The 140,281-nt window shown below is 33.7% G+C and overlaps 15 protein-coding genes, 2 long non-coding RNA genes and 1 pseudogene across 29 annotated transcripts in view; 9 read left to right on the forward strand and 9 right to left on the reverse strand.

Moving 5' to 3' along the window:
- Window positions 1–16,674: 16,674 nt before the first annotated feature.
- On the forward strand, window positions 16,675–21,411 carry LOC7457577 (pentatricopeptide repeat-containing protein At5g61990, mitochondrial). 2 transcript variants are annotated; one of them, XM_024586528.2, is made up of 3 exons: window positions 16,821–16,993; window positions 17,506–20,279; window positions 20,882–21,411. In XM_024586528.2, the coding sequence occupies exons 1-2, from the start codon at window positions 16,965–16,967 to the stop codon at window positions 19,886–19,888; spliced, it is 2,412 nt and encodes an 803-aa protein (XP_024442296.2). In that variant the 5' UTR covers window positions 16,821–16,964; the 3' UTR covers window positions 19,889–20,279; window positions 20,882–21,411. The 2 variants fall into 2 exon arrangements, with proteins under 2 accessions (XP_024442295.2, XP_024442296.2); XM_024586527.2 differs by having other exon boundaries at window positions 16,675–20,279.
- Window positions 21,412–21,965: 554 nt separating this feature from the next.
- LOC7456644 (ADP-ribosylation factor GTPase-activating protein AGD1) lies at window positions 21,966–33,677 on the reverse strand. Its single transcript, XM_024586529.2, has 20 exons — window positions 33,343–33,677; window positions 32,890–32,966; window positions 32,701–32,801; window positions 31,789–31,859; window positions 31,590–31,652; window positions 31,280–31,324; window positions 30,084–30,149; window positions 29,912–29,959; window positions 29,728–29,823; window positions 29,600–29,641; window positions 28,671–28,886; window positions 28,391–28,522; window positions 28,055–28,282; window positions 27,785–27,871; window positions 27,380–27,703; window positions 25,904–26,043; window positions 25,695–25,788; window positions 24,309–24,468; window positions 23,986–24,235; window positions 21,966–22,464 (listed from the first exon to the last, which is right to left on the reverse strand). The coding sequence occupies exons 1-20, from the start codon at window positions 33,385–33,387 to the stop codon at window positions 22,338–22,340; spliced, it is 2,412 nt and encodes an 803-aa protein (XP_024442297.2). The 5' UTR covers window positions 33,388–33,677; the 3' UTR covers window positions 21,966–22,337.
- A 607-nt stretch (window positions 33,678–34,284) lies between these two features.
- On the reverse strand, window positions 34,285–41,379 carry LOC7457578 (uncharacterized). Its single transcript, XM_002322266.4, has 14 exons — window positions 41,214–41,379; window positions 40,991–41,086; window positions 40,758–40,824; window positions 40,556–40,666; window positions 39,878–40,073; window positions 38,738–38,823; window positions 37,939–38,134; window positions 37,460–37,571; window positions 36,766–36,893; window positions 36,395–36,601; window positions 36,140–36,249; window positions 35,628–35,757; window positions 35,286–35,435; window positions 34,285–34,793 (listed from the first exon to the last, which is right to left on the reverse strand). Exons 2-14 carry the CDS (start codon window positions 41,079–41,081, stop codon window positions 34,572–34,574), a joined length of 1,806 nt encoding a protein of 601 aa, XP_002322302.1. The 5' UTR covers window positions 41,082–41,086; window positions 41,214–41,379; the 3' UTR covers window positions 34,285–34,571.
- A 1,068-nt stretch (window positions 41,380–42,447) lies between these two features.
- LOC18105865 (magnesium protoporphyrin IX methyltransferase, chloroplastic-like) lies at window positions 42,448–43,984 on the forward strand (annotated as a pseudogene).
- Window positions 43,985–44,065: 81 nt separating this feature from the next.
- LOC7456645 (trihelix transcription factor ASR3) lies at window positions 44,066–46,466 on the reverse strand. Its single transcript, XM_024586174.2, has 2 exons — window positions 45,590–46,466; window positions 44,066–44,715 (listed from the first exon to the last, which is right to left on the reverse strand). Exons 1-2 carry the CDS (start codon window positions 46,323–46,325, stop codon window positions 44,423–44,425), a joined length of 1,029 nt encoding a protein of 342 aa, XP_024441942.1. The 5' UTR covers window positions 46,326–46,466; the 3' UTR covers window positions 44,066–44,422.
- A 2,263-nt stretch (window positions 46,467–48,729) lies between these two features.
- On the forward strand, window positions 48,730–51,836 carry LOC7457580 (protein MHF1 homolog). Of its 2 annotated transcripts, none has more exons than XM_024586419.2 (6): window positions 48,730–48,993; window positions 49,453–49,578; window positions 49,690–49,761; window positions 50,648–50,728; window positions 51,042–51,169; window positions 51,535–51,836. In XM_024586419.2, the coding sequence occupies exons 2-6, from the start codon at window positions 49,470–49,472 to the stop codon at window positions 51,598–51,600; spliced, it is 456 nt and encodes a 151-aa protein (XP_024442187.2). In that variant the 5' UTR covers window positions 48,730–48,993; window positions 49,453–49,469; the 3' UTR covers window positions 51,601–51,836. The 2 variants fall into 2 exon arrangements, 1 of the variants encoding a protein (XP_024442187.2); XR_002978118.2 differs by having other exon boundaries at window positions 48,734–48,993; window positions 51,042–51,240.
- Window positions 51,837–62,840: 11,004 nt separating this feature from the next.
- Window positions 62,841–71,316, forward strand: LOC7456646 (protein MEI2-like 1). 2 transcript variants are annotated; one of them, XM_024586196.2, is made up of 15 exons: window positions 62,841–63,340; window positions 64,189–64,370; window positions 64,549–64,594; window positions 65,204–65,542; window positions 65,828–66,234; window positions 66,340–66,498; window positions 66,643–66,759; window positions 66,847–66,995; window positions 67,284–67,366; window positions 67,466–67,858; window positions 68,330–68,978; window positions 69,391–69,475; window positions 69,606–69,674; window positions 69,790–69,969; window positions 70,638–71,316. In XM_024586196.2, the coding sequence occupies exons 2-15, from the start codon at window positions 64,290–64,292 to the stop codon at window positions 70,788–70,790; spliced, it is 2,910 nt and encodes a 969-aa protein (XP_024441964.1). In that variant the 5' UTR covers window positions 62,841–63,340; window positions 64,189–64,289; the 3' UTR covers window positions 70,791–71,316. The 2 variants fall into 2 exon arrangements, with proteins under 2 accessions (XP_024441964.1, XP_024441965.1); XM_024586197.2 differs by lacking the exons at window positions 62,841–63,340; window positions 64,549–64,594 and having other exon boundaries at window positions 64,221–64,370.
- A 194-nt stretch (window positions 71,317–71,510) lies between these two features.
- Window positions 71,511–72,933, reverse strand: LOC7456647 (uncharacterized). The gene is made up of 2 exons (XR_002977992.2): window positions 72,399–72,933; window positions 71,511–72,304 (listed from the first exon to the last, which is right to left on the reverse strand). It is a non-coding gene; the product is annotated as an uncharacterized LOC7456647 (long non-coding RNA).
- Window positions 72,934–74,647: 1,714 nt separating this feature from the next.
- Window positions 74,648–76,881, forward strand: LOC7457581 (APO protein 3, mitochondrial). The gene is made up of 2 exons (XM_024586177.2): window positions 74,648–75,149; window positions 75,798–76,881. Exons 1-2 carry the CDS (start codon window positions 74,773–74,775, stop codon window positions 76,684–76,686), a joined length of 1,266 nt encoding a protein of 421 aa, XP_024441945.2. The 5' UTR covers window positions 74,648–74,772; the 3' UTR covers window positions 76,687–76,881.
- Window positions 76,882–79,942: 3,061 nt separating this feature from the next.
- On the forward strand, window positions 79,943–85,197 carry LOC7456648 (uncharacterized). Its single transcript, XM_006374511.3, has 7 exons — window positions 79,943–80,256; window positions 80,546–80,999; window positions 81,139–81,295; window positions 82,167–82,211; window positions 83,602–83,767; window positions 83,989–84,359; window positions 84,751–85,197. The coding sequence occupies exons 1-7, from the start codon at window positions 80,035–80,037 to the stop codon at window positions 85,067–85,069; spliced, it is 1,734 nt and encodes a 577-aa protein (XP_006374573.2). The 5' UTR covers window positions 79,943–80,034; the 3' UTR covers window positions 85,070–85,197.
- Window positions 85,198–90,210: 5,013 nt separating this feature from the next.
- Window positions 90,211–96,584, forward strand: LOC7456649 (protein BONZAI 1). Of its 2 annotated transcripts, XM_002321717.4 has the most exons (16): window positions 90,211–90,517; window positions 91,056–91,103; window positions 91,280–91,428; window positions 91,520–91,568; window positions 92,822–92,878; window positions 93,157–93,345; window positions 93,432–93,566; window positions 93,671–93,732; window positions 93,826–93,928; window positions 94,014–94,128; window positions 94,739–94,815; window positions 94,909–95,046; window positions 95,128–95,292; window positions 95,562–95,675; window positions 95,787–95,883; window positions 95,966–96,584. In XM_002321717.4, exons 1-16 carry the CDS (start codon window positions 90,392–90,394, stop codon window positions 96,061–96,063), a joined length of 1,722 nt encoding a protein of 573 aa, XP_002321753.3. In that variant the 5' UTR covers window positions 90,211–90,391; the 3' UTR covers window positions 96,064–96,584. The 2 variants fall into 2 exon arrangements, with proteins under 2 accessions (XP_002321753.3, XP_052303374.1); XM_052447414.1 differs by lacking the exons at window positions 93,671–93,732; window positions 93,826–93,928.
- A 1,050-nt stretch (window positions 96,585–97,634) lies between these two features.
- On the reverse strand, window positions 97,635–99,284 carry LOC18105866 (60S ribosomal protein L34). Its single transcript, XM_006374512.3, has 4 exons — window positions 99,115–99,284; window positions 98,897–98,976; window positions 97,983–98,092; window positions 97,635–97,895 (listed from the first exon to the last, which is right to left on the reverse strand). The coding sequence occupies exons 1-4, from the start codon at window positions 99,191–99,193 to the stop codon at window positions 97,802–97,804; spliced, it is 363 nt and encodes a 120-aa protein (XP_006374574.1). The 5' UTR covers window positions 99,194–99,284; the 3' UTR covers window positions 97,635–97,801.
- On the reverse strand, window positions 97,635–102,017 carry LOC127904349 (60S ribosomal protein L34-like). 2 transcript variants are annotated; one of them, XM_052447416.1, is made up of 5 exons: window positions 101,849–102,017; window positions 101,631–101,710; window positions 100,727–100,836; window positions 100,538–100,638; window positions 97,635–97,794 (listed from the first exon to the last, which is right to left on the reverse strand). In XM_052447416.1, the coding sequence occupies exons 1-4, from the start codon at window positions 101,925–101,927 to the stop codon at window positions 100,545–100,547; spliced, it is 363 nt and encodes a 120-aa protein (XP_052303376.1). In that variant the 5' UTR covers window positions 101,928–102,017; the 3' UTR covers window positions 97,635–97,794; window positions 100,538–100,544. The 2 variants fall into 2 exon arrangements, with proteins under 2 accessions (XP_052303376.1, XP_052303375.1); XM_052447415.1 differs by lacking the exon at window positions 97,635–97,794 and having other exon boundaries at window positions 100,378–100,638.
- A 1,430-nt stretch (window positions 102,018–103,447) lies between these two features.
- Window positions 103,448–107,062, reverse strand: LOC7457582 (mitochondrial import inner membrane translocase subunit PAM16 like 2). Of its 7 annotated transcripts, none has more exons than XM_024585887.2 (7): window positions 106,903–107,062; window positions 106,693–106,776; window positions 106,169–106,238; window positions 105,622–105,748; window positions 104,583–104,670; window positions 104,311–104,441; window positions 103,448–103,817 (listed from the first exon to the last, which is right to left on the reverse strand). In XM_024585887.2, the coding sequence occupies exons 5-7, from the start codon at window positions 104,638–104,640 to the stop codon at window positions 103,695–103,697; spliced, it is 312 nt and encodes a 103-aa protein (XP_024441655.1). In that variant the 5' UTR covers window positions 104,641–104,670; window positions 105,622–105,748; window positions 106,169–106,238; window positions 106,693–106,776; window positions 106,903–107,062; the 3' UTR covers window positions 103,448–103,694. The 7 variants fall into 7 exon arrangements, with proteins under 7 accessions (XP_024441655.1, XP_024441656.1, XP_024441653.1 ...); XM_024585888.2 differs by having other exon boundaries at window positions 106,689–106,776; XM_024585885.2 differs by lacking the exon at window positions 105,622–105,748.
- Window positions 107,063–108,094: 1,032 nt separating this feature from the next.
- Window positions 108,095–108,731, forward strand: LOC7457583 (uncharacterized). Its single transcript, XM_024585891.2, has one exon. It carries the CDS (start codon window positions 108,227–108,229, stop codon window positions 108,452–108,454), a length of 228 nt encoding a protein of 75 aa, XP_024441659.1. The 5' UTR covers window positions 108,095–108,226; the 3' UTR covers window positions 108,455–108,731.
- Window positions 108,732–120,328: 11,597 nt separating this feature from the next.
- LOC7456652 (floricaula/leafy homolog) lies at window positions 120,329–123,017 on the reverse strand. The gene is made up of 3 exons (XM_002322271.4): window positions 122,453–123,017; window positions 121,537–121,871; window positions 120,329–120,848 (listed from the first exon to the last, which is right to left on the reverse strand). Exons 1-3 carry the CDS (start codon window positions 122,886–122,888, stop codon window positions 120,486–120,488), a joined length of 1,134 nt encoding a protein of 377 aa, XP_002322307.3. The 5' UTR covers window positions 122,889–123,017; the 3' UTR covers window positions 120,329–120,485.
- An 8,205-nt stretch (window positions 123,018–131,222) lies between these two features.
- On the forward strand, window positions 131,223–134,329 carry LOC7457584 (ultraviolet-B receptor UVR8). Of its 2 annotated transcripts, none has more exons than XM_024586969.2 (8): window positions 131,223–131,652; window positions 131,729–131,881; window positions 132,004–132,162; window positions 132,325–132,483; window positions 132,765–132,896; window positions 133,006–133,092; window positions 133,389–133,484; window positions 133,584–134,329. In XM_024586969.2, the coding sequence occupies exons 1-8, from the start codon at window positions 131,451–131,453 to the stop codon at window positions 133,787–133,789; spliced, it is 1,194 nt and encodes a 397-aa protein (XP_024442737.1). In that variant the 5' UTR covers window positions 131,223–131,450; the 3' UTR covers window positions 133,790–134,329. The 2 variants fall into 2 exon arrangements, with proteins under 2 accessions (XP_024442737.1, XP_024442736.1); XM_024586968.2 differs by having other exon boundaries at window positions 131,224–131,652; window positions 133,386–133,484.
- Window positions 134,330–138,362: 4,033 nt separating this feature from the next.
- LOC112324388 (uncharacterized) overlaps window positions 138,363–140,281 on the reverse strand; it is a 2,764-nt gene continuing 845 nt past the window's right edge. The window contains exons 2-3 of the long non-coding RNA XR_002978235.2: window positions 140,252–140,281; window positions 138,363–139,089 (exon numbers count right to left, since the gene is read on the reverse strand). The exon at window positions 140,252–140,281 is cut by the window's right edge and continues 240 nt beyond it. This is a non-coding gene — a long non-coding RNA (uncharacterized LOC112324388). The remainder of the gene's footprint in view (window positions 139,090–140,251) is intronic.

Raw genomic sequence — 140,281 nt, forward strand, 5'->3', positions numbered from 1 at the left:
TAATTTATTTTAAAATGCAAAGCTATTGTTGATTTAACCTATAACTAGTGCAACAATTATTGAAGAGTCGAATAAAACATCACTAGAATCACATCATTTATTTACTTGTTGTCTCTGACTCGGGAAAAAATAATTCTCAAGTGAATAAGAATTGATTCGAAGAACCGTGTATGATAACAAAAAAGAATCACATGGAACAAATTTTATTGCACTGGACAAAATATTAATTAAATTTAAATATACTTTAATTTAAATTAAAACCAGATACCTCACTAATTTTAGAATCAGTTTCAACCCATAAAATCAATAAATAATAAATCTTAACTATCTAATAGGTAGCCTAATAATAAGAGTTTGGGATTAAAGAGTTTGTTTTCCCTATAGTTTCAGGTTCGAATCTTGTGGTTGCTAATATGATAACCACCGGAGATTTACATGGTCGTTAACTTTAAGACCCGTGGAATTAGTTGAAGTACGCATAAACTGATCCAGACGCTTATATTAATAAAAAAATAATAATAAATCTTGTTACCCCAAGCAAATCTCCAATAAAAAGTTTCTTTAATTTATCACCAATAGGAACACTCGAATCTGAATAAAAAGTGAGGTATATCCAATAAAATACAAACTTTGTTGCAAAAATCTATACTAATTAATTTTGTTATGGCAGAGGAATCTTCAGAAAATCACGAAAAGGCCTCCACACAATCAAATTAACTCTAGATGCCAAGTTGACATGAATAAAACTACTAAAAAGAAAAAAGAAAAAAAAACTTTAAAGTTAAAGAGCTTCTCCTGGATGGAAAAGAAGCAAACTCGCAGTTGAAAGTTTAAAATTTTTTCAAGCTCATTTAATTAATTTGGAAAGTAAAAGAATATATTTTAAGTTTTTTTTCTCTCTCAAGAATATCCATGCTAAAACTCGGAATTTCATTGATTGGTCAAAATTAAATTATTTTTAAAATTAATAAATATTAATTTAATAAAATTTAGATGATTCAATCGGGGTTAACGTATGATTTAGTTAATTTAATTGGGATAATTTTAATAAATTATTTTTCATTTTTTTTATCTAAATCGATGATGTTCTTTAATTAGGTTGAATAAACTGTTTTATTTAAAAAACTAAAATGATATAGTTTTATAGTTGACTCAACGCGGGATCGAAAACTATTCAGTTAGGTTCTAACTACGCGTAAACATGGTTGTAAGTGCATTTTAAAATATCGTAGAGTTGGATACGAGAAAAAGGAAAACAGGTTGCGAGAAAACGAAGGGCAGGCTCACGTGTTGGACCCAACAGGCAACGGGGAAGAAGAGAAGCAATAACATCAGGTGGGGCCCACATGTATTGTTTGTTAGCAGTTGTGTATGGTATAAAGCAACAAATGAAGGAATCTTTGTCCTGAAAAGTTTTCTTCATACATGAAAAAAAAAGAAAATCTTTTTTTTAACATTCTCTCATTTTATTTATTTATTTATTTATTATTTTTACCCTACCCTCTGGCTCTACCACCACTGCTGTCTCAGCCCAATAAACTCTTGTTTATTTATTTACAAGGTCATGGGAGTTTAGTTTCATCTTGGCCCTCGTCCCGACCAAGGAGAAACTTTGCCGGGTCAGTGTCAGAATTATCATCAAGGCATGGGGCTCGTTGTGGGTGAAGGCCATACATGACCACCCACGTCATTTTCCGGGTAGCATGATAGAGAGAGAGTATGTTAAAGATAATTAACACGGGACTCGAATTTGGGAAAAACTCGGCAGAATTAGTGTTCAATTACTTGCGAAGTTCGGTGGCTTCAATTTTTGACAGGCGACCCAAAGTGACGATGAAGGGTTAGATCCAAGATGGGTTTAGATTCCATCATTATAATTATTGATGGTAGATAAATTTAGGTGTGGATGTCAGTGATGGATTATTTACTTTTCAATTTTAAAAATAATTTTAAATAAAAACATTAATTTTTTTAAAAATAAAGTTTGAATTGCATTCCCATTCTCCAAGTGAGAGGATTTTTACCCAGTTTTTTCATGGGAATTTCCGAAGACTTTTCTTCCACTTTCCTGGAAAGAGGTTTAGAACAAAATTATAAATGAGATATTTTAAAATATTTAAGAAATATTTTTTTATTAATTTTTTTATGTATACCTAACAAGTAAAGTCTTGAACAATTTTATTTTATATTTGAAATCTTTTTATCAAGAGTGAAGATAATTTTTATTTTAAAAAGTATTTATTCTTGGCTCGGCCGGCTCTTACCCTTCCAATCCGATTCGTGCTTATGTTGAACTTGCCGCAACAATGCTTCTTAATTAGAGGATACGCCGTATCTTTTAACAAATCTAATTCGGCAAGATATGATTGATTACTCGGTATAAAATGTGATCATTTCAGAGTTGAGATACGGTTTATTAAAATATTTTTCATAACAGATCCCATAATCCACTTCCCCTGATGCTTGTATGATTTATAAAATAATTTATTTTTGATATTAATATATTAAAATGATATAAAAATAAAATAAAATTTTTTTTTTAAAAAAATATTTTTAAAATACAAAAACAAGCTGAATTTAAACTATGTTTTTTCTCGGAGAATTGTGTCTATTTTGGAACAAACGTTTCGAAAGTGAAACAGGAACAAAGTAGGGAATCAATGCACTGGTAATTGTATTTTTCCTTAATTTCCAAGTAGATGTCTGGCAATACTTGTATCATTGCTCACTCCTTGTCATCTTCAAAGAAACATCTCTGCTCGCTCCTATGCCGTTGCTTACTCCTTCCTCATTTTCAAAGAACAATCCCTGCTTGCTTCTATGCAGATTCAAAACAATCATATCAATTTAATAATTTAAAATTAAATATAATAAGGTTTTAAAAATAATTTTATGAGTTTAAAAAATAAAATTTAAACTCATACCAGCTTTATGCTTAATTTTTCATTAATTATAATAAAATGATAAAATTTATACTCGTGACTGCTTGATCAATAAGACTTTTATATTATTTTTAAAAATCAACTTAACGCAATAACTTAAATTATTAGATAAGATTAAATAATAACTTTATAAAATCTCAAATATAATTTTATCTTATTCTCTAATAACAAGATATTTCAAGGAAATACTCTCGACTTGTACAAATTCTTCATTTGATTAAACAAATTGACTGGATCTGAATTTTTTTTACAAGGAAATCTATGTATGATTGAGTTATCTTACTCTAATCCCAGATTATAAACCAAATCCAAGTCAATAATAATGCTCACAATGAAATAGATATGATCCTGCTGGGTTTTCAAAGCTTCGACAGTGGACCGACTTCCCGAAAGAACAAGGATACATAACTAATTGATTTGAAGTTTACTCGTTTGGACCAAAATAGGGAAAATAACAAATTAAACAAACATTGACCCCGTGACAATCACCTGCCAGATGCTTTCAAGCCTTTTATTTTCTCTTTTAAATTATTGATAATTCCAAAAAAAAAAAAACAGAAGCTTGGACACATTGTGATTGACCTGCGGGTATTTTTCAACCATGATATATACGGATATATTCTTTTATCCTATGGTAAAAATACAACTGAGTTAGTTTTTGCACACTGAGTCTATCCTTTTTGGTTTTCTTTTTAAAAAAGGAAAGAGTCCTGGCTGGCTAGATGATGATTATGGCACCACCCATAAATCAATACTTAAGGAATCCCTTGAATGTATATATATTGAGGTGACAAATAATCCAATATCCGCATATTAAACCAACAATGGCATCATATGGGATGAAGACCTGGGCCATGCACGAGGCTTGAGCCATCCAATCTTGTGTATGCTTTCCTTCGTTCTTTTGTTTTTGTTGTTGTTTGTTTATATATATATATATATATATATATATATATATATATATATATATATATAAATTAATTAATTAATTGCAACCTCCAATATCATCTTATTTAATTATGACCCATAATTAGAGAGGGACGGTGCAAAATTTAGGATAAAAAACACTTGACATCCTCTAACATGGAGGGGGTGTAAACTCGCTTTTTAATTGGAGTTTTTAAATTTTATTTATTTTTTAAATATTTTGATATATTGATATAAAAAATATTTTTTTTAAAAAATAAAAAAATAATATTATTTCAATAAATTTTTAAATAAAAAACACTTAAAATAATCACCTCCACTCACCACTCTCATGAGCACCCCTAAATTGTGTTAGTTTATAACCTAGAGATTTAATTTTAAGGGGACAATGTGGTAATTAAAGAGGCATTTATTTTTAACATTTTGAGTTTGAAGATAGAAGTTGGAATAATTTGTTAAATTTCTTTAAATGTACCGTATTGATATAAAATACATGTTTTTAAAATCGTTTCATAAAAGATTTAATCTCAGCTAGCAAGCTTAAAAAAAAAGATTTAACACCCCTAAATTTCTTGTGCAAAAAAATTATTTATCCTTTTTAAAAAAAGAAAACAAAAGGCAAGTTGAATTCTTTTCAACAAATGCACCCGTGGATTTCTTTCACTTTGTGATTTTGTTGGATATATATATATATATATATTTAAATTATACACATTAAAATTATTAAAAAATACTGAAATAATTAATTTAATATATTTTTAAAACACATAAAAAATTTAAAATAAATTAACACATCCTCATACACTATACTCTTATTTATAGGAGTAAAAAATATGTAAAAGAATCTTGAAGGGTAGGTCAACTAGTCTGACTTTGAGTTTGCTCCCCAATTATCACGAGTTTGAGTATTTTTAGAATTACTAAAGGCTTATATATTTGTTAACTTCAGAGTCCTATGAATTAATCAAGATACAAAGAAACTCAATATATATATATATATATATATATATATATATAAAAAGAGTAATAACTCATATCACAGAGTAATAACTCATATCACACACCACACGTGCATACCTACTTCTACAACACGTACTCAAATCAATAATTTAAAACGGCTATCTAACATGGTCCCCGTCTCTTTCTCTTGTGCCTCTTTACATTTCTAAAAATGTATTTTCCTTGCTATACAAATGTAGATTCATAAATTGTTTTCATAACAAATTTTATATTTCTTTACAAGTAAAATTATAATTTTTTATATATCTAATAATTCTACCAGCTTAAACTTTAGTTTATGAATTCAAACCAAGGAATTTAATTAAAAAAATATTATGTACTTAATTATACAACTACAAAGCATGTGATTACTATCTTATGATAAAAGATATAAGGAAAAAAATGACATGCTCTCCTTATCTCTTATTGTAAAACAAGGAAATTGATTCTAAAACTATTATGAATTCATATTTATTTTATATTATTGTTTTCGTGTCTTTAATTATATTTTTATTTTTTTTGCATGTTTTCTATCTTGAAAAACTAACCAAAAATGTTTTTTTTACTTAAGTCCTATTTGTTTTGGCATTTTAAAAATGTTTTTGAAAATTTTATTTTTTTAATTATTTTTTTTTCAAAATAATATATTTTTTTGATGTTTTTAGATTATTTTGATATGCTGATATTAAAAATAATTTTTAAAAAATAAAATAAATTTTATTTTGATGCATTTTCAAGTGAAAAACACTTTGAAAAACAACCACAATTATATTCTCAAACATCCCATGAGAATACTAAAATAATAATAATTTTTATTATTTTTTACATTACCACAACAAAACCATAAAAAAAACTAAAAATCATTAATTTTATATTTTATCAAATAAAATATATTAAAAAAATATAAATTACCACATTGCGAAACACTCAATTTAAAGTTAGGTGTGGTAGGGAAATGATGATGGCGTGGTTAATTTGGTAATAACACAGAGGTAAGCAGGAGATGAAACATCAGCGTCGGTGATGGAAGGGAAGGGAATGGAATGGAATGGAATGAAAGAAAGTCAGCTGGACTAACAGGTGAGCCTTGAATGAGAGAGAGAGAGAACCAAGCAGAAAAAATAAAAAAAAGATATTTAAGAACCAACCCAAAAAAAATGGGACCCACAAATTTGTCCCCTGCTTAGTTTGCACTAATCTAGGCTGTGGGCCCACTTTAACTCTGCCTCCTCACATCTAGCAATTCAGACAACACCTTAATCCTCTTTTCTTTGATCCCTAACCCACAGACCAAAACCCCATGTCCCCCTCTCCTTACTAATCTCTTCAAATTCCATACCTGCCCTTAATTATTTTATTCCTCCTTTGCCCAGTCACCATCCAATGTTAAAGTCACCCATGGTAGCAGTTCAATCTCCCACCATGTCACCAATTCGCGGTGAACGGTCAGCTCAGCACGGGGTAGAAATGGAAATCTAATCCAATCATTGATTGACTGATGTTTTTTTCTCTACTGGGTGGGTGTTTGTATCATGTTTTTTTAAAAATATTTTTAATTAAAAATAAATTCAAATAATTGTTTTTATTTTTTTATTTTTAATATCAACATATTAAAACTAAAATCTAAAAATATAAAAAACAAAAATTTAATTTTTTTTAAAAATATATATAACAGAAAAACAAACACTTATTTACCAACTGAAGTAATAATATTGTTTTGTTTTTTTTACTGTTACCTGTTATTAACCGTGTATATAAACATATATTGAAAAAAAATCACAATGGACAGAAAACTGATAAAATCCAAATCTAGCAAGAATTTACTTGTGTGTGTATTTAAACACTTTTATTCGAAATAAATATTAAAATGAAAAGGTAATGCTCAACCCAACACATCTGATTAATTTTATAAATTTATTATATTTTTAATTAATTTTTTTAAAAAATATCAGGTCATTAAATAAATGTGCACATGTGTGATGCATTAGCAAAATCTACCAAAGCAATATATCTGCAAGGGGGATGTTGTTTTAATTTTTTAAATTAAAATAATATTATTTTGAATTTATTATTAAAAAAAATTAATTTAAGTTTTGATTATTTTATTCAAGTAAATATGAAATTGAATTTTTTAAACACTTGACTAGATTAGAGGATAGATAAACATCGGGCGTGTTTAATAATAGTAGGATATATTTTTATTATTTTGCTTGTTAGATATTAAATTTGAACTTTTTTTTTATTAATTTTTTTTATTTTAAATTATTTTTGGATTATTTTGATGTATTAATATTAAGAATAAATTTTAAAAAATTAAAAAATATTATTTTAATAAATTATTGCAAAACTTGTTTTTAAACTTGAAACAAAATACTATTTTATAAATAAACTGTTTGTTTTTTATTTTAAAAGTGTTTTTAAATTTTATTTATTTATTTATTTTAAATTAATTTGTTTTTAATTTTTTTAATTTTTTTTAATATATTGATATTAAAAATAATTTTTTAAAAATAAAAAATATTATTTTAATATATTTTAAAATACTGTAAAAAAAAAAAAAAAACCCGACGCTGTCAGAAACTTAAAGTTAGTTGCTTTAGCCTTTTCAAATTGCTAGTATTTTTTAATTGCAGTCAATTCAAACTTTTACAGAAAACTAAGTGAAGCAATAGTTTCTTGCCACGTTTCCATATATTCCAAGAAAGGGCCATGTGGGTATCTTCTGGACTTTGGTTACGTCTTGTCACGCACGTATCGTGATCGTGGTTAGGTGAAGATAAGGATGCCACGGGATCACGTCATACAGGGTACGAATGACGTCATTTATATGTTTTTGAACAAATTAACTTTAATGAATGATTATCCAGAACTAGCAATTAGTAATTTTGTGTATTCGAAATTATAGGAGATGTTGTTTTGTAAAATGTTTTTTATTTTAAAATATATTAAAATAATATTTTATATTTTTTTAAAAATATATTAAAACAATAAAAAGTATAACAAAATAATTTAAAGTTTTAGAAAATAAAAAATTTCATAAACGTGGCTAGACCGTAATGTTAAATAGAGCCCGCAAAAAAAAACCAATTTATTACTAATTTAATTTTATAAGTGCTAGTGTTATAAATAATTTAATCCGAGGAGATAATTCTTTGAATTAATAATAAATATAATTACAATCAATATAGTTCATAGACTTTTGGAAATCAATCAAACTTAGATTAATTACTGGAATCTTATTGTCCCACCAATCCTTGATCAGCTGCACAACAGCAAATTTAACTTTTAATCTAAATGTTAAACCAATGTAATTTTGCCAGCGCAGCCTTATCTTCAATCACCCTCAATTTTACACTATAATAATAATAATAATAATACGACAATCACATGAATATATAGACAATGCTCTCCAGCGACACAATGTTGGCCTTTAAAATTTTAGGAAAGAATTCATAAAAAAATAATAAATAATTAATGAGGGTGTTTTCATGGTAAGCTCCCTCCTGGAAAGAATAATGACAATGGCGGCAATCCTCATTGGTGGGAGGAAAATTGAACCTCAAAAAAGGAAGACAGGAGGGCGTGGGGGTGATGGGGTTGCACAAGGAATGATGTAGAGAGGATAGAGGACAGGAACATTAATTGACAATAATCTCTAGTTAATTGATTTAATATTTTTGAAATTAATTTTAGTGATTCGGAGATAAGTACTGGCACGAATGCTTTACACTTCAGGTCAATAAAATGAGACTTTTATTTGCATAAATATATACTTTGATTTTTAAGTGGGTGGATTGGTGGGGAAAGAGTGAGACCAGGTCATAAAGATGGAGAAAATTTCACAAAAATATGGACCCCCGTTTATACCATGCCCCCCCATGTGTAATATTTCTTGCTCATGGACGGCCTTACTTTATTTTCAGTACTGGGACACAAGAAAAGCCTGCTGCATTCTTGTATGAACGAGGAAACTCCTCGCAAATTCACTGCTAAGACGCTTCCCCGTGGATCTGGTTTACTTTTTCCACCACTAGCTTTTTCCTGTTTGTGTTTTTATCCAGTCAAGTTCATTGTTTTACTAGCTAGTAGGGCCTCTCATTCTTGTTGGCCTCCAAAAAAAAGAAAAAGGACTTTTGTACAAGTTCTAGTCAGGACAAAATTATATTCTCGTTGAAATTTGAGAGTCCAAGACGTGTTGATGAAATGCATGCATCTGTTGATAAGCATTAAAATTTTCAAATGTGAATGAAAGAAAAGAGTGCGTGTGTGGCAGTTCATGTCAAATTTCTTATACGAGAGGGCACTGGTGATGATGACATCGATTGATTTTCAACGTTTATAGTTAAATGATTCTGAATGTTAGTAAGTGAAATACTGTTTATGGTTAATTTAAAGTATTTTTTATTTAAAAATATATTAAAATAATATTTTAATATCTAAGTACTGTCCCGATTTTTTTTCCAAATCCAAAACCTTGTTTTGGTGAACTTTCAAGTAAGATGCAGATCAGCAATGTCAATAATTGTCGCCATGAAGTTTATTGCATCCATGCATGCACATACCATCCCTTCCAAACACAGAATTATCCCTTCGTAGAAGCTTGCTTGATTAATTTATAAACACCATATTAATTAGTTTTAGAAGCTAAAACATACTCCCAACTTCATGAACTTCAACGGCATGTATATGTAAGGTGAGAGTTATTACCAAACAGGAGTATCTCAGTGGATAAAAAAAAAAAAAAAAAACAAAGAAATCTTGCTCTACCTGGGATGAGATCACGAGACATGTAGGAACCAAACCTATAGACTTTCTGTTTATAAGAAAAAGAAGTGTTGACATTTTATGATCATCTCATGCAATGAGCTAGCTAGGGTTAACAAATCAACATCCGTCATTATTAACAACCAGAAATTACCACCTTTTTTTGGTTTAATTCGACCAGTATTCCCATGATTGTTGCATTATTAGCTGGTGTCAACTATATATATATATATATATATATATATATATATATATATATATATATATATATATATATATTCACTCTTGAGGTATTTGGTTACCTTTGCCATCACCATAAATGGTGGTGGTGAGCAGCCTAACTTGAACCACTATATAAAAAGTACAAAATTCACCCATCTAGGTATAGATAGACACCATGCGAGCAGGTGGGCATGCATGGCCTGGCTAGCTAGCTACTCCCCGTCAAGGGAAAATGGGAGGATAATTAATTAGTGTGAAAGTTTTTTTATTAAGGAAAACCAAATTGTCAAACCTCGTTATTAACACTACTGTAAATAATTTTTTCAAACTATAATTAATAACAAAAACTATCGATCTCACTAACAACTACAAACCATGATACATCCTGATATTTTAGCAGGGACGGTTTGCTATGAGTTGCTGGCTTTTGTTTACGGTCTTTATCTATGATGATATGTCTTTAGTGTAATAAGAAACAATTGGCAGGATAATATAAATTTATACACAAAGGGTGTAGCCACACGTGTGGTCAATTAGGTATCCCAACTATGCTGGAAATAATATCTTATTAGCATCTTTCTTTTTCTCCAATAAATAAAAAAATAATCACTTAAAGTTTTTTTTCAACCCCCATCACCATTACTAACAAATAGTGGGGTCTCTTTCACAAAGTTCAAACCTAGCGAGCAGGGGATTGAATTTGTCCTCTGCTGAGGAATAGTAGAGGATCGTATTTCAATGGACAGAGTTGTCTCAGCCCCACATCTCTTTGAAATCAAAGTTAAAAATACGTAATGTCAAGGTCTTTTGAGACATACATTATCATCTCAAAGCTTCCAGCTTCCAAGTGGCAAGAAAGTAATTGATGGCTTCATGTTTGTTGATCATTAATTTAGTTTATATAGTTCATTGGTTCGATAGTTCTAGCTAGGAGATAAGATAATATATATATATATATATATATATATATATATATATATATAATTTGCAGGGTTACCCATTAAGTTTATATTTGGTACAATTCTTGTAAATTTACTCAAGTTGTTTTTTACTTTTGACTCAAGTAAAAGTAGTTTGTTTGGTTAGAAATAGTTTTTGAATTTTAATTTAATTAAAAATTAAAACTTTTGACTTTTGACTTTTTAATCATGATTTATACCATATTATTATTATTTTTTTAAAAAAATGGGTCACTTAAAATTACTCTAACTCATTTTTGTTAAAAGATAATAATATTTATAAAAATCAACTTTTGAATTATGACTCAAAATAAAAAAATCATATCGAATAAACACTAAATACTTCTTATACAATATAACCTCTATAAATTAATATTTCATGAATTATTACAAACTCTAAATACTCCATATATATAATATACATACATTGACGAGGCAAGGCATGATCAAGAGATATCTAATTAATTAATTAATGCCTGTCAATAGCGAAATTAAATTGGTAGCAAGATTATCACAGGAGTATAACATGGTTTCTGATGAATGTAAACAAAAAGACCATTCAACAAACTTGGTAGAAAGAGAACAGAAAATCCGAAAAAAGAAACGTTTAGATAATGGTAGTGAAACAGATTAAACAGAGGCAGCTAGGGGCATGGCATCCAGGCGGTGTGGAAAGAGTCATAGGTCGTGGAGGAATTAATGCTTGTGGTGGGGGCGTTCTTTTGGGTTGCGAAGGAGGAAATGGGGGCATGAACACTGCCTATTCATATCCAAATCAAGAGTCTAAATTTGAAACCCTACAGCCCACCTGCTCATATTTTTCATGTGTTCAAATTTTTTAGTGGGTTTCCATCCCTTTTGGTGGTTCTGGTTGTTGAGCAGCTTGGCTTGTTCAAACTCAACTCAAATTTACGTTAAAAAAATATGAAGAAATTTAAACAATTTGACCACGCTTCTTTCTACTCTACACAAAGACAACGAATTAAACAAGCCGATCAGCAAATCATGGCCGGCCGGAATGCCATTGTTTATGAGCAAGATAGTACTGCATATGTCATCCAGTTTTTTATCAGCCCAGATACCATGTCCATATGTCAAGAATCATGTGATTAATCGGCTGCTATATATAATCACCCTTAATTAGACCTTAGTATCAGTAAACTCCAGTTGCCGATCGACATCGACCAATAATTCTCCTTCTCGAGACTAAAAAAATAAACTGAAGTTAATCCCATGTCGAGGGAGTTGTACAACAAGAACCATTTGATTGCATTTGCATGCAAAATTTAACAAATAATTGTTCAAAAGGGTAGGAGTTTTATGACACATTTTAGCTATCTGTCTTTGTCAAGGAAGGCAATCATCACCTGCTATGGTTACTGGGACATCACACATGATAAATTTTTAAATCCCACCGCCCTACACATGCTTCTTACATAAGTAGTGACTTCACTTCTAGGTTAGGTTTCTCATTTTCAGACCTGAATTTAGTGACATATCGAACTTTTTAATCATCTAAGCTCAAACTCTGCCTAAATTGCATTTGGTTTGGGGTAGAAGGGGTGAGATAGGGAAAGTTCATGCAATTGTACGTATGCTTATGAGTATAATGCTTTGTATTATACCATCTTAGTTGGGTTTAATTAATGATCTGCGCTGTTAAAAAAGATAAGGATATGTGCAGGATCGAAGAGATACATTAACCAAAAAAAGTAACAAAAAATAATAATATTGTTTGTTAAATGACATGTGAATGATATGGCCATTATAAGTTTTGATATTATATATTATTTTTTAAATAAATCCAAATTTAAATTTGAATTAATTTTGAGGGTAAAAACTCAAACAAAGTTTAACACGATTTCTCCACTTCTTTTAATTAACTTTTTTTTTGGTGTAAAAACATGCATGTTATAGTTGCTTTGGGTTGATTATTGATTTAAAATAAAAATTCAAGAACAGCTATTTATTTTCCCAATAAATTAAAAATAAATTAAAATAAATTAATTATCACTATAATTTCTAGCAGTGAACTCCTTTTTATTATGTAACTACAGAATTAAAAAAAAAACTATCATTAATCCTTTTGTAATTAGTCTAATAAGTAGCTTCCTATATATATACAATAAGTTTTAAACCTGGAAATTAATTGGTGTTTATAAAGTTTAAATGTCTGCTACGGTTATTTGATTCTATATAGTTGTGCACATTTAATTATTAATTAAGTATTATTAGTTGTTTTTTTTTTTTTTAAATATGTATCAATATTTTATTAATTAAAAGAAAACTTTTTGAAAGCTTGATCTTCCACAGTAACTTGGTACATGACTGGTAGGAGACTTTCATTGGCTGTGCTTCATGTCTAATAATTAACCATTTAGTAGTTGATTAAGAATTTGAAATTAAAAGATTTGTTTTCTATTTAGTTTTATGTTTGAGTTTTGTAGTTGTTAATATAATAGTTATTGAAGGCTTATATAGTTGTTAATTTTAGAATTTATGAAATTAGTCAAAATATACACAAGTTAAGCTAAAAAAGTATATTAATAATAATAATAATAAAAATGTGGAGTCTAGCCTTCCTAATTATTTCTGCTTGTGTTATACGGTTTACGTAAATCAGGCAGCTCCTGATCATGGAGCAGCTGTCTTTTCTTGTGTATGTAGAATTGCAAACTACGCTTAAGCATGCTTATAATAAATAATATAATTGACAAAAAAAGATAGGTTTCCCACAAAATATGCAAAGAAACTTCTACTTAAATTGACGTGATGATGATGGGAAATTGATCCTTTACCAGATGTATAATATATAGTAATTATGAAATCACTATCATTTTATTATGGTCATATCATTTAATTTGTTTGCTCATTATTTAATAAAAGCAAAATTTTAGTTTTAATTAAGATATAAACTAATCTAAAAATATTTTTTATCATAGAATGAATTTTTTTTCTATTGATCAGTATGCAAATTTCTTATTATTATCATATGGAATCTCTTAATATCATGATGTTGGCTTGATGGTTCAGGAATAGTCTCTTTTCTTAGTCATGGGAATTTAAATATATATCAAGATTAATTTAAGTGAAATTATTATAATTTTGTTGATTTTGATGTGAATGATGTTCATACCAGAAAGGAGTGGATATATATATATATATATATATATATATATATTGAGCCCCTTTATAAGTATTTGCGTGCTTTGTTGTACAATATCTCATGAAGTTTACGCAAAGCATACAACCTAATATACAAATTTAATAAACAACATGAAATTGAAAAGCTCATTCGAAGATAATTTGATAATTGAAAGAAAAGTTTCCATTACTAAAAAATGGATAACATGAATCTACAATAAGGGTGGATTACCATTCAATGTATTTTGTACCAAAGAAAATTTTCCATCTATATACTAGGCGCGTGCTCACTCTAATATAGTTATATTGGCTATGAAAAAAATATTATTAATCAGGTTTACCGAAGTTAATTCGATTATTTTTTTAACATGAACATCAATCAAGTTAGATTTCTTATTGAAATGAGTAGGAATTAATTAATTGTTTTAATTATTTTTTTTTAAATAATATCATTTAAACTTTTTGTATGAAAAACTCTTAAAATGATATAGTTATGGATGGATAAACTCAACCCGTGTAAAGTAAGGTATTGTTTGGGAACGTGGTGCAAATCACGTTCCATAAAAAATGAGATTTTTTTTTTGCTAAAATTTAAAAAATAAATTTTGGATAAAACCCGGTTTAGCTCGGTTTTTTTCCTGTTTAACTCGTTTTTTTTTCAGGTTTTTTTGTTTGGGTTCAGTTCGGTTTGATTTTTTTTTGTTTCAGGTTTATAAAACCGAAACCGAACCGATCAGTTTTTTAAAAATTTAATCGGTTTAATCAGTTTTTTTTACTGTTTAGTTTTTTAATTATTTTTTTAGTTTTTTCAATTTAATTAATTTTTTTTTTATTCACCCCTACATTCGCATCTTCATTTGTGTGGACGTGTGCACTTACCCGCTCTCTCTTGACCTCCTCAAAGACAAGACACACATTTACTCATCTTGTTTGTTTGAAAGTCTCTGGGGGCTTTTCTTTGCCGAGAATGGAAGTATACACGTGGCACAACAAGTCTTTTCCGTCGACAAGAATTAATAGCTAGAAGGGGAAAAAATGTAAACGTTCATGCACCCACGATTTAATATTTGATTGTTAGGGGACGGTGATGATTTCTTTTTCTTTTTTTTTTTAAAAAAAGTTATGTTTGAATTAGGAATTGAAGAGTAAACAAATTATTAATCTCTCCTCCGTCCACGAGGATGTTGTGGAGACACAGTTGTTACGTGTTTCTTGCTGAGAGTGTGAATCGAAGGAAAACACCTACGGTGTAACTACATCAAGTTCATTCGTTTTTGGTGATGAACTTTTCACATCTCAAATTTCTCATTACACGAAAACAAAAGTGTGTGTGTGTGTCTATATATATATATACTGAAAGAAGAGAAAAAAACGAGAGCGTATTGGGCTCTCACAGAGCTAAGAGGGCAGCCCATGGCCCATTACTCCAAAATTTAAATTAATCAAAACCCATTCAATTAATTAACTCGTTAGAGTATTAAAAGATCACCCCTGGTTTAAATGGATGTTGAAGAAGTAATTAGTGATTTTCTAATAATTATTTTATAGATTCTTTTTAAAGAAATAAAGATATATAATTAAGAGAGATAAATTCTTGATGAATATATTCTTATAACTTTTGGTGTAACTTGTTAGAGTATTAAAAGATCATCCATGGGAGAATAATTTTACGATGTTCATGAAATAATTAGTAATTTTTTATTAGTTATTTTATAGATCCATTTTAAATAAATAAAAATATATAATTAAAAGAGAAATTCCAGGTGAGTATATTTTTATAATTTTTGGTGAGTCATGAATTTTATATTTTATGTTTTTATTTTATGTCTAATTTTTTTAAAAAAATTAATAAAATAACTAATAAAATATCACTTATTAATTCTCTCTCTCTCTCTCTCTCTCTCTCTCTCTCTATATATATATATATATATATATATATATATATATATATATAAAAGTTATAAAATTCACTCAAACAAGTAACACGGGTCGGTTGTTGAGGTGAAAAGACTGTTTATTCAACTTTTGCAACTTCAAATAGACTATAACATATACGCAACTTAATAATTATTTTTTTTGTTTCAAAAGTTTTAGAGTCAGTCTGGCAAGCAAGGGCTCTTTTTTATGATTTCTCCCCAAAATTCAATGAAAAGGTGTTTTGTGAAGTCTCAAGAACTACTATAAAAGTTATTTGAAAGTCAAAAGTGAGGAATCACAATATAAATTCTTCTGACCGTTGAGTGTATTATAAAAGTATTTTAAGGTCAAATATTTTTTTATACCCATAACAGTAACAATTAACAACCATGATCATAATTAAAGGGACATCTCGTAAATCATACATGGATTATTCAAGTTTTGTTAAACATGGATCTATATTAATGAATTATATTAAATTTTTTTTTTTAAAATAAAACATTCAAAGTCTTTTATTTATAATAGTTAATTAATATTATAGAAACAATAAAATTTTATTGTTTAGTTTATAGAGGAATTATCGAGCATTATATTACATGTTTTATGTTTATTGAATCAATTATAAAAATAGAAAGCCGAAATCTAGAGTTCAAAAAAATAATTTGAAAAACAACCCATTGGGCTCTGTTGTTTCAAACACCATTTGTAAAAGGCCACAAATTATTCTTTTGGCCCATAAAAAACCCAAATTGCAACAAGAATTGACTCAACGATGTCGTTTTATATCCGAAAGACAGGCAGCTTACCAAGAGTGAAGTGAAGCTTTGCAATTTCTCTCTGCAATTTCACATTCCCCTGTTCTTCCAATCCCCGTCAATTTTTTTTTAAATGGGTCTAATCTGTCATAAGAGGAACCTCAATTTCTTAAAAATCACAGCAACCTTAAAAGCAAGAACCCAAAATCGTAAAGCCAACAACTTTTGCTCCAAAACCCAAAACAACAGCAACATAGTCAATGAAATCACAACGTTTCTCAACCAAAAAAATTGGGAGTCTTTATTACCTTTGGTGTCGAATAAGCTGAGCCCAGATGTTGTTCACTCAGTTATTACAAAACAGGTAAATGATCCTAAACGTTTGTTAGATTTCTTCAACTGGGTTCAGTTTCAAATGGGTTTCTCTCAAAAGTTACAATCTTTTTCGATTCTTGCATTAATTTTATGCAATTCAAGGCTCTTTTCTAGGGCTGATAGTGTTGTAAATCAAATGATAATGATGTCTAGTGGTGGATATTCAGAGATTTTGGATTCATTAATTAAGTCTTGTAAAGAGTTTGATTTGAATAATGTTAATGGTAATGAAAATAGTAATAACAATGATCGTGGGGTAGTTTTTGAGTTGTTGATTGATGGGTATAAAAAGAAAGGGCTTTTTGATGAGGCTGTTAGTTTTTTTTTGGGCGCGAAAAGGAATGGTTTTGTTGTTGGCTTGTTGTGTTGCAATGGGTTGTTGAGTGATTTGCTGAAAGCTAACAAATTGGAGTTGTTTTGGAGATTTTATAATGGGATGTTAGAGGCTAACGTGTTGCATGATGTCTATACTTATACCCATTTAATAAATGCACATTTTAGAGCAGGGAATGCTAAGGAGGGTAAACGCTTGCTTTTTGAAATGGAAGAGAAGGGCTGTAGTCCTAGTTTGGTTACTTACAATGTGGTGATTGGTGGGTTGTGTAGAGCTGGGGAGGTTGATGAAGCGTTTGAGTTGAAGAAGTTGATGGACAAGAAGGGTTTGGTCGCGGATGTTTTTACTTATAGTATACTTATTGATGGGTTTGGTAAACAGAAGAGATGTACTGAGGCGAAGTTGATGTTGGAAGAGATGTTTAGCAAGGGTTTAAAACCTGGCCACGTTGCCTACACTGCTTTGATTGATGGGTTCATGAGACAAGGTGACAGCGGAGAAGCATTTCTGGTCAAGGAGGAGATGCTTGCTCGTGGAGTTAAATTGAATCTTTTTACATACAATGCTCTTGTTAAAGGGGTGTGTAAGTTTGGTGATATGGAGAAGGCAGATGCTCTTTTAAATGAAATGATTATGGTGGGGATAAAACCTGATACCCAGACTTATAATAATATGATTGAGGGATATTTGAAGGAACAGAATACATCACGGGTTAAAGATTTATTGTCTGAGATGAAGAAGAGTAACTTGGTGCCCACTGCATACACTTGCGGCATGATAATCAATGGTCTATGTCGCCATGGATCTATTGAAGATGCCAGTAGAGTGTTTGAGATTATGGTTTCTCTGGGTGTGAAACCGAATGCTGTAATCTACACAACTTTAATAAAAGGTCATGTTCAGGAAGGGAGATTTCAAGAGGCAGTGAGAATTTTAAAGGTAATGGATAAGAAAGGGGTTCAGCCTGATGTATTATGCTATAATTCTGTAATCATTGGCCTCTGCAAGTCTAGAAAAATGGAAGAAGCAAAGGATTATTTGGTTGAAATGATTGAGAGGGGACTTAAGCCAAATGTGTATACTTATGGGGCTTTAATACATGGATATTGCAAGTCAGGGGAAATGCAAGTAGCTGACAGGTACTTCAAGGAGATGCTAGGTTGTGGTATAGCACCAAATGATGTTGTTTGCACAGCCCTGATCGACGGGTACTGCAAGGAGGGTAGCACTACAGAAGCCACTTCAATTTTTAGATGTATGCTAGGACGGTCAGTGCACCCTGATGTGCGGACTTACAGTGCCCTCATCCATGGTCTCTTGAGGAATGGGAAGCTTCAAGGAGCAATGGAGCTGCTATCCGAATTTCTTGAAAAGGGATTGGTGCCTGATGTCTTTACCTACAACTCTATCATATCTGGCTTTTGCAAGCAAGGTGGTATAGGGAAGGCTTTTCAACTTCATGAATACATGTGCCAAAAAGGCATCAGTCCTAACATCATCACTTACAATGCTTTGATCAATGGACTTTGCAAGGCAGGCGAGATAGAAAGAGCCCGGGAGCTGTTTGATGGAATTCCAGGAAAGGGTTTGGCTCATAATGCTGTGACCTATGCGACTATCATAGATGGGTATTGCAAATCTGGAAATCTAAGCAAGGCATTTCGGTTATTTGATGAGATGACATTGAAGGGGGTCCCACCTGATAGCTTTGTCTACAGTGCCCTCATTGATGGATGTCGCAAAGAAGGAAATACTGAAAAGGCCCTGTCCCTATTCTTAGAATCAGTGCAGAAGGGCTTTGCTTCCACTTCTTCTCTCAATGCTTTGATGGATGGGTTCTGCAAGTCTGGGAAGGTGATTGAAGCTAATCAGTTGTTGGAAGACATGGTCGATAAGCATGTCAAACCAGATCACGTGACCTACACAATTCTGATTGATTATCATTGCAAGACAGGTTTTTTGAAGGAAGCAGAGCAGTTCTTTGTTGATATGCAAAAGAGGAATCTGATGCCAAATGCTTTAACTTATACAGCACTTTTAAGTGGTTACAACATGGCGGGGCGCAGATCTGAGATGTTTGCTCTTTTTGATGAAATGATTGCAAAAGATATTGAACCTGATGGTGTTACCTGGAGTGTAATGATTGATGCTCATCTCAAAGAAGGTGACCATGTGAAAACTTTGAAGCTGGTGGATGACATGTTGAAGAAGGGTGGTAATGTGAGCAAAAACGTGTGTCATGTGCTAATTGATCCATTGTGCAGAAAGGAACATGTTTCTGAAGTGCTGAAGGTACTTGAGAAAATAGAAGAGCAAGGATTAAATCTCAGTCTCGCTACTTGCAGCACTCTAGTACGCTGTTTTCACAAAGCAGGCAAAATGGACGGTGCAGCGAGGGTCTTAAAGAGCATGGTCAGATTCAAATGGGTTCCAGACTCCACTGAATTAAATGACTTAATCAATGTGGAACAAGACAGTACAGACTCTGAGAATGCTGGTGATTTCTTAAAGCAAATGGCATGGGAAGTTGCTTGCCAGGTGCGGGCCTGATTGCTTGTAATTGGATGAGGGAATTGTAGTTGTAATCCTTCAAATTGTTTTCTTCCTGTAGTTTCATGGGATTATGAATCTGAGCAACATTTTCCAGGAATTAAGTGATGGGCTTAGGCAGCAACGGTGGCAGCCAAGTCTCATGTTCATACAATGTTGCTCGATACTAAAACGGTGTAACAATAAATTTACACCGTGTATCTTTGCTTGGAAGGTTACCAAAACAAGGTTTTGGTTGGAGAATTTGGAGAGAAAGGAATGCCAACTACAGACATCACAGAGGGACACTTAATACCTCGGGGATAGCTACAGTTTTCCATGAGGTGCTGGCCCTCAGAATTTGAAATGGACCACCATTGGTTTGAAGCCAAGGCCTTAATCTCTCCACCAAGTAATGACTTCTACTCTTCATCTTAAATTGGAATATCTCCTTGTTTTGATTTTCTTTTTTCTCATTTCTCTTTTTCTTGGAGATGAAGTCAGAAGTGGTTTCTGGATTTCCACTACAGTTTGAATAATTCCATTGTTCGAAATGGGCAAGACATCGTTTTTAAGCCATTTTTTCCTTGTTGTAGGGATGCAAGCCAGTCCTTATAAGTTTAGTGACTCTCTGTTTTCTTGTTAACTTTGTTTCTAGCAGGAAAATATTATTAAGAAAATTAGGCAGTGTAGGAATCTGACTGCCTCCTGACATGAAAATTTTTGTCTCAACTCTCAAAAACTTGCCTTGATAGGTTAATGATCTTAGATTCTTTATTATCTCTTTTCTCTTTCTCATCTTATGGTAAACGGTGATTTTACTTAATGATATTTCTGTTGTCTCCCATCTCTAAATAATTGAACTTCAATTGGAGCTGTAAAAAATTCCCATGTCAAAAAAATGTATTTTTCTGGCTGTACCTTGCGAAATTTCGGGCAATGATAAGGAGGTTTGCTTGTGCTGACAATTCGCCTCTGTGAAATCTGTCCTAACAACTGCTTTACTTGGAACAGGTAAAAGCAGAAAATAGCAAGTCAGAGGGATAAGAATAAATGCATGAGGCATTGATTTGGTTTAGTGGCCATTGACCAAGATAGCAGATGAAGGCTTGAAGCAGGCTGCTATCGCCACCAGCCTTTGGCACTGGCTGAAAAGTGAAAACATAAAAACTTGCAGCTGCGGCAACTAAGATTATGGCTTTGAAAGCGAGCAGAGCAGAGTGGGGCAGAAGATGACCATGATTTTAACTTTTGTCATGTCTTCCAGTTCTCTGTGTGTTTGAGTTACGAGGTTGTATACCCTCTTGCATCTAATGATGCTCTTTTGTATCTTCAAGGTCAAGACCTCAGCAATGTTCAAATTTAAAGCAGTTTCATCCGAGGTGCATTGCATGGGTAGTAGTATTTTATTCCTTTTGGTATCCAGCTAAACAATAAAGAAGAAACCTAGCGACCTGGAGGATACCTGCAAGGACAACGTTGTACTGATGTTTTGTTACTCGATGTATTAACTATAATTATAATTAAGACATGCACTTGGACCATCCTTCTCTCTCACCCTCCTTTCATACGCCATTATCTGCCCAATCATCTTTCGCGGGCACCGGGGACAGTAGAAGTATGTTCTTGTGGCCAAATATGACTTTTCTGAGACACGAGGAGTGGTGGAAAATGTCTCTCTCTCCAGCTCACCTGGTTTACTGCATTTGTAAATTGACAGGCTTCTACATTTGTGCTCAAGTTGTGGGACAAGGCTGCCAAAATTCATGCTGAAACACTGCCCGATCTTTTTATCATGAACAAAGCCACCAGTTCATGTCTCAATTTGGAAGACAGGTCACAGACTCTTGCGAAGGGGACCTTCTCACCTCAAATTACAAATGTCTAACATGTCGAGTACGTAAATAAATAGAAAATTTGATTCTCAACTCATAATGGGATATTTCATCAATTAATCTATACGTGGGGAAATTTCAGAGAATAAATTATTCCATCTGATTGAGAGTTATTCCTTGATCGTAAGTAATTTCTTGATCATAAAATTTAATGAGTTATTTTTTGATCGTTTTCTAGAGTGCGATGATACACTGAAACCCAGTTTTGGAGGAAGAACGGCCGGGGTAACCTGGAAACAACAATACAGTAACTTTACAACAACATCATGTCAGAATCCTAAGGAGTTAAGAAGATAAGGCTGTGCAATAACTTTACAGCTATAACCTACCACAATCCTGATGGGTAAAAAAAGGTCAGCTTGGAGGGGAAAGTTTAAGCACCTATTTTGGCTATTACACACAGACTGAACTCGTATATATCTCATGAAGATGGAAGATTGACTTAACAGCCAATCACCGCATCTTGTAATCAAACAGATTTTGGTCCCTTTTTTTTTTTTTTTTACAAGAAACCACTTTACAATAACTAGAATATGATACAGAAGTTGTCCCTTGATTTGAATTGGAGACTCCATTCACCGTCTTTCGGTAAAGAGTTTGCCTGTTAACAGAATAACAAGCTCGCCGTCATCAATGGATGATCCTGGTGCAAGCTGTAATGCTGTTTTACCTTCGCCATTCACAGCTCGTGGATTGGCCCCCCTGCATCGTCAGATTTGTAAATGAAAAAAATGGAAAATGATAAGCATTTGGTATTGAAAAGATGATAAATTCATCCAAACCATTTGCAAAGGGCTAATCTTGAGAGAACATCTGTTACAACTTCAGTGGAATCAGGTTTGTCTCTAAAGAGTTCTGGTGATCATTTATTTCCAAAAAACAAAAACATGCATTCAATTTTCATGAAAGTGTCCATGGAAAAAAGACTGGATATGAAGGAAACGTTCTTCCCTCCTGCACTAGGATAGTCTTTGAAGTGAAATATAATTGTGTAGGATTTTATCCGCAGAATCATAAAGATCAGCATTGCAGCTATGTGGATAATGCCATTAATGCCACTACAAAACATTGCGGACGGAATTGGCCTAGAGACCTGCAACCCAACCAGAGGTCTTATGACATTATTATAAGGTAGCTGGTCAAGCAAAGTAAGTAAGTATGGAGATTCTAAAGGAATCTTCTACTAAAGTCACTTGATCTTAAAACTAAATGTCTGAGGAGCTGTAAAAAGTGCAGAGAGAAAACAGAAATAGGAGCGCTAACAACTATATTAGATGCCCGTGTGTTAAACAAAGAAATGTATTTTTGCAATGCCTTTTCTTGTTTCATGACACTTCACATTCAATGAAATTATCTGACATTGTATTCATGTCATTGCTTCACTGTCCAGACATTATATCAAGCCATCAACATTAGAGGTTACAAAACAAGACACCGAGAACTATCCAAATCTATGGTTCCATTGTAGGAAGCTATGTTTTGGTGGTACTGGAAGACCTTGACATTCTTGTTCACTCCTATAAAGGTCTCAGCCAGATCTTCAAGATATTTGGTACAAGCCATTTCTTGGTACAATGTTAAAGTCTTTGGCTTGCAACCATAATGGTGGAAAGTTTAAAAATGTCACGAGGACTTTCTGAATTCTCCCTCCAGAATTCAAAACCATACTTCAAAGCCATTATAGGCTATAACTAGTTAATGGCCTTATATCAAAATGTTCAGTGCATGGAGCATTATAAAAGGAAAGGAAGACGAAAGGAAAAAAACATTAAATTTCATAAGAGAAGCTCTTAGAGAGATCAAGGAGAAATGATAGCCTCCAACCATGAATAAGTTCAGATAAATCCAGAAAATTATTGACAAAAACCTAATATAACATAAATACGCAACATGGATGCTTGCCGACATATTCACAGTTTTACACTATCAAATTCCTTTCCCCCACAATAAAAATAGCAAGCAAGATGGAATTTTAATTATGGCATAGAAAGATGTTGGTAGGGAAGTTCAAGAAGCTAGCAGCTTAACAGTGGATGAAAAAACTTTCCATTTTACCAAAGCCAACAGAACTACTTTAAAGAACCCAAGTGCAATGTATAATTTTACCAAGTTAAAAGCAAAGCGTAAGGAAGATGTGATAGATCCTTTTCCAGAACAAGATGATCTACAATTTTTTGCTGGTTAGGACATGAAAAGCAAGGGCTAGAGAAAAGAAAGAACTACCTCCTAAGAAGCAATTTTGCAATAGGATATCTCTTGCTGATAATGCAATAGTGCAGTGCTGTATGACCTTTTGAATCAGAAGCATTTATATTTGCACCATATTGTAGGAGTAGTTCTACCATGCCATTGTCAGCTGTTAGGCAGGCAAGGTGAAGCAAAGGGCATCCATCAGAAATTTCCTCTATGAGCTGGTCCTCACTTCTATTTAATGACGTCAGATAGCTTGCTGATAGCTTGTTCAAAGAATCACCTGCAAAGCAATCAAACTTGAGATCAAGGTTTTCCAGCTCTTCCAACCACATTGGCCATTGTTAAGGACGTACTAAATGATGCTTGTCCATGGATAGCATTGACATCTATCCCAGAGCAGACAATATGGCGGTAAACTCCTTTCTTGTCATTAGCATGGATGCTTTCCCACATCTGTTGCACCACTGGATGTTGATTGTCCCTTGACTTGAATACAAAAACTTTTTGTGCATACTGCAATACAGGAAAACAATCATATTGAGTCCAAAAATGACATAATCTACTGGCTTATTACAGCTAACCTACACTTACTCCCTAATGAGACATTTCAATCAATAAGCCAAAAAAAATTGACAAGGTAAACATCAGGGCTAATAACAGGAATTGGATGAACACACATGCCAAAGTAAAGAGTAAAACACTGCAAATTCAGGATGCATATCAGAGGAAGTTGCAAAATGTGTTGAACTTTAAAATTAGGAATTTTTACATGCATTCTTGCCTTCTGTGAGCACATGGTTTCCCCATCATGAATGTAGGTGACAAAAAGCAATCATCTGAATGGGTTAGGAAGAGGCTGAAAAGTCAAATTGTTTGAAGGAGGCCAGAAAGACAAATCATGAGGATGCCAAAGTATCTGTTTCTTTAATACTTAAGTTGACATATATTCGCAACTGCTGAAGCAACAAATGGAATAATGATCAAGTCACTTTATGCGAGGTAATAGTTATTCCCAAGGCACCGGCATGTGTTGACTAGGAAGAAACAAACCAAAACCTAAATTACCACTCTAACCAAACTTCTAAACACAGACATGTAGATGCATAATCCCCTAAAGGGACCATACAGCCTTGGGCCCACGCTGCCAGTTAAATGCTTAAAGAGTATAATGATGGTTAGATTAGGAGCTAAAGACCATCAAAAGACTGCTACTGTTGTAAAAGAATCCACATATGAGACAGCTCAGTACTTATGCCTTTCTTATCTGTATCCTAGTTGCTAGCAAATCTCATTCAAATCTTTCACCATTTTTTTTGTCGTCTCCTTACTTCGAGAAAAGTATCTAAGAGCCTTCATAATCTACCTTTTGACCAAGAACTGGGTCTATCCCCACCCATTCCCAAGTTAAGCCCATAAACTAACTACAGGCATTCATTACAGAACTATCAGTGTGAGAATGGTATGTATATCTACTAAATCCTAAGCTTCGAGAAGCATTATGATAAATGACCAATTAGTTTACTAACAAATTCCATTTCTTTTTCATTCTCCAAAAAAAATCCATCTTTGGTTCAAAAATATATTAGACATGTTCTCTTTTCAGAATGAAAGTCATCTAGGGAGCAAGAGAAAAATGTCACATTGTCACAATCTCCACTGATTGGTTGGGATGTTCTTAAATAAGACTGGGGAAATAAACATGAGATGTCCAAAAGAAATGGAATTATTCAGAGCAATACCTTCGCATGAATAAACTGCTCCTTCACTGATATAGGATCATCTTGATTGGGTTTCCTTGGGCGGAACTGCTTGTGTCTATCAGATTTAGAAAATCTATGCCACCAAAACTTCCAAATTATTAGTATTGAAAAAAAAAATCTTGAAAAAAAGAAGAAAAAGAATAGAAAACACAACAGTTTAAAGCATATCAAATTTCTGCATTACTGACCTGAGTGCTTCATCAGAAGTAGAACTTGTTGGATGCAACAACTCCTCCCAAATTGTGTTTGCACAATAATTCCCCAGTGACTGAAACAAGTTTAAGATAGATGGATCCCACACTTTTACATCAAGTGTTAGTGATCTTACCTGCATTGAAGGATTACCACAATGCAACATGAATGTGCAAAAAGAAGGAAGAACAGAGCAAAATACCATAAGTGTAAATATACTCAAACATCAATGAGGCCAAGCTCAAATAAAAGAGAGCAAATAAAACAAAAATACATCAAACAATTATAAAAGACCTGGATTTTTCTCTCTCAACACACCCAAATTCAGATATTAACAACTGTAACAGTAACAGACTTTACATGATGTGAAAGTTTATTCACTATAAACTTATTAGAGAGAGATAGAGAGAAGAGAATTGTATGGAATAGGATTTGAGTTCACACACAGTAAGAAAATGGAGCAAAGACTCATCCGTTTTAGGTTCAGGTTTGATGTAAGTATATTTAAGACTGTAAAGGCAACTCCAGGAACACATTATAGTTGCATGTAGACTATTGTTCACACAGAAGAATACAAATATTTCGTCAGTAATGATCTTAATTTTCCAACAAAAGTATCACTGGCAGCCTCAATTATAGATCAACTTTCAGGACTAGTAAAAAGTAACAGTTAAATGAATCTGCAGTTTAGTCCCCTCAAAGTCACTAAGAGAGAGAGTGGTATCGAATGGAGTGGTCAAGTGTACGCACACAGTAAGAAAAGTGAAGCAATGACTGATTTTATTTTCGTTTCACTTTTGATATAAGTAGATAGACTATCTATAAACAGTAAAGGCATATCCAGGAACATAATATAATTGCAAGTGGACTTTTGCACAGGCAGAGGAATAAAGTATTTCTCGGTACTGATCTAACTTTCAAATGAGAATATCACTGGCAGCCTCAATTATAGATCACTTGGACATTCAGCACCACAAAAATGTAACAGTTAAACAAATCTACGATCTAGTACCCTCAGAAAAGTTAATAATACCTCGCTTACATGCCCTAACCACCTTACTCCTATTAGAGAGAGAGAGAGAGAGAGAGAGCAGAACTGTATGGAAAAGGAGTCAAGTGTATACACAATGTAAGAAGAATAAAGCAAGGATTCATTTGATCTAGGTTCAGTTTTGATCAAAGTGTATTTAACAGTGGTGGCTTGTGCATAAACTCAAGAATAATGCTTAGGTCAACTGGTAAACAGAAGCACAGTTTTCTTTTAGTATACTTGCTTGTAGAGACATGTGGTCGCAAGCATGTCCCCCTCATTCATGTTTGCCTGTGCTTCTCGTGAAACATTACTTTGAAATACAATGCTTCTAAGGTTCATGTATTAGGTTCATCAGAGAAAAGCACAAATTTCCTAATTCTTATCTGAAACTTCCATTCAGAAACAATGAAACAGACATGATCAAGCATTGATAAATTACCTTTGATATATGTACCCCAAGATTACGATGAACACCAGAACATTCAATGCATATAAGAATACCAAGGTTTAAGGATGCCCAGTCTGGTTCAGGTGCACCACAATCAGCACATCTGTCATTCCCAGGTACTCTTCTCAACATATCAATTGGCTTTTCAATTTTTATGGTGTAATCTTGTCGTCGCAAACTTCTGGTTGGATGTAAATGACTTCCAGTATCAAACGTGAACTCCTCAATCTCTGTCTGATCAGGAGAATCTATGAACGAGCCACTCTCACTAACAGAGTGATGGTCACCACTTCCCATCGGACTAGAAGAAAGAAACTGACAGATAAATGGGCCATGTTCATTAATATACAAATCGACACAAAAGATACAGGGTACTGAAAAACTGTAGATATTTACTCTTTCGGTTATCTGGGAACTCAATAACGAAGTGATCACCCCATTTATCTTTTCAATCCAGTCCATTTGGTCTAATGCATTCTCTGCCTGCATTAAAATCCAATACAATTAAGAACCTTTACAAACTTAACCTACTTCTCAAATTTACAAACTCATTCCTGATTGTAATTTACAGCAGGAAGGAGAATAAGTTTTTTTCTTTTCCTGGTTATTTTTATATTCAACAGTCAATATCCAGTTACATGTTTGAGCTGCATTTCGATGACAAACCTGCAAAGTGTAGACTTTCATTGGTGAAATAATTCTGAAGCAGAATCTTAAATCTGATTGATCTGCATCAACCTTTATTGTTGATGTTAGAAGGTTCACAGTGTGACGAGCAACAGATTTTTCATCATGCACACCACCATGGTAGTGAGAAGAAAGCCACCGACTCAACAATCCTTGACCATTTTCAGAAGAACCATTTCTCTGTACCGCGGATTGACTCCCACCTGACTGAAATAGGGCGGTGCATAACATCCAGTGAACAGATATCAGACTCTAAAAGAGGTATATAATTGACAGCTCTCAACATTATAGGCTATATTCCAGTGAATGGCTTACGGATGACCAGTTGAATGGCTTGCGATAGTAGTAAAGCATCCCTCGATTATCAAGAACAAAAAACCTTCTTTTCCAATCACCTCTCAAATTTGAGGAACGCTTTGATAGATATCCTTGTCGAATGGTTTGAACCTGTATAATTGTAGTCTTAGCTAGTCATGCAAGCAGAGATACCATGAGGATGAAGTAATTGTGGGGAAAAGACAAAATTTTCAACTTAAAGACAATTTTCAACTTATAGACAAAGTCTTGTTAAAGGTGAGCTGCACTTGTGAACTACCTTCCCCTTAGCAGCAGATTGCATAACCTCCTCTATCACTTTTTGTGAACTCCTAGCAGCAGGTCGCACGCTATCTTCACGAGGAGAACTGAAAATGTCATTTACAGAATGCCTACTTTCTTGATCAATATGCTTCATGAACTCTTGCATCCTTTCATGAAGGGATACTTGATCATAGTTGGAACATTCTCTACATTGTTGTGCATAAGCCAAGACCTATACATAACAACCAATGGCTCATATATTGTTTCAACTAAGAGAAATTTAAAAGGTGAGGCTACAAATATGAAGCAGCCAACTTCTGCAACGAGAGACAATCAAAGAAGAGGACAAGAAAGAATGTTCTGGCTTAATCAGATTAATGGATACTGGAATTTAGAACCTCATGTAGGAGGCAAGCCACAAAATTAACCTTACGGAAAATTCTATTAATTGAAAGTCAATCCCCTCTATAAGTGGGGCAAAATTGATCAATTATTAGTGGAGTCAAAAGACATAGTGCTTAATTGGTACATTTCAATTTCAAGCAACCCTTCATAAACCATTGAGGGCTTTACCCTTTCTGTTCATGTTGCTTGACTAGAAACTTTTATACTCTCCTTTTTTAACCAGTCCTAAAGGTGTCCTAGATGGCATAGACAATCTTTTGTTCACATGGTCAATTAGATCTTCTTAAATAAGAGTTGAATGATGGTAATAATGATTATAGGATCTTGTATTTTTCTTCGAAAAATGCCTTTTGAACCCCATAAAAAAGAAAAACAGAAAAAAATGAAAGCTTCTTCAAGGTCACTAATGGACAACTCCAAGATACAAGAACTAAGGACTTGAGAAATTGTTTTTGAAAAGAAAAATGTGCTTTTTGGGGAAACTGAACTAATTTTTTAACAGTACAATTTTGTGAGGGAACAATTAAAATTAAAAAGGACCTGGTTAATGAAAGGCTCCATCTGGTGCAATAGCTCATATCCCTAAAACAATCAGGAATTCAAAGTCAACAACATACAGATTCGAGAATGAATTCAACCTTAATATGATCACATGATCACTGAGGTACCTGCTTGAAGAATCGAAGATGAGCATCCATTGTTCCACTAACAGCCTCCAGAAACTCAAATCTCCTCTTGGCCTCGACAACAGAAAGAGCACTAATCTGGAGATAGAAAATCATGTATTATATTTAATCCAGGCTGCTTATTAAAAAATTATAGGATCCATGTTACTCGGTTGAATAAACTTACCAAATTAAAGCGTGCTTGCTCAAAAGAGGATCTTGCATTGTGCAGTTCCTGGAACGGTCTCTCTACCAAATTAGATTTAAACTGATGGTTACCTATGATTAACTACCTGAACAACCTACACACAAAACTAGATGGTGCTTTAGTATTAGAAGTCAGATGCTATGGATTGTACCTCCTGTATAGCAGAAGTTACATCCATCCTAGTACTCTTCCTCAGTGAAAGAAACTTATCACGCGCCTGCAGCACAACATCAAATTGGAACTGAATTTTGTCATGATCAAGTATATATTGGGCAACATAATCCTCGAAAATTGAAGTATATTAACCATAAATAATTACTCATGCAGAAGAACCCTCTTCAGAAAAGAAAAGAAGTCCTAGCAACACTTCTGAATGGAAATGAAAAACCATTCTATAAAACAAGGAGATGAAACTAATCTGAAAGAAATTAGCAAGTGTGGACCTAGAAGATGATAATGATGTATTGTTATTAGTTTTATAGGTATGATTGTTATCGGATAAAGAAGAATATATAATCAAGAGATTGAAAACCTAAACATAAGGTGGACTTGGATTACAGGTTGCATATATAAATCAATCAACTCTAATGTCCCTTTTCTATGAGTTTTTTCATTCTTGTTTTGGATATAAGGAGCATCTACCACGAGTACCTTTCTCCTGCAACTACCAGTATATTTTGCCCCTGTATTAGTCTTTCAAGTCCAAGGGATATGAGTTCACCTTCCAGAAAAAAACAGAGCAAATGAATCCATAAGGCAGATGGGAAAGGTACACTATGAGGAAATCTATTATGAAGGGCATTTATTACTTGGACCATATTTGTAATTATTTCCTTACTTTTACATAAAACACTTGGAAATTTTGAATTTCACAATTGCTGCTTCTATCGGCTTACTAAGAATCTGGATATGTAAATATCTATCTGCATGCAAAACATATGCATTTACTGGGAAACCAATACCACCAAAAATTGAGAGATATTGGTAAATAATTTACTCAAGTTTTCTTTTCTATATGATGATTCTTGGGTTAACTTGTTAGTACCTTTGTACGGTTGTACCACATAATTTCTCCTCAGCATTTAGAAAGGAAACCAGAAAAACATGTTTTGAAATGTTAGTGTGCATTTACAATGCCTTTGTGCAAAAACAACATTGAGATATGACCCAATCAGGAATGAAAATGTAATCACGAGTAATGAAAGCCATCACAATGCCAGCTGAATTACATGGAATTTAGAGAATGAAAACCACAATAAGGTTGCAACAGAGATTATCAGCAGACAAGACACGGAATTTACATGCATACCTTCAAAGTTATATCATAGTATTAGATGAACAACCCACCTGATCATACATCACGGAAGCCTTGTCAAAACGTTTCCGTGCTTCCTGCAACAATAAAAGATTAACTGTAGCTAAGCAACAGTCTTTTTAGAGAGAAGTCCAAGATTGTTCTCAGAGCTTAGATGATGGTCAATGAAAAATGGATATATTTCTGATTATATATTATGAGCACACTATAGTTTCAACAAATAAACAACGAAGTCAGTGTATATGGAATTCTTCTTAAGCAACAGTATTATGAAGTCCAAACTTGCAGGCATTGACTTTTTTATACAGAGAAAGCATCTATTTGACAGGAAATACGAAGTACCTTGATGTCTTGTAGATCAAAATTAACAAAGTGCTGCAACTTATCATTTAGCATGTGCTCCACCTGAGAAGGCCAATTTCAAATGGCGGTACAGCAAATCACTTAAAACAGTTTTCCATATTCTGTATTTAAATGGACAAAATGAAAACCATATCTAGCAAGTCCAGGAAGCATGCAAACCGTGTTATAAATTGTCTACCTGTGACCGAAGAACTTCCTTGTATGTACCAATTTCTCTCAACGTGATTGTGAATTTGTTCATAACAGGACCTAAGGACGACCAAAAAAATGCAGTACTAGGTTATGAACAGCTAATGCATCGAGTTGTTTATTAGGTCCCTTAGATTTTTTTTTTTGCTTTTTTGATAGAATAGGTCCCTTGAATTTTACATATACCAGAAATTATGGTAAATATAACAGCATTTGGAAAGAAAGAAAAAAGTGATAAAGATAAAAGCATGAATAAGATACATGTAACAGGCTGCGCAACAATACATGTTGCTTCATCTTGACTGGCCAAGAGCTAATGTGATTTGAGTATATTTCACACTCTGAGGAAAAAACCCCAAATCTAAACTCAAGACTGGTTTTTCAAAAGCTAATGTGATTTTATTAACATTGATCCTGTCATGAAAGTGATTCAATATTAAGCTACGCCCAATTACAGCTTACCTTGGCTAAGTATCACTTAATTATGCTCTAAACTAATAATAAAATTATCCATACCAGTTAAAAATGCATGCATGCAACAGATGAACAGAAAATTTTGACATGCCGCACGAACATTTGGACCATACTATGGAGCAAGTCAGCTAGTTACACCAGTGATTATCTTCACATCATATCAGGATAAAAATAAGGGACGATTTCAGTTGGAGAGAGATGTTGAATTTCAAATGCAAGTCAGTCCAAATACTTCACAGCAAGTAACCATGTATGCTTTCTATCCGTCAAAGTTACAAGACAAAGCAGTTCACTCAACTGGGGCAATAGCTAACTCTCTACATAGCGACACGAGCAGAGTTACAGGCAGAGTATTGCTCTTATCCAGCAACATAAAAAGCAACAACAAATTCACTTGATAAGCAAAAACAGTAAACGTGGATATTACCTCCAAAAGCAACACAAATAGGATCATTATGTCCTCCTCCAAAAGCTTCAAGCGCACTCGCAAAAGCAATATCCCCATCATATCCTTCTCCAAGCCCTTCTCTGCAAATTTCAACAAACACAACACTAAGCAACATTTTCGACATCACAGAATAAACTCGACATTATACGAACGACAACTTAGACTTACGTGTACTTTCGACATCCTTTGTAGAACTTCAAACACCTCCCTCGTAATGCCTCCGCGCTTTCTTCCATGCATTGCATCTATTTTCACACCAATTTGCTACAAATTAACCATAATCCAAAAACACACATACACTTAAAAAAAAACGTGCATAAATTCATATTGTTCACGCGCAAAATTCACAATAAACACATGTCAAGTAAAATTTTAAAAAAAAATACAGCAGAATCCTTAATGCTAAGTAATTATAAACTATTAATTAAAAAGGTAGCTTAGCATTTGGAATTATAATTTCTTGTCCGCCAGCGAAAATTAATGCAAAAAAGAAAATGCTCAAGAAAAAAACTGCGTTCAAAATGCTATCAATGCAATGTGGAATTCGTGGAGATTAATCGGATCAGAAACAGGAAGTTTCGGTTCAGAATATCGGCGACGAAACAAAAAGAAGAGAGAAACCTGTTGCCGAAACATCGGCGAATCGTCAAGTTTAGAGAACTGCATTTTTATTTTTTTTGAAAATTTTCTGCAATAATAATTCAAAATTCTTCTTCTTCTTCTTCTTTGTTTGTTCTGTCGTTTTAGCTTTCGAATGTGTGCGTAAAGAGAGAGGCGGAGAGGAGACAGCTCCTTTTTCTTTTTTACTAAAAAAGGAGAAGATGCGTGTAGTTGATTAACGGCCGCAATCGATGGAATTTTTGCGTTGATTAGATTAGAAGGATTTATCAAAGCAGCCTTCTTTTTTGGCGAACTTTAATGGCTGTCTCTCAAAACCAGCGCCCCCGCCCTTTGTTTTCGCTCTCTCTAAACAAAAAGAAAAACCTCTCATTTTCGTCACTTTTTTGTATCAATGTAGCAAACGAGTCCCTGTATAAAAAATATTTGGTCCTGTAATATATCACATTTTGTCAGTTTCACCCGATGAGAATCCATTGCATGTTTGGCTGGCTTACTTGGCTGTACCATGAAAGGAAGAACTTATGGAGAAAAAATTAGGTTACAAAAGTGTTTAGTTATATGTGTTATTGAATAGCTGTTTCAAATAATCCCTATTGAATTTCAATATCCCCTTTTACAACTAAAAATTGACAGTATTATTTATAAATTTAAAATTCTAAATGAGAGAATAGATTTCTCATAATATTAGGAGTATTTAGCGCTACGGTTAGACCATGTTTTTTAAAAAAATAATTTTTTTTTGTTTCAAAATATTTTTATTAATTTTTGAAAGTTTTAATATATTAATATTAAAAATAAATTTTAAAAAATAAAAAATATATATTATTTTCATGTATTTAAAAAAAAAACATTTCAGAATACAATCTTTCCAACTTATCCAAACACCTACAAGAAAGATCACATGAAGCAAATTTAGGCCTAGTACTAAAAGACAAGGCCCTCTTCCATCACCAACGTAAAATTTGGAATCTCATTTCAGAGCAAAATATTGAAGGCACAACCACCATGTTCAGCTAGTTTACGAGAGTTTGGAAATAAATAAGCAAAAAAAAAATTATCAATCCCAAAATTCAAAAGGAATTGTCAACAGGGAAATAAACTAAATACAACTAAAATCCCTCCAGCTGATCTGACTACGAAATGAATACACCCAGTGCCTCGAAAAGGAATCCCCCGCCTCTCTTTTGGTGGGGGAGGAGGTGTCTAATCAAACGCTTCATCAACAGAACTCATCGCCAGAGCCTACTTATGAAGCCCTTCTTGTCCTTCTTCATCCTGTTTTCTAGAGATGGGAAATCAATGCAGTTATAGGCAAGGTCTAGAACAATAGGATTTCGAGGTATTGATTGGAAAGCTGGAGGGAAGACTTCGATGCGCGGAACACTCTTGACATTTGGTTCCCCAACTGCTGACTCGTAGACATCAAGTTTCTCAAGGAGGAATTTCTCCACCTGATACATTCAAAGCAGCAAGTCAACCAAGATCAGACGTGCACAAGCAGGAGCTGAAGCGACTCCCTTTAATTATTCATAGGATGTAACAAACATTATGTAATGATCGCAGAAAAATAGAAGCACTAAAGTAAAAGAGAAGCTATAAGGCTAATAAGATGAACCCATATTAGAACAAACTAACTAATTAGAATTTATAATTTACTCATGACATTATATATCAACTTTAAAGTTGGTCAGGATAGCTTAAAAGTATCTGCAGAATATTAATGCAAAGCTTATATCAGAGAATCTGTCTATAGAAACCAACAAAGAACTCGGAGCGTCCTTGTCCGGTACCTCGCTAAGACGCAAAAATTGAGAAGTTGACATATAATGTTATATTACCCATCCTGTATGCCAGCTTACTCTCTTTTAGTAAACAATGAGGAATGGTGGTCCTCGTCTATTCTGTGAGAAGCAAAAGGGAAAAACAAAGCCCAGATGGTTTACCTTCTTGTCCACTCCGCTGAGTGATATCGTGGAAACTTTCTTTGAAAGATTCTCCGAAACCTTCTCATGCTCCATGATCCCAGTAGCATGCTCTATGCAACTGTTAGCTCTGCACTCGTTGTTTAGTGTTCTCAACTCTTTGATCGTTACCTGTTATACAAAATCATTAACAGTCCAAGACAAATATTTGGCATGTCATACAACTTGCATGTCATGAATCAAAATCACACCAAGAAAGCATCAACAAGAAAATGTTCCCTAGGGTACAAAGCAACTAAAAAAACCACAATATATGTAAAGGATTGCCCAAAGTTTTAGTCTCCTTTCTTTAGGCTACATCACCTCATCAGTGCTCGTCACAGTTTGGAATTTCTTTAGGGCATTCTCAGCAAGGGATCGAGCATGGCAGTATAATACATATGCTTCTGCTCGCTTTCCAGCTGAACTATATGATTTTGCCAAGTAGAAGCACCTGAAAATATTTCAGGAGATGAAAGATTAATAAAGATCCTAAACCTGGCAAGGATAAATTGATTGGCTCTTGGAGAACCAGCTTCAATTGTTTAATTCCGATAAGCAGGAATGTAACCGTTGATGTGCATTGTGAAGGGCATAATTAGGCAAGTACGTAAGAAAAGATCATTGGGAAAGCAAAGGATGATTAAAGTTGATGATATGGGAGGATAAGATATCTAGCCATCAAGTGATTTCTTGAATAGCACTTATAACACCCCCAAACACGAAAGGGATTGTCAAGAGATTCAACCAATCAAGAACTATCAATTGGGGAAAAATGTAAGTGAAGCAGCAAAAAAAATCAATCTAATGAATTGGTATAAATTTCAAATCCCAACCTTTGTGCTCGGAAAGCCGTACTTCGAAGATCACAGTCTTCAGTGAATTCTACTTCTTCAGGTTTTCGGTCTCTTCCAGAACTAACTAAATCAGAAAGGTCAGCTGTATTCTGTCAAACATGACATTAATAGAAACACAAGAAGTTAGTTATTTTGCTGAGATAGTGGCAAGTTTTGTATTCAGCAGTAGTTCAAATCATTCCTTTAAAAAGAAAATACATGTTGGAAACACATGCATAAGGAAAGATTGCTAACCTGTAATAAAAGATCATACAAGCGAACAAGCTCTTCTGGCTTGGTAACTTTCTCATTTTTGTCATCTCTGCGCCGGGTAAGTTTACTCTTGGCAATGCTAACCAACAACTGGTTACGCTCAATGGTACGCTGTCCTAGTACAGCACTAACAGCTTTATCAAGCCCATTTAATTCATCTTTGACACTGTCAGCATTACCAGCACTGACCTAAAAAATAGTGTACAAAAAGTTAATTATGGAGGATTGGAATATAAAATGAGTAACAAAACTACGACTATAAAAATATTTAAAAAAACAACCAAAATTATGATGGTACAAGCAGGAAAAAAGAAGGAAAATAATTAACAAGATTTCGCTGAACTTCCACACACCAAGTCACTGCGAATGAAGCTCCTAGCCTCGTGATATGCCGTGAAAATTTTGTCAAAGACAGCTAATTTTTTCTCAGCTGGGATTGAATCTGCTGTAGGACCATGCAAATCCTTCTCCAATTCTTGTGCTGAAATAATCATCAGACAAGAAACATAGTTTCAGGCTCTGTTAGAGGCATAAAAATAAGTGAGAGGGAAAATGGCCAGCAAATTATGAACATTCAATCTACTTCTTAATGAAATTGATGAAATCTAGGTATTGTAACATAGAGATCAATCTCTCAATAAACCTAAGAAAATTCTAATAATCCAACCTGCTAACAAGTCAGTACATTAATGCATCTCACTAGCAGAGAAGAAACTATTTGGCATATATTGCCATCACCCACGTTGAATCATACATTCCCATTCAAAGATACACATGAACAGAATATATCAATCAACAATCAGTTCATAAAATTTAGAGAGAACCAGTTTATAAAATTTAGATATGAGAATCATTAAAAACAAGGAGAAATAGCATAATGACCATCCTTGTAATTGTTCAAGAGCTGCTAAAAGAGAAGATTTCATAGCAGATATGGATTTTTGCTAAAAAAACAATTACAGGAGGTGATTACACACCCACCACAAATATAGTACTCCATGATAATATTCCAGCCTAAAGTTTTACTCATAGAAAGAAAATGTGAACCTTTTAAAATGGCAACCCGAGTTTTTGCATTTGAAATTGGAAATCTGTGACCAAGCCAATGAAACTCTGTCAGGGATGCAGCCTGTTGAGATCTTGCTTCAGCCATAGCAGCCTACAAAACAGCGCAGAGCATTCTTAAATGCAAGAATGAAAATAACAAAATAAATATTCATAATATATTCCTCAAATCAAACTATAGAATAGAGAAAAAAAGAGTTTAGAAATACAATAGCCACCGAGTAACATAATGTTCTAGACAGAATCCAATGCAGTCAGAATCACTCATGCGTATAATAAAGGCTAGATTTAAATTGGTCTAAAATAAACATTCTGGAATGTATTAACTTTTCAAATGAGAAGGCAACAGAATAAAAAAACAGACAACTACTGAAGACACTAAAAGTAGGAGAACAAAATACTGGAGACACAAAAAGAAACAGTAGGTCATGGACAAATTCTGATAAAAGATCAAATCTCACCTCCAATTTTGCTTTGAAAAGGTCTAGCGCAGGACCTTCCATCTCACCAATTTGTAAGAGCTCCGAAGTTTTCAGATTTGACTCGCCGATTTTGTGCCTGCAGTATCTAATACTAGGTTCCAGCTCCTCAACGCGCTCACGGCACAAAACTTGATTCTCTAAATCTCCATATTTCCCCAGTTCCTCATAAACCGCTCTATACAATATATTAAGCTAGTCAAGCACAATATTCAATATACAAGCCAAATACTTATTGACCAAGCACTGAATATATCTTTTTATACTTGGGATTTATTAGATGAGAGGAATTTGGTCTGAGAAAGTGATATTCCGTATCAAAATGTTAGCCTATGAAAGTGTCAATGTTTTAAGGGGACAGTAATCATTGCATCCACACTTACAAATTTAATAGTGATGTTTCAAATATTAACTTTCTGTTAGTTTAATTTTGATATCAAAAATGCACGACAGGCAATTTATCAAACAGACACAAACTCAATGTTAACTATTTGAAGTGGATAATCACTAATCATTCGCTATGGGAAAGATGAAATCAGGCAGGAGGAGAGACATAGCAGAATGGAGGGGGTACTGAACTCGAGTGCATGGAATTGTGTCTTTAGAGCATAGCTACCATGTACAAAACTCAAATCCCCTCAAGAACCAGCTTGGGAAGTGCCTGGCTGGCCAATGGCCCTTTTTTCAAGAAACATTTATTGACAGGGAGAAACACCGGAAACACTATTAAAATGTGAAAACAGTAGTGATAATGATTTAATATGATAAAGATGAGAATAACCTGGAACTTATGAAATTCTTCAACGCAGTGTCCCAATTCCGATCTTGTTCAAACAACAGAAGCCCATTCATATATGATGCATAGGCCTACAAATCAGGCATCAAAGCATTGTTAATTGAGAATGAAAGAGCCATCTCAATATGAACTAAATTAGAGGAATGCTCCTCAACAGGCAGTACATAGAGTAGTTATTAGCAAAACACAGAATCCAAAGCAACTTGGTGCAGTTAAGTTATCAAGAAAATGATCAAAATATCTAAAGGTAGATTATGATAGATGACAGAACATATGCATAGACTCCAGTCTTGTATGTATGATCACATCCATGCTTTTGCATCCTCAATCCTCAAAACAAGATATTCTTGAGACAAAACAGAAGAGCAAATTCTGTGGTCTTTAGTGCCAATGCATGAGATAAGAACTATAAGATCTCATTTATAATTAAAAGACCTACAAAGCTACATCCATTACTTTTTAAATATTTGAATTCACATAAGCAACATGTTAATAGCTAGATAACATGTGTATAATCCCATAGGCACATTTAGCATACTCTAGTTTAGATAATAGGCCAAACTATGCAAACAGGTACAAAAGAATGGCGACGAGATCTGCCTTATCTTCATTTCCCATTCCCGGCAAAACCCAATCTTTCGAAGTTGCCATTGAAGCCAGCACTGGTGAATTCAATTCAAATAGCATTGAACTCAATGGATTCTTTCATAAACAATGCAATGCAACAGTGTAATGATTCTGTAGCGATCTAATACAAGCTCTAGTTGAATCTCATCTCACCAATGCAAAACAGCAATGTTTATTATATGTTAAGCTTTTAGCTTCAAAGGCTGAAAAACATTTTCCCAAATGACTTGTTTGCAAGATAAGAAATAGAATTCCAAATGAATTAAGAACAAGAGCAAGGAAAAATTGCTTTGACCATGATCTATGGTCATGCTCACCACCACTAAGAACAAACTTGACAGGGAAGTTCATCCAATTCTTTGTGCAAGAATTAGAGCAAAACTTCTTGCTGATGCAATCAATACACAAGTAGACACAATCTGCACTAACTTTTATTTGAATAATTATTAGGAGGTATCAAAGCAATATGACTTGAGATGACTAAAATCATAGACACACCTCCGCTTCCAAAGATGTTCTGGAATCTCCCTTGGCAGCACATAATCCTGAAAATAAATCAGCCCATTTTACTGCCTTCCTCAGTCTCCCAATCAAATAAATACGTTGCTTGGCATTTGGGCCATCTAGAAGCTGTCTTTTCTCCATAGCATGGCTCCATGCTCTCTCTGCCGTATAAAGAACCATATGCAGATACCTGTTCTTCTTCAAACAAGATAGATTATAATCTTGACAGACTATGAAACAGAAATATCATTTTCAATCTCTCATTTATATAATGTTTGCTAATCCACGAAGATAAAGAAACCTCAAAAACAATGTAACCAGTGGACGCTCGAAATAGTTAATAAAGCAACACAACTACCACTATCCCCAACACAGGATGCTCAAAACCGACTCTTGCAACAAAATTAGGCTACCAAATGTACTCTGTGACAGAATTGTTATCATTTGTTTCATAAATTCTAATTCTTACTTGATCAAAATGATCCCAGCCCATTTCTCTACATTATCCCCTCACTATCTATACTTACAGAAACAAAGTGCATGTTGCATTAAATTAAGGAAAAAACAACAATACAGGATTAAATGAACAGTGCTGATTTCTATAAGCTATACATATCAACAAAAATAGTGTGCAAAACAAATAAGAAAAAAGCTATAATCAACAAGACACACCTCACTTCCGTAACAGTGGACTCATTTATAGCTCTACGCGTATATTTACCGCGGCCATGAGTAAACTTCAACGATTTATATAACCTCCTTAACCGTGCAGTACAATACCTCCTATACATCCAATAAAATTCAACCAGTTAAACAATCAAATCAAAATTCCTTAACAAACAACCAGCAGAGTCTAAAAGCTAAATTCACATACCGATAACGAGCATAATCCCCATGCCTCAATCCATGCTGCATTTGCGCAGATTTCAGCAATTGCAAAACTAATAACCAGAACACAATTAGCAAAATAATAAATTAAATAATTTCACTCAATTTAAGCTTAGTTCAGTTAATTTTTTTGTTTAATTTAAAATGGAAAATGAGATTGCATGTTCATTTGGTTGATAAAATAACAAAGACAGTGGAGATTTAAGAAAAAATAATAACCGTTGATTGAGTATCTCGGATTGATCTGATCAGAATTATTGGATTTCGGACCGTCGACTTCCATTGCGATCGCTTCATTCTCTTTCCCCATGATTCCTTCAAGCAAACAAAAACGAATCACAACAATCAAAGAAAAAAAAAGGTGTCATAACTAGATCCGGAAATTGGCGATAGAATTTAAATAAAAGAAGGCGCGGTGGAGGGGGAGTTGAAGAGGTGCTACCTTGCGGTGGTGGTAGTGGCGCCGCCTGCTGCTTGGCGGTGGTGGGTAAAATGGTTTCAGTTTGGTTTTTAACGAGCACTGTTTTTTGAGTGTTTGGTGTTGTGTGGGGTTTTGGGGTTTTCTATTGTTTTGTTGAGTAGAACAAAACGGTCCGGATCTTTGTTCGGTCGGGTCGGGTTTTTTAAAATTTTCTCAATATCATTCAAAAAACAATCTGATTACCAGTTTTAAATGGGATGGTAATTATTTTTCCATTTTTCTTTGACTTTGTCTTATTATTCTCTAATTTTTCCTTTTAAACATTTCCATGATAAATTGGAAAATTTTTATTGGTGTAATAAAAAAAATAGATGTAAATTTAAGAAGAATACTTCAATTAAGAAAATCTTAATAAGTTATTGCCCAAAGAATCATGAAAGGTAATGCAATTTAAGGAAAAACACGTATCCATGTGCATGAAAGGGTAGCAAGCTGACTTCTTTCGTTTTGTCTGATTTTTTTTAATTGAATGTTTTTTAATTATAATTTATAATTTTTTTATTTTTATATAAGGCTATTTTATTTTTATAATTTGGATCACGAGTTTGATAAGTTAATCTATGTTGATTTAATTTTTTATATATATATTTTAACTTAATATTTTTATTTTTATCATTTACTATTTAGTTGATTAGAAATTAACTTTTATAATTTATTTTGAATTTTTTTCTATAAAATTATCATGGTCTCACGAAGCGAGTTGTAGATTTAACAAGTTAATATGAATTAATTTAATATATTATTGTTTTAATATTTTAAAATATATATAATTTAATATATTACTGTATCAATATTTAAAAATAATATCATTTGATATATATTATATTTAGAGCTCATAGTTAAATTTTTTTTATAAAAAAATATATTTAAATATTTTTATAAAATTAAAAAATAATAATTTAGCTCGCATCGCAGCTCGAGGAATGGTTTCTTTTAATACGTACCATCATCCTTTTCTCATGCCCCTCGTATATATAAAGGGGAGAAAAGAAAATCACATTAAAGTCAGTATCTCAACCCATCTTTTTTATAAAAAAAAACAAAATTAATGTTGGTATTACTAATTAACTAAACCCATTTTTTAACAACTAATTAAAACACGCTAAACAAATACACACACCCAAACTCAAAAGTGGGCCAAAAAAATCAAGCCTAGATAACTTTTCTTATCCGCAAGATATAACAAAATATTAAAAATCATCACAACCCAAACCCAAACCCAAACTCAATCTCCACGTACGAACCAACCCTCTCCTCGCCGGCCGGAAAATTTGAAAAAGCCCAAAATCCAAAAATAAAAATATTAAAATGGCATTTACATCCTCAATATTCTCTCCCATTCCCTTAAACAACCAGAGAATATACTCTCCGAGTTTCCATAAACCAAAACTACTTAGAACCACCGTCACCGCCGCCTCACTTCCGCCTCAATCGCCGCCGAAATCGACGGATCCACCTTGGCCGTCATCGGGGGCGGGTCGGTGGCTGCATTGGCTGCCGCCATATCACTCAAAGACCCCGAACGGCGGCGGCGCCCCCAGGCGGAGGAGGTGGGCGGCTGAGACAAGGAGGTGGTGAGGGAGTACTTCAACAATTTTGGGTTTCAACGGTGGAGGAAGATACATGGAGAGACTGACGATGTTAATAGAGTGCAGATGGATATTAGGCATGATCATTCAAAGACTGTTGAGAATGTGCTGAAGATGTTGAAGGACGAAGGGTCGTTGGAGGGTGTTAGTGTGTGTGATGCTGGGTGTGGTACTGGGAGTTTGGCTATACCCCTGGCGAAAGAAAAAGAGCCGCCGCCGCCGCCACTAGCTCACCTGTTTCTCGGCCTCAGCCACCATAGCAGCAGAATGATGAGGACGGTTGAGGGTGTGGCGACTGTGCAATCATGGCTGCCACACTTGCACATGCGCGGTTGTGAATGGACAGTGGGCACAACATGGCGGTCTGAAGTATTTGTGACCATTTCGTTAAGAATCATGAGTCGGATTCTTGAATGGCATAAAATTATTTGGTAACGTGCATTGATTAATTCCTGAAGAAGTTATTGAAACCTAACTTGGTTTCCAATTTTGTGCAGGCAAAAGAGCAGCTTCAAGCAGGAAGTGAAAATGTAGTGCCTGTGATGCCAAAATTTGAAGTGAAGGATTTAAAGAGTTTAGATGGGAAGTATGACACAGTGGTCTGTCTAGATGTTCTGATTATCTGATACATTACCCACAAAGTAAAGCAGATGGGATGATTGCTCATCTCGCATCATTGGCTGAGAATCGACTACTTTTGAGCTTTGCGCCAAAGACATTTTATTATGATCTATTAAAGAGAGTAGGGGAGTTGTTTCCTGGGCCTTCAAAGGCAACAAGAGCTTATCTACATGCAGAGGCAGATGTAGAGTGGGCATTGAAGAAGGTTGGGTGGAAAATAAGGAAGAGAGGCCTGATCACTACCCAGTTCTACTTTGCTAGGCTCGTCGAAGCTGTTCCTGTGCAAATGGAATAGAGGTTAGGTTTGAAACTTGGCATTATTGCGCTTGCTCTGTTGCAAGAAATGGTTAGGGTGTTTGTTATTAATTTGTAGAGCCTTGAATTTTCTCTCTATGTTGTCATTATACTCCTTTACTGTTATGTATTTCAAGTGTGTACTAGATGACCGTGCATCTAACATTTGATACAGCTAGCAAAATTTTGCTGTTCATCTAAAATATCCTTTAATTGTTCATGTGATCATATGGTGACACCAATTTGCTACTTTAGGAAAAGCTGTTGATCCTTTTTCCTTTCAGCTTTTTGTTTGCTTCTCTGTGTGCAATATGTCCATTTTACATGTTTCATTTCAGTAAACTAGATGATAAGAGAGTGACTAGCATTGCAGTTTTTAGGCCTTTGAGGTTCTTAAACAGATATGTACTGCAACCTGTTGATCTTTTTTGTCCTTTCTAAATTTAAAAGCACTTATCAAGCAAATTTTCATGCTCGAAGATGAATTGATGTTGAAATTTAAGCAGAGCAGAATTTTTCAATAAAAAAAATATGATGTCTGATGCAAGTCACATCGATTATTTTCATAAGGAAGAAACTGGAGCAAAACCCAGGCTAACACATGTCATAATGCTCAACTACAATGTAGGAAGCTTCACAAACATCTCTTTGTTTTGAACCATTAGCTTATAACTTATCAGCAATTTTTACTATAGCATCTGTGAGCTTATTGAGAGCTCTGACTAAGCTGTCATTATGGTCCTTCCTTTGCTCTCTATCCAGCTGACAATTAATATTTTGAGCTTTTAGTTGGGAATTCAGCATGCTCATGTTCCTCCCTAAAACTTTGATCAATCTATCCTCAAGATCAGGGTCCTCACTTTCATCTGATGATAAGCGCCTCTTCTTCCCCTCCCTAGACATCGATCCTTTCCTTGTTTTAGTTCCTAGATTTTGTTTTTTGGTTGTACCTGCACGCACTGCACAAGAAAATCATTTCGTGACCAACAAAAAAGCATTAAGATTGAATTCTATTGTACACTTTTAATATTGAATATGGTCTCAGAAACAAGAATGATGTATGACTATGATAATAGCCTAATAGATAATTTGCACAGAACATAACATAAATCTGCTTCCGCAATCTAACATTAATACATTACACAAACATAGCAGGCTAGTCTTTGTTAAGATAGTTACAGTTTTGAGCATGTCAAGATATAATTCAGTATGTAGCATAAGCAGAGAAAAGTCTTGAAGAGAAAATTGGACAGAGAATGAGAACTTAGTGGATATCTTTTAATATAACAGTTGACTCAAAATGGTTATATTTTAGGTTGGAACTTGATTGTGAGTGATTTATGGATATTCAATTTGCAAATATGGAAACTTTCAGACTTAAGTAAACTACCAGGGGAGGATTAGAACGAGGCTGTGACACATAATACATGTGAAAATATTTTTACCTGTTAAGCAGTTCTGTGATTGGAAATACAGATTGGGCAATCAGAAGATAAATTTAATTGAAAGCCCTGCTGATTGACTTTTTTTTATAGTGAAACCGAGTCCTTTACCTTAAACATTGGTAACCACACTAGGCAAAGGCCTAGGAGTCAATCGAGAGGAATTGTTTTGGGAATTTCAAGTGTGAGTTGTTTCCTATATTGAGGTCCAAGAATTAGAGAATTTAAGAAGTGATCATATTTAGCAGATTTTCCCGTTACCTGAGTTAAGAGTACCCCAAGCCCCTAGCAGAATTCCATGCAAAACATCCATACCAAATTGACATTGATTGAGGTACAAAAAGGAGCAAAACTGTATTCTGTAATTCACCTTGCAACACAATTTCTCTACCTGATGATATGGGCAATGGATTAGCCCGTGTCTTTCTGAGATTCCCAGTTGCTGTAGTTTCCTTCTTGGAGCTCCAGTAAGTTTTGTCCTGTCCAGGTTGTTCCCATTCCAGAAATAAACCATCTTCTGCTCTAGCACATTGACTGCTATCAAGATTTGCCTCGGTGTATTCATGTTCCTCCTCCTCTTCCTCCGCTGTTGCTGCCTCGTCTCTATCAATGCAATCCATTTGTTTCTTGAAAGTGATTTGTGACAATGGAATTGCATCAGTAGTGATCACCCTCCCATCCAAGACATAGTAAACTTCCTTGTCAAAGAAACTGGGCAATTTCCTTTCTCTCCTCAACTCATTCCTCATCATCCAAAATGATTCAGTCTCGTTCATCTGCTGAGACTCCCATGTTTTTATCTTCTTAAAATCACATAACATGTTTCCCCATCTTTTCCGGCATTGAACAGGTCCTCGGTTCACACCGTGCTGACTACAATATGATGAAACTGAATCCCACTTGGATTCAATCTGATCTGATCCCAAGGCTGAAGTGGATCTGCGACTCCATTGAAATCGGTTCTCTACAACCTTCTTGCTCTCAATGAGGACAAAAGTTTCTTGCCTAGTCCATCGAGGATGTCTTGTTTTAGTTTTGTCATCCACATCTAGTGCTTGTTCTTTACGAACTCCGTTGGGTCTAGACAATTCCTGTGTTTCTTGTCCATCATTTGACTCTGACACCATGACAAATGGACTGTGTATGACAGTAAGTAAAGCTCAAAATGTCTGAATGGTCTTAAATCAAAGGACCATTCAACTTGCTGCCTGAGGTAGGAGAGGAGAGAAGGATGTACTTCCTGTGTCTGGATAGTATCATGTATGTGGTATGGATTAGTGCCTTATTTCTAAGGATAAACCCTGAACAGTTTCATATCTTTTTCCATCTAATCAATTTTCTACTATAAAGGGAACCTCACCCACCCCCAAGTATTTCAGTGTTTAATAGGATACTTTCTTTGGTTTGGATACCCTAAATTAGCATCCTTATCTCTCCTAATTCAAAACATAAAGGCTAATCCCTGGCATTATGGTCAGTGGAGGCCCTAATAGTCAGTGTTGTTTTTTAAGATTCTACCAGAAATGGAGATACTCTTGCCTAATAGGGATGTCACCTTCTTGTTTTGTCACGGAAAGTTCGAAGGGCATCCAGTTTCTGTTTAGCAATACCATAACATTGTGTGTCCTTGTATTTACACCTCTCTTTGAGTGGCTTGCATGTGTGCGTGTGTACACGTGTGCGCTATTTTGCATGTGTGTCTGTGTCTGCGCGCGCACACTTGCACGCTCTTTCAATGGTTTGTTCATAGTTGAAGGTGAGTTAAAATATGGGAAAACTTTCTTTGCAGTTGGAGGCTAGCCTCAGTACCATATCCTGGCACAGGTTGGCCCCGTCACGGTCTCCGTCTTATGGGAGGCAGATATTGGTAAGGCAATCCCGGAGCCTGAGATACTTCAGGGAGTGCATTTTTCAAAACAAGTTTTTATGGAAATTTTCATTTACAGCGAGTTCTTAACTTTGTATATGCAGCATAATCAACTTTGGTGTTTAATATCTGACCGTTTCCAGTAGTTTTTTTTTATTATTGTTTTGAATGCAATATTTTTCATGCGTTACTTCAAATTTGCAGAACTTTTGCTGTATCCATGGGGGAGTCATTTGTGTCTATAGCACCCTATGGTTAATTATACTACCATACAAGGAAAAGGGGCTGTTTAAAACTCCGTTGATTACCAGATCAAAGAAATCCACCCATCCCATGTTTTTCACTGCATACAGTCTGGACAAAAAAATCATGATTGATAAACGCATTGATTCACCAGGATTCAGGTGCTCTCACGTCCAAAATCCTACTTCATTAGGGGTGCCAAGCTAAATTTGGTCGTTTCCATTTATAATTTGAGTTATGAAGAAATTCCCTGTAGGCACAGGGTATAAAAAGCTTGTATATACGGTTGGCTGATCAATTTCTTGCAATGTACTTACCTTGTGTAGGAAGAAATTCATTACAGGAAAACAAAACGCATACATCTTTTTATCTTTTCCTGCACTGCAAATAATTCTGTGACATCGGAAGCTATCAAGAAGGTACCCTCTTTTAGGAGAAAATGAACTTTATAATCAAGATGCCAACGCAAATGCCAAAATGAACTTCTTAATTTAAACCTTTTTCAATTGCACAATTTTTTTTTGGTAATTTATGTGAAAGTAGGGTATCAATGGTGTAGTCTTGAAGTGAGCTCTGCCTTAGGTGTGTTTGGCTGGATGGTTTAACCTGTTTTTAGTTAGAAGTTGAATTTATTTTATTTATAATTATTTTTTTATGTTTTCGGGTCGTTTTAATATAGTAGTGTAAAAAATAATTTTAAAAAATAAAAAAAATATATTATTTTAATATATTTTCGAGTAAAAAATATTTTAAAATGTAAAACACTCTCAATTTTAATCGCTAACACTCTCTCACCCTTTAATTGCTTGAGAGTGAGAAGGGTGAATATTGGATGATGGAAAATTGATTTTTCTATCTTGGAATGTTTAGAGAATAATTATGGCTCCATATATCTTCTTAATTTCAAAAGATTTTCTTTAATGACTTTACTGTTTTATCTTAATATTGATTAAACTTTAAATAAGCTATATTTCTTCTTTCTCTTCTTTTTTTCTCATATGCTGTGAAAGAACATACACTCAACAAAAAAAAAATTAAAATAAAATTATCTTTTTTTCTTTTTTTCCCGATCAGGTAACCATCTAAATCTTCAAAATTGAGGAATTGAAGAGCACTGTTAACCAGTGGCTACATTCTCGTGTGCAAGAATTCTATTTTTTTAAAAAAAAAAAAAAAGTTAGGTGCTAAAATATCCCAAATCTCAAGGAATAATTTAAAAAAAATACTAAAACGTCAAATGGTTAATTAAAAATTAAAAAACTTACCTCAAACTTCAAGTGATTAATTAATCATTTTTTCCCATTAACAGGTCCTTTAAATCTACTCAATTTTAAAATGTCAAATACTTCTTCATTAAAACTCGGGTACTTAAATGAAAACAAATGTAAAGTACAAGTAGTTATTTGACAAAATATGAAAATATCGAGGAGGTAAATTGTAATTAACTTTTACATAACCCGATGAAGCTGATGACATGGCTTGTGAAGTAGTCCAGGTCATCAACTGAATTAACTAATACCAAGGGGAAACCGTTAAAAGGAGAAAGGCAGCCCCCAACTCCCTCCCTCCCTCCCTCCCTCCCTGTCTCAAGGATCTCCCATCCCCCTCTCTTCTCTCTGCAACTAATTAGGGTTTAAAGTCACTCAAATAATCACAAGTATCGTGGTTTTTCTATCAACGTCAAGGTTAGTCAGTTTATACTCTTGACGTCTCAAATGCATCGTATGTTATTGATAATGTACGTAATGTGTTTGTAAGAAGTCCTCAAAGAAGAATTTTTATAGGTTATTTGGAGTGATATTAACCCATTTCATTATCTTTTTTAAAAATTTTCTTCAAAAAGTGATGAATTGGATTTTGGTGACTTGGTATTTTTTATTGGGTGTTTCCTGAATTTAGAATCTTTTTGGTAACTGTTGTTTCGCGTGGGTCATATCATATATTGTGAGTAATGTAGTCAATCTGTTCGTAAAAGTTCATTGTAGAAGGTCATTATTTATTGTTTGAAACTAACACATTTGATACATTCCTGTAATCTTGCTATTGAAGGTTTTTTTCAGAATTTTGCTGCTTGATTGGGTGTCTTGTGTGTTTAGAACTCTTTGGTCATTGTTAGAAGTTTTTAACTTTTGCACATTTTGTAGTAATTCCGAAGTTTAGCATGGAAGGGGGGAATGGAAACGAGGTAGAAAGAGAAGAAGATGATTCCGTGAGCGATATTCTTCAAGACCGATTTAGACTCTCAGCCATATCCATTGCCGAGAATGAAGGTTCAGTTTGTCAACGCGACACTCTTTGCACTGCTGCTTGGTTGCTTATGTATTAAATGGGTTTTATTTCTTAGTCCAGTTTTAACGGTTGTGAACATGCCCTTTGAGCAGCTAAGAAAAATGGCGTGGAGATATCTGAACCAATAACTTCTTGCATTGCTGATTTGGCCCTTAATTATACAGGTAACAGACTAAAGTTGCACCCAATTTCTATTGCTTAGTTTTGTAGGGCTTGTTTCTATTGCTATCCATTTGAGAACAGTTCATATTGGTGTGTTTCTGATTTATTAGCATTTCACAAGACCTGCAAATCTTTAGCCCATGCAGTTAGCAGAATTTAAGCAATGTTTTGAGTATGGTATGGTATGTCTTTACAGCGATGCATTTTTAAATTTAGCTAGATGTACAGTACTTGGTTTTGTCAGAGCCATCAAGTTCCCCAGTGTTTGTTCAATCCAAGCATTGCACCAAACTTGACAGAATAGCTGATTATTATGCATATGTGACAAAGCTGATTTTATGGTGATTTATTTACCGCAGTGCATCATCCCCAACACTGTCATTTAGCACACTGTACTGTAATATGTCTGATGATTACGTTCCTCTTTGGGTCATACCTGCACTAGCATGGACCGAGTTAATGCTGATTTTTGTTGGTGCAACTATGAAATGATGGTTGCACACTTATGGGGAACAGGCATCCTTCTACCTGATTCTTTTGAGCTTAGTTTGACAGAGGCTTGGTCAAGCTGACGAGTAACCGTGCATTCTTGTGATGTTAACTAACTGAGTTGGGAGGTTTAATGCTGCTCATTGCATATTGTCTTCTAATTCCTTGTATAATTCTTCAGTGGCAGGTCAAACTCTACTAACTGATTCGTAATGGAACTTGCCATAAGGAAAAACCACTAATAAACAATCGTTCCTAAGCAGAATTATGCATTTTATGAATACAATTCCTTATGATGCTTCCTTGGAAAAAATTCTAAGCTGATGGAGAAGTTTTATTTGTTCATTGTTAGATAAATCTTGATTAAACTAATGAAGTGGGTGCTCTTTTGAAAATCAGAACAACTTGCGAAGGAACTTGAGGCATTTGCACAGCATGCCGGTCGTAAATCTGTCAACATGGAAGATGTCATACTTTCTGGTGAGTTTTGTGACTCCTCGGGCTTGACTGTGCTGTTAGTCTATGAAAAAGAATGACATTGTTGTTGTTTTCTGTTTTTTTTCTCTTTTGTTGTTCGAGTACTTTTAATATTGGATTTACGTATACTTGCTATGAATCTTCTAGCAATTATTATTATGATGCAAGTGGTATTTTTGCTCTTTTCTCACACTTCTGCCAAAAGATCTCAAATACAGTGAGAAGGAAAGGTGTCCCTTTTTTCCGTTTAAAATGTGAGAAAAAATCATTAGTATCCTCATTCTAATGTTCTGCATTTATTTTGTCTTGGTTTCAGCTCACAGAAATGAACATCTTACCGCCTTATTGAGGTCATTTTGCAATGATCTGAAAGAAAAAGAGCCCCAATCTGAGAGAAAGCGGAGGAAAACATCAAAAAAGGAAGATAAAGCCACTACAAGTGCTGTAAATATTCCTGATATTTAACAATTGCACATCTCGATTTTTGGGAGAATCATGTCTAGTGCATTGTAATTGTATGTACACAGAAAGATGATTTCTATAATTAGGACTGGATGTAATGTTAATTGTTCAAGCTCTTTGCAATATGATGAAATTTCTAATGATCCTCCCTCTACTTGCTGCTGTTACCAAATACTCCTCCACTTCAAGTGCTTTTCACTACTCGTTTTCTACTTTGCTTGCACTGTCTATATGCTTATTATAACTCTCTACATGGATGGACAAGATATGATTAACATTTTATTTTACAAGAATGTCATGTCAGATTTGCATATATACCGTCTCACATCCTTTTGCTGACTTCCCAGGTGGAAAACCAAACTAAGCAAAAAGAAGTCTCCAAAAAGACCGCTGATTCTGGTCTTTATCTATAGTCCGCGCGCGGCAATCATTATTCTCAGTTGATTGTATCTGCCTGCTGCTGTGGTGTTGAGATGTGGCCACAGCTGACCTCCAATATTGAATCAATTTCCTCCTTTTTAATGTGAAGCTCGACCCTGTTCCAAAATATTACATGGGAAATTTTTCGAAGTTTCTGATTTTGTTTTATGGAGTCGGCCAAACGCTTACAAGAATACTCATATATACATTCTCTCTCACTTTCTTTGCATCCTCATGCATTTTTTTTCCTTCTATATTTTTATTAATTTAAACATCAAACATTCTTTTATTCTGACAAGAGACTTGTATTATTGCAAGAAACACCAATTACTCAAAAGATATTGGATAGAATTGAACGATCGGCCCTCTCTATTCATGAGCAAAAGCCCATATTGTTGCTCGCACTCACAGTGGGCTGTGCCCATCCCGAAATAATCTGGCTTGCCAGACATTACTTGGGTGTCCATGCCATGCACTCTCTGTCTTCCATGGGCAAGGACACCCCAAAATTTCCTCGTGAAGATGCCTAAAAATCTAATCTTTGGTTACGAGGCTGAGGGGTCATGTCATTTATCATCATACAAAGCCAAGAAAACGACCATTACCAGGGAATATTCTAATTTCTACATTGAATTGGTCCTCTAACCACTGGCCACTGACCACTGACCACTGACCAACCAGCTACTGGCTCATTTCCATTTTATTTTTTTCTTTAGCTAGCCTTTGAGAAACGTGTAAAAAGGGCAATGATTGTGCAGTTAAATTTGCAAATTTCTTTCTTTTTTTCTTGAGTCTTGCTTTTCACTAACTCCAACGACAAAGGCGGGAATTCATTTTCAAGCCCTCGTTTTCAAAAAATGCACTTAAGTTAGCAGACTTTTACATTACAAAACAAAAACTTTGAAATTAAACCAAAGGTAGATGGATGACGTAATTTGTGAGGGAGGGTCATAGCATACTTTTTGCAGAATCTTTAAGCTAGTCCAGTAGCAATTGCAGAAGAGTCAGAGCAGAGAGAGAGAGAGAGAGAGAGAGATTTCGCTTTCAGTGTTCAGTTTCAAATACTGTATTCGATCAAAATATTGCTAGGATTTTTTATTTTCTTCGTACAGTTACAAAATTAATGATTAACGGATTATAAGAATCACAATGGAATGAATTTAGCGTCCCCTCTCACGAACAGTGTTATATGACCCCGCTAGCCTAACCGGTCATTTTAGCAACTCCCTCGGGCTTGACTGGAGTTAAATTAATAAAAAAAACTTAAATTTTTATAATAAATAATGCTATTTAAAAAAATATATCATTTCGGGTTATATTTATATATTAAAAAAAGAAACTTAAATAAAAATAACATTGTGTCATGTTTTTTGTTTTAAAAAAAAACAAAACTTGAATGAACTCTCATCCAACATGTAACTCACCCAACCCGCTACTCTAACCTTAATCACGGTAAGGACAATTTCTTGTTCCACTTGTGTATACACACACGAATTGTAAAACGAAGGAGTAAATTAATACTTAATACTTGAATTTTAAACTAAGATATAACTCAGCCCTTCATGTTTGAAAATATATATATATATATATATATATATATATATATATATATATATATGTTAATCCTGGACTCTTGTTAACCTTTGATTTTATAAAATAAATACTGATTTTATATCATTAAATTTTAAATTTTAGATATGAGAAAAAAAAAAAAAAACAGTCAATGATCTGACAAGACAATGACCAGCAAGAGTTAAGAGATTAAATTATAAGTTTTTCAAAATAAAAAATTAAGTTAAAACTGCGCTCAAAACCTAGGGTTTAACCATTAATTTACTGGAAATGGGGACAAGTTGTAGAGTGTGTTTTTTTTAATTTAAACTGTACTTTTAAAAAAAATTAAAATTTTTAATTATTTTAACATACTAATATTAAAAATAAATTTTAAAAAAAATATTTATATATTTCTGAAAAAAAAACCACTTTAAAAACTAAATTGCTATCATCATTCCAAACATTATCGAAATTGTTTAGCTATTGGCTACTTTACACGCGCATGAAAATGAAGTGGGGCCGGGTCACTAGTTTCTCTTCTTACCCGACCAATCATGATACAAGAATTTCTCTCTCCTCTTTTTTTCATTACACAACACAAAAGGAACAGTTGAGAAGTTGTCTCTGTTGACTTCGGGCCCCCGTCACTGAATCTCCATCATCATTTACAGACTACAGCCACATGGACAAGGTGTGCTTGGACACTGTCAAAGTGCGAGCAGTGAGCTATGGTAATGGAACCTCTTGTCCGATCCCTATCAAGTTGGCGCCCATGTGAGCTTTGGTTAAATGTTGTTTACAACTTTACACGGAGATCCCAGCAATGCTGGAGCATGAAAAACCCCAAAAAAACCTAATTTTTTAATTTTTTTTATTAAAAGCATTTATTTAGTTATCACACACTGTAATTTTAAGTCTTGCTGAAAAAAAAAATATATATATATATATATATATATATAGTTTATAGTTTTTTTAAACCTAGAATTTCTTTTAGAAAGCTATTAATGCATGCATGTATGGTGTGCTTTGTTTCAATCATATTTTTGTATAAAAAAATCAAATAATCATACCATTTAATCTACTCCTATTCTTTAATATTCATAAGTCCAGGGGCGGAGCAAGAAAAAATAGTTAGGAGGGGCCAAATTATAAATTAGAGAGGCAAAGAAAAAAATTCAGCTATTTTTATTAAAATTATAAATATTTATAAGGGAGGGGCATTTTCTTGCAGGGCCCCAGCTCCTGCCAGCCCCCTCTCCCTCCGCCACTGCATAAGTCCATTTCTTTTTTGCATGATAAAATATTATTACACAGTTATCATTGCGATTGATTTTTAAAGTATTTTTTTATTTATAAATAAATTAAAATAATATTTTTTTATTTTTTAAAATTTACTTTAATATCAATACATCAACATAATTTAAAAATATTAATAAAATATTAATAAATAGCACACCAAGCAAAAAGGGATTTTCTTTAAAACGGAAGTTAAAAAGCTGCTGCTAATCAGAGCCTTCGTGTTCAGGCTTCTGTTTCACCTTTTTGTGCTGGACGTTCAAGTACAAGCTCCAGGCCCACTATACTAAAACAAAATTTCGAATAAAGCCTTGTAATTAAGTTATAGCCAAACCCAATTTATGACCCAAAGTACGCTAAATAAAAGCAATACTGGCTGTGGTCCATACTCTTTTCAGCCTCTCGCTCACCTCCTCACATGAATCTCCTTTTCTTTCTTTTCTTTTCTTTTCCTTTGCCCCTGAAGTTGGATAAGATAGGCTGACAAGTCTCATAAATAGGCATTAACTATAGTATATAGAACTCCATTGGGATTGGGATATGGTATGATAACATATATATTTTTTTAATTTATTTAGTTGATAATTGAAGGATATTTTATTGGCTGAGTTTTGAATAAATTATTTACATTTTAGCAATTTCAAATAATTGAGAAAAATAAAATAATAGATCAAGGCACATTTGCCGTGTTTGTTTTCGTTGTTGGCCACATGTTTTAAAAAATAAATAAATTTTTTGTTTAATTATTTTAATTTATTGATGTGAAGAATAAATTTAATAAATAAGAAAAATATTATTTTAATACATTTCTAAATTAAAAATACTTTTAAATATAATTCCAAACAAAAACAAATCCTACGAAAACATGACGTTTCTTCTTGCCTCAATGATTCACTCCCCTCCATGATCAATGCCCATTCCTGTGTCACTTTCATGCATGCAAGGCAACAAGATGGAGCAAGCTAGCTAGCTGTAGATCCAAGGGCCAGGAAACCACCATTAACTCGTGAACCTTTTTGCCTTCAACCGTTTCTCTCCCCCCCCTCCCCTCTCTTTCGCTTTCATTGCAACCGTCCGATTTATCGGAAGTTTACTAGAAGCTGCTGCGTCACGGTATGACCCTGCCTGCCTCGTGTAGCCACGTAAAGACAATGTGTTCTTCCATAATGGGTGTGTATTTTAGCACATTATGTCATGCCCATTGAATTTCTCAAACCTGATATGCGCTTGCTTTTCATCGGATTTATTCATGTTTTTTACTCCTTTTGGTACCCACACGACAAGATTGATATTTTTCTGATTCATTTAAAATAAAATTTTGAATGTTTTTATTTCTTTCTTGCTTTGAATTATTTTTTTATATATTTTCATACTATTTTTTATATACTATTATATTTTTAAATAAAAAATATTTAAAAAAACAACATCCACTGCATCTTTATTTCCTGCCGGGCCACGCTTTATTGCAGTTTTTCTTTGTATTTTTGCTCCTTTTCATCTTTCATTGTTCCCTTTAAATGTACTGACAGGTTTGATTTGTCTCCGGCACACAACGTTCTCCTTAAGCATCAAGCAAATACCGCATGGTTTTCAAGCCTTTATCCTCTTTTCTTTTTCGGTTTTCTTAGCCTTTTTTCTTTTTTCTTTTTTTCAGGACAGAGAATCATCGTTCAGTATATTAAAATAATATATTTTTTATATTTTAAAAATTATTTTTAATATCAATATATCAAAATAAATTAAAAAAATAATTTTATCGGTTGATCCAAGACTAAAACAGGACCGGATTTATAAAAAAATAAAAGTAATTAAAAACACGGCTGACCAGATCAAAAATCTAGTTGCAACCAATTAACTATTTTTTTATTTTTTATCAAAATGATATCATTTTAATTTATAAAAATTTAAAATTAATCTGAATAATTCAATTATTAAACTAGATCAGGGTTTAAAACACTAGTGCTAAAACTTCACCCACGCTAGTGTTTTGGATAAAAAGTTTGGAGCTTCAGTACAATCATTAAATTGTACACGTACACAGGGATTTGCCAACCTGTAGAGAAAAATTGTAAATCTTGCCAGAAAAAAATATAGGTAATCCGTCTTGCTACACTACAGTCTCTTGAATTAGGAGGCAGATGGGAGTGGGACCAGTCCAGCTCCATCTAATTTAGGCAGGCTCTAAATACATGTAACCACGTGGCAACTCAAGACACCTGGCAGATTTCGAAATCCAATTTTCATCCAATAACTTGAATTTATTAATATATCCTCACTGTAAGTGGGGCTTCATCAAATTATCAAGAATCCCCTTGAAAATCTGGTGGATAGGAGCTCGTTTCTTGAAAATTGATCTGGAAAATGATCTCTTATGCTTCATCAAATACATTAAACCTTATATTTTGTTTTTAATGTCCCGATCTCCCTACCTACTAGATTGCTTCCACATTTGCGTTCAAGCTCTGGAGATTGAATAGTCAATTAAATAATCATGCTCTCTTGAAATTAAAAATCTTTTTAATTATATAATTTATAAGATATCGAAAACGTGGACCTTAATTATTTCCAAGTTGCGTCAAATTGAGAGCTTGGAATTGCCACCCCATCAAAAATCTTGAAATCAATTTTCTTTTCCGGCAAGAAATGTCCTTGTAGGAGTTAAAAACTTTTCCATTTCATGCAAAAATAAGTTCAAAAAATAAAAATAAAATAATCATGTCAAAAAATCATCTCAACTCAATACTTAAGCTGTTAGATAATGTTTCAAGATATGCTTTATATTATTATATAACACACCCCCTCAATTGAAAGTATTTTGAGCTTGAAACTTGCACGGATCTATATTATCTTGTGTTTAATTTTTATCAAATAAATAGAGATGATGAGATTCGAACTCGTGATCGTTTAATCATCAAGACTCTGATACCATGTCAAAAAATCATCTCAACACAATAGCTTAAGTTGTTAAATTAAATTTTAATATATAATTTATATTATTTTCTAACAAATTCAAGCACGAAAGTAATCTTTAGTAATGTTCGTAAACGATTTAAAAAAAAAATGATTTTTAATTTAATATAAAAAATAAAAATAAAAATAAAAAAGCTACAGGAGTAGAAGAAAAAGTAAAAGTGGCTATGATCCTTTTCCTTAATAAAAACAAAAGAAGGTACTTCAAGTTCTATTGCAGCTTTTGATAACTCGACCAATGAAAAGATAACACATGGAATCCTCGAGAACAGCACTAGGAATAAATGCTTTTCTAATCCTTTACGCAGAAACCATCTTTCAAAATTCTTGCCTCCAGAGGTCCATTGCCTCAATGAGGCAATGACAACGACTCGGTCTCTTTCCTTCTCACTTGCTTGGCTTCGATGGCTTGGCTTTGTCTATGTTCTTTCCTTTTCGAGCAAACAACATCTTCACATGATCCATGTTATTGTTTTGCTTACAGTTTGGTGGTGATTAGATAGATGGTTTGACACGTCAAGAAATAGTCATTAGTAGATAATTATGCGAGAAGCCAAATCTAATATCATGCCAAGCACTCTTTCCCTTCCCCCTTTAAAGAATACAGTGAATGAAGTCCCCAGGAAAGATAACGGATGAAAAATGACTTGAGATTTGTACAATAAATCTCGAGTTCGAGTTAGAACGTGCACCTCTTGTAAGAACCTGGAACAGCCAGGGTTGTACTCGTTCACCTGAGTCCACAAAGTGCGCTTTCCGGAAAGTGGGGTTTTCTCAAATAAAAAAAAACAATGAATGAAAAATGTGATGTCATATTACCTATTATTTTTTATCCCAAATCGTGTTCAGATATATTTTAAACATATATTTATCATGAAAAATATATTAAATTAATATTTTTTTAGTATTTTTTAATGTTTTTAATATATTAATATCAAAATTATTATATTAAATTTGAGCTACCAATAATGATGGGACATGTCGGCATTGAGATTAAAATGTTATTATATGGATTTAAACAGCAATTACTCGAGTTGATTAAAGGTAAGCAAAATGCAAGAAAGTTACTGGTTTAGCTAAATTCAGGACAGGGACAAATAATGAATGGTTTGGGCAGAGCATCAATTGCATGGATGGAATTAAGGAAAATCTTGCAAGACAGCTCTCCGCGCGGTAAGAGTATGATCGAGTCATTTTACAGAAGAAAATAAAATATTGTGGTGGTTAGTCGACATGAAATGATTAAGGCATCTATTAGGGGAGGATTTTCCTGATAATAAATAAAAGGGATTGGCCAATAGGGCATCTAGATTGGTACATGTCAGAAAAAGGTGCCGGTGAGTTTGGTTTTGGTGTCTCCTCTCCACACAAAAGCCAAGCGGCAGCATTCCCATTATATTTTTTTATTAATATTACATAAAAAAATCAAATAAATTAATATATGTTGGAATAGATAAGGAGTGGGATAAAAAGACATCGGTAGTGCTTATCAGTTACATTTTAAATTGTTTTATGTTTGTAAATATATTAAAAAAAAATTATTTTTAAAATATATTAAAATTCGAGACCATTTCTTTATTTTCTCTATAGACTGCATCAACACATCAGCAGACAGATTTGTTTTAAATCCAAAATATTTCATGCGCATACACTCATTTTAAAGTTATCTTTTATTATAGAGTAATACAAATTATGTTTTAAAATTTTATTTAATAATTTTAAATTTTAAATTAAGATAATTCTTTAACATAATATTAGAACATTGATGATCAAGTGGTCACAAGTTAAAATCTCACATTACTCATTTATTTAATAAACAATTAAGTACAATATAATGTAGATCTGTACAAGTTTCAAGTCCACATGGTTTTCACCTGAGAAAGTGTGTTAAAAAATAATATAAATCATATCTCGAAACCTCACCTAACAACTTAAACTTCTAGGTTGAAAAGGTTCTTTGACAGTTTGTAACTGCACTCCACACTATATTTTATTAAAATTTATATTTTTTATTATTTAAAATTTATATTTTTTATTGTTTTAATGTACTAAGATAAAAAATAAATTTTTTAAAAATAAAAAATATTTTAATATATTTTTAAATAAAAAAATATTTTAAAAATAACAACTACCGTATTTGTATACACTTCCTTAGTCAACCATGAGAAATATCAGGGGCACTTTACTGTTCACAAGTGTTTTGGTATCATTTTCTCGCCTTCAATTTCATAACCACCTAATACCAAACTCCCCAAATTTCTTAATTGCATGGTTGTCTTCACACGTGTCGAACCCTTATACTCGAGGAAGATTATGACTCACTGTTCACTACCTTGCCGTGTCGTCAATCGTGTGTATTTCTAGCTTGATTGAGGTTGGTCTAATTTATATTTTATGATTTTTTAAATTAGTTTTTTTTATATAGTAATATTAAAAATAATTTTTTAAAAATAAAAAATATTATTTTAATATATTTTTAAATAATCACTGTCACATTATTAAATATTGACTTCATACATGAAAAAACAAAGTAAAGGAAATGGTAGCAAGCTGATTTTCAATTTTCTGTCCATCTGGGCAGGTTTGACTGAAATCATTTACCTATTTGCATCTCATTTGATATGGACTGAATTCCTCGTGTAGATGAAAATAATATAATAATAATAATAATAATAATAATATTGTGCAACAGCGAAGTTAAGAATGTTTATTAAAGGAGACAAATCATATCAATAAATATAAATTATATTTTCCAATCAGTATATAAAGGGACGGTTCATTTACACATGCAAGTAGCATGAATAATTTATTACGTGCATATTCAACTCTTTGATCCCAGATCAAGAGTATTTTTGATATATTTATTTATTTATCTATGAAACCGTGATTTTCAACTCATATTTGTAATTTAAAATATCTTTATATATATATATATATAAATTACTCATGAAATAGACAGTTTAAATAGATAAAAAGTTTTTGAAAACACTGTCTGTGGATAACTTCTTATTATTTTTGGACCGGGCACCTCTCCGAATTTTAATGGCACCGTCTCCCTGAATATCCCGTGGGTGTTTATTTTTGTGTTATAAAGTATTTTTAAAATATTTTTTATTATAAAATATATTAAATTAATGTTTATTTTGATGTGTTTTTAAATAGTCTTGATCCATTAATATATATATTTTTAAAAATAATATATTTTTAATTTAAAAACATTTCTGAAAAACTATATTCACCACGTACTAAACACACACTTGGAGGTGCAAACCGCATTCTCAAAATTTATTTTTTTTATATATTTTGGATCGTTTTGATGCGCTGATCTCAAAAATAATTTTTTAAAAATAAAAAAAATTATTTTGATGTATTTCGGCAAGAAAAACATTTAAAAAACAACCGCAACCACACTCCTAAACTGGCTTTTTAGCCCCATTGCATTTTTTTTGTTCATCTTTTATTTCTGTTGCTGTAATTGTTTTTGTGAACTTCCCTTCATTACATTGATTAACTATGGATTCAATACTTAAATATCACATGTAATGAAAGAATATTCGTAAAATAAAAGAACAACAACAAATAATCCAGAAATCTAAAAAGGAAAGAAATAAAGAAAGATAAAGATGAGATCTGACAGAGAGTTTCTCTAAGATCAAATTCAGACCTCGAGGAAATTAGAATATAGCCAATTCTTTTATTTTAAAAAAATATAGATAATACGAGTTGAAATCAATAAATTATTGCCAACCAAATAATCCCTTTTTTTTAGTTAGAAAACAACTGGCTTCAATTTAGAAATTTATTTATTTATTTGAACCAAAATAACTGCCAGCCAGATACACTCACAACTTTTATTTTAATTAAAAAAAAAATTAAAATAAATTTTAAAAAAAGAACTATCTCCAAAACACACCATTAATCTCGAGGTAAATCATGTACAGTTGGAATAATGATAGCGGCAAGCCAGCTCATTAAACATTTCCGTGACTTCAAAGCATCAACAAACAGCACCCATTAAAGCTTAATCGAGCCACCAAGCCACAGCCACCCGACCCTTTGTCTTAGCTAGTAGTAGTTGTAGCCAAACAAACCGGCTTGAGCAGCTGTCCAGGTGATTATGCTTTCTCTTTAATTACACCAGAAAAAAAATAAAATTCTTACCATCTGTATGGATAACTCCCCTTCCAACCAAATTATAGAAACAAAAATACGATTCAAATAGTGTTTTTTTAAATTTATTATTTTAAAATTATTTTGAAATAAAAATATTAAAAATAATTTTTAAAAAATAAAAAAATATTATTTTAATATAATTTTAAATAAAAAATACTTTAAACCAAAGCTACCATAACTGTCTTCAAAATAACCTAATACTATTATTGTAAGAACTTAAAAATAAAAAGCGGCAGTAGTCGACTGAGATTATTAAATATATAAGGAATTATATTTACTCCGATCACAGAAATATTATGAAATTTATCATAAAAAAGTTCAAAATTATAATCTTAAATATAAATACAATTCCCATACACGCAAAACGATTTTTCTATAGTCAAACCTCCTATCATGTTTATAAGACCCGATCTGACTTATGATTCACTTCAAGATTCAAATAGTGAGCTGGGTATGTCAAATTCATAAATGGCAAAATAACTCTAATTTATTAAGTTTTTTCTAATAAAATAATATTATTTTTAATAAAATTAAAGAAAAAATAATAATTAATCATGCCTAACCAAAGTTTTGATTCGATCACTTAATCAAATACACTTCTAATATAGTTAGAAAAAAAAAAATCTAACTTGAATCAATAAGTCATATAAGCTAGACAACAATTAATAACTATGCCTACAACATAACGGTGTTAATGTAATATTTAGTATTGTAATAATAATTATTTTTTAAAATATTTTTTATTTAAAAATATATTAAAATAATATTTAGAAAGTCAAAACAATCCAAAAAAACTAAAAAAATTAATTTAAAACATAAAAAAATTAAATTTTTTTTAAAAGCACAGCGAACTAAAAAACAAATACTATTTAAAAGTTTATTTGAAAATATGGTTGATATTGTTTTTATTTGAAAATAAATTAAAATAATTTTTTTTGAAAAATTTAATTTTAACACTGAGGCATCAAAATAATAATAAAATATAAAAATAATTTTAAATTAATAAAATTTATTTTTGTTTTTAAAATACGATTCAACTGTAATCACAAAGTCACCATAATTACATGGCACAAACCAAAGATGCCCTTTTTATTCCCCGAATCAAAGTAGAATCAAAGTCCAATGCCAGTCTTGCATTAATCCGTTCCGTGTTATCCACACACATAAAAGAAAAAATAAAAAAGAAAAAAGAAAAAAAGAAAAAGAAAATCCTTGCCATCAGATCAGAGTCTTACATTATACTTACCCACACCCGCCTGTTTCTTTTCTGCCTTGTCTTCATTTCAAACCAAACCTCCCTCAACAAACATCTTTCCCTCTCTCTAACAACTCGTCTGTTTCTCTCTCTAAAACTCACTGAGTCACCGGCGACCACCAATTCTCGCCGGAATTTTCACTCCTTTTACTCCCGGATTCCAAATTATGTCTTAACAAAATTATATTCTGTTTCTTTCCTTTTTGTTGTTTCTTTCCCTTAATTTGTATCTCTCTCTCTCTCTTCATTCCAAAAAGCTTGTGCTGGGAAATAGAAAAGAAAAATGAGTCTCTTGTAGATCACAAAATTGAAATTTCATTTTCTCTTTCTCGTTCTCTCTCTCTTCGATCCTTCTTATTTAATTGTGTATTTCTTCCTCTTCTTCTTCTTTTCTCCTCGTAATATTCACAATTCTCGGGGAGAGAGGGAAAGAGAGGGAAATTGGAGATGATGAAGGTGGTTTAGCTTTTTGTTTTTCTGGAAAGGTGGGTTTTTTCTGTTTTATTAGACTAGGTCAAATTCTGGTCATAAGGAATTGGACTTTTTTTTAGTGATTACTGTTTTTTTTTTTTAAATTGGGATTTTTTAGCTTAATTTTGAGGTTTAAGTTTATAATCAATTTCAAAGTTTGAATTTTTTTTGTTCTTAGTTCCTTTAGGTCGGTCAGATAGGGATTTTTTTTTAAAAAAATTGAGCTTTTTTTGTGTTTTAGCTTTTGATAGTTTGTCTTAAAAATGGTTAATTTTAAGTAATTACAATTCCTTCAAAACTGGAGCTTGCTTGCTACCTTTTCTTCTTGCTTGATCTGTTACATTTCCTTTCTGTCTTTGATTTTTCTAAAAATGGGAAAATTCACTCCTTTGTTTTCTACGAAGCCATTAAGGTTTTAATATTTTATTTTTGAGTTAAAAGTAATTAGGAAGTTATTATAATTATAATTCTGTTTTCAGAAATCAAAGCATTTGCATTAATGATTTGGTTGTTGGTGGGTTAGCAACTGTTTATATATATTTACGACTATACTGAATGTAAAAGAGTCATTTTCATCTAGGTGTTTTTTTTTTTTTTTTGGCATAATCTCTTTTGGGTTTGCTAACTTGACAAGAAAGCACCAACCTTTTCGTTTCACTGAACAAGTAGTTGTTTTATGGGTTCATGCATCTTTAATTTTGATAACTGTTTTCCACTGTTTATAATTTAAAATGATGTGGGCTTTAAACTCCCCCCCCCCTCCCCCCCTCCTTTTTTGTAACAATTTAAAAGATATCAAAGTCTCTTAGCTGTTTGTTTTGTTTGAAGAAACTGACTTTTGACGTTTTTGAGTTCTCTACAGAAGAAGGGCAAGCAATGAGCAGCGGACAGAGCCAACAATTTTGATAGTAAAAGAGATTTTTGTTGAGAGTTTCTGGGTGTCTCTAAAGCTGCTGCTGCACCATGCCGTTTGAAGTTATGGATCATAGGGGTAGTACTGCTGCATCCTCCCACTATTTCGATGACATCCATTTTCCTGCTGAGGTAAGTTCAAATATATATATCTGGTGACCCTTGGGATTGCATTGTATTAACGTGTGCTGTATTTGTATTATCTTTCTGTTTATGACCTGGTGGCCCTTATTGTACCTAAAAGAAGTGGTACAGTGATAATCTTTTTGTTTGTTATTTAAGTAATTTGTTTGCAATTTGTATTGGACAGAGACAAATTGGGTTTTGGAAGCCTAATGTAATGCCTGATCACCAAGGTTGGTGCCATTTATTTATTTGCCTTTTGAACTACTCCAATCTGCTAATTAGTGTTTTTTAAAAGTCTCCTTCGATGGAGTTGGCTTTTGTAGTGGGTCGTAGCTAACATGGCTTAACTTGGACCTTTTTATGTGAAAGTCAAGTCATTGGAGAATTGGAGTGCTCCAAATGGAGTGAATGTTTGAGCACATACATTGAGTGAATGATTTGTGTCATTTTAAACTGAATTAACATCATCAGTAGCTTTCCATACCTGTCGCTGGTATTTCTATTGCTGTTTAGATTTCATGTTTGTTGTATATGGAGATTTATATCTTACTCCACTCAGGTTCAGATCTTTTTTTCAATCTTTGTTTCCCGTTCTTGTTACAGTGTTGTGAAACAACAGTGAAAGTTTTCATAATGTAATCACTGGCATCGTGTTCCTGCTTCAGTGTCTAACAATTCTTAATTAATATCTTAGTGACGTGTATGTTCAAATCTTTTAAATGAATCTGCCTGGTTGTGTTCTGGGACAACATGTGAAGTTTCTCGGAACTATTTAATTTCTCACCGGATTTGCCTGGAGGATATCTCTGTTTTAATTGTTGTATAATCTTGTCCCTCAGTTGGAATGGATGGAAAGATACCTATTCCCAGCGGCAACTGTGTAGCTTCTTTTCCTTTGGAAAAAATTTCACCAGGTGGACCAATTCTAATGCATCATGCGGAGTTATCACGGTCAATTCTAGCCAGAGATCAAAAAGAGAAGTCACTCATTAGTGAAGGAAGTGCTAATACATCCAAGCATGCATGGAGTTCCATGGATCATCATCCAAAATCCTGGTCAAGTTTGTCAATGCAACCTGCATCCTATAGTACAGGGAGAAGTAGGGTTGATATCAGTGGGACCCAGTGGGAAAGCAGTCTCTTCTCGAGCTCATTTTCTGAAATATTCAGTAGAAAGTGTAAGCCTCCTTTGTACAACATACATCTAATTGTTTTTTTTATCATGTGTCGAGGAGAGCTTTTGTAATGGATGTCTTGTTATCATCAAGTGAATGTACAAGTAAATTGCAAACTCTATTTTTTTGGGATAAATCTTTGAACATGTTTAAATTTTGTGATCTTATATCTTTTCAGCAATGCATTTTATCGGTTGATTCTTTTTTTCCTTGCTTCCAGCCTTGTCTAAAAGATTTAAAGTTACCAATTGCCATAAGTTTGACAAAATCCACTCTGCATATTTGCAGTGAGGTCATCAAGAAATGACATTCAATCTCATCAACCTGCTAAGACCATCACTTCTTCCCATGAGGAAGAAGAGCCTTTTGAATCACTTGAAGAACTTGAGGCGAAAACTATAGGAAATCTCCTCCCCACTGAAGATAACCTGTTTTCTGGAGTGACTACTGAATTTGGGCGTGATGCTCAGATCAATAACTTGGATGATCTGGAAGATTTTGACCTGTTCGGCAGTGGTGGAGGCATGGAATTAGAAGGGGATGTGGCCCGAGGAAATTCCGGTCTCCTCAGGGGAGTTTCCAATGGTCAAGGGGACTCTAATGGTTCAATTGTTGTTGGGCATCCTTCTAGAACACTTTTTGTCAGAAACATCAATAGCAACGTTGAAGTTTCTGAATTGAAGGCTCTTTTTGAGGTGCATATTATTCTACATTCTGCAGTAATTTATTTGACTTTTGCACCAGCTAGTCCATCCAGTTTATCTTGCATGTCATCTGACATTTGTGTTTTGTTCTGTCAGCAATATGGAGATATTCGAACTCTCTATACAGCCTGCAAGCACCGTGGCTTTGTGATGATTTCTTATTATGATATAAGAGCAGCTCGAAATGCAATGAGTGCACTTCAAAATAAGCCATTGAAGCATAGGAATCTTGACATACATTATTCAATTCCAAAAGTGCGTCAGTATTATATTTTTATCTTGAACTTATGGGCTTGATTATGTTTGTTTGTCTGATTTCTGTGTACATATTTGATTGCTGTACCTGCTCATTTGACCTTTTTTAGCTTGGTGTTTCTTTTTGGCTATTTATTCTATCAGGACAATCCATCAGAGAAAGATATGAACCAGGGCACTCTAGTGGTCTTTAACCTTGATTCTTCTGTTACAATTGACGAGCTTCGTCAAATATTTGGTGTTTATGGGGAGATTAAAGAGGTAGTTGGTTTACGGAGTATTATTTCAGTTTTTACATAAAGATGAAAGATTTCCTGCTTCATACTGTTATTTGTATGTGGTTTGCAGATCCGTGAATCCCCACATAAGCATCATCACAAATTCGTAGAGTACTATGACATTAGGGCTGCAGAAGCAGCCCTTTCTGCACTAAATAGGAGTGACGTTGCTGGCAAGCAGATCAAGATTGAATCAAGTCACCCAGGGGGCACTAGAAGGTATTTCACATCACATGTAACAGTTTCTACAGCATAGTTTCCTGTTAAGATTGAAATTAACTTCTAATGGGGCTTTGTGGATCTAATATTTATCATGTGGTCTTAAGAAGGCACAATCCAAATTGCTTGCTACCTTTTGTCCTTTTCAACTCTTTGCTTCTATCTTTCTTCTGCTTGAACTTGGATTGGTGATTCTCAGTTTCTTTGATATGCTGCTTGCAGATTTCCAACTGTTCTTCTCCCTCTTTATCCGCTGCTGATAATTTATTCAATTTTTTTTATTGGCAGCTTGATGCAACAGCCTGAGCATGAGCAAGCTGAACGTAATCTCTTACAGAGCCCCTTTAACGACTTATCATCTGGACCATTGGGTAGGATCTTGTCTGACACAATTTGTTTCAATTAAATGAGCTGAACTTGTTTTCCTTAAAGGAGTTTTTTTTCTCATCCTCTGAAAACATGTTTCACAGCCACATTTTCTCCTGGAGTATCAGCATCTAGCTACATGGCTAATGGATCTTCTCAGGTTTTACATTCTGCAATCCCATCACAGCTGGGTGCATTCGCTGAACTTCACAGGAGTTCTAGTGTTTCAAACAACTTACCATCTCCAGTGACAGCAAGTGCTGCTAAACAATTCTCCATAGATGAAATGAAGTTTGGCAACAAATGTATTCCAAGTATTCATCCTCATTCCTTGCCAGAGTACCATGATAGTTTTGCCAATACTATTCCATACAACTCTCCAAGCACTATCAGAGACATGCCCAGCAGTTTCACTTCCAAAGTGACAGAAGGAATTAACAGCTTACATATTCGAGGGGTAGGGTCAAACGGGCACATGATGGAGCTTAATGGAGGGGGTAAGTTCAGATGATCATCATGTGCCATGCACCATTTCATTTATACTTTCTTTTTCTTGTTATCTTTTCAATGAGGGATGAAAATCAGTAACTGAATTTTTTTATGATGAGAGAATTTTAAATTCCTGATTTTGAAGATGGCTTGGCGATTTTTAAAAGTTGGATATTGACAGGCTTGTAAATGTGAAAATATGTCCTCGATTCATAGATAAATATAAAAGAACAGCTATAGTAATGCTTCAGACGTATTGAATAATTATGGTGTTCTAACTCTGTTATAAAAGCGTTAATGGAGAAAACCCATTTTGCTGCAAGTACTGTTGGTCCATGTGCTAACTGAACCAGTTATTATTATTATTATTATTATCTTTAAAAGTTCAAATCTAGTTTACCTTTGTTATAAAAGCTTCCTCAATTTTTAATTTACTGATTGTTTTGTTATTTTCATTATTGTGTGGGATCTTTTTCAAGTTTTTGGATCTCCTGGAACTGGAAGCTGCACTCTTCCTGGGCATCATTATGTATGGAAGAATTCCAAGTCAGGTCAACAACATCCTTCAAATGCCATGATTTGGTCAAATTCACCATCATTTGCCAACGGTGTTCACGCTCATCATGTTCCACACATGCCTGGATTCCCTAGAGGACATACAGTTATGCTGAACTCTGCACCTGCACCCCATCACATTGGATCTGCACCAGCTGTCAATCCTTCTCTATGGGATAGGCGGCAGACATTTTCTGGGGAGTCTCCTGAAGCTTCTAGTTTTCACTTGGGTGCTCTTGGGAGTGTGGGTTTTCCTGGTAGCTCTCCACCACATCCAATGGAAATTGCCTCCCACAACATTTTCTCTCATGGTGGAAGTTGTATGGACATGACTAAAGGCACTGGCCTACCCGCTTCTCCGCAGATGTGCCAAATGTTCCCTGGGAGGAACCCAATGATTTCAATGCCAGCCTCTTTTGGTTCTCCTAATGAGCGCGTGCGGAACTTCTCACATCGTAGAATTGAATCGAATTCGAATCATTCAGATAAGAAACAATATGAACTTGACATTGACTGCATACTGCGTGGCGATGACAACCGAACCACATTGATGATAAAGAACATTCCAAACAAGTATGTGAAAATCCTGCCCATCCAACCTTTTTCCTGTTTGCCTTCATGATCTGAATCCCCCCCCCCCCCCCAAATAAATAAATAAATAAATAAAATAAAATAATTATGTCTTAAAGGCTAAGGTTATTGGTTGATGTGGCAAACTTGCTACGTATGGCTTGTTTTTTCATGATTTCCATCCATGCTGGTAATGTTTTGAGTTAGTTTCCAATTTCTCTGATTGGAACCGCCAGCAACCTTACAGCATGTGGGGAACACCCCAACCAGACCAATAGGATGTTTTTGGTCCAGGCCATCTAATTCAACCATGTTAGTAGACTGGGGACAGCATTTGGATCCCTTGGGTGCATTTTCTGTGTTCTTTGCACTTTATATTTTTTTGTCTTCTCATTTTATTTGGTGTCTCTTGTAGATATACTTCAAAGATGCTTCTGGCTGCAATTGATGAGCAGTGTCGAGGAACCTATGATTTTATTTACTTGCCAATTGACTTCAAGGCAAGTGAATTTTCTGGTGGATCAACCTTAGTATATAATATTATGGTGCACAATGCACACATGTATATGAGATTACTTATTGCTTTCCTGTTTTTAAGCTCTAATTGAGATTTACAACATGATTTAACAGAACAAATGCAATGTGGGCTATGCATTCATCAATATGATTGATCCTCAACAGATCATTCCATTCCATAAGGTGTGTTATTAGCTTGAGTGGAATGATAGTAATTTGTGTTCATTGGTATGAAAGAAATTCTCCTTCATGCATGTGAGATGTAGAAGCTAACAGAGGCTGAACACGTCTTCTGTAGGCATTCAATGGAAAAAAGTGGGAGAAGTTCAACAGCGAGAAAGTGGCATCTCTTGCATATGCTCGTATTCAGGGAAAAACTGCTCTTATTGCGCATTTCCAGAATTCAAGCTTGATGAATGAGGATAAACGCTGTCGTCCTATACTCTTTCATTCTGATGGTCCCAATGCTGGTGATCCGGTAAGATACTTTGACATTCAGTTGGCCTGTCAAAAGGTCTAATCATTGGCTACCTTGGGTTGTTCTTTGTATGTCTTCTGATCATGGTTATACTTCCTGAATACTGATTCTGGTATATGACTTCCTAAATAATGGTGCTGCCAGATTAGCTGGTAGAGATCTTTTGAATGCTATAATACTGCCTCTGATTCAAGCATCTTTTTGAAGTGATATATCTAATTAGGGCTAATAACCAAATGATTGCATGTTGCTACTTATTTTCTACTAGTTCATCTGATAGTAACCAATGTAGAATTTTTATTTTTCCCAAAAAACAAGCGAAAAATAATGGATCAACTGAAAGCATGTCATAGATGATAAATCCCACATCATTGTGAGAATAAAAAATACCAAAGAAATTAGGAATACAAGGAAGGTTGAAGTTGTTGCGAACTCTGGTGTTTGGTGATTAGGATTTTTCTACTGGTTATCTTCTCTCTCTGGACTACAAGTTTTAAGTATGTAGTTGTGGCTAGTCATACTTTCGTACACAAAAATTTATGAAAGAGGATTGATTTTTCAGGACTATTTTCAGTGTTATTCAGCGTTTTAGCTTTTCAATAACTGATTGTTTCACCATTTTTTTTTTTTTAATGGTCGCTAAAACAATTTTTTTCTTTTCTTTGCAGGAACCATTCCCCATGGGCACTCATATTCGATCAAGGTTGGGTAAACCTCGATCCAGTGGCAATGAGGAGAACCACCATAGTGGGAGCCCTTCCACTTTGGCTAATGGAGAGGACTCTCCAAATGGAATACACTCTCCATCCGGTTCCGACTGAGTAGTTTTCTTTGCCATACTAACTCCAACCCTGTATGGGTGCAAAATGTCGTATCTACCCCAGTTCTGTATATTAGGGGTGACCTGACAAGTGACAACTCCCTTTTTGGCTATAGAGACTCCATTTACCAAGTTCTGAATGCCAGAGTGTATCTTCAGAATCAAGTGGGTTCAGAATTTTCTTTGTTCCCACACAAATTTACCCATCTAGCCTAATTATGATTTTAGAGGATGGCTTAACAAAGGCTTCAAATTTCAGATATTTGAATCAAACAATTTCAATGTACAGAAGCTCTCTATCTGTGCAGGAGAGGAGGGATTTTCCCTGTTTTTTTCAGTTTTGTATCTCTGCAATTTCATTTTTCCTTGTATGTTTTGGGGTTCCCTGTTGGTTCTGTTTCTTGTTCTAGTCCCTAGGTCTGGCATGATTGCTCAAGGAGAGTTATCGCACGCTAATGCATCCTCCTGATTGTAGAAATTTTTGAAGTCCTCAGAATGCTATTAATAACAATACTATTTATTTGTCATCCCATCTCCTGTGGTTTTTTTATTTTTTTCGCAATGGTAGCTGGGGAGCTTGGACATCTGCCTGCATGTTGATTCTAGTTATGTATCAATTAATATCTCGAGAACAAATTTGGACGTCATGAAACTATAAAATGTAATAACCCGCCTTTGGTCGATGATTGAAGATAAAGTAATTCAAAATTGTGAAACGGGATTAACTAGTAGAAGGCATAAATATTATTCTTAGAAAATTGCTGCTTCAGTTGCAGAGGGAATTACTTGTTCGGTGGCACTCGTGCAAGAGGAAACTAGCAAATAATAGAGAGAGCTGAAGAACTCCTGGTGATGCCTTGGAAAACTTTGACGTTGTCCATGAGACAACGACAGAAAACACCAAGGGCCACAGCTGTGGTCCAGAGACCACAATACCTAACGAAGCTGTAGCCATGCATCCAAAGGTCAATTCCAACACAATGAAACCTAACTTGCTTAACCATCCACAGCTTGTCTAAAAGCTAATAAAACATCACTTTTACAGCATAAAGGAACATCATTCGATATCAACTGCTGAAACATGGCCAGGAGGCACAGTAGCCTAGAGCATATCACAAGCAAACAAATCAGACAGACTCATATCCTCTGCCAGCATTTTGAGTGAAAGCATGCAATCTCATCAATGAAGCTGATTTGCTCCTGTAGAAAAAGGTAATTTTGAGGTTTTCCAAAATAAAATAAATACTGACCTATACAATTGAATCATGGTATCCACGTAAATGAGCTAACTCCCTTTCTTTCGCTGCCCCAAGTTTTTTATCATCAAAATCTGCAATGCTAGATGCTGATGGAAAAAATTAATCAATTACACAAGGCACATTAAAAAACAAGCTCTTCAATCTCTGTCACCGAACTTCAATGACTTCATCATCTTCTCTGCATTCTGCTACCTGAACTTCCAACGTGTCATTTTTTCTCTGTGGGTAAGGTTCTGCAACAGTTTCTTCTAGGAGCCTACTCAAAACACAAATGGAAAATCAGAACTATAACTTTGTCACATTAGTTCTTAGGAACCTCAAATAAAACTATAGTTATAGAACTTTCTTACCCCATCCCATAGGTAAGGTAAGGTTTAGGTCTCTTATGAACCTCCACTCGATCTATTTGTAAAGGACGGCCTATTTCCCAGTCACAAATGTGAAACATACATGCTCGTAGTAAGGTCGGTTGCTGAATGTGAAACCTTCAGGATTAACTGTTAGGTATCAAATGAAAAAGGTTCTGGGCCTTCTGGCTATCATTTATATTTCTCGTGGATAAAGTATGCCCCGATATATCTGAACTGCATAGCTCCAAGATACATATACACTCCAATTTCGTGTTTTGGGCATGGCAAATGGATTTTTGCATGAGTGCAGCAGGGTCTAGTTTGGCCGGAGCCCTGAGCTTTTCTAGGACTCGCAACCTACTCTTCTGAGGAATTATTGGTTGTATCTTGTTGAAATGGTGGAGGGAGACTAAAGCGGTGATAGGATGAACTGCAAGGAATCCAAATATGTCGCCGTAGAAATCATTCTGGCCAGAAAAATTTTCAAAAATAGATTGTCAAAAGATCAAACATTGCAAGAAAGAAAAGGACTAAACACATCATTGTTCGTGATAGATGACGTGGAGACAAAATTATATTTGATATAGGTATAAATGATTATGAAGAAGACAAAATAAAACAATCTATTTTATTAATATATATAAGTGTCAAACTTGCATATTAAAAATAATAATTATTATATATATTAATTTAATTTATATTAAGTTTTAAAATTATATAATTATATAATAATCTTATCTGTAAAACTTAGATCGGTCAGATAAATCAACGTAAGATCTAATTGACTTAAGTCTGGATCAGTTCAGGTTTTAAAAAAAATAAAAGAACAATTGACCCGGTTTAAATTGATCAAAAATTCAGGTTGATTCAAGGAAAAATTCAGATAAAAAACCTAGTGGCTTTTTTCTTGAAAAACATATATTTATTTTCTGATTAAAGCATACTGTGTTGATATTTAAAAAAAAAAACAAATCAAGGTTAACCTGTTTAGATTTAGGTTAATCCTTTTTAACCCTGACTTAAATCTGACTTAAATCTTACTGCAAATAAACTCAATTAGTTTTTAAAAACTATAATAGTAATAATCATAATAATGAAAGCATGAATCCTGCCATCAGAGCCATGTAAACAAGGATATCTCTCAATACATCTGTCTTGCATCTTTGCTAGAGCCTTTGCTAATGGATAACTATATTCTGCTTTGTGATTGAAAACTATATTCTGCTTGTGATTCTCTGATGTGCTGCTCCCTGTGTAATAATACTGATCATGTTCATCCCTCGATGAAACCCTAATCAAATTATCAGGAAAAAATAGAGTATCATTGTCTCCCATCACAAACCACCTCATGCCCAGCTTCGAAGTCTCTGATAATATCCTCGTTAGCTGTAAAGTAGACCTGTCTCTGATAGAGTTTTCATGCTTGAGTGTGTTGCTAGAGATCTTTATTGGTGGTAAAAGATGATCATTTGTTCAATTATTTACCATCGTGTTCAACCAAACTCCAGCAGAACAATTTATGATAAAAATAATTATAGTTGCACTGCATATCTAAAAAAGAAAAAAAAAATAGAAGATTTTTTGTGAAAAATGAAGATATATGGGCTAGAACTAATAGGTTAAAAATATTTAAAAATTTACTCTAATTTTAAAATTAATCTATTTATTTAATCAAAAATTAAAAAAATAATTTACGGAAATCATGCCAAACAAACTCTTAAATAAAAACCAATATTTGTAAATGCTAAACCTTCAAGTTTTCTTAAGACAGAAAATCAGAAATAATCCACTCAAGTCCTAATTATGTCCGAATTTGGTTTGTTATATTAAGATGAATTGAAATCAAGATTTCTAATGAATATAAATAAATACAAACTATTGTATAGATACTATAATTATAATTATATAATTTTATATAAATTTTCATTAATAACATAATTCTTTTATTCCAATACTTTAGATGAACCTCAATTCATATATTAAAAAACGTCCCTTTCTCAATTTTATTTATTTATTTCTATCGTATGATTAAATTACATGCACACAAAATTTTAATAGTTTATAAAAAAATATTATTTAAAAATTTATTTAAATCACCAAGATTTTGGAGTGAATTTAAATTTATCAATTTTTAATTCATAACAATAACAATAATCAATTCTAAAATTGATGATTAAATTTTGAGCGTTGGAAAACGACGTCGCATTCTCAAGTTTATAAAACTGAAAAAAATTGAAGTAGAAATGATGGGTGGATCTTTCTGCTGGTGTCCAGTCCTCTTCAGTTTTTTGTTGCTCCTGAACTAATCAAGCTCTGGACTTTTTCCAGTCACAAAATCACTAACCTCAAAAACCCTAACAAATCCTTCCTTAAAATGAACATAATACTAAAACCCCAGCACCTGCTCTCAAAAAAACCAAACCTAACCCATTTTTTCTCATCAAAAACACCCATTCCCTTACCCTATGGGACAGAAACAAATGACCCATCATACAAAGACGTACCAAAACCTGTTAGAGACAAGTCAGAAAGAAAACCATATGTAACACCTATGAAAATGCTCATTAAAAGAGCTAAAGAAGAAAAGGAAGCAAGAAAGTTACAACCTTGTAGAATGTTGGAGAATCCACCTGATAATGGTTTGTTAGTCCCTCAACTTGTGCCTGTTGCTTACCAAGTTTATGAAGCCCGTGAAGTTTTGCTTTCTGGGATTTCTAAGCTTGTTAAAGTTATTCCTGTTCAGAAGTGCAGGTAAGAAATGGTTGAAAGATTGGATTTGGATTTGTGGGTCTGGTTCCTTTTGTGAGTTTAGATTGGATTTTAAATGGGTTTTGTTTTTTAATTTGGTTTGAACTTGAATTTTGTTATTGTTGATTGTAATGTTAGTAAAGAAATGGGGTAATTTATCAAGCTCAGATAAAATGAAATGAAAAGGAGACTCAGTTTTTGGCCTGTGGTTGTGGGTCTATTTGTGAATTTCTGTTTAGAAATTCAAAGTGATTGGAATTGGAAGGAGAATAGGATTTCAATTTCAATTTCAATGAATTTGAATTTACTTATTATTGTGATGGATATTTATTAAAGGAATGGAATAATGTATTTAACTGAGAATAATATCTATTATTTATTGTAGAATTATAATCCGTGTTACTGGTTAACCAAACAATACTACTTTAGGAATGGAAAAAGGGGTCTTGTTTCACTCTTGATTTCTGAGTGAGTCAAATGTGGTCATTTTGGTATTTGTTTCGAATCTATTCTTAGTGCAGTTGAATAATGAATAATTAAGAAATTTACAATTTTGATTGAGAATTTAAAACTTCTGAGAAATGGTTTGGTGTAATTGTATTAATTTTTAGTTTGTTGCTCTACTTATTGTCATTAGGTTCTCTAATCCAGGTTCTGCCATGAGTTACATATTGGCCACGTGGGCCATGAAATTCGAACCTGCACTGGTCCTGGAAGTGGAATGAGGAGTTCCACTCATGTTTGGAGAAAGGGGAGAGTGCATGATGTGGTTTTTTCCCCCAAATCCTATCATCTGTATGATCGTGTTGGCAAGCCAAGAGTTGTGCATGACGAGAGTCGCAGGGTCCCTCGTATCCCTGCCATTGTAGAGCTCTGTATACAGGCTGGTGTCGACCTTGAAAAGCACCCTACAAAGAGGAGGACAAAACCCGTGTACTCTATTGAAGGAAGAATCGTAGACTTTGAGCAAGCGAAGGAAAATGATGAAAATGAGCGTAATTTGCATGATGAGAACCTTGATCCTCTGATGGGTTCTGATCTTGGGACCAAATTTGATGAAGCAAGAAATTTTATACTGGATAAAGAAACTGATCAATTGGAAGAATCACTTGAGGGAGTGACTGATTTAAGGGAAATAAGCATTGGGACCATGGAGTCATGGTTCAAAATGATATCTGGGGCAAAGAAGATTATGGAAAAGTATGGTGTGTTAACCTGCGGATATTGTCCTGAAGTTCAGGTAGGCCCTAAGGGACACAAGGTGAGGATGTGCAAGGCAACAAAGCATCAGCATCGTGATGGTCTGCATGCATGGCAAGAAGCAACTATTGATGATCTTGTGGCTCCCAATTATGTTTGGCATGTTCGAGATACGAATGGGCTTCCTCTGGATAACAAGTTGAAGAGGTACTATGGCAAGGCTCCAGCTGTAGTGGAGCTGTGTGTGCAGGCTGGTGCACCTGTTCCAGATCAATATCGAAGTATGATGAGACTAGATGTGGTTCCTCCTGACCGTGATGAAGTTGATCTTGTTGCTTGAATCGATGTCCCTTTTTATTAGCTTTTAGACAAGCTGTGGATGGTGAAGAAAATTAGATTTCATCTTTAGATGCATGGCTAGAGCTTCATTAGGCATCATGGTCTGTGTACCACAGCCCTTTGTTTTCTGTTGCTGTCTTGTGGAAAATGTCAAACTTTGCCCAGGGTTTATCAGTGGGTTGTTGGTTCTCTTTAATATCGCGAGATCAACTCCTTGCAGTTGTGCCACTGGGTTGGTGTGGTCGCGCCCCCCCCCTTTTTTTTTTTAAAAAATAAAATTATGATTGACTTTGTAAATAGAAATCACTTCATGGGGCTAGCCAAGCACGAAGAGAGGTCACAAGAAATCGGAATGAAGAGTTGCAAGCATGAATTTTTTGAAGCCCTTTTAAATGAAGAGTTGCGCTGCTAATTTACACCCAAATGCCCATCTTTGTGCTACTGAAGAAGCATTGTTCTATGGGCTTTCGTCAATCTAACTGCTCTCATTCTCTTTTAAAGTTTAAATTATGTTTTCGTGGGTTAAATCGCTGAAAGGACTGCTCCGTCCTCAGTGTTCCTGTCATCTGGTTCTTTAAGACATCAAAGTTTGTTATTTTGTCAGGTGTGGAGAAATTGACTTTTCAGTTCTCTACTGAAGCAGCGTGATGACGATGGACGAATCCTGGATTTTATTTGTAAAAAGCTTTTTGTAGGAGTTTTTCTGTGCCAAAGCTTCGGCACGGCGCTTGAAATTATGGAGCAGGTGCAATTTGCTGTTTCAACACGTCTACATTTCTGCAAGACATCAAGATTGTCTATGCAGGAAACTTATTCCTTGTCTCTCATTGTACCTGGTACAATTTTAATATCTTGTCCTTTATTTCGTAGTGATTTGGTGGCAGCATATATCAAATTAAGATAATAATGTGATAGTAATTTTCAATTTTTTAATTTTATTTTGGGTTTACCACATCAAAATAATTCAAATTCATATATATATATATATATATATATATATATATATATATAATTTGAAGCTAAAAAAAATACAAGTATTTTTAAACACTTATTTGTGTTTGGTATTGTGGTGCAATATATTTTTTAAAAGTATTTTTTGTTTGAAAATATATTAAAATTAAAAAAATATCAAATTTTTTTTAATTTTTACATTAACACATTATACCTATCAACAAACAGTAAAGATGTTAATATTTTAAAAAAAATATTTAAAAAACATTAAAAACATAAGCAAACTCACTGCGAAACACCAGGACATTTAATTGCTGTGGCAGGACCCCGGCCCTTGCAAAAAATATTTTTTCCCCCTGTTTTCCTCTTGAATAATTATAAATTTTAACTCTAAAATTAGTAAGTTTTAACTTTTGCCCCCTTTAAATTTTTGTTTCTAACTTGGCCCTTTCAAACCTAATGTCCTAGCTCGGCACCTGACTGCCATTACCTTTTTTCAGGAAATTGGTATCAAAGTCAGTTCAGTTTGTCATTTCTGGAGAAATTGATCGTCCAGTTCTTTCCTGAAGATGGATGAGACAATGTGCAGAGCCAGCTCTTTGATTGTAAGAGCTGTGTGCAGGTGTTGAAAATTTTCAGGTTCCAAAGCTGCTCCATGCTGTTTGAAATTACGGACCAGACTTGTAATATGCCTCAACATAATTTCTCGAAGGCTTCGTTTTCCTTACGTGGTACTCACAGCATCCAGATTTGTCTTCGAGTTTATAACTCTTCAAGTTTAGATGCGTTATGTTACCATGTGTGCTCTACTGCTTTGTCTTTCCAGTTTCTTTCTTTTCTTTGGTTCTTACTGTGCCTGAAAGCAAGTTTTATCTTATATTACTGTGAAATTATGATGCCCGCTCACCTGTCACTCTTTTATTTTTTTTAAATTGGGAGGAATATATAATAATTTTTTTTTTTGACATTTGAGGCTGTTAGAATGTTGGGTCAGATTTTTTTTAAGATTTGAAAAATCTATTTTCAAGCTTTTTTTTCACATGAGAATTTATATATATAAAAAAGAAGATAATCTAAAAACCTTAATAAACTTGTTTTGGTCTTGATCCAATATTTAATCAGTCAAGAAATGAAAATTAACTCAAATGTCAAAAGATTTAAGCATTAATCTAGTTTTTTTTAGCAAGATAAATGATTCAAAACATTGTTAATGAACTCATTTTATCAAATAAAACTCGTTAACATAAATATTTATTTTTTTTATGTTGTTAAAACGAGGATATTTAACAGCTTTTTATAATTTTTTCCAACGATTTTCTTTCCTCACAAAATCAAGGATTGAAGTGCATAAAAATAAAGTTAATGATAAAAATGTCAAAACCTTGATAAAAAAAGATTGAAAATAAAAAAATAAAAATTTTAAGGACAGAATATTAAAAAAAAAAGAACAAAAAAATCTTGTGTTTTTTGGCTTGAGTGTCAAATCTAGTCCTTGTAATTTCAGTTTTTTATAAGTAATAAAATTGAATTTTATTTTTCAAAATTGACCATTAACTTATTATATATTTTTTTTCAAAACCTTGAGCAAGTTAAAACAAATTATTAATTATTAGGATTAAATTCCAATTAATGTAATATAAAATAATAAAATAGGAAAAATGGGTGACTAGAGTATAAAAATTTCAAGAAAGAGAGAAGAAAACATTTTCTTAATCCAAGATGTTTATTTATCTTTGGTTGTAGAGTGTTTTCATAATTTTACTTAGTTTTTTTTATAATTATAATTGTAATGATAACCATTACAGTATTATTGTTGAAAATATTGAAAGGTATCAACTTTTTTCATGAAACACGCGTGTTTGAGAGTATGATTGTGGTTTTTTTCAAAGTAATTTTTACTCAGAAAAATATACCAATAATATTTTTTTTATTTTTTAAAAATTATTTTTGAGATCAGCACATTAAAATAATTAGAAAATATCAAAAACATATTAATTTAAAACAAAAAAAATTAATTTTTTTTAAAAATATTTTTCAAACACAATGCCAAACACCCTAAGTGGAAAGTGACCAGTATATTTTGGCTTAAGCCACCAGTTGGTATTGCCATGTGATCATGCTTTTTTTTAAAATTATTATTATTATTTTATTTTAAATTATTATTTTTTTAATATTTTTAAATTATTTTAAGGTAATAATATAAAAATAATTTTTTAAAAAATAAAATAAAAATATTATTTTAAAAGACAAAAAAAAAAAAAAACTATTGAGAACTTTTCATTTCTCCAAGCCCTATAAATTACAAATTCCTTCCCTCCTTCCTTCCTCTCCCGCGCGCTCCTTGACAAACAAAGCAAACACAAAACAGCACTGGACAAAGCACTTAATTAAAAAAAAAATGAGCAAACCATCTCCGATTCTTAAAAAGCCAAAAGTAGAGCAGCAAAACAACGACGACGATAATGAAGTGTCACTAAATCAAGAATGCAAAGAGAACAACGGCAGAGAAGAAGAAGAAGATAGCATGGAGGAGCAAAAAGTCGCTTTGATTGCTCTAATCGAACATCGTTCTCGTGTACTTCAGCATCTTAAGCAACGCGTTTCTTATTATCAAACTCAGGTTGCTTGCTTTCTTTCTTGTCTTTAATTTTCATATCTCTTCATTTCCCCTTTTTTTCTATGAAATATAGTTTCTTTTTATATAGTTATGATAGTATCTAGGGTTTTTCTTAGAATTTCTTAATCATCGATTGGCGGTTAACAAAACAGATCGTTTCTTTGTTTTTTTTTTTAATTCTGTTTTACAGATTATTAAAAAAAAGGAGAAAAAAAAACTGAAATGAGTTGTTTAATTAGCTTTCTTAAAAAAATAAATCGGTGGTTGATTATTTGTTTGGAAAAGTGTGCAGCTTGTTGAAGCAGAGAAGAGGTTAGAGGAATCGCAGGTGAAATTGGGTCGGTTAAGTGGAAAAGGCAATGCAACAGCGCCTAATAAACCTTCTGTAGAGAATGGAATTAAGAATGTGAAGGTGGAGAGGAAATCTCCAAGTCCGGTTCGTGTAAATGAGGCTTCTCCTGGAAGCCAGCCCCAGTCTAGGACTGAACTTGTGATTCCGAAAGTTCCTCAACCACTAAAATTGGTGGGTTCAGGTGCGAGAATTTCGAGTTGTTCTAGTGCTCAACCGAGTTCTTCCACTCCCTCTAATGGTGTTGCGAATGCGAAAGTAGAAAAACTTAATAGTGTTGCGGATGTAAAAGTGGAAAAATCTAATAGTGATGTGAAGGTGGAAAGGTCTCACAAAAGTTCGTCTCCTGATGTTGAAGTTATTGAAATTCAGGATAGAGGAACGAAAAGGAAGATTGGTAACTCTTTTCTTTCTTTTTTTCCTTTCTTTTCGATACCGTGTGTATTTTTTTCATTCATAATTTCATGCCTGGGATTGCATTTCACTTCACTTGGAACTTAATTACTTGTTCACATAATTTTTCTGTATAATCTCAGAACAGAAAGAACACAAGGAATTGATTCCACTGGTGTCTAGGAGCTCTTCTCCCTGCACAGTCCACTGCCATACAAGTAATCATATCCCTAGTCAGCACAAAAGAAAGTTGAGAAGTGTTGCTGTTTGTCCAGCCAATGATCAGCTTTTTGTGTCCAGGTGATTCACCTAATTGAAGACTTGAGAACTTTTTGTTCCTTAATTTCACCTACAAATGATAACCAATCGAACTACAGAAAATGACATAAAATTTGACTTCATCCTGCAAGTTTTTATCCTTTCACGTTGAAGATAGTTCCAAGAACATTCCTGCTATCACCTAGAGATGTTGTTTTGATTTGCCTGATGATAAGTTGTCGCTATTTTCCCTTTTCCTTTAGACATTTTAAACTGTGGTTTTCCATAGGAAGAATGTTATCTTCTTAATCAAACACATTAGTTCTTTCAAATCTATAGAAGCATAAAGCATCATAAATTAGTGCTTGTTGGGGGGGGGGGGGGTAGACTTAGTCAACCACAGGTAGAAAGAAGAGCAACTGAAGCACGCATGGAGATGAATATTTGGCACCCAAATTTTTAGTGAGGGGAAAGAGAAGAATACCAAATGAAGTTGTAGATTTAGAACTATATGTGCAGCAACAAAAAAGATGAAAGATGGATAAATATAACAGCATCACTTTGTCAAAAATATCTTCTTCTTTACCGAAAAAGAAGGCCACAAAAATGGCACTTACTTTATGACAATTGCTCAAAACATTGTCGTTCCTAACTCATAGAGTGCACTTGAATGTGGCTTCAAGCATGGAGAATTTTTGTTCCAGCTATGAGTTCATTGGTTTTAAGGAAGAAGATGCATGAGTGCGGCCAAACGAGAAGTTCTTCTCAAATTCATCTTGCATGTTTTTCTTTACTTGATGCTTTTCCAATTTGTAATGTTTGTTATGTAAAATAGACATGGTATTGGTTTTCTTGTATTCACTTGGAATATCTACAAAATCTAACTTTTGTCCAATGCCTTGAATACATACAGTGCTTTGGATGGAATGGTCCACCTATGGCAACTTCAAGCTCGAGGGTAAGTCTTACAGTTTGTGTGAACTTATTTACATTAACTTTCATGAATAGCTGATAGATGATCCACAATGGGAAGAGCATGCCTACCATGCCATTAAGCTTATCATTTTGAGATTTTGTAAGTTTCATAGAGATATTACACATGGTGAACCATGAACACAATGAACATGCTAGATGGAGAGTTGTAAAAGGTGGTTGATGCTTTGGTACTGGAATTTCAGTTAGACAGTCAATTCCTTACATTTACGAAGCTGTATGGAATATTCTTTGTGCATAAGTGCAGACAATTTTACATCTTCACACTTCATTCTGTCATGTCATGAAACAGGAATGTAGTTGCTAAATCCTGGAATTGTTTGAGTGTAAGTTTTATGGATTGACATTGGCCTGCTATTAGAAGAGGGATTTTGCCAGATTTTTGGCAAGATTAGGGTGTGGAAAGCCTTCCATAGATGCTAACTTATTCCAAGAGTAATTTAATAGAAACAGGTGGTCTGTAATGTCTGAATAATTTCAAGAATCAATGCTTTGTATTTGAACCACTTCCACAAATATGAACTTGAGGGTTGCATTTTGGCTGAGAAATTGCTAGGCTTGTTTGAATTCCATGAGTAGTTGAGGATGGATGAGGGAATATGATTCCCTTCCAGGCCTGCGTTCTTGGTGACTTTTTCTGTGTTTTCCAGTTAAGGCGCTTTACTAAGAGGTGTCCTTATTTGCCCTTTTTTTTGGTGGAGGAGAGAGGGAGGATAGACACTCCTCTTGTATATTAGTGTTTGAAATACAAGAGATGATGAGTCATCGAAATTTTTTATGCGTGCTATTCACTGGTTAATGGAAAGTAATATCATGTTTCCCAAGATCACTTTGATAAAGATTTTGACAAGGGTGGTGTCTCATGCATGCTTCATGTGTACTTCTCTTGATTTTTGTCAAATTAGTTTTTTTTTTCAAAGAAAGAAAAGTATTGTGCCCGCACCTACCTATGAAAATTGCCACCAACTTCTTCAAATTCACAACCCTCCTGGCCAATGCTATTTAACTGCAGATTTGTGTCCATGAACATTAATGATTACTTCTAGAGAAGACCTCAGAAGATCAATATTTCTTTGGTTTGAACAACCAGCTTCCTTCAAATTATGAGCATCCATTTGCTATTCAGGCAAAAAAATGTTTCACATTTATTTGCTATTGCGTTGACAAAGAACAGATTTGCAGGTGCTATTGATTATGGAAGAGAAATAATCCTCAGTTGCTTCCATTTTAGTTGGTTGAAGCGCGAACTAATTTTTCTGTTTGTATCAATAACATGTAGTTTCATCGCTTAATCTTCAGTTCTGTAATGTGAAGGTGCTCATCTAGCATCTTGTTTCCCCCCTCTTAAATTTCAGGTCAGGTGCCTCTATAATTAGCACCACTGATTGCGTGTCTCCATTGCAACGTCGATGGCCAGAAGATATAGCCTGGCACCCACTGGGAAATAGCTTATTTTCTGCGTACACTGCAGATAGTGGGGATTCTCAGATATCAATTCTGAATTTGAATAAAATGCAAGGGGTATGGATCATGGTTGAAATATACTTTCTGAATTAATATGTCAGTGCTGCTTGTATAGATATGTCTCAATTGCGTATGTATAGCATGGATTTCACAGCAGTGGAGTTAGCATACTATGTGCACATGCCATCATACTATAAGATAGGATCATGCACTTCCATTTAAAATGTAGGGTTTTTTGGATAAATAATCTTTAATTTTGTATCTTTTTGCATTGACAGAGAGCACGTGTAACTTTCTTGGATGACAAGCCTCATATTAAGGGTACTATTAACAGCATAGAGTTCATGCCCTGGGAAAATACCTGTTTTGTTACTGGCTGCAGTGATCATGGTGTTGTTCTTTGGAATGAGAAAGATGATGAGAACTTGTGGAAGCCAAAGATATTGCACAGGAATTTGCATTCTTCTGCTGTCATGGGGGTTGCCGGGATGCAGCAAAAGCAGATTGTACTGTCTGCTGGCGCAGACAAGAGAATTGTTGGGTTTGATGTGCAAGTTGGGAGAGCTGACTTCAAGCATCAACTCGACAGCAAGTGCATGAGTGTTCTGCCAAATCCATGTGATTTCAATTTATTCATGGTTCAAACAGGGTAAGAATTATCTCTCCTTTTCTCTTTCTGACACGAGTCCTCATCAACTCATCTGTTTATTAGTATTAATAGTCTCCTTATTATGCTTTTAGAAATCTACTCGGTTAACTAAGTTTGATGTTGTTTCACGCACTTTCAACTCTTCCATTTGGTTTCTACTTTCGAGATAAACTACAGTATTTTTAAATTAATATCACTTTATGAGGACTTTGAAGCATAAAAACAGTACTAAAGGTACATTGCAGTTGCAGAAAACTCCTGCTATCACCTGGGAGGCATGTTGATAGAACTAAGTTTCTTGTTCATCTTTCCTAACAAGAGCTTTGTTTTCACTATAGTTTCATATTTTTATAAGCTGTTTGAATGTTAAAATAGAAGATCTCATATTCAGGACTCATGGGAAGCAACTTAGGCTGTTTGATAACAGACTGAAGCAAATGGAAATTCATTCTTTTGGGTTTAAACAAGAAAGTAGCGACTCTCAGTCAGCTCTGACCAATCAAGCTTGGTCTCCTGATGGCCTGTACCTCACATCTGGTTCAGTAGACCCTGTGATCCATATCTTTGATATCAGGTATAATTATGACAAGCCATCCCAGTCCATAAAAGCTCACCAGAAACGAGTCTTTAAAGCAGTATGGCATTACTCTCTCCCACTTCTGATTTCCATATCTTCTGATCTGCACATCGGGTTACACAAGATCATCTAGCCTTGGAAGCTTTGTTTCATACATTTTATGCAATTCCTTTTGTTGGTCATGTTGGCTGTGCTCCTCATTTTGCCTTGAGCGGAATTATGTAACTTGTTTTGAAGAGGGACAAGCTTATCTTAAGATCATTTTTGGGTTGACAATTTTGCCATTGGATTGTGAGAGAGACAGAACTCTGGGGGGATGAACAAATAGTTGCCAAATGGATAGATTTTACCTGGGGGCCTTGATACATGTTATAGGTGGCCTTATGATTCGAAATGAAACAGCAGTGAAGCTCGTTTCTTTTTGTCCTCATTGTTGGAGGCAACAGCCTCCACTCCCCAAACTCATTCAATTTGTTCGAGTGTTATCATATTCAATTTTCTACTTATGTTCTGCATTTGTCTACAGTGAGGGTTTATTTTTTTATTCTACAGTGATTTATTACTTGCAAAGATCAAATTGGCTTGATGGCATATATAAGGCGATGCACACTAGAGGCATTGTGGAAACTTGATTATGTTCATCTGAAATTGTTGGCACAAAACCCCTTAATTGAACGGTGGTCGTTTTATCATATAACATATGTTATAAATGTGAATAGTCAATAACACATGTTGATTCATGAAGAATGCAAGTGGATTGAAAGACAAAAATGCAGTCTATGCAGTCTATAGGTATGAACTTGGAAGCATGGTTTGAAAGTTCAGGATGCTTTCCACTGGTCCAATCTTGCTATTTTCAATCATGGCAAGGGATGTTCTTGGTTCGAAGTTTTGTCCTATGATAGGCTAGACTGGATGAGCATACGGCTGGTTTCAAGCATTGTGCTCCAGCCTAATCCTACATTGTTTGCTTTGTGGTCTAACTATGGTTGTCTTGTGGTTTAATTATATTTTTGAAAAATTTTAAATTTTTTAACTTTAAATTGTTATGTTTTTGTGTGTTTTTGAATTGTTTTAATATGTTGATGTTAAAAATGATTTTTTTATAAAAATATTATTTTAATGTATTTCCAAATAAAAATTATTTTAAAATATAATTTCTACCACAATTTCAAAAATTACTTTCATCTCCAATCTAGAAGGTCCTCTGCAAGCGAGCAATTTCAATGGCTGAACTACTTTCTCTTGTAAAACAGTCAATTTTCAAGTGGTGTTAGCTGTTGTCTATATCTTGGAACCTTGATATTCATGCTCCCTCGTCACTGCCATGACTCTTTTCCCGGGAAGATATTCGTGGATATGCTAGTGAGAATCAATGTAGTGCAACCATGGACTTGACCTGGCAGACCCACTAACAAAACAGGAACAATTTTCTTGTTCAAGGATGAAGATTAAGCACTTGACCCCAATGGCTTGACTTCCATTTAACGCGTGAAGATTTCTATCTTGGATCTTCTCCAACCCGTGTGGGAAACCTTGAAATTTGAAATGGATTCACTAGTTATATGGGGCAAGATGACATAGCGTTCTAATCCTAACAATAGACCAAGATTGGCCATTAGACCACCTCAGGACACTTTGCAGGTCTATATCTTCACCCACTACCGTCCATCCTCCAGTGGTTGACCTCCTGATCTTTGTGCTGGTTGACTCCTCCACATTGTTTTGGAACATCAGATCAACCTTTGTGCTCTTCAAATGCATTTACTTCCATTATGTTAGCCCTCTTTGATTTGCTATAATTATAATACAGTATTTCCATAAAAGAACTCTACCTGGATCGATTCTCCATGTGTTGCCATACAAAAAGCAGTAAAACCACTGTAGTTGGAATATATTTCCTTGTGGGCCTGAATTTCTACTTTATACCGGAAGCAATGCTTCTGATTGAAGAGATGATTCTTCGTTTTTCTACTCTAATCATGCCACCATGCAACATTATTGTTTAGTGGGCATGGGGTCTAGTGATCGTGTCTTGCTTTTAGGGGATAAGAGGAAGCAAGCCGCTGATTGAAGCCTGTCCATGCCATATAGCAAGGGACATGCATGGCTTTTGCCTCTAGTTTGCCATTTCCGGTGTCCCTGCTTTTCTTGTGAAGCTCCAGCTAGCTTCTTTTTTCTGCTTGGGGCCCCAGTTACTCTTCTCCCATAATGGCTTCAGTATCCTAACATAAACTTATTGAATCCCAGCGGGGTATTCTTGAGTTAGGATGAATAATAAACATTTCTGATTAATTATTCCTACTTGCACCACAACAGCTTCCCATAAAAGTCAAACGCAAACCATGATTGCTGCCCATTTTCTCAAAACCATGATTACTCCCCAATTTTTCCAAACCAGGCAGCAGCACCCTTTGAGCTGGTATGTTTATATAATTTACTTTCAATGCTTACCAGTTGGCAGCATTGAATAGTGGCTGCTAGCATCGTTGAAGAGTATTTTCCAATATATTTCATCTAATCCGTATTTAGTTCGTCTAATCTGAGTTATAGCTAGCTTGGCTCGTGAATTCACTTGCAGTGTTATCAGACAATCTGAGATGGGACATCGTAAAACGTGGTCAAGCAGGCATACTGGAAAAACAGTGATTCGAGGTCTATATTCATCGAGTAATATCCTTTATTTCATATATGAAATAATTTTTATAGCTTATGGAAATTATTTTCAATTAATATAATTGATCATATAATATAACTGATCCAATTTATGAAAAAAAAATATTATTAGAAAAATTATTAACATTATTGCAAATTCTTTATATATATCATTGTTTATTGAGAAGGGCAAACATAAGATTCTCCCCTTGTCTAGGCGTGACTCGTGAACGTTGGAGTAACTAGCAAGGATTCGACAATTACTAAAATGGACTCTCAACACAAGACTTTAGATCATGAGAAAAAAAAAAGTTCAACATTGTTGAACACACACGAGTACAAGAAAGGATTGCTGGGCGGGTAACCATCACATACACTTGTTTTTTAAGCTAACAAGGACAAATTATTCATGTTCTAACACTCTAATAGAAATCATAAGTGATGTTTCCTACAAGACATTACACCCTTTTTAATGTTTTACACACTTTTTATAGGCTTGATCAAAAGTTTGAGATTACAACCTTAGGTCCACGAAAATATTACCTTTAAATCTTTATTATGTCCTCATGTTCTTTATTAAAATGATTAAGTAATTGGTTATTTTTCCAGGTGATGGACCCACTGGTTATTATTATTATTATTATTATTTTCTAGTAAAAAAAAAAACAATTTGATACTGCAATTACAGATTGGGGGCATGTGATGAATTTGACTTCCAGTCGAACTTTTGAAAGATCTCTACGTGTGTGTATATATTAATAAAAGTGTTTATATCAATTTATATGTATTTTAACTAATTTTACTGGTCATAAAATTAATGAACATGTAAGTTTTTAGTGGTCCTGATATTTATAAAACTCGAATTGGTGACCTCTAATAAGCAAACTTAAAACTTGACCAATTGAGTTGCACCAAAATATTTTTATATTTCAGTCTATTTAGTATTGAAATACATGTTATTTTTTTAAATACATTACAATAATTTTTTTATAACATGTTAAAATAATTAAAAGAATATTTAAAAATTTATTAATTTAATATTTTTTAAAATAAAGAACACTATAAAACACAAATTGAACCACAGCATCAAGCACCCATTATGAAGAAAATAAAAATAGCTAACTAATTGATTTTGTTTCTTTTAATATCACGTGAACATTTAACAAGAGATTTAACTTGTGCGCGTATTGAGGATGAAGAAAATAGTAAATATCAAAAGTTTAAGCTGCATGGAATAAATTAAAAAAAAATACATCCCCATAATTAAAGAACCGAAATTTTTAGTTGAAAGGTATGAAATTCAAACCTTATCATATTATAGTTAAGCATTTAAAACTATAGTTATTAGATTTAATATGAGAACTAATTTGAAGAATATATAGATTATCCAATAAATTTATAAATAATAAACTAATTTTTTTAAATGTTAATATATATTTTTTCTAATAAATAAATTTAGTCAAATCAATATCTTGTTTGATTCAAATAAAAACCTAAATTAAATCAAGATTTTACTCTTAATTTTTTCGAATTAACCATAATTCAATCATAGAGTTGAAATTCTAACTTCATTTTTCAGTTTCGATCAGGAGAAAAATCATGATTTCTTCTTAAACACCATGGTCAACGGATTTGAGGTACTTTGGTCGAATTAACAAAGCAATTGCCTTCCAAAATTGGATGTAGTCGTGGTGGTATTTTTAGAGTTTCAAATTCATAGCGGAGTCCACGATATGACACTCTGAATGCCGCCTCTCCGCGTTCATTGGCTGAATTTCTCAAATTCAAATTCCAAACCAACGACTTTTAAAATCTTAAGACTCTACCATACCTTATTCAACACCCAATCACTTGCTCACAACCCAATCTCAATGGCATCACAGTAAATTCAGCCCATCTCAAACCCAGTTATACTTCCTGACAAAACCGTGGCAAAGATTGATTGGTGAGTTAGTTAGCTACAAAATAAGTCGTGCTCACTTTATTAGACCCCCAAGAAATCGACGGTAAACTTCATCTTTGCCCCTATAGATTTACCAAAGCTCTATTCCCACCCCTGCATAGCGTAAACGTTTCCAATATTATCCTTCTAGTTCCAAGGAAGTTCTTATGTTATCCTTGATAATTGAATATCTACTACCTTTTGAATCTGGTTTTTGAATTTTGTAGCTTATAAGTGTTTTTTTTATTATAATAAACTCACAAGCACAATATTTGTATTTAGATCAAGTAAATTTTTTATCAAAATAATTTTTTAATTACATTGATGTAACTACTAGTTCAAATGAATTTATAAAACAAGTTAATTTTTAATTATTATTTTTTTGTGGTAACATAACGAAGATTAGAGAGAAAATTAAGAAAGTAGGAATAAAAAAGTAAAAAGGATCATTTATTATATTTGACTTTAAAGGGTGAAAGTGATACTTTGAAAAAACTATAAGAGTAATATTACAAATACGAAAAAATAATGGATAAATATGTCACGTTTCTGCATTTATAGGGATCAAAATGTAGTTTAATTTTAAAACGCGTTATCATAGAAACGGATTTGTGTATATATAGGAAGGAAACAGAGAGGGCCCACAAACGTATCAACTCACTGCACTTACTCCTCCTTTCCAGATATTATTATTATTATTATTAATAGGAAAAATCAGACTCTGTTTTCTGTCTTCTCTTTTTATTCATTTTTCCGTTTCTCGATTTGTGTTTCGGAATCTGAATTTTTTTTGTTTTCGAGAGAAAAACGTGTATTAGCTGCTAATTAGTAGACTCTGTTAGCTGCTGGCGGAGTATAATGGGGAATTGCTGCTCTGACGTGGCCGGCGGTAGGGCGGCAGTTGGTGGCAGCGGCGCCGCCGCTGGAAATGACGCTGTCGATCATTTCCTCAAGTCTCGTGGCATGTACAGCTCTCAGATGGAGGTCGGTTGGTCGGTCCTCGATTGCTTTTGTTGTTAGTACAGTAAATAAATATGTTTTAGAGTTGTTGAGTGTTGATAATTATGGATGGAAGCTATGATATGATAATGTTAGGCGTGGCATTATTTATTTAGATTGATTTCTGGAGTAAGTTTTTTCCAGCTTTTAATTAGTGTTAAGATGCAAAAACTTTCTGATTAAATAGAAGCTGTTACCAGAAGCAGAGTTGGTTGATTATTAATTAGGTTAATCAATTTTTTGATTTAATTTGATTTAGAATTGTCAACTGTTGATAATTCAATTCATTTTGAATGATTAGGCATCTGGTAATGAACATGAATTATGTAAACCATTTCTATGATTATAATTATTCAATTCATTATTATAATCCTAGTATAGGTTAGTTATTGCTCGAAAAGAATGTTACAGTTGAGTATATGTGTTGCAATTAAATGAGTTATTTGTTATTGCATTTTCATGTCTGGCTTACCCTTTTCGTTCTCCATACTGAATCTTCTTTGTGAAAACCATTTCTATGCAGTTATCATTTTCTGCTACAAACTTGCGTGACCGGGATGTACTTTCCAAGGTAGGAGGCTTTACCTTTTTTTATGCGTTGTGGTAAAAAAAATTTCAATTAGGGGATCAGGGGGGTATGTTTAGTTACTTTTGATATTTTAAGTTCTTGTGCAATAGCCTGATAATTTTAACTGTTTCAGATTTCTTTTCTTCTGTTTCTTATCATATAAGTTTTATCTGCTTTAGAGCGATCCTATATTGATTGGTTATACGAAAGGAAAAGATGGAACACTTGCTGAAGTTTTCCGAACAGAAGTAGTTCTTAATTCATTAAATCCAACATGGATTACAAAACACGTGATTACATTCCAGTTTGAAGCTGTTCAAACGTTGGTGTAAGTTCTATGCTTGTATCTCCATATTCTTTTCAACCAAATACAAGTTCTATTGGTTTCACTATATTGTGATCTGTGTCATTTACCACAGGTTCCATGCATATGACGTTGACACTCAATTTCACAACATAGATGTAAAGGTATCCTTCTATAGTCTGATTGCTGTTTCCTTTGTTGCTTCCCTTTGTTAATGGCAAATTTGGTTATATTGTGATTTTCTTATCAATTGTATATTGTCGAATATTCTCCCTAACAAACTCGGTTCTCTTTCCAAGATCAATATGTTTGTTCAATAATAACTCTCTGTATGGAACAACATGTTAAAATATTTCACCATTCTTGCTGTTCTATTGAAGTCTTGGTTGGAACTGCAAGACCTAGTTTACAGCATGAAATTAATAAAAGAGATGGATGGTCAAATAATTATAGTTTTCATAATGTTAAAAAAGCACTATGCAACTCAGAGGAAAATAAGGAAAAGAAATCTGCAATTGCACGTTTTTAAAGAGGTTCCATAAATTGCCTGTCCTTCATAGTACTTTTTTTTCCTTCTTTTGCTTTTGGTTCTTTGGCACATCGGGAGATTGAGAAAGCTTTGGGCTTCATGATTGGAGTAAACCTTCCCTCATCATTTAAATTTCTGGCCCCTCATCCCTTTATTTGAGTTTCAACCCCATTAGGGACTGGCTCTTATCCTTATTGGTATTTTATGAGGGACTATTTTGGAGGTGGCTGATATTGTCTCTAGATACAGTACATGAGAGTGACATTTTAGTCTAAAAAGTTTTTAATTTATTTGTCAAGAGATTCAGGACCATTGATTTTTTAAAGAATGATATGGATTCAAAACAAGAAAAAAAATGGAAGTGTTGATTGTTCATTTATAGCACTCAATTCTATAAATTACCTTTCCTCGGTCAGTAAAAGATCTTTGTTATCATGAAAGGTATTGATTAACTGCTCTAAACATACACTGAAGCACCAAAGTGAGAATGGTCTTGGGATAATTTTTTTTGTAAACTGGGTTGCTTTTTATTTTTGGCAGTTGGGTGGGTGGGGGTGTTGGAATTTAGCTATACCACATATTTATGGCTGATGAGGTATTTCTGTGCAAACAGGGGAGAGGAACTTGTTCATAAATAGATTTTCCATGATAACATTTTGAGGGAATTGTTGGCTGTTTCTCTGGCGTATGCTTTCCCTATCAAAGGTGTTCTCTGGTTCATTTGTAAAATGAATGTAAACATGCCACACTGTTTGGATATTACATGGATATTGTCCAGTGCTTAGAAAAATGTTTTCAAGAAATAGTGCAGAATGTTTATCACAAGTTATTGTCATTGGAATGAATAGAAGCATGCCCTATTGATAATTAATGATTCAACAAATGCAGATGCTTAAGCTAGAAGAGCTACAATTTCTTGGCGAAGCATCTTGTGTATTATCTGAGGTATGATTTGAATGCCACTCTCCTTCACTTCTTTCTGTATAGTAATTATTAAAGAATGGGAATCTTGGTGTTTTTATTCAAAGGAGGGAATTCTTCTTACTCTAATCCTAGCCAGAGGGACCTTATAGTAACTATGATGAAACCTAAGATCTAAATTTAGACCAAATATATTGTGTTCCTTGTAAGAAGGATACAGGTGTACAAATTAAATGACCTTGAGAGACTTGTTTGCAGTTAAATTTTTAATTACTGAACCAGTCTCGTTTCTGTTGGCACAGGTTGTAACCAGGCCAAGTAGGTCATTGACTCTAGATCTTTTATTTAGAGAAGATCCTACCATGTCAGGCAATCCTCGACATTGTGGACAACTTATTGTGCATGCCGAGGAATGCATAAGCTCAAAGAGCACAGTGGAGATGGTATTAAGGTGCTCGGATTTGGAACATAAGGATCTGTTCTCAAAAAGTGTATGGGCTATTGAGATCTTGTTTCTTGTTGTTTTGTTAGGCATTTCATGAGAAACATAAATAATTGTTTTGTTATGTATCTGCAGGACCCATTTTTGCTAATCTCAAAAATTGTTGAGGTTGGGCTCCCCATTCCTGTGTGCAAAACAGAAGTCTTAAAAAATGATCACAACCCAGTGTGGAAACCAATCTATTTGAGCATTCAACAAGTTGGAAGCAAGGTAAAAACAAGCTCCATGAGCTGTCCATGTTTTATTTTTTTATTCGAGTTCAATACCCACCATGGCCTTCCAGGGCAATGTTACCTTTCTAATTGAAACTGCAGGAAAATCCATTAATGATTGAGTGTTTTAACTTCAATAGCAGTGGCAAGCATGATTTAATTGGGTAAACGGTGATCTCTTCTTCTTCATTTTTTATTTTTTACCTTACCTCCATAACTGGCATGTTGATAAATCTTCTTCATTGTTGATTTATCAGAAAAGTTAAAAAATCATTAGTTGAGCTGGAAAAGCTTCATTCTAATGGCGAAGGAGAGAATTTATTTTTACCCACAACTGTTGGGCATAATCATCAGAATAAGGTCTGATTATGTGAATCAAATTGACTTGAATCTTGAATCTGTCTCTTTTCGCTGTTGCATGCCTAATTTGCTTATTTTAATGCAGGTGTTAAAGAGCCAGCTATTTGTGGACAAGTTTTCCCAAAGCAGTCAATGGACATTTTTGGATTACTTGGCCGGGGGATGTGAACTGAACTTCATGGTGGCAGTTGATTTCACGGGTAACAGTTTACAAATTTTAACTTTAGCTACAATGGGTGATTTTTTTCCCCTATGGACCAAACGCTTTCTCTCTCAATAACATTTGGAGTGCAATGGAAATTATAATTTGTTTTTGGTTTGATGATTTAGTATGTGATTCTACATCAATATTTATTAATGTCCTTGAATTAATGTGTATCCTTGTTCTTATTCTAGTTCTGCCAATTTCTTGACGTTTTCTCCTGTCTTTCATTTTAAATACAGAAGGCACGATTATGTTTTTAGCTATCTACAAAAGTTATCATGACATGTAGGAATTTTTATTTTGATCTACAGACCTGTAAAAGGAAAAAAAAGGAAGCAGAATTTCTCTCTTATTAAAGATATCTCTGAATAATTTGTGTTTTTGTGATATACAAAGCATAAGAGGCTGGAACTTTTTAGTTGGAAGCAGAGTCATGTTTTGAGGAGTTTATGGCATTTAGGATAAATTGCTTACACATTTATTCTTATTTCACTGTTGGAGGTTTCCATCGAAACAATTGTTCATAAAAATAAATAAATAACACCATAATCTATATGTTTTAAGAACTCTAATGTATCCTTCTACCTTTCATTTTCTTCTTACAGCTTCAAATGGAAATCCCCGCCTCCCTGATTCCTTGCATTACCTTGATCCATCTGGACGGCTAAATGCATACCAAAGAGTAATAAAATTGCTCTCTGCTGTATTCTTAACTTCCTTTTATCTTCTTTTTACAATGTACATATATCACCTCATCGGCCAATTTGTTTTCCAGGCAATCTTAGAGGTTGGAGAGGTGTTAAAATTTTATGATTCAGATAAGCGCTTTCCGGCCTGGGGATTTGGGGCACGACCAATTGATGGTCCGGTCTCACATTGTTTTAACTTGAATGGAAGCAATAATCACAGTGAGGTGAAATACTTTGAAATCAGAAGTCAGATGTTTGTACTTTACTTACAATGCCTGTGTTTTAAGCGTATGCCACTCTTCCAGGTAGACGGAATCCAGGGAATTATGACAGCATATACCAGTGCTCTCTATAATGTTTCTCTGGCAGGGCCAACACTTTTTGGGCCTGTGATCAGCAATGCCGCACTAATTGCTAGCCAGTCTCCTGCAAATGGAGGAAAAAAATACTTTGTTTTGTTAATAATTACGGTAAGAATGACACCGAAATTCTGGCTGGTTTTGTCTGGCAGACATGCTATGCTGATAGTTCACCAATTTCACAATTTAGCACCTTTTTCCTTTCTAAACATTCTATTCAGGAATTGCTTATTCCAATTCTGTAATGTAATGTCATTCCGTTTTGATGTAGAATTTAATTATTTGTTTTTCAGGATGGATTTAGCATATTCTCAGAAGAATAAGACTTTCGTGTTTAATATCTTTAATTTTTTTTTTGCACCGAAACGTGACTGTCTCAGGATGGAGTTGTAACTGATCTCCAGGAAACCAAAGATGCCATAGTGAAAGCATCTGACCTGCCGCTATCAATCCTCATAGTTGGAGTTGGAGGAGCTGACTTCAAAGAAATGGAGGTATCTTTCTTAACATCAATACCTCTCCATAGTGGAAATATTTGATTGTGTAAACCTCAGTTATTTTATCGACCACCTCTGATTTTCTGAAGTTTAATTATTGCTGCCCAGATTTTAGATGCTGATAAAGGAGAGAGACTAGAAAGTTCAAGTGGACGTGTTGCTTCACGTGATATAGTCCAGTTTATGTCATTTCGGGATGTACAAAGTAAGTATATATCTTGTAAATCAATTTGAGATGGAAGCTTCAATGATATTTTTTTGGGTGGTAACATAAATAATATTTGCAGGTGGAGAGATTGCTGTTGTTCAAGCACTTTTGGCAGAACTACCTACCCAGTTTTTATCCTACATGCGATCCAGAGAAGACATCCAACCAAACATTTGATTATGTAAACAAGTGTACATATAATTTTCTATTTGTGGATTCATGCTACGAGTTTTCCTGCGTAGGCCAAATGGTGCCAAATGCATCGTGGCTCTTAGGTGATTAGGCCTTGTTCATCTTACTAGAAGAGGTAAGAAATGCGTTCCCAAACTTGAGCAGAATCCTCATGCTGAACAGCAGAAGTTGGGCTGCGCATTCTTCGCCACGCACATTGGCTGGACAAGTTCCATGGTTTTTCCCAGCTTGAAACAGTGGCGTTTCACGACTTTGAAACATGTTTGAGAGGATTGATGAAGAACTTTTCATGGATTCCGGAACCAACCAGTCCTACTTAGGCAGATGGGAGAACCAACTAATCCAATTCAACCATATCAGCTGAAGGACATGCGAGGAACTAAGTCATGATTGTAACAGTCATATCTTCATTATTTGACACGATTGTTTTCAAGCCGCTTTGTGATTCATGATCTTGGACTGGATGCAAGTGAAATAACACTATTTGGTGTGAGAATTATTTGGCCGATTTATTCCCTTTTCATCATCTGGCTAGTCAAAACAAAAGGTGCTCGGTGGTTTTGCCCTCCAAAGCATCTGAGCTTTGAAAACGCTAAAGAAACAGGACGTCATGATCCTTTATTAGGCGGATTTGCTTAATACATATTACATAGGAACATAGGGTATGGTCAATCACATTTTTAAAATGATAAATTCCCACGACAGAAATAATTTTATGTACAAGAAGATATTTTTCCTCTCCACCGTCTCCTATCTTCTATCCCAAAATAATGATCAAACACAAACATCATTAAAAACAGCAAACAGATAGAACAAAATTAGGCTTATTCCAAGACATGCCAGTTTTTGAGCATCCCACCTAGTTCGGGATTTAGGCATTGTTGTTGCTGTTGTTAAACACTAAGTAATAACATGGGATGCAAGGAAATTGGCAAACCGTAGATTCAACCATATTGCTGAAGAATTGATACATAGGAACCAACTAGGATAATATCAGTGATAACCCTAATCATGAGCATGCTTTTGCAAAACCCAAGGACATGCAATGAGCAAGGTCACAACTGTTATCTAAATATGTTCATCGTGGGACATGGTAGTATTCAATCCCATTTGGGATCCATGGTCATCAGAGAAGACCCTGACATCATTTGGCGTGAGAATTATAAGAGCCTTCTACAAATGCTTTTCCTTTCCCATTTTATTCCTGCCTTTTCATCAGCTGGCCATCCTAAAGTTTCAACAAAGAGGTTTCTGGGTAGCTTTACCCCCCTAAAATTTTAATTTTCATAAGAATTCGGTAACAAAATTGACTTTAAAAATGACAAGGATGACAGAAACAAGAACTTCACTTGTGATCTATTATTAAAATTATGTTAAATATGCATGACTGAAAAGTACTTTCTCAAATTGATGTGGCAAAAAAATGAGATAAGAGATCATGATGAAACTGGGAGAAATTGGAAGAATTAAAACTTGTTGAAGAAATGCTGGATTTTAGATATATTTAGGCCCTATCCAAGAACATGAAATGAAAGGAAATTGGCAAACCATCCAAATATAGGCAAGGAAATCAAATTGACAATAAGTAAAATTAACATATCCAAGTCATGAGAGTATCAAGCAAGCTAATAATCAAATCCACATTTGACTGGCCATTAAGCAATAACAAAATTTTGCTGAAACATCCTCTAAGTAGGAAAACTCCACTTCATACACCTCTCATTTAGCTCTTTGAGGCTTGTTTTTCTTTTGACTTCTGGATCTTCAAAACCTTCTTCACAATCTTTTGCTCCTCCACCAAGAAGGCTCGGATTATTCTGCATAATAAACACACCAAAACCACTTAAAGCGGGTCTTCATCACTTCAAAAAACAAAGAAAAAAGAAACCATCAGGGTATCGTACCTCTCCCGAACAGCGCTTCCAGACAAGACTCCTCCATAGGCACGGTTCACAGTCCTGCGGTTCCTAGACAATCTAGACCTCTTGTATTCGGCAGGTCTCAAGTGAGGGATCTGAAAAGAAGTAAAGATTCCATCAAAACCAGCACCACCAGATCGAGCTTTGTAAAGAAAAGAAAAGTTAAAAACACTGCAGCCAACAGTCATTCATAGCTCAGAAATAAATCTTTCACAATATGGAGGAAACCATCAACCAATCACATATAAATGGAAACCTTGTATCAAATAAGCAATAACAAATTTATTTACCAGCAAAAATCATTATCAAGATTACTGTAATTCATCTTATTAGACAACTAGACTAAGTAACTTAAATTCTCAAGGAATGGAAAATGGCAATGAAGTGCATTTAAGCAGGGCTGGCTTCAAGGGAAGACTTGGAAACTGCTCGCCACAAAGCAACAAAGTATAGTTAAAACTTACCCCTTTAATTTTTAACATTTGCAAGATAGTGATTGCAGTAACCTGCAACCCCAAATTTCTGGGGGAAACCAGCCCACACGACAAAAAAAGTCATATCTAAATCCTAAACTCCCAGCAAACCACTCCTCTCCCGATACAGGCATTAGCAGACCTATGGCTAGAACTGTAAAAGTATTTCAAAATGATCCGAAGTATTATATTTCCCACTCATAACAAAAAAAAAAACTAAAAAACTGATGCATCTACACCAACTGTGTGTCATTACATACAAAATCCTTAGTATGAAGGATAAAATAATCCACGGTACACAAATCTCCATACAAGATCAAATATACTTAGCAATCCAATGTAGTAATAACAGCAGATTCAATCTAATAAATAACATCCCAGTTAGATGCATAAAAAGAAAAAAAAAAGATGATAGAAAAACAATACCCCTTGAATCCTCTTGCCAGTAACTGGGCACTTGGGTCCGCTAGCTCTCTTCTTGGTGGTTTGGTAAATCAATTTCCCACCTTCAAACCATAAACGGAACAGCAGCAAAAACTCATTACCCAATTTGCTATTTTCTTTAGCATAAACAAAAAACAGAAGAAGAAAAAGGCAGATTCAACAACATTACATGTGATGTAATGGACATGTTGCTAACTTACCAGGAGTTTTCACCACACGGTGTTGGTTAGACTTGGTGGCGTAGCTGTGACGCTTCCGGTAAGTCAGACGCTGCACCATCTTCAGATCAGCTCTTCAGTCTCCGTGTTTGTGTATGGTGTGCAGACAAAGGGGAAGACGGGAGAGCGTTTATAGCTAGGGTTTTCTTTGAAACCCTAATGCAAAACGATACGCCCAATGGAGTTTAAGGTGGGCCTAAGAATCATTGGGCTGGTCCATGATTGCAATGCTCCAGTCTAGTATACTGGGCTAAAGACTGGAGTTTAAGGCCCAATAACCGGTCCAAACTAATTTGACAATTTCATTGTATTTCCCCATTGATCTTGTGGCAAACCTTCATTCTCAAATCTCAACAGCAACAACATGACAATTAATTTTTTTTCATGAAATAAAAGGTTATTTTTATTATTTTAAAAAATATTTTTTTAATCAATCCACCCCTCTCAATACATGAGTTGTACCTTGTACTAGATCTAGCCGAGGTCAAGTTTTAAATGTATGCCTCAAGCTGTATTGTTTTTTTTTCCCTGTCTATCCTCCTTGCTAGGAGTGAATAGCACTAGAAGCTACCTAAATCAAACAAATTCATTCTATCTTATACAAATTATCTCGACGTCAGTTGCAAGGTGCAGGGCTGCAGGCCCTCACAATCTGGGAGGCAGAAGCACAAATCATTGAATCAATGCTTGCTCTCCAAATGTAAATTTCAATTGTCAAGATTTTGGTATTAAATTCCAATCATTTATTTATTTTTAGTTTTAATTTATCTAGATAGTCTTGATATATTGATATTACAAATAAATTTTTAAAAAAAATATTTTAAGATTCCAAAATATGTAAAGACCATGAAACAGCATTCATAGAGACTAACAACTCCAGCGGCATAAGCACCCGTCAATCCTAAACTAATTCCAAGGCCCTTGTTTGGAAATCAGGGGGGGGGGGGGGGGAAGGCCCCCTAAAATTTTAATTTTCATAAGAATTCAGTAATAAAATTGACTTTAAAAATGCTAAGGATGACAGAAACAAGAACTTGACTTATGATCTATTATTAAAATTATATGTTCAATATGCAGGACTGAAAAGCATTGTCAAATTGTTGTGGCAAAAAAATGAGACAAGAGATCATGATGAGACTGGGAGCAATTGGAAGAATTCAGACTTGCTGGAGACATGCTGATTTTAGATATATTTAGGCCCTATGCAAGAACATGGAATCAAAGGAAATTGGCAAACCATCCAAATATAGGCAACGAAATCAAATTGACAAAAAGTAAAATTAACATATCCAAGTCATGAGAGTATCAAGCAAGCTAATAATCAATTCCACATTTGACTGGCCATTAAGCAATAACAAAAGTTTGCTGAAACATCCTCTAAGTAGGAAAACTCCACTTCATACACCTCTCATCTAGCTCTTTGAGGCTTGTTTTTCTTTTGACTTCTGGATCTTCAAAACCTTCTTCACAATCTTTTGCTCCTCCACCAAGAAGGCTCGGATTATTCTGCATAATAAACACACCAAAACCACTTAAAGCGGGTCTTCATCACTTCAAAAAAGCTAAGAAAAAAGAAACCATCAGGGTATCGTACCTCTCCCGAACAGCGCTTCCAGACAAGACTCCTCCATAGGCACGGTTCACAGTCCTGCGGTTCCTAGACAATCTAGACCTCTTGTATTCGGCAGGTCTCAAGTGAGGGATCTGAAAAGAAAGTAAAGATTCCATCAAAACCAGCACCACTGGATTGAGCTTTGTAAAGAAAAGCAGAGTTAAAAACACTGCAGCCAACAATCATTCATAGCTCACAAAGAAAGCTTTCACAATATGGAGGAAACCATCAATCAATCACATATAAATGGAAACCTTGTATCAAATAAGCAAAAACAAATTTATATACTAGCAAAAATCATTATCAAGATTACAGTAATTCATCTTATTAGACAACTAGACGAAGTAACTTAAATTCTCAAGCAAATGGAAAATAGCAATGAAGTGCATTTAAGCAGGGCTGGCTTCAAGGGAAGACTTAGAAATTGCTCGCCACAAAGTATAGTTAAAACTCACCCCTTTAATTTTTAACACTTGCAAGATAGGGACCGCAGTAATCTGCAACCCCAAATTTCTGGGGGAAACCAACCAACACGAAAAAAAAAGTCATCTCTAAATCCTAAACTCCCAGCCAACCACTCCTCTCCCGATACAGGAATTAACAGACCTATGGCTAGAACTGAAAGTAATTCAAAATGATCCGAAGTATTATATTTCCAACTCCTTAGAAAAAAAAACTAAAAAACTGATGCATCTACACCAACTGTGTATCATTTCATACAAAATCCTTAGTAGAAGGACAAAATAATCCAGGGTACACAAATCTCCATACAAGATCAAATAAACTTAGCAATCCAATGTAGTAATAACAGCATATTCAATCTACGAAATAAAATCCCAGTTAAATGCATAAAAAGAAAAAAAAATAGATGATAGAAAAACTATACCCCTTGAATCCTCTTGCCAGTAACTGGGCACTTGGGTCCGCTAGCTCTCTTCTTGGTGGTTTGGTAAATCAATTTCCCACCTTCAAACCATAAACGGAACAGCAACAAAAACTCATTACCCAATTTGCTATTTTCTTTAGCATAAACAAAAAACAGAAGAAGAAAAAGGCAGATTCAACAACATTACATGTGATGTAATGGACACGTTGCTAACTTACCAGGAGTTTTCACCACACGGTGTTGGTTAGACTTGGTAGCGTAGCTGTGACGCTTCCGGTAAGTCAGACGCTGCACCATCTTCAGATCAGCTCTTCAGTCTCCGTGTTTGTGTATGGTGTGCAAACAAAGGGGAAGACGGGAGAGCGTCTATAGCTAGGGTTTTATTTGAAACCCTAATGCAAAACGAGACGCCTAGTGGAGTTTATGGTGGGCCTAAGAATTATTGGCTCAGGTCCAATACTGCAATGCTCCAGCCTAGTAGACTGGGCTAAAGACTGACGTTTAAGCCCCAATAATCGGTCCAAAGTAACTTGACAATTTCATTGTATTTCCCCATTGATCTTGTATTCACCATTAACCAGGCAAACCTTCATTCTCAAATCTCAACAACAACAACACGATACAACCTTAATCGGTTGGACTTAGACCAGTGTAGGAGAGTCACGCCATGATGGAATTGAACAGATTCATGTAATAATTTTCATAGAACTTCTTTTTTTGGTTTTTTTGTCAGATGAAATTGTTTTGATAAAATCATAAAAACTTGTTAATTTGAAATTATAATCATCCCTTAATCATTAATTATAAAATCTGAATTGCAGGTTGATTCAATATCCAATCAAGGATATAGATTGATCTGAGTTAAAAAAAAAAAAAGTAATTCATCTTGACCCGGTAAAAAACTAAAGTTCATCGTGATTTGATCGATCTATAGAAAAACATAATCAAAATTTATAAACTTCTTCCCATGAAAAAAAAAAAAGTTTTATTATTTTAAAAAATATATTTATAGCCAACCCAATCCTTCCCAATACATGACTTCAACCTTGTACAAGATCCAACTCGGATCAGGTCTTATATCTATGCCTCAAACTATATGTTTTTTTTTTTTTCTGTCTGTCCACCTTGCTAAGAGAGAATGGCACTGGGAGCTACCTAAATCGAACAAATTCATTCTATCTTAAACAAGTCGTCTCGACATCAGTTGCAAGGTGCAAGGCTGCGGGCCCCCAAAAATCCAGGTCAAAAGGCAGACGCACAAATCAACGCTTGCTGCCCTCATCTCCAAACGTAAATTTCGATTGTCAAGATTTTGGTATTAAGTTCCAATCATGATTTTAAAATTTTAAAAATCTTTTTAGTTTTAATTTTTTTAATGTATTTAGATAATTTTAATATGTTAATATTAAAAATAAATTTTAAAAAATAAAAATAAATATTTTAATATATTTTTTTAAAAAAAAATTTTAAAAAATAAACTCTACCTTATTTCAAAAATAGACTTTGAAAATGAAACAGCATTCATAGAGACTAACACCTCCAGCAGCGTGTGCACCCCGTCAATCCTAAAAACTAATTCCAATGCCCTTGTTTGAAAATCATAGGGGATTGCCTTGATTGAATATCTGGTCGTTAGTTGTTGCGATCGACCGGATATTTCCAGTCACAAAACGTCAAGATCATTCCAGAATACATTAAGAACACGGCTGTCCCAAAGCGGAAATCGTTGAAGAGATATTAGAAGACCAATTGCCTCGGCTTTTCACCAGAGGCATTGGAGAAGCTACCTACGAGGCTATCAAAAGTATCCTGTCCAATAAATAGAAACCACAATGTCCACAGAAATTTATTGCACTGGTGAGATTACAATTAAAGTTGACAAAATGGCATTTGGTGTACACGATGTATTGAAAAATTGGATCATTGTCTATTTGATCTTAGACCAACTCAAGGAAGTCAAAAACAAAACTTCATAGCAGATAATTCTATGAAATTAAAATGAATTTCAGGGGGGTGCATCAGCACATTGAAGATCATGCCAAGATCAGACAACGTCTAAATAATTCATGAATTTCCCTCCGCTTTCTTTTGATATACTTCTTCAAGGCATTCTTTAGCTCTATGAACCTTTGACTGCAGATAAAAGCTCCCATTTTTGGCATTATTCTCAAACAATTTGTCATATTTCTACATGCAAGCAGCAATTGACATATTGTTAGCAATCATGAAAGATCTGATCTGATGCTGCAACAAAAAGTCGGAGTACAGTTTGATCTAAATATTGATTCCTAATATTTCATGTCTTGGTGGAGAACCAGGCATGATATCTAACTTGTATGTTAATTCCCTAATTTTCACTGTGTCATAAGAATTTTGGAACATTAAATTTAAAAAGCACTAATATCCTATGATGCTCATTTATATTTCCAGGAGATTAGGTTCCATGCAACATATAAAAGCTAAACTAAGATCCAAATAACACTTCTACCATCTTAAATGCTTGATCCAAATGGATTTGCTTTCTCAGAAATGGACATGTAATAAGGAACAAAGGGATTGAAATAGGATTTCTAAACTTCCTAGAATACATATTGTTCACAAATAATATCTACTTATAGTGTTATGGTTACTAGTATTGTTTTCCACCAAGGACATGCATTCCTAGGGGCTGAAAACATACCTGCAAGATCTCCTCCCATGTTGAATGCTCAGTGATGCCTAGAACTTGCCTGGCCTCTGGTTCAGCCATCATTTTACTTCCTCTTCTAATATTCTGCACTGTTTCTTGGGCAACACCAGATTTTGAAGCATCTGCAATTGGTCAAAGAAGTTGTGAACCAGATATCGAGGCAGCTAAATAAAATATGAAAATAATTAAAAGTGAGGCTTTTGGAAGTTGGTGACCACTAATCTAAGCATCTCCAAGTGCTGAATCTGGAAAGAAAACCATACTTGCAAGTGCCTGACGGTATGCTTGAGCAAAGGCCCTCACCATAATTCCAGAGCCCATAACAAGTAAATTAGCAAGCAGCCTGGCAGCCTGAATAAACACATAAAGGCATGTTAGCTACATGATCACTTCTCTTTAATAATCCCCTTTTCAATTTCACTTGAGACGTACTGGGCCAAAGATCCCTGCCAATCAGAATTGTCTAATGAACCACATAGCAATCTCTACTACTGTTCTCCATGCAAACGGCATACAACATTGGCTTACAATAATAAACCAGCAACCAGTCTTGCTGTGAACAATGAGGCCTTCAGCATTATCCAAAATTTAGACCAGGCGTATATCAGTTAAATAGCATAATCAAATCAAATCATCTCTTGGTTTCTGCAACAGACTATTGTCTTATCTGACTGTACAGTGATTAAAGTGATTAAAATACCTAAATGATGTCAACATATAACAATTACAAAAAGGCAAGATGGTCCATCTCAACCTAGCATGCAAACTGCATGCAACACCAATCAAAAACTGGATGTTATAGCATTTACTGAGATGAGATTATCAAGGGAATTGAAGGCTTCATTTGCAGCTAACATAACCCTACGATATCTGGTGTCTATGCTTCGAGTGAAGTAAAACATTTAGCAACATATCACATAGATTCAATCTCAAAGCATCTATATTTTTCAAGTTATTTCCAAAGTGCCATGCCAATTACCAAGAAGTTACCATAAGGGAGCCTTCTATCTCTCACCAAAAAAAAACCCTGCACCAGAAGTTAACTTTATATAGTACGAAGGTGGTGAGATTTAGATTCCTGACCGTTTTGTTACTAAAGCTCTGATATCATGTTAAACTAGAGAACACAAAATAGACATCAAAGTTTGGTAACATCTCTAGATGTTAATGTGTGCAATTGTCTATTATATTTACAAACTGATTATACAATTCTATCTATAAGAGGAGTATTACCCTACTGGACACGTACATTGGGCTTGTAATGTATTAGCTTAAAGTATAAATACAAGTATATGGCCTAACCTACTGCTGCAGGCCATCTTTCCTCGATAACTAGATAGTGGATTTGGCTAGGCGACTCTAGGAAGCAGCAGCTAAGGTGCTCGAACCAGGCTCTTGTCAGCAAGTCATTCACTTGCTTATCAACAGGCTAATACCACAATAAAGTTATCAACAGTCAAGGATGGATAGGGAAGAAAAATGTGAAAACATGATGTAGGAGCTTTTTTAGAAAAAAAAAATATCCTCCTTAGCTAATTTTATTGTTTCCTACTATTTATGATTATGCTTTTCTAGTTTTTTTTTTTCCTATTTGAATGAATACTTTTCCTAGTTTATTTTTCATATTCGGTATTGCTAGGGTTTTGTAGTTTTTTCTATATAAAGAATTGTAATAGTTTTTTGGTAAATGGAGACACGGATGAATAAAAACTAAATATTTGGGAGTCTCCCCAAAGTTATGTTACGGTGTTCTTGGTCTTTGAAGGTTTTGACTTGTAACAAAGAACAATATAATGCATGCAAGAGGATACGAAAGAAAAAAAGAATACCATGATCATAGAAAACGTACCATCAGTTGAGACGATGTACAATTCCAGGAACAGGAAAGGCTAGAAAGATTATTTAAGAATTCAACAAACCTACAATGCCATAGCAAGCAGTCAAAACACAGATGTATTTCCTTAAGCAAGTTGGAATGTAAAGGCTTTCCATGCTAATAAACGTTTGCATATTTAAGAGAAAACAATCAAACCATAAAAGAATATTAAAAAAAAAAAATATTTTCTAAGAAGATAAACAGTTAACCATAAAAAAAACCAATGGAGTTATGCAATAGCTTTTATCATTAACCTTAAATAAACCATAAATGACAAGCATCATCAATAAACTAGAAGAGCAAAATCAAAATTTGACAAAACAAGTCATTTGTTTAAAAAGTTAAACTCAAATTACCAACAATAATTCTCTCAAGATAAGAAGAGTGTGTAAAATTGAAAATACACCACAAAACATATCCTTTTACACTGCTTTGCACATAATTATAAAAAATTCCTTGAATGACAATGAAAAAACAAAACAAGGACAATAACCCACAAAGATATTGCTACGATTAATTGTCTTGCAGAGAAAACCAATTCTAAAAGCAGCCCAGGAAGCTAAACCAATCCAAGCGGCCTCCTGAAACATTTAGAATTGAAATAATCATTACCGTATAAAGTATACATAAAGATTCAGCTGATTGAGCCAAGAAATATATATTTTTTTGTAAAAGCTGGATTAGATAGAAGAAGCAGAAATTCTTACAGGAGAGAATTTGAAGCTGCGACAAAGCAGGTTGTCTCGTTTTAGGTTGTTCGGTTTCTTGCTGGAGGGAGATTAAAAATCAGGGTCTTAAACTCTTATAAAAACAAATCTTTCCAGAACGCTAAAAAAAGGCCGGGTGAAAGTAACCACCAGTGTGGCGGTTACTTTGGGCCCAAACTTTAGGGTCGAGAAAACTTGTTAGGAAATAGCGAATCTTAAACTAGTCCTCCAGATATCCACAAATTCTCATTTGAGTCACTAGAGTATGAAATTTATCGATTGGATCCCTAAAGTCTTATATTTTCTTCGATTAAGTTAATAAACTCCTTCTAATTGTGTGCTTTGTGAAATCAAAAGGCATGAATTTGAGGAAAACCTGATGTTTTCCATTAAGAAATATAAATATCTTAGACAAGGAGCTAATTGAAGATTGTGCAATACTTTAGGGACCCATTTAAACAAATCTCTATTTTGAGGATGATTTGATGTTTTCATTAGAGAATGAATCATGTGTGTTACTACATTCAGAGTTAGTTCATAGTTGAGGGAATGATTTGAGGTTTGATTAAAAAGAATCATGGCTTGTAAATTTAAGTTACTTTCGATATATGTTACATAAAAATGAATAAAAAAGTTAATAAATACTATGATTTTGTATTTCTACTGTACTTAAAATGGATAAACAATGATAAGTGATTAATTTATAGGAATTATCTTCTATTTTTATTTTAATTTTTTAAATTTAAAATTTTATAAAAATGATGCAAATTATAATTTTTAGATTCGGTATAAAATATAATTAGATAAAGAGTGTCAGACTCTCCATCATTAGATTAATTTGTAGATCCGTATCAACTCGAGTCTGTTTTATTATTATTATTATTATTATTATTATTTATCATAACATAGTTTTTTCAAAAACATATTCTTGATTTTCACTAATTATATTTAAATAATATTTATTCAAGTTAACTAGAGCATTCAAATTAATTTAAGGGAGTCAATATCAAATTGATTCAATTTAAAACCTCAGTTGTGTCAATCTTGATAGACTGGAATGAAGTTTAATAAATATGGGCCAAAGATGGCAAAATATAAGAATCTCCCGTAGCCATGATCATGGGCTATCAGATCAATCGATAGAGACCCACAAATTTGCGTGATATTATAATATTTTTTACACGATCGATCTTATCTATTTCCTATTCACAAATCAAAATCTTACACACCAACCTCTAACCTAGATCACCTTCACTATAAAACCCACCATTTTTCACACTCTAGAGGTTACACTTGTTGAAAGAAGAGAGAAATCCCTGAGAGAATGAAGAGGAACAGCAAAAGCAGCAGCAACAATAATCCAAAGTCTGATGCGAGGAAAGACAGGAAATCAGGGACTGGAATGAGTGGATCGCCTAAGAAAGGAGGCCATGGAGGCAAGTTCACTTGGGTTGGTGATGGCTACTCTAATGCTGAGATTGGGTTCGAGAAGGAAGCTGTGGACGTGAAGGACCCCAACTTTGAAGACCCAGAAGAGATCCAGACTGTTTGACTACAATCACCATCATAGTCGCCGCCGCTTAGGTGTCTCTTAAATAATGATCTGATCACGATGTAGAATGATCCCTAGTTTTATCGTTATATAAATAAGTTTTATTGGGATCTTTCTTGGTTATATTTGCAAAATAACAATTCTGGTTGAGGTTATTATAGTCTCCCTGCCTGTTAAAATGCCCTGATTTTCTCTTTAATCAGCTCAATAATTTCTTGTACATATATATCTTTGGTAAGATTCCAAGCACTCTATGCACTAATTATGTTTATTCTTATTCTCTGTTCATGTTATCTCTATCATTTTAACTAAATATGTTTTTATTCTTTTATTCTTTCTTGTTTGAGATTCGTTGCTTGCTCGTAGAAAATGACCCCGATTATCAGGTTAAGATTTTATGGAATTTCTTTTTTCTTTTAGCCAGGATAAATCTTGACTAATCATGGTCAACATCAATGTAATTAAATTGATTAGGTCATAAATCATGATCATCAACTGAGTTAGCAATTAATCTAGGTTCTGAATTATGGGATTTTTACATAGATTTATCGGACTAGGCTTGGTCTTACAGTTATAGTCAAGCCTTCCACTCTCTTTGATTTTTTTTATTTTATATATATATATATATATATATATATATATATATATATATATATATATATATATATATATATATAATCGTGGGCTTTAATTGCCCAGCACGTTCAAATCTTGATTCAATGGAGTTTAACTTTCGTGGATTGGTCTTGTGGAGCTTTTGTTTAAGCCCTCTTGGCATGGTCATGGACCTCATGGTTGCCGATTTCTATCTTCGGTTTCTGTTTTTGAAAATAACTTTTAAATATCGGAAAATAAAGGTAGTGATACTTGGAAGAACTAATAACTTGGGTCATTAAAACAAAATGAAAAAACCTGAAAATTATGAAAAAAAAGTTTTTATTTTTAGAAAACAGAAATAAAAATATGAAACGGCAACAATACCCCACATTTAATGTTAGATTCTTTTGATTTTAAAAGTAGACATTATACGTGAGAGAGCAACTTTCTCTTTTCAAATCGAAAGCAAATGTGACTTGTAAGACTATTTTAAATATTCCTTCCATCCAAAGTTATTAAATCAGCTCCAAAGGTAGACAGGTTAATTGGATTAATCCAAAACATTTTTATGAAAAAAAAATTTAAAGTAAAGTTAGGTCTTGATCAAGTTATGTGTTAACTCGTTGCAGTGTCAGAGTTTGACCAGATCAAATTTCACTTAGATTTATTTAAACTTGGCCTAAGTTAGGTTCTAGATTAACTGGCTAGGTTGTGCCAAGCTAGATTTAATAAAAATGCATAATATTCACTCATAATAAAAAAAGAAAAATACGAAATTTATTCAATGTAATTTTTAGTGTGTTTGAATGGCTATAAAATGCTATCATGTAGATGGGGTTTGTTATTTACCAAATTTTGGTTTTTGATTTTCAGGTTTTATTTTGAAATATTGAATTTAATCGTTCAACATGTCTCAAATGATTTTATAGGGTTAGAATGATGAGAAATTATTAAAAATTAGGTGAGTGGCCTGCGCTACATTGCAAGTCATGTTAAATTAATTTCTACTTATATAAAAAAATGATGTTTAAGTGATGCTAGTGTTTTTAAAGAAGTAAGAAAAATATAAGATTTGAGTTATTGACTTGACTGAGTTCAATAAACTCATTCAATTTAACAATATGATTAAAAAAATATCGACAATGAATAAAGCAAAAAACAAATCGACAATGATAAACTATAGAAAATAAGCTACTAATATCATATTCAGAAGGAAAAGAAAGAAAAGCCCTTTTGAAGATACTATCGCTCCGCTGTGGACAATACTTCACCACCAGAAAAAGCTCATCGAGACAGTTCTAACACCACTGTGAAAGGCTGCATAATAACACTAAAAAAGACTTTAAGACCAATGATCTAGAAAGTAAACCAAATAAAATATTATAAAGTGAGAATTTCATGCTTATATTTAATTAATTAATTTAATTAAATTAATTTTTTTTAAAAGGCTAAATTTAACAAAGAACGACAAATAAAAACACTAGAGATAACCAAATTCGTTTTCAAAATCAATGAAAAATCCTATAGAAAGCAAATAAAAAAAATAACGGACCCCCAATCTTCAATTAAATAAATATTGAAGGATGAAACTAAAAAAAAACTTAAAAAATGAAAAAAACAATTTAATCAAACTTAGGTGAATCTTCAAAACCTTGAATCTCCCAAACTTGTAATCTATAAAATTTTAGACCCGAATTCAATCAAAAAGCTTAATTGCCAACCACTTTAATGATGAATGATAAAATAAAATAAAATTTAAAATTTTTATCAAAGTAAAAAATAGCAATAAAAAAGAATGAAGATAACATATGATAGGAAAAAAAAACTAAAAGAGGATGAAATCGTAAAAAAAATTCAAATTTAAAAATTATCTCAAATAAAATGAATAGCAATAAAAAGAATATGTACCAAATCTGATAGGTGAAGAAATTGAAGGATAAAATTGAAAAAAAAATTTTAACTTTATAAATTATTTTAAATAAAATAAATAGTAATTAAAAGAATATGAACCAAATATGAAGAAAAAATAAATTAAAGAGTTGCTCTGAAAGTCTAGAGAGTTAGGCACAATAATAGAGGGGAGAGATCAAAATAAAGAGAAAAAAACTGCCAACACTGAATCGAAGGTTAGGTGGCTACATGTATCACCTAGGGATGAAAGGGATACTAAGATAATTTGAATGTCATTTAGGCAAAAAAAAAAAAACCCTTTACATGACACCTAAATAGCGTAGAAACAATACCGTCAAAATATATCTTTCTTCATTGTTATATTAGTTTAAATAATAAACAAATTAAGAAAACAAAACAAAATTTCCCTAATTCATGAAATACAAAGGTATATATTTAAATTTTTGCCTTTCACTATCAAGAATTTCACCAAAGCTTGACTATACCCCTCCATTGGAGAGAAAAATCTTCCATTTAAGGAAAAATAAATAAATCAATCGTTACATATTTTTGCAAGAACAAAAAATAACTCAGTAGCTCCACCTTACAAGTTATAAGCACATATCAGGAACTTCAGGGATGTTTCATTAAGAAGAGAAGAACCTCGGCTAATATTAATTAATAAACCTCACATGCAAAGAAACTGGTGCGCATGCAGGAGAAGAAAATTAGCACAAAAAAAAGTTGCATGATATGAAAATTCTGTAACGTGAGTTAGTGTAGACTTCTAACAGCAAATGGCCCGGAGTTCAAAGCTAAGAGCCAACATTTCCTGAACCTCTCACCTCGACTGCTACACAGAAACACTTGACAGGGATTGGCAAGATCTAGAGTAGCAGTTGAGGGAGAGAGTTCAGAAGAAGTTGGATCTTCAGCATCCTTGTAGAGAAACAAATAGAGGTGCTGACGAGAATGAATTGTGGAATGTGGACTATATATATATATATATTTTTACTGAATCTAGTAACCCATTGAGTCATGGGGAGTAAGCTCTCAAACCCCCACAAAAGGTTTCCAACATTCCCATTACTTGAAGCAATTATGTGATGCTGGAAACCTTTGAGGGAGTTGGGAGCTTCTCCAACCATTGTAGAGATGTACATGAAATCCTCTGTGGCTATACAATAATATAGGCCTTCATGGGGTTTATATAGATTGGTTAATTGCCCACTTGGCGTTGAATTCTGGTGGAATCCTCCACCCAACAGCAGCATTTTCTTTATCTTGTTACATTATCTCATGTGCAGATAACCAAATATTAATTAATACCTGTAAAGGTGATAGAGAAACCATATCAGATCTGCACCTTGCTGTTCAATTTCCACTCAGATATTTTCTAGTACTGTTGGTTTTCTGTAAAACCACTGGCAAAAACATTATAGTTGCCAACTTTTGGAGAATAATATAGATAGATATTCAATTGACTCATTCTCTACTTCAAAATTCAAGAGAATGGTTAATAGGAATTCAACCTTGATGGATAATAAAACCATTTATTAATGGAAATTAAAACATGTCTCGTGAAATCTGGGAACAACAAGAGGCCACTACAAACCTATACATTCTAGACTTGGAATCCATAGCTGAAAGAATAAATCAAAGAAACTAGCTAGCCATGCACGCAATATCGCGATTTGGAGAACATTAAGGACATCCATTTTGGTTTTAAATTGACTAGCACAAGCATCTGATCTCTCCAATTGTCCAGATGAACCTGTCCAGAAGTTGCCAAACCACATAGTACAACCTTTTAAATTAATGTCATATTTGCAGAGACTTGGGCAGAAACATAAAGAATGTAATTAAGCTGTCAGTAAACAACAACTCTACCATTCTATTCTTGCAACTGTCCTTCCAAATTCCGTCCAGCCTTTAACGGTCTGATATGATTAGCTTGCAGATCCAGAGACGTCTGCAAATTCTTCTACAGCAACATCATCTAGCTAGGTCCTGCAGTACAAGGTTATGCATTTGCTTGGTTAAAGTAAGCATAATCAAACCACATACATTTTGGAACTCAGAGCTACTATTTGTATCATCAAGCAGAGGACTAAATTAAAATTTCTTTTAAAATCATATCTTGTGTAGAATATTTAGTCTATCAAACTTTCTCAAAGTATAGTAAAATATTGTTTGATTTTCCATGATAATCATATAGGTGCTGATTATGGAATTCAATATATATGAAATTAAAGTTAGGATCTAAAGTATCCATATGGATCAGGAGAATGCGAAGAAAGTTATTTAACATTGGCATTATGATAATGGACTGAGAATGAAGCAGTCAAAAAATGAGGGGAAGAGACTGAAACCCTTTTTCGAGACTATTTTGTTTCTTTTATCTAATATTTACAATGAGTCAAATGAAGCTTTGGTTGGCCCTAGGTTATTTAGTCCTGTTGTTCCTTGAAATTTCTTATAAGTTCTAACCTTTCCCCATGGTTTTCTAGCTTGCATATTCTTTCAGCATTGCTTCTTGGATTTGCGAGACTTGCAGTTGGGAGATCAAAGAGAGGTGAAGATCATTGTACTGTTTGGTTGGTAATCTTTACTTGTAGGGCTCAAGTTGTAACCTATATTCTGACGCGGCACAATCTGCAGAAACCTATTCAGGCACCTAGTTTTGGAGAAAATAGGCTAATCCAAACAAAAAGGTATAGATTTCTTGTCTTGCATTTACTCCTTGGAGAATCAATGTCTCTCTTGACGAGCACCAAGTTGGAGACAATCCCTCAACATCCAAGGATTGGATTCCCAAGAGATTAGCATTCCTTCTGATCACATGCTATATTATTCCGTTTGGGTCAATATATATTCCAGCCCTTTATTCCCCCCTTTTATCTCCCACTATTATCTCCTTCATTGACATATAAACGAAAGCAGCTCTTACTTTACTAAAACAATATCAAAAGTCAATTTTTCAGTATTACGAAGATAAAGCAATCAGAGTAATAAACAGTTGACCTCGAAATCGAGTTCAAGATTGAATGTATCAATATAAACTCAGAAGGGGTTGGAGACTGAAGGAGGGAGCTAGTTCCCTCCTCTACTGACATTGTAAACGCCGTTTTATTTAAAATTCATCAAGAGATATCAATGTTTGAGTTAGTTGCAGAGTTCATGGAGGAAATGGATGGGTGATGTATTCGGAATTGTAGCAACTGAATATCTTGAGCATTCAAGTGAGGGATCTACACTATTAGAAGAGGATCGCCTTACAACATTGTTCTTGAGGCTTGGTTCTCCAATTGTACGACGCGCCTTTCTAACGTTAATGACTGTTATTTGTATGAAAGACTAGCCATCAAAAGCTTAAAACATAAAAGATAGGCTCTCGGACAACATGCAGATCTATGAATGAGTAGAAACACTAATAATAAAAGGGAAAACTGAATCATACTTCAGTTCCTTTCAGTTTTTCACACCATGTTCCAATGGCTGTGAGTATCACCATAGAGTGCACTCGTTCTGCAAATATGATGCAAAGAGCCTGACTTGTAACTAATTGAAGAAATTTTAATGAAGCAAAACTGTTTTCCTGTACAGAACTCCTGGAGTACTAAGGGATTTTTGTGCTATTTAATAATTCATAGCGTGCAAATAGAGAAATGGCATCGTAATGCTAGCCCGTTAAAAGGTTAACAAGGCCTGCATACTAACTGAAAAGGTAACAAATCCCACCCATCGACAATGAAAGCTACCAAATCCTTCAACTTTAAGCAAGTATTCAATGAGAAACGTGCATCGATGAAGTCTCTGGTTATTTACCGCTGAAGGCGATGAGCCCAAAGGTATCAGAGCATTCAAGAATGGACTTTGTGGACCCAGCCTCGTTATGCGGCTCCTTCTACTTGGCCTGTTATTGAACAGTGGGCTCACCCCTTTGGACTTCTAGTACTCCCTAGTGGAACCAAAATACAAAGGCTCTTCGGGTCCCACGGGCTCTCTTGTACTCAATATTTTCTTTTCTTCTTCAGTATCTCCCATAATAGCTTGTCATCTTTTGCTTGGTTTTCCTCCAGGCCTGGGAACTTTGGAGGGATGGAAAAGCGAGATATTATCAATTTTTTCTTATAATACATTAAAAAACTACATAGTAATATTAATTTTTGGGTTGATTATAATTAGGCCTACATAGTATTTTATACAATATACACCTTTATAATTGTTTTTTTATAAATATCCTAGATATTTATAAAAAACTTATATTAAATATCTTATAATTAAGAAACTTAAATATCTTTTAAAATATTTATCTTAAACAAGTTTATATAAACATATATGTAGGAGTATAAACAATGAACATTTAAGTTTAGAGAATACTCACTCTCCTCGTCACCTGTACAAATACTATATTGACTTAAGTATCATAATGCTTTTCTTGCAGGTTTTGCAAGAGAATATTCACTCTCCTCCAACAATTTTTTTTTACATAAAGTTTTCCACATATTAAAAAAGTCCAAAAAAATACTAAAAAAAAGTGGCCGATATATCAAGGTGTCAGGGGGTGATAAAGGTATGAAATACAACTCAAAGAGTTTGCAAAATTCTATAAAGAAAAAGACGTTGAACGATAACTTACCATCAGATATGCACCCGAACAAAATGGAGTATTAAAAAGAAAGAATATAACTGTAATAAAGATGGCAAGATTATTGTTGAAGGAGAAAGGTCTTCTTAATAAATTTTAGACAGAGTCAATATCCACTATTGTATATATACTAAATAGATATCCAATAAAAGTAACGGTAGATAAAATTAACACTAGTTGAAGCATGCTCAAGAAGAAAGCCTTAAGAAAAACATCTCTATGGTAATATAAGTTACACTCATATTCCATATGCAAAAAGGAGTAAGTTGGATGACAAGACTAAGCGATGAATATTTCTTGGCTATAGTTCAACATAAAAAAGCTATTGAGTATACAATCTGCAAACTAAGAAGCTAATTATCAGTTGAGGTATCAAGTTTGATAAGAATGCTAAGCAAAATTAGCATAAAGAAAAGGTTGAAAAGAGAATGATCAGTTTTTACCAAACTCAAGCTGATGGAGGAGATGTTAAAGGAATTAGAAATCCATCATCACTACTAAGATTCTCTTCATCAATAAGCTAACCATCAACCCCTCCTAGTTCACCTAGATCACCATCAACTACAGGGCAAGTAAAAATTTCTTCCAATTCATCAGTTAATAAAATGAGATCACTAATTGACATTTATAAAAGTTACAACATCATAGTTGTGGAGCTTGAAAGCTATGAAACTGCATCTAAAGAAGAAGTTTGGGTGATGAAAATAAAAGAAAAATTAAAATGATTGAGAAAAATAAAACATGAGAACTAGTGGATCAACCAAAAAATAAAGAGGTCATTAGAGTTAAGTGGATCTATAAAACAAAGCTCAACTTTGATGGCTCAATACAAAAGCATAAAGCAAGGTTTTAACAAAAGGTTACTCTTAACTACCTAGGATCGATTATAATGAAACATTTGCTATAGTTGCTCGGCTAGACACTATTCGAGTATTAATTGCTTTAGCTGCTCAAAATAGATGGAGAATTTATCAACTTGATGTGAAGTTCGCTTTCTTGAATGGAGTTTTAGAAGAAGAAATCTATGTGGAGCAAGTACTCAACTTTGTAGTAAAAAGTAATAAAGATAAAGTATTAAAATTGAAAAAAACATTGTATGGGCTCAAGCAAGCACCAAGGCCTGGTATAACAGAATTGATAACTACTTCAGTAAATAAGGATTCAAAAGGAGTAAGAGTGGGTCAACACTCTACATCAAGACTCAAGGTAACTCTGACACCCCCATTGTCTCTTTGTATGTTGATGATCTTATCTATATGGGAAACAACAAATAAATGATTCAAGAGTTCAAAGAATATATTATGAAGACTTTTAAAATGACAGATATGGGTTTGATGCATTATTTCTTTAGGATATAAATCAGTCAAAAAAATAAAGGAATATTTATCTAAAAAAATGTATTGAGAACTTCCTAAAAAAAATTCAAGATGACATGATGCAAATCAGTTGTTACTCTACTCGTGACTAATAAGAAATTACAAAAGGAAGTTAGATAAAAAAAAAACAGATGCATCAACATTCAAAAGTTTAATTGGTAGCTTATTATATTTAACAACAACAAGACTAGATATAATGCACGCAACAAGTCTACTATCAAGGCTCATGCAAAGTCCAAGTCAAATCCACTTTGGAGTTGCTAAAAAAAATACTTAGATAATTACAAAAAACAAAGAAGTATGACATATGGTATAAACCAAATACAAAAACAAGAATACTTGGATACACAGACAGTGATTGAGCTAAATCGATTGATGATATGAGAAGCATTTTAGGCTATATATTTTCACTTGATTCTCAGATATTCTCTTGGGCATCTAAAAGGCAAGAGTTTGTAGCACAATTATTAGTTGAAACAGAGTACTTGGTAATTGCAGGAGTAACAAGTTAAGCTATATGGATTAGAAGAATATTATAAGATATGGAAGAGAGCCAACAAGGATCTATAATGATATTATGTGATAATAAGTCAATGATTTCTATGATGAAAATCTTGTATTTCATAGTGGGAATAAGTACATATCAATCAAATATCACTTTCTACAAGTAGTTAGCAATAAAGAAATCGAGTTCGAATATTGTAAGGTTAAAGAACAATTAGCAGATATCTTATAAAAACGCTTCCACGAGTCAAGTTCAAGGCACTACAAGATCAACTTGGAGTATCAGTTAAGTGTATTAAAGAGGAGTGTTAAATTATTAATGCACTTAAAGAAGATTAGAGACCAATTCTAGAAAATACTATATATAAACTATAAATTAGTGTTAAGCTAAGTTTGGAGAAATAAAACAAACATTATAGATGTTTTAGGAAAAAAAGAATGTTTGTTCATAATTCAAAGAACTCTAGGATTTTCTAATGTATTGGCTAAATTTCCAGCAAGTTCTACCGTTGGAAAGTTTATCTAGATTGTTTCATTTAGGTTAGTTATGAAGGCTATAAATAGCCATGCAACCATCACTTATAAGGCAAGCCAAAAAAATGTGTTAATCTTAAAACATTTGTCCTTAAACTCTCCTCCTTAAAACTATACATGAACTACAAATTGCGAAGATACATCCCATATATGAAGTTATATTATGATAACAAGTCCCATAAATGAAGTTATATTATGATAACAAGATAGTATATGATATAACTTATAATCTAGTACAACATGATCGAACGAAACATGTTGAAATCAACCGACACTTTATCAAGGAAAAACTAAAAGCAGAGATTACTGAGATTTCTGACGTACGATTATATAAGACTAGCTAGCCGATATACTCACAGACAGGTTCAACCGTTCAAGTCAAGCATTCAACCAATGTCTCAACAAGATGGGCATGAATGGTGTTTGTCATCAACTTGAAGGGGAATGTTATATATCATCATGATTAATACCAGATATGCTGTGAGAATCAGAGGCCTATAATTGTGGGATTGTATATTGTTAGTGAGATAGGAGTTAAAAGATAGAGTCCTTACTTCCTAGACTTTAGGAAGAAGATTGTTGTAGTTACTAAACGTAAGGAACAAGAATATTGCACACGAGGCTGTTAAAAAACCAGAATATGGAATGAGAAATATATAATCAAAAAAGGGAGTTGCAGAATTCTTCTCCTGAACATTTTTTTATCACAAAATACCATAGTATTAATTGAATACAATTATAGAATCTGTTATCACAGTCCCATCCATGTGATGCAGCAGCCAGCAACATATAGTGAACAACTTAACAGAAATGCCAAACTCTCAAGTTTGTCATGCAACACCACCATAGATACTCTACTTACAAACTTGCAATTAATTCTCCGGATTATAATTATAGAATGTTCAGGACTGGATAACATTAGCAAATTTCACCAGTAAAATAATCGTGCACACTCTATATGAATATTGAGGTTTAATAGTTTCATACTATTAAGAATAACATTGTAACAAAAAAAAGTTAAGAAGCTCAGCTCTACACTATTGTCATACAGTTTACGACACTAAGATAACGGACAAAAGAGCCCATAACCACATAAGCAAGCCTCTTCTACGGCTATAAGCAACTCTTTTGTTCGACTTAAACAAATGCCAAATGCAGTGCTGGAACCATCTTTTGGTATTGGGCGGATCATTTACTGTCTTTATGAGCATTCTTTCTACCCTAGGCCTAGTAAGTCAGGCAATGAGCAGTTGAATGTTTTCCGTTTCCCTCCAATCGTGGCCACCTATAAAATGTAGTGTCAATCAGAATACGTGGTGATATAATCTTTGGGAGGTGAATTAATGCACATTTGGCTGCTCTTGTATTTTGATATCTTATGAATTACTATAGAACCAGTGCTGTGGTGCGGAGAAATCCTGCTATGGATTCGAGGTTAGTCCAGAAGAAAGTTATGCTCACGTGTCAAGTTTCCTAGCAGGTACATCAATAGGAAAACGAAATGCCAGAACAGTGGATTCAACTTCATCTGTTACCATCCGAGAGGACACCAAAGTTCAGATCCATGTTGATGTGGAGGAAGCATCAAGTGCAGTAAAAGAGGTCACTGATGGCCAATATGCTATATGTATACTACAGTTTCTCTGCCTGCAGATAATCAAGCTTCAAAAGAAGAATGAATTTCAAAGGTTAAGCTCTGGTTTAAGCACCATAGGAATGCTGTCACGCTCAATTTCCAATATTATTCCACCGGATCCCAGATGTTTTTTTTAGCCATTGCCCTTTTTGTTCATCCATTTATTTGTCTGTTTTTTTAGTTACAAAGGAGAAGCCATTTGTTAAGCATGCATCCTTGTGTTTTTTTAGTAATTGAAATTTCTGGCAACTTTCCATTGTTTCCCCGTTTTTATTTTGCGTTGCAGGCTGCCATGATACATCTTTTATGGCATCTAACTTTAGCACCATTGCATGGTTATGGCAAAAAAAACAGTAATGGTTAACAATTAGAAATCAAATCAACAACCTGACATGGCATTTTGCATGTTGGCACCTCAAGAAGACGAGAATTATCCATGCCTTTTATCTTGTCATCATGTGTTTGTCTGTTTAAAGTAACAGCCTATGAACTGTACTCAAATTTTGGACAAGTATTACATGCAGTAGTATTGTAAGGGGGACTGCACCACCAAATTAATTTAGTGGGTCCCAAGTGGCCCCTTTTGGCCATTTCGCTCAAATTTATGGACACTGTAGGCAGCAGCAGCCTAGACTTCCCTGAAAACTAAATTAGAAATATAATAGTTCCATCGACGTAAACAATGATTAGAGCCTTTAAGCATATCATGATATATAAATAGTCAAGGATGTGAAATTTAATGAACCATCCTCCATCAACCAATACTTTGTCCTGACCTCGCTACAACATACATTTTGACAATTTTATAGAGATAGGAGTATTTATCTTGGCATAATTAAGAACTCAAAACGGCAGGTGACCTCCAGTACCAGAGACAGAGCTTGAAGAAGTGGCACTATTGCGCTCTGCATAACAAAGTTGACGGAGCTTGGTCGGCACATACCAAATGGCAAGCCGAGGATGAGCATTGAAAATGGAATCTATGTCCCAGCCTTGGCGTGATGCGATGGCTACAAGGGGCTTGTAACAAGCCTGTCTCCATGCCCCAACATTCTCTCCTCTCTCCTTGAACGCTCTCCTAAGTGCGTTAGATGCGTCCTCATCGAGGCAATGTAAAGCATAGCAATGCACGTAGTGTCTCATTTTGGGCTTGTTGATGTAGCTTGCTCCTGCCTTCTTGGCATACCTAAACACCTGATTTGTCACCTATAACCAAACACAAAACAAAAACAGAAAAACCATTTTTCTTAGCATAATTACTCACTGTTCCATTTAGGGCTAATCAAATTCTAAGTCCTAACCATCAACATGGGCTTTCAGGTTCCATGGCAGGAAAACACTAGAGAAACTCAGAATGTAATGGATTTTGGTCCAGTTCGACAATAGTTGACATCAACCAGGTTTCACAAGATCCACGTGACACGACATCGTACAAACTTCCAAAATCAGAATATTTGAAATATTCAAATAACGATGCTCGACTAGTAAGAGTAACCAATAAGTATCCCACTGCAAATAGCAGGTCTAAAATGACAGGGACCAGAAACCAGTACATGAGTTGTCACGTTTTTATCGGGACAGCTGTGAAAGGCAAATTCAGGTGGGGGCATAACTCCAGTCCAGTCCAGAATACAATGGCTGGTCTATGTGGGTCCAAGACAAGAACCATTGAAATGTTGAGACTTGCAGAAATTAACGGTCTAAATGTGTTCTTTAGACACAGTTTGTTTTGTAAATATTTTTGAAAAAAATTTATTTTTTAAAAATTTATTTTTCAGTATTTTTATATTATTTTAATATATTAATATTAAAAATAAATTTTAAAATATAAAAAATATTATTTTAATATATTTCTAAATAAAAATCAATCCCTCGCGAAGCTGACTCTTCGTACCTTAGTGGGGCATTTTTCTCCCCTCTCCTTCGCAATGCTTTGGACTTGGATCAAGAAATCACGACACTGTTCATATAAATGGAAGAGGTAATCAAGACCGTTCTTTTTGCCACGTGCCACTTCACCAGGCTCTGTTACAATGAATGGGTGCTCCCGCTGTCTCTCACAGATAGCACCACCATGTTCATCATCTCCATCAAGGTCCACCACCTTTCTTTGGCCTTTCTTCCGCCCTGACTGTTTCTTCCTCTCCCCCGCTGCCACTGCCTCCCATGTCCCTCTTCCACCGCTCCCTGCTGCCTCCTTGTCTTGCTGTACTGGCTCCTCAGAGAAACCTGAACACACAACCACCCAAGAAACAAGCAAAAATAAAAAATTAAGGAAAGGAAAATAAGTTTAATAAGTTCATGTTATTTAATTTTTCGAAACAATCAGATTTTGTTCATTTATTTTCTAGAAACCAGCATGAGCTCAAAGCTATTAAGCTAACTATTACCTTGAGAACTAATTTAAGCTAAGTATGTATGGCAATTAACAAGAAACCAAAAGCTAGCTAACCTTGACTTAGTTAAGAGAATTACTACTCTAATATTGAGCATGGTGATTAATTAGCAAGAAACCAACCCTGCAAAGTAGAATTGATATGACTAGAGTAAACATACATTGGTGTACAAGCACTTATACTTGAACTAAATTCCATATATAAGAAAAAGAAAAGGGAATAAAAATGATTATTGTATATGGAAATTATAAGCTGGCAAGTAACAACTTATAATAAGCTAATTATCTTATCCAAGTATACATAGAATTAATTTACTCTATAAAACAACAACAAATTGGCCATGGACTCCTATAGCTAGTAATGGTATGAGCTTAGCTTAATTACACTAAAAGGTAGAATCAATGCTAACCAAACCTTCTTGGGAGAGAGCATCAAGAGTATTTGTATTATTATCACCAGAGAGCAATTGCCTACGCCTAGGATCCTCCTCATCAAGCCTTCTTCTTTCAGCTCTAACAGCAGCTTTAATACCATACCTCTCACCAACAAGAAGATCCCACCTAAAGATCTGAGACAAACTATTCATCATTTCATCAAGCTCCTCGTCTTTCATGTCCAAAAGGGTGTTCACTGTGAACCCGAGTTCAGCTATTTTTGCTGCCGTGTAGTACCTAATACCATAAGCTTGAAACAACTCCTCTAGCCCACATAGCTCCCTTGGCCTTACAGCAAACGCCGCAGCCGGTGGCTGCTGAGGCGGGGGCACCATTTCAAGCAGACGGTTAGGATGTGGCACCATTGCTCTCGTATCCCATTTGAACAAACTCGCCGTGAAAGCCTCCGGATCCATATCTATCTGCCCCCTTGTCTCTCTCTCTGTGATCTTTCACAGGTGCATGTCTTGGATTTGGTAGATATATAAAGACAAGTGAGCTTCTTGTTTTATTTATATACCAAAACTGCCCTTAACAGGACGAGTTTTTTGTCTTTTTTTCTTTTTTGTATGTATTGGGAAGCTAACAGAATTAAAGGGTTTTGATGTTTCTTCGGAACTGGACAGTTGAAATCGAACTAGTCAGATCTTTGTGTCATTCACACATTTGGTTCCCTGCATACATTCTTCACTTGAAGTTCTTCTATCCACTCATCTCTTGACACATGATCTACTTGATTGGACTCCTCTCCTGTTAGGTCGTATATTGTTTTACTACCTCCCTTTCACTTTTTTACTTCAACATTCAAAATATGCCGTTCAATTTTTTTTTTTTAGATTAATTTGGTTGTTCAGACCAACTTGGCGCACCTCGACTAATTCCACGGGTCTTGAAGTTAACGACCATGTAAATTTTCAGTGGCCATCATATAAACAACCACATGACTCGAACCTGAGACCACAAAGAGAGCAAACCTTTTAGTTCCAAACTCTTATTACTGGGTCACCTCCTAAATAGTTTCCGTTCAATTTTATCATTGAGGGTAATTGAGTTCCTTTTCCATCTCTAGATAAAGTTACTTTTCATTTAAGTTTTTGGTGAATTAATCCACACACAATTATTAATGGTCTCTAGATAGGACAAAATTTGATAAACATGATTTAAGAATTCTTATAATAATCGTCTTATTTATTTCGAGTTTTTCAATATAATAAAATAAATATGAACAAAAAAGTTCATAATCCAAGACCTTGAAGAATTAAGTATTAATATATTTATATCATGTTATATCCGTATCTTTGTAGTTCTTCGTCGTGGCTTTGCAGTGTGGTTGCTGCGTAAGCAGATATTCTAGTGGCTTGGGTTATGGTGTCCTTTTAACCGTGGGATTGATGATTTAGACGTCACTAGAATCATCTTAGTTTCTGGCTCATCGCAAGGTATGATGCATCTGAGGGTGCCAGATACTGTCTCCTCGACTTTCTCGTTACTCATGAGGTTTTTCTACTTGGTTGGATTTGCCTGGTTTCGTTCATTGCTGACTACACGAACCTGAGAAAAGTATGAAAATACCCTTGTTTTCACCAGACATTCGCTGCCTTATCCCTGATCATTGTTTTTCCCCCCCTTGCCGGAGAACAGACCGTGATTAGCGTTGCCATGCAGAATCAATGTATCCAAACATTGAACAGAACATTGAATCCCTCTAATGTTGGAGAATTTCTCAGCTGCTTGTCAGGGCCGCAACATGGCCACCAGATGTCACTTGGGAGATTAATTAGGATGCTTGAAATTTGTAAACAAAGAGGTCTGTGCAATATTTGGGAGGTCACTGTGATTTGAGGTGCTAGTACGTACATTTAGCAGTACAATCTGCAAGAATTGAACCAGCTAAAACATGCACAGACACATGCGTTATGCATATGCTATGAATCATTGCAATTTGATTAATGGATGATGATATAATTACATGTATTTTGTTGGTACGAAAAATGCATGCAACTTGAGCACATGTTACTATAAAAAAACATTAATTTGATGTCTCTGGTCTTCAACCACAGGCATCTTCAAACTAGCCTAAACACGAAGGACTTGTAATTACATTTTGCAGAGTGATATACTTTAGTTTTCGTGTTGTTAAGAAATAAATAATTTGTTCCCTCTAATATTGGGATTAATTGTTTAGTCCATGTTGGAATTGGGTTTAGAATATGAGTCGGAGTTTTAAAGCGGAATTATATATGAGGTCCAAGATTAAAATCATATTGAATTTTGTAATTAGTATTTTAATATAAAATATTAATATATAATAAAAAAGACTAATAAAAAGGGAATGATAAATTGTCTCCATAAAACCCTTGGATAACAAAAATCTCAAACCCCAAATAGGTTTATGGATTTGATAATGGATTTGAGGGTTCATGAATTTGAATTTGAGTTTGATTAATAAAAAAATATTTGTTATTGAGTCTTTCTTTGATCAATAATTTCTTTTAGTTCATAAAATACTTTAGTACTTGAATTAATACGTTAATTATATGATGAAAATGAATGTTATTAGTGAACTATATATGAATATTCATCAATTCTTTCGTGAATTATAGACTTTCATGAGTATTTTTCATGAATTATGTGTATTAATGTTTTTGCTTTCAAGTCTAATAATATAGAAGTTTTGGATGGGTGGCTCTTCTATTATTATTATTTTTTACAATCTAGAGTTTAGGTTTTTTTATTTATAGATAGATATTGAGTATTATTTCAATAGATATCAAGTATTGTTCTAATAAATTAATATTTAAAAAATAAAAGATGCTTTTGAGTTATTTCTTTAATGATGCAAAAAAATATATATATATATATTTTAGCATCAATTTAAATCTTATAAAGGTTTATTGAGTGGCTCGTGGCTATGTCATAATTACCTTTTAAAAACTTCATTTTAGATTAGTTTTGTTTAAGTATAATTTTAATGTTTGTTTAGTTTGCATGCAATGATTATTTTTCTTTTATTTTTTACAAGTTTATATATTTATTTAGTATATATACTAGATTTTTGTAAGATTGAATGATTATATAATTGCATAATTATAAATAAATATATTTTTATTATTTGTCTAATTTTTCTTGTTAGTTTTTGAACAACAGTCCATTATGATATTAAACAAATTCGTTAGTTTGTATTAAATTAGAAAAAGAAAATCTACTCCTTTTTCTCCAAAAATATAAGAACGTACCAAAATCTTTATTTCATTCATATCATCTTTCTTCAAATATCAAGAAAACAAGCCAAATTCAACAAACTTGTTGTGCTGTTGGCTAGGAATTGGTGATGATCTAGTGGGCGTGATGATTGTAGTGAATGCATGTGTACGCATGGCTGCAGTGAAAATAGGCCGGTGGCATGTCTTTCTTGACAAACATGGCGGCTTGTCAAGAGTTTCAAATTTTTTGCTTGCATGGTAAGAAAACTGTTTGTTTTTTTTTTTTAATATTCCTAACAAAGAAAAAAACATAAAAATTGAAAACTAGTATAGTTGGAAAAAATAATTTTTAAATATCACAATGGGAAACCATGTTATTTTAGTTTATATAAATAATAAGTAGAAAAAAAATAAAATATCAAAGTCAAACCAAAATTCAAATGAAAACACTCCAAAGATCATTGAAAAAAGTTCTACAAAATTGATTCATGGTCATCAAAGAAGGCTAGTGATCGGCGTGTGCCATGCGAGCTACACAAAGATGACGTGTGGCTCACTCTAGACACTAGCTTTGTTTAATGTTTATGAATTAGTATCTAAAATCCCTTTTTAATAATAAAAAAATGTCATTATCGTAATTTTGTTATGACCCTGAAGTTTTATTTGTTTATTTCTTTTCTTTTCTCTTTTATATTTATTGATTGTGAAAATTAAAATACTATAAAGTTCAATTATAATTTTTTAAAATATCATAATTTCCAGTCAACTGCAATATTTTTTAAATGATGCTATTTTTTTTAAAAAAATATTTATACTGACCTAATTAGTTTGGATTTTGTAATCGAAGCTTTGTTATTGTTGTTGTTTTTTTTTTAATATATAATTTTTTTATTTTTGTGGATTTTGCTGGAGTAGCTAGTTGATTAATTGGGATTGTGTGATTCTTTTCCACGATATGGTGGAGAGGTTACTGATGATAATTGATAAAAGAGAGTGATGTGAGTGGGGGCATAACTAAAATTTGAAACAAATTTACCTTCACATCCTAAGATTTTAAAATTTTATAATTATACCCTTCTATTTAAAGCTTATTCTATAGGAAAAACTAAAAAGCACGTTTGCACCCCTGGAAAAAAAACATGTATTTGCACCCTCGTCCCTAAATTTCTATTTCCACTCCTAGTGATATCTTTAACAATTACTGAAGATGCCTACCAGGTGTTTGACAAATATCTCCTATAGAAAACTGAAGATTCAAAATGAAATCCTGGCTCAAGAACTAACAATCCGATATCTATTAAGACAACATCTAAAAGAACTGATCACGAGGGAATAAATATAGAATTAAATGGTCTAATTGCTTATCCTAAGAACCACAGGGACTAAGCTGTTGATCTATCTAAACTGGAGTAATTAAATTAAAACATAAATTATTCTATCTTGCATCATCAATATTGAAATCGGAGCTTCTTCCGCCAGGATGCTTAGATGCTCTCTTGCACGAGAGTGAAAGGATTCACATTCACCATCTCACTCACATTGAATCCCAACAGTAACAAAGAGTACGAAGAACCCTCAGGTTCAGGCTAAGCGTAGCCTCTGAAAAAGCCTTGCTGTGTGACTGAAGCCTGAAAAACCTGCACCCTTCATTGCCAGCCAAGTTTCTCAAGGGGGCGGGGCACCTCAGTCAATCTAGGCGATAAAAGGACACTAATGGAACAGTATTGCACTATTCATCATGGGCCAAAGTTGTTTTTTAATGAAAAAGAAGGCAAGTACAAGAACCACGCAGGTGAGGCTACAGCTGAATCAGTTGTCGAAGGTCTCTCTTTCCCTCCCTGGAAAAAGGCAGCTTCGTACTTTGATAAAAACAACACGACACATAATTCTTTCATTATGTGTCGTAATCAAATGCTCCCATGTCTACTTACTTCAACATTTCAGATCAACATGTGTGGTTCGACTCTGCGTTTTGCAGCTACTTTCTTCTACGTGTCGACTCTGCAGTGGTTGGGGATTTAACACCTTGAGTGATGTAAATAATTTCCAATCAGGATGTGTGACAAATAATTGTATCTTTATCTTCTTTTCAGAATCGGGAAAACTTTGGTCAACCTGGAGAGTACTGGGATTTGCCAATCGAGTAGTGACACGTCAAGTCTCTGCTGGATTCTAGCTATGGGTCAGGTGTTCAGTCTGGGTTGGACAATTATCAAGTACCCTTCCTTTTACTTCGTCCTTCCTCTTAATTTTATTGAGTTTTTTTTTTTCAAAGTTGAAAATATTATTTCTTAAAATATCACAACTATAAAAATAATTATCACAATATCACACAAAGGGCATGTAGCATATTTACAACCTATATTATGAATATACTAAATATACAATCATTGGTCACGCTAATAGTATATATGTGACCTCTTGGAAGCGCATTTAGTATTAGCATGACCTTTTTGTTAATTAGTTCCATAATTTCCTTTCTTTTCTTCTCCCCAGCAATTTGATTAGAAGTGTATCTCTATTATATATGGATAGCGGTGATTTCTATGCATTGTTTTACCATAGTTAAGGTGCTTTTTCTTAATTGAGTAATGTATCGGTTTAGTTGCATCAACACGTATCTAATGATATTAACACATTTAATGACATGCATGTTGAATTAATTGTCGAGGTAAAAAAAAAATAATTGGTTGGTGGTTCATGCATAATATGTCATTTTATGGCATGCGAGGAGAGATCACCTATAAACAAAGTTGTATCTGCTTATTGATTTAGATCTTTACATGTTTTAGTACATGAATATAACAAGGCGACTCATAACATCATTATAGGAGCGCGTTACACGACGTCCACGTGATACTCCGTGTAAGTCGGCATATAATCCAGATAATTACATGTAATAAAATGAGATGTATGCACCAAGATATAATAAATTGGTATGCATGGCATCAAATTTTTTTTATCATGTAATAAATTTTTTTTATATATAAAAAATGATAATATAATTTTTTCACAATTCTATTAGGTGAATTTTTTAATATGAGAGGGTCGAAGAGTTATGGTCGTAGTTTGTGATGCTACCGACAATGTTGTGAGTGATGCTTTCAATAAATACTTAATTTTTATTATGTTGTTCTTCACTTAACAAGGTTGGGGAGGCTTAGTATTTGGACAATGCAATATAGAAGGATGATTGTGTTTATCATGCACGATAATAACATGGCCGTGGTTTTAACGGTGCAGGTCCATCAACGAGTTAATTTGTTAGATGTTTCACTGTGTAATTTAATTAATTTGTAATTGAATTGATATTCATTATTATAATGAATTATTTATGTATTGTAATTTATTTTTATAATTATAAATTTACCTACTGTGGAAATTAGTTAATTCTATTGGCTATTTGATATTGTTAATGTGATTATGTAAAATGTTTTTCTTGATGTATTGTTGCTTTTTTTGTGACTATGTTACTGGGTAGCAAGCTAAAATAGTTGAGATAGAGAGACAATAGGTTTTTAACAGGTCGTACATGTAATATATACGTGACCAATAATTCGTGCATGTGCTACAAGCGCAATCACTATTTGTGTGTTATTGTGGGAATTGTTTTCCCAACTGTGCTAGTCTAGAAAATGATTTTTGTCATTGTGCTATTGTGGGAAAAAAACTATATTTTATTAGTTAATAATTAATTGCTTATATATATATATTATTTTTCACATTGAGATTTTTCATATTTTTCTCTTTGGCTTCTTTAGAATTAAAGGCATTGCAAATTATTTTCTTCCATGGAAATGTGTTCGTAATTCTTTTTGTACTTTTCAACTAGTGTAGAATTTATTATCAGCTCACAATTCTTTTTTCTCCCTTTCGAATGGCCATCATTCAATACTATAATTATTTAGATTATGATTTCGGATTACAATATCAAATATGTTTAAGATAAAAAATTTTAATTTATTTTTGTTTACGTTGTTGTTGTTGTTTATATCGAAGGAGAAAAAAACTAGAATTAAAAAGATAATATAGCATTTGGTTTATTCAAACCTAATTTAACATGTAGAATATCATAGGAAATAGATTAAAAAGAAATGAAACCTAATGCATTAAACAACAAAACATGGATTATATTAACTCACCCTAAAATAAATAAATTAAAAGGGAAAGGGAAAAATTAAGAAGATGGAAAATGAGAAGGTTTTGAGCGAATCTTAAATACCATCATATTTGGTATCATATATGAAAAAAAATCATTTTAAAACCTAAAGATATTTTCAAATTAGCATATGCATCAGCTAAAACAAAAACTAAAACTGAATCTCAATAATAAATAATATATTAAGTTGAAATTTTGTGTGATTGGAAAAATAAGTTATGATTGTTTAACCTTATAATCTAATTAATTTAATACCATCATATTAACTTCTCATATTATAATATGAATTTCCCACACCAATATTCATACTAGAACTACTAGCATCAACACTTACGCTAGAATTATCAACACCCAAACCGATACCATCATTATTTTTATTGAAATTTAAATTTTTTTCTCTAACAATCAGTATAATTTTATTACTATTATTATTTAAAAAATATTTTATTCTAGAAAAACCTACCAGCATCATTTGATTTGTCTATATAACATTTATACATTTTTATTTGTAGTGGCGCAACATTATAATCAACATCAATATAAATATGAATTTTTTTATTTTTTTTACTTTATGCATATTTAAGACATGCATTGTCGATACATCAATAACTATTTTATAACTATTTTATTATCACTGTCACCTTTTATACTCAATTAATATAAGTTCGTATCATAAACTTGCTTGCAAATAAACAATAGCTTATAAAAGCAATTTGTCATAACATATGAAACAATTACTTGATATGAAATAATGATGAACATTTTATTTCTTGCAAAATTAAAACACTAATTAAACATGTTATACAGTAAAAGAATATAAAATTAGGGTTACATCAATATTAACACTAATTTTTAATGTGTGGATTTTTAAGATTTTTTCGAAAACAATCCAGATTGTTTCCATACTTTCATAAACCCATTTGAGTAGAACATTGAAGATTGAACAAAAATCAACTTAGGATCTACGAGTTTCACATTAACCCAAGTTTTATGCTATTTCTTTATGTGTAATCTTGTAAACTAAATAATATTCTAATGAAACAATAACATTATCTCGATTATTTAAGTCTTAATTCGAGAAAATAAGTGAGAAGATGTACTTTTTTGTTGTCTTGTTCTGGACAACAACAATACAAAAAAGAAATTCCATCTCCTGATAACGCGAACAGATGCAAAGAGAATCGACTACAAACTCCTAAAACTTTGATTTTAGTTGAATTTTAAGTTTAATGGAGCTGAGTTTTTACAAATTATAGCGAACTTTTGTTTAGATTAGAAATTGCTAGCAGGATAGAGTTGTGTTTGTCTTTTGTTAGTTTATATATATATATATATATATATATATATATATATATATATATATAGAGAGAGAGAGAGAGAGAGAGAGAGAGAGATAACATTAGTTTTATTATTTGGCGTGATTTGAATATTTTTTTTGTTAATAGAGATTTTTTTTATTTACACAACAATGAAGACAAAATGAATTATTCCTTTTAATAATTATTTTTGCAATTCAAAATGCTTAGTTATTTAATCAAATGAAAAATAAGAAATTGCATATTTTAGGGTTTAATTTATGTTAATCCACTATAGGAAAGCAAAGAGTGTGTAAAATAATGGAAGAAGCTAAAAGGGATGAAGAAGAATCAAAACAGCAACAGATATGGAGTTGGGGGGCAGGAACGGAGGGACAGCTAGGCACAGGGAAGCTTGAAGATGAGTATCTCCCTCAACTCCTTCACCTTCCCTTTCTCTCCTCTGCTGAATCCATTTCCACTCTTGCTTGCGGCGGTGCTCATGTTATTGCCTTGACCTCTGGTACCCTCGTTTACTTCTGCATTTTCCCTTTGAATTCTTGTTATCCAATCACAATTAATCAAATTCTTGTTCGTAGGTGGGAGAGTGTTCACATGGGGCAGGGGCACAACTGGTCAGTTGGGCCATGGAGAGATGCTCAACAGCTTACACCCAAAGCCGGTCAGTTCCTTGCAGAGTTGTGTCATTACTCATGTCTCAGCTGGATGGAGCCATTCTGGGTTTGTCTCAGGTTCTTTCTCATTCATGATTATAATTGTTTCTTCCATCTTTGAGGTTCTGGAAAAAATTTAATATCCATTCTATAGTAGAAAACTCTGTTTTAAGTGTTTTTTGTTCTGTGCCAATTCTCAGACATAGGCTTGCTTTTTACTTGCGGGGATGGCTCATTTGGCCAGCTTGGGCAAGGGAATTACAGGTCGCAGAGTACTCCTGTTAAAGTCGACTACTTCGCTAATAATTTTGTTAATCAGATTGCTTGTGGCATGCGCCATTCACTTGTCTTGCTTAATGGTAACTGCTGTGGCATTCATTGCTAGTCACAATGTTATAATGCAGAGATGCATCTGTGCTGCGAAGTCAATATCGCTTTAACATATGCTTAAATCACTAAGGCTCGTTGTTTTTAGAAGGAGCTTAATTTCATTTGTGATATTGCAATCTGGATTGTACCAGGAAATCAAGTTTATGGTTTTGGTTCTGGAAAGCGTGGTCAACTGGGTATCTCCAGAGATAAAACCAAATCAATTAATCTTCCTCAAGTTACTTGTGGGTTAGAAGATGTCCAAATCGTTAGCATCAGTGCAAATGGAGATCACAGTGCTGCAATATCTGGTGAGGGACTGACATACTTTCTATTTCTGACTATTGCAATGAAGGCAGAAAGAAAGTTTCTGGCATAAACATTTTGGACCATAGGTTCACATACGTATAGAACATAAAACCATTCATAAACTTTTGTAATGGAAATGGTTTGAGATAACTTAACATGAAATCTTCAAAGACTAGTGAAATATTTTTGTATTGCAAGTTGCATCTATTGTTGGCAATTCATAGCATCTAGTCTCAAGCCGTTTATCATTCTTGTTGATGTTGCATCGTACTGTTCACATCAGCTGATGGTCATTTATACACGTGGGGAAGGGGTTTTGCTGGCGCTTCGGATGCTAACTTTCCTCAGCTTTCACTTTCATCCTTGCGGTGCACCAAAGCTGCCCTTGGATGGAATCATGGCTTACTGTTGACAGGTAAATGCATTTCTTTTCCTATCCAATTTCTTTGTTTGTGGTTTTGAACAACCCCTCATCCCGCTCCTGTCTTCTTAAGATTTTAATGATGATGGGATATCATGAACAGGTGACGAGGAAGTACTTATGCTTGGTGGTAATTACCATGGGGTTCTTTGTGATCTTGAGAAAATGAGTGCAGTGAAGCATCGTCCTGGTAAGCATTTAGACATTCAACCTGCATTAGCATTGTTGTAAAAATATATGTGATGAAGTGATGATGATTGCTCTATACCACTTCCAAAACTGGAAGAAAGAACCTTTTGGGTTTCCTTGTGTTTACGATGGGTAAGGAGCTTCAGTTTCTATAGTGTAGATGGCTAATTCCCAATACTCTTGTTACTCTGAACTTTTATTATCAAACCACTTAAGCTATGCACACCAAATATTCATCTCATGTATTAGTTACTGTTAGTTGTCATGTGACCACCTCTCTGTTTCATGTTCCAGAAGATTCACCCGGAACTGCTTTGAATGAAGTAATTGGTCTTGATGGGGTTAAAGTTGTGAAGATTGCGGCCGGAGCTGAGCACTCTGCTTTAGTGACAGGCAAGCTTATTTACTATGAATTGCTACCCATCTTCTTTTTCTATACTGAGTCATTGTGCCATTTCATTTTGTTGATGACATTTTAAATTTTTTTCACAGTGGATGGAGCAATAAAGACATGGGGTTGGGGTGAACACGGTCAACTTGGCCTGGGGAATACAAATGATCAAACTATCCCTCAAACAGTCAGTCTAATCCCTGATATTCAGAATAAAGAAGCCTCCTTGAATGTTTACTGTGGTAGTGGTTTTACATTTGCCATAAGGTCACTCTCTGTCAATCCTGACAATATTTCAAGAAATTGAAAATGTTCCTAGGTAGCAAGTGGCATTATCCACACCACTACATGAAAGGATCTTGGGAGTTTAAGTGTCAGATTTCTGTCATTAATGCTCTGAAATATTGATTGGAAGTTCAGTTAAGATTCTGTTGCTCAAGATGCTCGAGCGAACAAATCTACAAAAGTATTAATCCAGAAAACCGTACAATGAGGTCAATGCATAAGTGTCCTAGCAATGCTCAGCAGTTGTTTCGCATGTAAAGCTGTTTTCTTATTTCCACACCTGCGGAGAAATGTCTGGTTTGGTATCTTGAATGCCTCCTATCACCGTTTCATCAAACATGATATTGGATCAGATGTTAGTTAACAGCCAGTCTTGGTATCTATTGAACAACACCAGATGTGTTTAAACAATCCCCTAGCAGGTGCAAGACTTCTTCCCTAACACTTTTGCTGTTTGGATTTTCTTGATGTCTTGACTGATGATTATGATAAGTTTTAAGATGTCATGGTGATGTAGATGGAAAGTTTCAGTTTTAGTATCAATGATATGGGTTTTTATCAACTTGCAGGGGACCATAGCATCCATTTATTTCTTATGTTATATATTTGGTATTTAAAGAAAATCTCTTTAAGTTGGGATTTAGATGTATTTACACATTTTGATAATGACTTGCTCTACAATAATGTCAACATAAACTGTGAGGCTGACTCGATTAAAAAGACGTAATCTTGTAAGCATTGGCTATTCTATTTTTCCTCTCCTTCTATTCTCCGTGTCTTATATGCTTACCCGATTCAATAGTCTTACGAGGTTCGTTCTTTTCTGCATCATTCTTCTTTAGTAATAAAATTTAGGATGATGAGATTCAAGTTGTGGATTGTTTTACTACTTATCATGGAACACTCTCCCCTCCTTGTGCATGCCAACTTCATGGTCATGATACTTTATAATTTCTTTTTATCTGAAATCTAAGTTTGAGTTTCCATGTTTCCCATTATTTTGCTTCTTATTACTTGAAGCACCAAATGATTATTCTTGAGCGTCTCCTCTCTCGAATGTATTTTGTTTTGAAATGACGGTTAAATGTTAAATTCTTTTCCGCAAGTGGTTCTCTGTGTTTGATTAGCCATGCTATTAGTGCTCCCTCACATTTGACCTTTCTCTTTTCCTTCTTTTAATTCTAAATCCTGTCACATGACACGATATTGGCTTCGTAATTTGGCAGTCCTTTTTTTGCGTGGACAAACTCCTAATGCTATTATACATGTGCTTGTCTAATAGGATCCATGCTTGTATAATGGTGGGTCATGATTTGGTCTCGTTATTCCTTTGCTTCAGGAGTCCCACTCTTCTTCCTGTGAAATGTTTGGTTTAGAACATTTCGATACGCCAATGCCCAGTTACCGGCAGCCCTTCTGTTGCCACTTTGGTTTGGCGCTCTGAAAAAACATCCTAGGAAAGATAATATGATGTTAGACGTTTGGAATCGTATCTCGGGCATGTTCAAGGATGTTTCTTTTTCTCCCTTTAAGCTGTTCCGCATCTGTAATGCCAATCTTGTTTTTACCTGGAATAACATATTTCAAATGAGAAATAACATATTTACTCTAATACTGAAACTATATGACAAAAGCCTAGCTATTTGCAGAAACAGTACTAGTCCGTGAGTAGCGGTGCAGATGGTTTTGAGAAACAGCTTTAGGCGAGGAGTAGAGCAGCTCCCAGAGGATTCTTGAACAAAAACCTTCGATGAACAAGACAAAAAACACCTAGTACAACAAATTAGCATAGCTTATGGAATGCTAGACGTCAAGACGATGCCAAGGCATAGCTTCATGCGGGGGAGTGATGCTGCAGCCTGCAGCAAACACCGAGGCTCTAGTGTCAAGGGCAAAGAGCAGGCATGCAGCGACTAACATTAATTTCAAGGTTAAAGCGTTAGAGTAGAGGTGAGTAAAAAAACTAGAAAATTAATTAAATCAAGAAAAAAAAATCTAATCAAAAAACTAAACTGTAAAAAAAACTGATTAAATTAATTAGAATATTTTAAAATATAAGCTAACATTCTAGCCAGCATGTATCCCTGGCTGATAGATTATTTAAAGTCAAACTTGTTTTTACCTGGAAAAAAAGTGATAAATTTTAGCCCCGGGATATCAAAGAATACCACGAGCACCATCTTCGGAAACGTGCCAATATTATTTAACAAATTATATTATAATTAATGGCATTCATATTAATTATATGTTCCTGTTTTTTCATAATTTTATTTAATCATTCTTGTGCTACTTGAATCAATAAGAACAAGAAAATTCTAGATGTTTTGTCCGTATTTTTTTTATTTAATGCTTGTTTTAAGAGAGAATTACAATATTCAAGCATATAATATTAAGTACAGTTTGATAATATTTTGTTATTCATTACAATTACAAACCACAGTAGTTCAGAAATCTAAGCCTAACACTCTTCATTTTGGCCTCAGATCTCAGCGCAACATGAGTGGATCGCCGGCATGTCCTATAATTATTTTATTTCAATCTTTTCTATTTAATACTGCATCAAGGCAAATCGTAAATCAGTCGTCCAACTATATAGTAAAACTGGAATTGTATTATTTTGAAAAATACTAATCTCCTAGAGTTAAAAAAAAATTCTAATCCATACCCTCTCATCTAAAAGAGAAACGATTGAGATAAAATGTCAAGATCAAGATAGAGAAGCGTTTGTAAGAATACATATAGAATGGTTTGTTTAAAATATAAAATTCTATTTATTTTTGTGAATTATAAAAAACTTGGATTTTTTTAAAAATATAATAAATTAAACATATGAAAAAAATGCATTTTTTTTCTTTTTCTATATACACTAACTAATAAATAATAACATAGAAAAGAAAAGAATAACTTAACCAAATAATTGTAAACAGGCTGGACACTTGATATAGACTGTGTAATAGATAAACAACCAATTACAATAACAATCGTTGATTTAGGCCCATTTGTCAACTTTGCCCTTGCATTAGGTTTCTTATTTTAAGTACGGCACGACAGGTTGTTTTGATGACTTGTAAATTCAGAGCTTGGTTCAAGCCAAGTTTACTTTTAAGCCAAGTTATGTGATGATTTATTTAAAATTAGATGAGTTAACTGATCAACTCTTGTTAAAGTGAACTTCAAGATTTATTTTAAAAAATTATTTTTGTTTAGAATAACATCGTTTCAGTTTTTTAACTTCTTTTTTTTCAAATAATGTAATTTTATTTTTTAAAAATTAACCCTAAAACTTGAATGATAAAAAAAAATAAAGACCCTAAAACTATAGAAGGCTAATAATTCAAAATAAGTAACCTATTGAAAGGCACAAAAAAAATCACGAAGTACATTTCTAATTATATAAAAAAAAAAACATAAAACAAATAGAATAAAAATAATGAGGATCAAATCTAGTATGAAAACTAAATGAAAGAAAATAATTAGGAACTAAATTGAAAAAAAGATAAAAATAACAATAAAAAAATAAAGACCAAAATTGGATAAAAAAACTAAATAAAATAAAATATTGAGGGGCAAAATAATAAAAAAAAACAATAAATCAAAAACATGATAAGAAAATAACAATCAAAAGAATAAAGATCAAAATTGAATAAAGAAATTAATGAAATAAAATGATGAGGAATGAAATTGAAAAACAAATAAATCAATAAAATGGTAAAACACACAAAAAAAAAAAAGCAATCAAAAGAATTAAAACCAAATTAGATTAAAAAAATTATAAAATGCCTAAAGACTAATGGCTTTTAGTGTAATGTCGAATGATCCCTAGGGAAGATGATTTCACTTTCAATTGCAAGTTTTGTTAGTGTTTTTTTAAGAAGAATAATTTTTAAAAATAGCAAAATAATCATTTTATTGCTTCAATCCACAATAATAGCTGTATTTATTGACTAATGGCTTTTAGTTTTTTTTTTTTTAATTTATAATATGGTTGAAGTAAATTAGCTTTACAGTTAAAAAAACAAAGAAAAATGGTTTTAAAATTAGGTTCCAACTAATAAGTAACAAATCATGTTAAGTTCATAAATCCTCTTTTTATTTTTTTAAAATAATTTCTTTTGACGTACATACTTGGCAAAAATAGAATTAGTTTATTGGCCATTTGAAAGCAATTTTCTATTATAATTAAGTGTGTGGAACAAAAATCTTTCAACTAAATTCAATTCCCTTTCTCCTTGTCCATTTCATCTTCTTCCCTTTCTCCTTGAAAAAGTTCCTTGAAACCTTCATAACTTAGCAAGATCAACTTGTCATTGCAACGTATCAGATTTTGATGAACTCAAAACACAAGGAAGATATATATTAAGCACAAATCCCAATTTTGAGAATTATTATTATTAATTTTTTAACCATAGATCCTTCTACTTTTTCAAAATTACAGTGGTTATTTCTTAGCTGCGAAAGAAACAAAGTACATTATAATATTCAACATGATTCATCTGCATTAAATTTACATATTACAATGGTTCATCTGCATTAAATTTTGTTAAAAGCATCGATCTTCCTCCACTTTTGGCTCCTATATTAGACATGATTCATCAAAAAAAAAAAATCTACCATAAATTAAGAATAATGTGATTAGGATACAAGCATATTGGCAATGATTGAATACAAGTACATTTTAGTATATTTACTTTTCAGGTTCTACAAAGCCACAAAATACTTTAAAAAGCCAATCTTCTAGACTTCATTTATCCCCGGGGCTAATCTTACGGGCACTTCACTCTCCTAGTTAATAAATATCATTCAAGAAACTAAAAAATAGTGATTATTAAAAAAATTAGAGAGGGATTTTATAAGTGAGCTGTATACCAGTAAATAAAAATCTCCAATAACAATAGAAAAACTTGATTCTTCAATTCAGCAAACCATTCCTCCTATATTAACCGCTCTCAATCATCCATGCTCGTACTCTTCCCCCCTCTCAAAGCAGAGACAATAAGACAAATGGAGGGAGAACAACATGAAACTATGCAGCTAAATGTGATAAAGAAACTAGCTTCACTAGGTATTATGATGGCGGCAACGAAAAGAAAACACTAATAACAACCGTGTATCTTAACAAGAATACCCACCACCATGAAAAAGAGATGTGAGACAACTACAAAGTGACTAGACCAAGCAAATCATATTATCAGTGTATAAGAAACTACAAAATTATTACCTCAGATGCCTACTTCGTTTTATCTGTATTAAACTATTCAAAGCATCAATCTTTCTCCACTTTTTCCCAACGCATCCAGAAAAATTGCCTATAAGAGTGAAAGCCTTACAAACAAAGTAATAAAAGATTAGTTGCCGTAGAGGGGTATATTATCAAGTCATTTAAAAAAAAAAAAAAGTGAAGTGAAATGTGTACGAGGCAAGAGTTATACATGCACACAAATACAAGTTCTGTATTTTGGTTCAATTTCAAAGTTCAAGCAAAACACAAAAAAGATTTCTGTTCATTATAATAGGATTTTGAGGTTCATCCTCTTAACCTCCATAAATCATCAATGGCATTTCAAGTTCTTTTCCCATGCAAGTGTCTCAGCAGCAGGTATTAAAAATGAAAAAGAACAACTACAACGAAATTGAACTACAATTCAGCATACGAGATATGGGAACCACCTGCTCCAAACTTTTCAAGGTAAAGATAATGGAAAGAACATATAACAATGATGATCAACTGAAATAAAGAAGGAAAAAGAAATGATACATATTTTAGCATTCAAAATACGTTCCTGATCGACATCCCAATCAAAAAGGATTTCTAGTATTCAGTATTTAGCTGAAACAGGATTTTAAAGGTTGCCTCGAAGATAAACAAAAAATTATCCTAACTGTATTGCATTCTTCAAAGAAATTTATCATTCAATAACATCTCCTCATCCAAGCTTTAGTTTTCTCTAAAATACTCTCCATTGTGTTCTTAATTTTTTTGCAAGTTTCCACTCCAAGAAAGTCGGAGTATTAGGAGCATTAAATTTGAATCACATTATTAGTCTCATTTAAATTGCAAATGACAAAATCAAGGTGAGGGGCCTTTTCGCTTCAATATGTTCATTCCAACCACACTCACATAATTTCCCAGCTGATTTCTGACAATTTTACCATCAAGAATATCTGACAATGGTTGAATTTTAAGTGATTTATTTTAGAGGTTCTAAAAACCACAGAATCAGAAATTATCCACATAAAAGATATATTTGACAATGTAAATGTTAGAATTATAGATAGATAGATAGATATCTATCTTTTCTGGGTAGTCTTGACACAATACCATAACAAGCCAATAGCCATTTTATCCATCATATCAAATTGAAGTAATTTAAAATACCAGCAAACACATTACTGTTAACAACCCCACATAGACCAAGTTGTGAGACAAGTAAATCAGGCACTCTCACATGCCTCCAATAAAATATACAGGAAATTAGGAAAGAACCTGAATGCTTGGCTGAACCGAGGTGCCATG

This window comes from Populus trichocarpa, chromosome 15, assembly GCF_000002775.5.
Source record: "Populus trichocarpa isolate Nisqually-1 chromosome 15, P.trichocarpa_v4.1, whole genome shotgun sequence".
NCBI classification, from domain to species: domain Eukaryota; kingdom Viridiplantae; phylum Streptophyta; class Magnoliopsida; order Malpighiales; family Salicaceae; genus Populus; species Populus trichocarpa.

Bases quoted from the DNA above. Each gene is read 5' to 3' on its own strand.
- LOC7457577 (XM_024586527.2), top strand. From the start codon at position 16,763: ATGGGTCTAATCTGTCATAAGAGGAACCTCAATTTCTTAAAAATCACA.
- LOC7456644 (XM_024586529.2), bottom strand. From the start codon at position 33,387: ATGCAGTTCTCTAAACTTGACGATTCGCCGATGTTTCGGCAACAG. The intron at 24,236-24,308 runs GTACGTCCTTAA...ATTGCTTTGCAG, and splicing joins CCATGGACAAGCATCATTTA to GTGATTCTTTGAACAAGCTA. The intron at 22,465-23,985 runs GTAGTTCTTTCT...CTGACGATGCAG, and splicing joins GCAAAATTGCTTCTTAGGAG to GGGGGCCAATCCACGAGCTG.
- LOC7457578 (XM_002322266.4), bottom strand. From the start codon at position 41,081: ATGGGGAAAGAGAATGAAGCGATCGCAATGGAAGTCGACGGTCCGAAA. The intron at 40,074-40,555 runs GTGTGTCTTGTT...GAAGAAGAACAG, and splicing joins TCCACTGTTACGGAAGTGAG to GTATCTGCATATGGTTCTTT. The intron at 35,758-36,139 runs GTTGGGATTTGA...AAATATTTTCAG, and splicing joins ACGGCTTTCCGAGCACAAAG to GTGCTTCTACTTGGCAAAAT.
- LOC7456645 (XM_024586174.2), bottom strand. From the start codon at position 46,325: ATGGTGTCAGAGTCAAATGATGGACAAGAAACACAGGAATTGTCTAGA. The intron at 44,716-45,589 runs GTAGAGAAATTG...TTTCTTGTGCAG, and splicing joins TCCATTGCCCATATCATCAG to TGCGTGCAGGTACAACCAAA.
- LOC7457580 (XM_024586419.2), top strand. From the start codon at position 49,470: ATGGAAGGGGGGAATGGAAACGAGGTAGAAAGAGAAGAAGATGATTCC. The intron at 49,762-50,647 runs GTAACAGACTAA...TTTGAAAATCAG, and splicing joins TTTGGCCCTTAATTATACAG to AACAACTTGCGAAGGAACTT. The intron at 51,170-51,534 runs GTAAATATTCCT...CTGACTTCCCAG, and splicing joins ATAAAGCCACTACAAGTGCT to GTGGAAAACCAAACTAAGCA.
- LOC7456646 (XM_024586196.2), top strand. From the start codon at position 64,290: ATGCCGTTTGAAGTTATGGATCATAGGGGTAGTACTGCTGCATCCTCC. The intron at 66,499-66,642 runs GTGCGTCAGTAT...TTATTCTATCAG, and splicing joins TACATTATTCAATTCCAAAA to GACAATCCATCAGAGAAAGA. The intron at 68,979-69,390 runs GTATGTGAAAAT...TGTCTCTTGTAG, and splicing joins ATAAAGAACATTCCAAACAA to ATATACTTCAAAGATGCTTC.
- LOC7457581 (XM_024586177.2), top strand. From the start codon at position 74,773: ATGAACATAATACTAAAACCCCAGCACCTGCTCTCAAAAAAACCAAAC. The intron at 75,150-75,797 runs GTAAGAAATGGT...TCTCTAATCCAG, and splicing joins ATTCCTGTTCAGAAGTGCAG to GTTCTGCCATGAGTTACATA.
- LOC7456648 (XM_006374511.3), top strand. From the start codon at position 80,035: ATGAGCAAACCATCTCCGATTCTTAAAAAGCCAAAAGTAGAGCAGCAA. The intron at 80,257-80,545 runs GTTGCTTGCTTT...AAAAGTGTGCAG, and splicing joins TTTCTTATTATCAAACTCAG to CTTGTTGAAGCAGAGAAGAG. The intron at 84,360-84,750 runs GTAAGAATTATC...TCTCATATTCAG, and splicing joins TTATTCATGGTTCAAACAGG to GACTCATGGGAAGCAACTTA.
- LOC7456649 (XM_002321717.4), top strand. From the start codon at position 90,392: ATGGGGAATTGCTGCTCTGACGTGGCCGGCGGTAGGGCGGCAGTTGGT. The intron at 93,929-94,013 runs GTCTGATTATGT...ATTTTAATGCAG, and splicing joins GGCATAATCATCAGAATAAG to GTGTTAAAGAGCCAGCTATT. The intron at 94,816-94,908 runs GTAATAAAATTG...TTTGTTTTCCAG, and splicing joins GGCTAAATGCATACCAAAGA to GCAATCTTAGAGGTTGGAGA.
- LOC18105866 (XM_006374512.3), bottom strand. From the start codon at position 99,193: ATGGTGCAGCGTCTGACTTACCGGAAGCGTCACAGCTACGCCACCAAG. The intron at 98,093-98,896 runs GTATTGTTTTTC...ACTTCTTTTCAG, and splicing joins CTGGCAAGAGGATTCAAGGG to ATCCCTCACTTGAGACCTGC. The intron at 97,896-97,982 runs GTACGATACCCT...TTTATTATGCAG, and splicing joins GGAAGCGCTGTTCGGGAGAG to AATAATCCGAGCCTTCTTGG.
- LOC127904349 (XM_052447416.1), bottom strand. From the start codon at position 101,927: ATGGTGCAGCGTCTGACTTACCGGAAGCGTCACAGCTACGCTACCAAG. The intron at 101,711-101,848 runs GTAAGTTAGCAA...TATGGTTTGAAG, and splicing joins CCGTGTGGTGAAAACTCCTG to GTGGGAAATTGATTTACCAA. The intron at 100,837-101,630 runs GTATAGTTTTTC...CTTTCTTTTCAG, and splicing joins CTGGCAAGAGGATTCAAGGG to ATCCCTCACTTGAGACCTGC.
- LOC7457582 (XM_024585885.2), bottom strand. The intron at 104,442-104,582 runs GTATGGTTTTCT...GACCAATTGCAG, and splicing joins ATACCGTCAGGCACTTGCAA to ATGCTTCAAAATCTGGTGTT. The intron at 103,818-104,310 runs GTATGTTTTCAG...GCTTGCATGTAG, and splicing joins CATGGGAGGAGATCTTGCAG to AAATATGACAAATTGTTTGA.
- LOC7457583 (XM_024585891.2), top strand. From the start codon at position 108,227: ATGAAGAGGAACAGCAAAAGCAGCAGCAACAATAATCCAAAGTCTGAT.
- LOC7456652 (XM_002322271.4), bottom strand. From the start codon at position 122,888: ATGGATCCGGAGGCTTTCACGGCGAGTTTGTTCAAATGGGATACGAGA. The intron at 121,872-122,452 runs GTTTGGTTAGCA...TTGTGTGTTCAG, and splicing joins TGATGCTCTCTCCCAAGAAG to GTTTCTCTGAGGAGCCAGTA. The intron at 120,849-121,536 runs GTACGAAGAGTC...GTTTGGTTATAG, and splicing joins GAGAAAAATGCCCCACTAAG to GTGACAAATCAGGTGTTTAG.
- LOC7457584 (XM_024586968.2), top strand. From the start codon at position 131,451: ATGGAAGAAGCTAAAAGGGATGAAGAAGAATCAAAACAGCAACAGATA. The intron at 132,163-132,324 runs GTAACTGCTGTG...GGATTGTACCAG, and splicing joins TTCACTTGTCTTGCTTAATG to GAAATCAAGTTTATGGTTTT. The intron at 133,485-133,583 runs GCAAGCTTATTT...TTTTTTTCACAG, and splicing joins GCACTCTGCTTTAGTGACAG to TGGATGGAGCAATAAAGACA.